Source organism: Pan troglodytes, chromosome 20 (assembly GCF_028858775.2).
Source record: "Pan troglodytes isolate AG18354 chromosome 20, NHGRI_mPanTro3-v2.0_pri, whole genome shotgun sequence".
NCBI classification, from domain to species: domain Eukaryota; kingdom Metazoa; phylum Chordata; class Mammalia; order Primates; family Hominidae; genus Pan; species Pan troglodytes.
The window spans coordinates 46,687,778-46,809,673 of record NC_072418.2 but is presented as its reverse complement, the minus strand read 5'-3'; the positions used below and the strand labels follow the sequence as shown (position 1 = coordinate 46,809,673).

General features: G+C 46.8%; 4 protein-coding genes across 23 annotated transcripts; 3 read left to right on the top strand and 1 right to left on the bottom strand.

The window, feature by feature from the left end:
• Positions 1-1,357: 1,357 nt before the first annotated feature.
• On the bottom strand, positions 1,358-23,075 carry ZNF283 (zinc finger protein 283). Of its 2 annotated transcripts, XM_009435767.4 has the most exons (7): positions 22,913-23,075; positions 22,078-22,157; positions 18,978-19,041; positions 16,725-16,846; positions 14,753-14,840; positions 13,163-13,289; positions 1,358-3,398 (listed from the first exon to the last, which is right to left on the bottom strand). In XM_009435767.4, exons 4-7 carry the CDS (start codon positions 16,844-16,846, stop codon positions 1,612-1,614), a joined length of 2,124 nt encoding a protein of 707 aa, XP_009434042.1. In that variant the 5' UTR covers positions 18,978-19,041; positions 22,078-22,157; positions 22,913-23,075; the 3' UTR covers positions 1,358-1,611. The 2 variants fall into 2 exon arrangements, with proteins under 2 accessions (XP_009434042.1, XP_009434045.1); XM_009435770.4 differs by lacking the exon at positions 16,725-16,846 and having other exon boundaries at positions 22,913-23,074.
• Positions 23,076-23,141: 66 nt separating this feature from the next.
• Positions 23,142-65,637, top strand: LYPD5 (LY6/PLAUR domain containing 5). Of its 11 annotated transcripts, none has more exons than XM_063801838.1 (6): positions 23,142-23,360; positions 35,014-35,209; positions 50,349-50,477; positions 51,195-51,371; positions 51,582-51,728; positions 52,481-54,381. In XM_063801838.1, exons 3-6 carry the CDS (start codon positions 50,414-50,416, stop codon positions 52,717-52,719), a joined length of 627 nt encoding a protein of 208 aa, XP_063657908.1. In that variant the 5' UTR covers positions 23,142-23,360; positions 35,014-35,209; positions 50,349-50,413; the 3' UTR covers positions 52,720-54,381. The 11 variants fall into 11 exon arrangements, with proteins under 11 accessions (XP_063657908.1, XP_063657909.1, XP_063657910.1 ...); XM_063801840.1 differs by having other exon boundaries at positions 23,169-23,360; positions 35,014-35,196; XM_063801836.1 differs by lacking the exon at positions 23,142-23,360 and adding an exon at positions 29,435-29,661 and having other exon boundaries at positions 35,014-35,196; positions 52,481-55,474.
• A 3,175-nt stretch (positions 65,638-68,812) lies between these two features.
• On the top strand, positions 68,813-83,809 carry KCNN4 (potassium calcium-activated channel subfamily N member 4). Of its 6 annotated transcripts, none has more exons than XM_016936086.4 (9): positions 68,813-69,450; positions 73,724-73,819; positions 75,721-76,148; positions 78,206-78,341; positions 80,512-80,622; positions 80,781-80,899; positions 81,308-81,377; positions 82,631-82,798; positions 83,253-83,809. In XM_016936086.4, exons 1-8 carry the CDS (start codon positions 69,292-69,294, stop codon positions 82,793-82,795), a joined length of 1,284 nt encoding a protein of 427 aa, XP_016791575.1. In that variant the 5' UTR covers positions 68,813-69,291; the 3' UTR covers positions 82,796-82,798; positions 83,253-83,809. The 6 variants fall into 6 exon arrangements, 5 of the variants coding, with proteins under 5 accessions (XP_016791575.1, XP_016791578.1, XP_063657899.1 ...); XR_010153885.1 differs by having other exon boundaries at positions 68,836-69,450; positions 80,781-80,994; XM_016936089.4 differs by having other exon boundaries at positions 68,836-69,450; positions 78,210-78,341.
• Positions 83,810-95,150: 11,341 nt separating this feature from the next.
• SMG9 (SMG9 nonsense mediated mRNA decay factor) lies at positions 95,151-119,488 on the top strand. 4 transcript variants are annotated; one of them, XM_009435752.4, is made up of 14 exons: positions 95,151-95,654; positions 99,572-99,727; positions 102,267-102,341; positions 102,422-102,686; positions 102,780-102,877; positions 105,432-105,544; positions 110,396-110,507; positions 112,405-112,500; positions 112,940-113,025; positions 116,148-116,254; positions 116,910-117,017; positions 117,191-117,319; positions 117,641-117,785; positions 118,963-119,483. In XM_009435752.4, exons 2-14 carry the CDS (start codon positions 99,578-99,580, stop codon positions 119,039-119,041), a joined length of 1,563 nt encoding a protein of 520 aa, XP_009434027.1. In that variant the 5' UTR covers positions 95,151-95,654; positions 99,572-99,577; the 3' UTR covers positions 119,042-119,483.
• The last annotated feature ends 2,408 nt before the right edge of the window (positions 119,489-121,896 follow it).

Sequence of the window (121,896 nt, the reverse complement as noted above, 5' to 3'; positions counted from 1 at the left end):
ACACATCACCATCTATGAAGTGTTCTGGTAAAAAATGTTTAAGCCTCTATTTCCAACTTCATGTTACGAGAAATGTGAAGGAGAGGCCCATATCAAATTTCACCATGAGGAAAGAAACTAATGTGTGACATTCTATAAAACAGCTTTCCTAAACTCTTCAAAAGTCTGGGTTTTTTCAAGTCTCATTTTTTTAGCTCAGCTTAAGGGATAAACTCTGAATTAAAATCCCCTCAAATTCTTTATACTGTACTAGATCTTATCCAGAATGAACTATCTGAAATTCAAATGGATGAGTGGTTATGGGAAGCTTTTCTGAATTCATTCCTCAAAACGGTTGTGCCTCTCCTAAGAATTCACCAGTAGTAATACTAATAATAAAGACAATATGAACAATAGCTAATATGTATTGAGCATAGGCTACATACCAGATACTCTTCCAAGGATATGATGCATACTAAATCCATCTAATCTCTGTAACAGCATTATTAGTTACCATCAGCATTTGAAACATCATGTCCAGAAGAGATAAGCATTTTGCTCACCATCCTACAGGTAGTATGGAGGTGAAATGGTGATGACAGTATGGTATTTGCCATGGATAAGGGTTTTCCTACATTTGTTACATTAACAGAGTTACTCTCTAGGATGAACTTACTGAAGTTTAACAAAGACTGAATAGTGTTGGAAGGCTTCTGTACATTTAACATATCTGGTATAAATTATCTTATGCTGTTACAGGCATTAGAAAATTTTGATTCCCTCATTTGCCAAATCTTGCTATAGTATGAATATTCTGCTATTCTAATCAGAGAGGTGCAAGTGAAGAATTTCTTATTTAAATTGTCACTTGTCTCACGTCTTGAAAAGTGTGAGTCTTGTCTCAAATTATTTCTGGGAAAGAACAAACTTTGTTTTCAATTCTCAATCATTTATGGACTGATAATTTTGTAAAATAGAATGTTATGGAAATGTCAAATTGCTATAAAAGTTCCAAATATTTACTCACTTTCCACATTTATCTCATGATTGACAGATGACAATTTTATGACTGCACCAGTCTCTGGATAATAATTTGAGTAGCATTTGTCTAAAGGCCTTCCTATAATTCTAATTCAAATGATTTCTCATTTGGATGAATTCTCTGATGTACTCTAAGATATTTACTATGTCTATAAGCCTTCCCAAATTCCTTATGTGCATAGGATTACACAGCAGTATGAATTCTCTGATGTGCAGCAAGAACTGAATTAAGTTTAGGTCCTTCCCACATTCCTCCCATTTAAACTCTTTTTAACAAATACCAATTATTTGATGTTAATCAGACTTTGTGTCATGAATGAAGATCTTCACACATTCCTTACATTTAAATGATTTTACATCAGTATAAATTGATATCCAATAAGACTGTACAGAAGTCTAAAGGCCTTTTCATATTAGTTGTATTCAAAATATTTCTCACTAGTATGAATTGCTGGATAGCAAGATAATTGCCCATAAACAGAAATGAATGGCTTTTGCACAACCCTTACATTCACAAGGTTTCTCAAGAGTAAGAGTTATTATGATAAGTTGTCTATACACACACACAAAATATTCTTTTACAACTTTCAATCATAAGGTTTCATCAGTATCAATTTTCTCATTTGAGTAAGTTGTCCACAGAAAGGCTTCCCCACATTCGTTGTATTTGTAGGGTTTATCATTACTATGAGTTCTCTCATGAACAAGTTTTGAGCCATGAGTAAAGGTCTTCCCGAATTCCTTACGTTGATAAAGCTTCTCACCAGTATGAAATCTCTGATGAACACTAAGTTGATAGCCACTACCAAAGGCCTTCCCACAGTCTTTACATTCATAAGACTTCTCATTAGTATGGACTCTCTCATGCTTAACTAGGCTTGAACCCCAACTGAAGGCCTTCCCACATTCCTTACATTTGAAAGGTTTCTCACCGGTATGAATTTTCTGATGTTGAGTAAGGTGATAGCCACGACTAAAAGCCTTCCCACATTCTTTACATTCATAGGGTTTCTCCCCTGTATGGATTCTTTCATGTTGAACAAGGCTTGATCTACAATTAAAACCCTTCCCACATTCCTTACATTTGAAAGGTTTCTCACCGGTATGAATTTTCTGATGTTGAGTAAGGTGATAGCCACGACTAAAAGCCTTCCCACATTCTTTACATTCATAGGGTTTCTCCCCTGTATGGATTCTTTCATGTTGAACAAGGCTTGATCTACAATTAAAAGCCTTCCCACATTCCTTACATTCATAGGGTTTCTCACCAGTGTGAAATACCTGATGTCGAGTAAGTTGAGGCCCACTACAAAAGGTCTTTCCGCATTCTTTACATTCATGGGATTTCTCACCAGTATGAACTCTCTCATGTTTAACAAGGCTTGAACCCCAACGAAAGGCCTTTCCACATTCTTTACATTCATAAGGTTTCTCACCAGTATGAATTCTTTCATGTTGAATAAGACTTGATCTGCAATTAAAAGCCTTCCCACATTCCTTGCATTCATAGGGTTTCTCACCAGTATGAAATATCTGATGTCGAGTAAGTTGATAGCCCCAACAAAAAGCCTTTCCACATATTTTACATTCATAAGGTTTCTTACCAGTATGGATTTTCTGATGCGGAGTAAGTTGATAGCCACGACTGAAGGCCTTCCCACATTCTTTACATTTATAAGGTTTCTCACCTGTATGAATTATCTCATGTTTAGCAAGGCTTGAGCCCCAAAAAAAGGCCTTCCCACATTCCTTACATTTATAAGATTTCACACCAATATGAATTTTCTGATGTTGGGTAAGGTGATAGCCACGACTAAAGGCCTTCCCACATTCTTTACATTCATAGGGTTTCTCACCAGTGTGAATTCTCTCATGTTTAACAAGGCTTGATCCCCAGGTAAAGGTCTTCCCACATTCCTTACACTCATAGGGTTTCTCACCAGTATGAAATCTCTGATGCACATTGAGTTGATAGGCACTTAAATAATTCTTCCCACATTCTTTACATTCAAAGTGTTTTTCAGCTGTATGAGTTCTCTCATGTTGAACAAGTTTTGAGCCATGACTGCAAGCCTTCCCACATTCCTTACAAACATAGGATTTCTCTGTATTATGAATTCTTTGATGTGGAGTAAGAGATTTACTTTTTCTGTAAGAAGGTATTTTTTCATAGCTGATTATCATTTGACTGAAGTATCCCTCTTGATGTCCTTTTAGTCCCTCGAATATGCTTTTGCACTTCCAATTATTTCTGAAGATGGATGCCTCAAGGCCAAGGGTTTTACTTTTGTCCTTCATCTCCCACTGGGAAAAATTTATTTCAAAAATATCATTTTCTGAAAATATTTTTTTGGTCTCATATGTTGTTGACTCCAAATCTGAAAGAAAACAAGAAAACCACACATTTTATTTCCTTCACTAGGGAAAAAAACAAAAAAAACTACAGTAGAAATAAAAGACAAATTAGGAGACTTACTGAACTCACTCCTTGGCATTAAGGCACTCCCCTATTAAATAACAAACTCAGCCTTGATTTTGCAGCTCTTGTGATCTGAATGTTCTGATTTTATAGTTTTCTGGAGGATTCCACAGAGGTCGCTTCAACAAGTCCCTCATTTTCCCATGCTGATGTTCCCTCAAACCAAATGTCAGCTTCCATCAGTCAAGCCCTTATGTGCCCAGTTGTGGTCATCCAATGTATCTTAATGGGAATCAAATTCTTATCATAATGAGCTTTGGCTGATTTTGTTTTGTCTAACAACTCTTTTGTCTAACAACTCAATGGTCGCAACTCTGCCATTTTATCAAGGCAGCCATGGGCAATATGTAAACATATAAACAAATGGGCAAGACTATGTTCCAATACAACTTTATTTGCAAAAACAGGTGGATTTGGCCTCCAGAGCCAGAGTTTTCCAACCCCTGAGATAAAGCAAACATTGCTTTCATAAATGTTCACAATTGTAAAAATATAAAGTTCAATTAAATTTAAATTTTACATTTACTTAGATTAGCCAGAATTTTTATAAAAGGATTGATTTTTATAACTTCATATAATGCTGCAATTATGTGACTCTATAGATTTTACCTTATTTAAAAATTTTAAATGTCTATCAATTTTAAAAATCAACAGTAATTGTATTGCTATTTAAGGATCACTTTAAATTATAAGATCTCCAATTCACTTAGACAAAATGATCTTGAGAGTTACTAATAAATAATTTCTGGTTGCATAAAAAGTTCCTAAGAAGATATTCATAAAAGAGGAAGAACAAATATTTTGAGTTATTTTTCAATTAAGTTTACTTATTTCTTGACCATTGTTAAACATATTTTCACTCAACTAAGCTCAAACTAACCTGTCAAAAATCAATGTGATACACACATCATCTTATAACACATTAATACTGTTAATTATATTTCAAAATTGAAAATAAAGCTTTAAATTATAGTGTCATTCAGCATGGTATATTGACAATATTAGCAGGTTTAAATGCATATGGGAAATGTTATGTCATATAATGTATGAAAAAAGTGACATAAGTATGATATGATAGAAAAGACTGCTAGCTAAGGGAAAATGATGATCTTGGAGTAAACTGTCCACTCTGTATGAGGAAATTAAAGTATTATTCTTTTTCTTCAATACATGAAGAAAATAAATCTGCATAATTTTGCCACACTTCTGTGTATGCTTCAAATTTTAAGAGTCAAATAATTTTCATGCTTTTAGCTACCTTATACTACACATCTAAACTATTTTTAAATAGAACAGAATTTTTTATTTAAATAAAAATTAAAATCTTGCTACCTTCTCATTATTTTAAATATTGTGTTGATGTTCTGATTAATTAGTCACAACTATTGTTCTTGTCAAAAGCTCCTCTGACAACTCTTTTTGTTAATGCCTTTTCCAATTCAGAATAATGAAACAGATTGTAACAGATTATGTCTTTCACATAAAATCTGCCTTTCAGGTTTCCTAAAAGGCCACTGAGCAAGCACAAAGATTTGCTCTTTCGCTTACAAAAGATACTAGAAACAATCAGGTTTCTTTGACATAATCCAGAATTTACTTAGCCCAAAACTACTATGACTGTGTTTTTGTTTATATAACCCCAGATATATTAAAAACCAAAAGCTGACAATAAAAAGAGAAGTTTGGCCTTTCTAGGCTAATAAGTTACTTGTTATTAAAAGGTACCTGTCCCAGCAATAATGTACTTGTCAAGTTGGAGAAGATGTATATTCATATTCATGTACCCACAGGTTATGACTTTCTATAAATTAATTTTAAGAAAGATTGTGTACCTAGGTTTAAATACCCTTGTCAATTTGGAACAATCGTAATACTCTTTCATTGTCCATAATGTGTTTTGACTTCAAGGTAGTCACTTACTTCATCCTTATAAATTAATTAGGTTTTATACCTCAATAGAGGATTTAATTTTTTTCCATTATGAAGTTGTTGTTTATTATATTAAATTAACCAGAGCCATTGAGCCTTAACAACTACAAGAAGGTTTTTCCAAACTCAAATCTACTGACATTTGGGCCCAAATCATTTTTGGTTGTGCGGGGTTTTCATGTGCCTTGCCTGTTGATGACTGTATAACATTTTGGTTGAGCTATTAAATGATGGATGATTATTGTGATGTGAATGTGGGAAGTAAGTTTAATCATATATAGTTGGTCACAGGTCTAAACTGCACTATTGATGTTTCATTTAACAATGTCTTGCTGCTTTTTATGCATTAACATTTGGGTGTAAAGATTCTGTGGATAACCAAAACAAAGCCACAGTATTTAAGCTGACCAACCTAATATTCCAACTGAATATGGAGGTGACCAATTATGAACTAAAAGGAGTACAGTTTTGTACAACATAGCATCAGTAGTTTAGCGAATTTTAATTTCTATGTAAGGCTTAGATTTTAATTTAACATTATAGATTTAGATTTAACATTTTAGTTACTTACTACTTATGTTTTATGTAAGGTTTTACAGTGTCAGTAAATAAATATGGGTTTAACTTCTTCTTAAATGTCAAAAAAAATCATTGAGGACCCAAAAGACTTTTAGTTTATGTAGTTATATATTTTGATATTTGTCATGTTAAAAATTTAAACAGAGAAATTTTAAGATATTTACTAATTCACTTAAAATAACAATAAACCATTAACTGTTAATATAAATGATTTGTTAAAAAAATAATCTTTTCTAAAACAAAACAAAAGATGTTTTAAATTTTTTCAAATCTTTTAAATGGATGGTTTAATAAAAGACACCTGGATTCTCATATCTGCTTCTGCATTCAATCTATGGCAATATGTTATTTAGGTTGAAATATATGAAGAAAATCATATATATGAAGTATATGAAGAAAATCTAGCCTCTCATGGTACATAGTTGGAAAATGGCAGAATATTTTACTAGTCCATGCAGATAACTGTGGATATTTTTCTTTGACACCACCCTAAAACTTAAGAAATGGTAGTGTCTGGTAGGTTAAGTACAATGTGGAATATAAAATCATATCTGTGAACTTTTCATACTATGTTACATTGCACTTTGAATAATCTTTTATCCATGTGTAATTTTGTAACATCATACACTGGTCATTTGGAAAATACTGATTCAAAGAGTTATGCAGATCTTTGAAATGTTGACGTAGTTCACTATACAACATCAAAAAATCACATGTTAATATTACCACCCATCTCATAAAAAATCTTAATGTATTAGGAAGCTATAAAGCTCAAAATTATGAATAAACATTTTACAAAATTCTAATTTTAACATGACAGATTGAATTATATCATTGGCAACAAATATTAGTTATTTTTGAAGTGACAGGCTCACTTGCAAGAAAATGTTTTCCTACTGCCCAAGTCTGAACAAACAAAGTTTGTCATTCTTTGGTGAAAAATATGGTGTTTTGTCAAAAAAGCAGTTGGTTTAACTCACAATTTTTTTGGGGGTGGGGACGTAGTCTCACTTTGTCACCAGGCTGGAATGCAGTGGCGCGATCTTGGCTCACTGCAACCTCCACCTCTCGGGTTCAAGCGATTCTCCTACCTCAGCCTCCCGAGTAGCTGGGACTACAGGCGCGTGCCACCATGCTCAGCTAATTTTTGTATTTTTAGTAGAGATGGGGTTTCACCGTGTTGGCCAGGATGGTCTCGATCTCTTAACCTTGTGATCTGTCCGCCTTGGCCTCCCAAAATGCTGGGATTACGGGCATCAGCCACAGAGCCTGGCCTTTAACTCACAACTTAAACAACTGTACAAGTGGTTTTCTTCAAGGCAACCATCATACTTTGGTATACAGCAGAAGACCTTAATGGATACTTCCCATTTCATTACATAGAATATTTTTTAAATGTATATATAATCAAGGGTTGAGATTTAATAAAATGAATACTGCTTCTTCAAGATGTTCTTAAGTGAAAATGGGTTTTTTCTTAACACATTTTCTTTGTGTGTGGAGGTAAAGAATATGATGATTACTAGTACTATTTGGTGCCTCTGCCTTTGCTCATGCTAAAGCAGAGAAGATTCACCATGGCTTCTACACCACCAGTGGAAGGGTCACCACAGTGAAAAAGGCAAACCTCTCAGTATTGTTATGAGAATATTTTTCACTTTGTGAAAGGTTTGGCCCACTGAAAGGTTCTTGGGGACTCCCAGGGGTCTTCAGTCCACAGTTTGAGAACCACTGCCCTACCTAGAGTAAGAATTATGTCCAGGACTAAGGATAAAACCAAACTGTACCTGCCTTCAAAAATCAACTCTTAAAAAGATCATTGTGATCTGCTATTAATTTAACTGCTTGCCTGAACAGTTCTATATAACTATTAGGAAGATAATAAAATCCCCAAGTCACTACAACATGGCATCTACAATGGCCAGTATACAATGAGAAACTGTAAGACCGGTAAAGAAGCAGGAAAATTTGACACAAGATTTAGAGAAAATAGAGTCAATAAAAGCAGACCCACAAAACCAAATGTAAATTCTATAGCTATAAAATGTATGTGGAATGAAATCTTTATTGGATAGGCTTAACAATAATTGGACACTATCAAAGAAAAAAAAACAGTGACTTGAAGACAGGTAAATAGGTATTACCAAACTGAAGTACAAAGAGAAAAAGACTGGGGGTTGCACCTCCGTGACTGGTGGCACCATATAAGTGGTCTAACACACATATAATTGGAGTCTTAGGAGGAGGAAAAGTACTAAAGAAGCAGAAAAAAGTATTTGAAGATACAATGGTTGAAATTTCTCCAAATTCAATAAAAAAATCAACCCACTGATCAAAGGTAAGGGAAAGTGAAGCATGATAAATGTAAAGGAACCATATCTAGAACTTTATAGTCAGATTGTTACAGACCAAAAATAAAGAAAAAACTTAATAACAGAGAATAAAGTATATATAAAATGAACAATAAGAATCATAGCTGTCTAATCATTATATACAATAGAGTTCAGAAGATAATGGAACATTTTTGAAGCTAACTAAAAGAAAAAATATATCAGTTGGGAAATTCATATCTGGTAAAAATATCCTTCAAAAATAAGAAAGATGAAGGCTGGGTGCGGTGGCTCATGCCTGTAATCCCAGCACTTTGGGAGGCCAAGGCAGGTGGATCACCTGAGGTCAGGAAATCAAAACCAGCCTGGCCAACACACTGAAACCTTGTGTCTACTAAAAATACAAAAACTAGTCAGGCATAGTGGCACACGACTGTAATCCCAGCTATTTTGGAGGCTGAGGCACGAGAATTGCTTGAACCTGGGAGGCAGAGGCTGCAGTGAGCTGAAATCATGGCACTGCACTCCAGCCTGGGTGACACAGTGAGACTGTCTCAAAAAAAAAAAAAAAGATAAAATTAGCTGCTAGTAGCCATATAACACAAGAAATGCTAAAGGAAGCTTTTCAGGCTGAATGAAGTTTACAGATTCGTAAAATTCTTACATTATACAACAAAGTAGTATGTTATTAATTTCAAGTAGACCATGCTAAATTAAGGATGCATATTGCAATCCCAAAAGTAAATACAAATAATACAGCAAAAGATAACAGATGAGATAAAATGGAATACTAAAAAATACTTGATGAATCCAAGAAGGTGGAAACAAAAGAAAGAACTAGTGAAACAAAAAATAGCAAGATGGTAAACTGAAATTTAACCATATCAATAGTGACATTAAATGAATATGTAGGAGTGATGTCACACAAAATGATGAAATAGGAAGCTCTAAGGGCTGGTACCTCCATCAAAGCAACGATTGAGCTGGAAAGACAGATTGTCATTGGCCAGGCGCGGTGGGCCACACCTGTAATCCTAGCATTTTGGGAGGCCGAGGTGGGTGGATCACGAGGTCAGGAGATCGAGACCATCCTGGCCAACAGGGTGAAACCTCATCTCTACTAAAAAATAAAAAAAAAAAAGGAGAAAAAAAATTAGCCGGGCGTGGTGGCAGGCACCTGTAGTCCCAGCTACTCAGGAGGCTGAGGCAGGAGAATGGTGTGAACCTGGGAGGCAGAGCTTGCAGTGAGCCGAGATCACACCACTGCACTCCAGCCTGGGTGACAGAGCGAGACTCCATCTCAAAAAAAAAAAAGAGAGAGAGAGATTGGCATCCACAAACTCTTAATTCTGGAATCTTATCAGGCACTTCCATAACAACAAGGGGAGTGCTGGATGAATAAAGAGGCTACTATTCTTAGGTGAAAGAGTGGCTCGTGCAAGCCACCATCCCCCATTTCTCAGTCCAGCCAATGCTATGGGATGACAGGCCTATGTGCCTGGAATGCTGTGTACCAACTAATCACTTCCTTCACTCCTCAGCTCCACCACAGCTGTGGGGAGAGCAGCCTGTATTCCTGGAACAGCTGGTTGGGACCTGGGTGGGCAGCGTGACCTTGTCTTCCAAAAAATTCAGGGTTGTGCAGTTTGGTGGGTTTTGTGTTACCTTGAGGGACCAGCACAGATGACTGCCTTGATTTTAGCCCCATCAGCCACAGCAGCTTTCCCCAGAAGTATCTACTGGAAGATTTAAAGGGCTAATGGACCTTTTTTTCCTCCCCTTTTTACAGCCAGATATTTAAGTAAATCTTTATCTGGTACTAACTGACTGCAGAGATGATGGAACAGAAACTTCAGTGACCACATACAATAAGGAATATACAATTTGCAAAAAGAGTTTGAAAAAATCTGACAGCTCCAGCCCTCAACAAGCAGAAATCAGCTATGCCTGAGGAATGGGAAAATTGAATCTCCAGAGGTACCACATTATAATACTCAAAATGCCCAGTTTTAACAAAAAAAATTACAAAGCATACAGTGAAACAGGAAAATACGGGGCCCGTTCAAAGGAAAAAAAAGAATCTGACAGAAACCATTCCTGAGGAAGCCCAGACATTAAATGAACTATCCAAATATGCTCAATGAGCTACAGAAACCATGGACCAAGAGCTAAAGGAAATCAGGAAAACAATGTATGAACAAAATGAAAATATCAATAAAAGGATAGAAATTATAAAAAAAAGGAACCAAACAAATTCTGGAGTAAAGTAACTGAAATGAAAATTTCAATAGTGGATTCAGCAGAAGAAAGACTCAGCAAACTTGAAAATGAGTCATTTGAAATTATTGCACTAGAGAAGCAAAAAGAAAAAGGAATAATGAACAGTGAAGAGAGCCTGAGGGATCAATGGGATACCATCAAGCACACCAACATACACATCATATGAGTCCCAGAAAAAGCAGAGAGACAAAAGTACAGAAAAAAATTTGAAGAAAAAATGTCTGAAAACTTCCAAAATCTGACAAAAGGCAGGAATACACACATCCAAGAGGCTCAACAACTTCAGACATGATAAAGAGATTCATATCTAGACACATTATTGTCAAATTATGGAAACCCAAAGACAAAAAGACTTCAGAACACAGGAAGAAAGCAGCAGCCTACCACATACAAGAATCTGCAACAAGATTAACAGCTAATTTCTCATCAGAAACCACAGAGAACAGAAAGTAATAGGATGGTATATTGAAAAGTCCAAAAGAAAAAAAAACTGTCAACCAAGAATTCTATACCAGCAAAAACTGTCCTTTAAGAATAAAGGTGAAATTAAGGCATTTCCAGAAAAAACAAAAGCTGAAGGAGGTGATTACCAGTAGACCTACTCTAGAAGAAATGTTAGACAAGAGTGTTTCAGACTAAAGTGAAAGGACACTAAACAGTAATTAGAAGCCATAAGGAGAAAGAAAGAACATTGGTAAAGGTAACTACATGAGTAAATATAAAAGTTAGTATTATTGTACTTTTGATTTATTGATTTAAAAGACAAATGCATAAAATAATAACTATAAATCTGTGTGAAAGTAACCAGGTACTTCAAAGCAATAGCTGATTGTAAAACTAGACAAGGGAAATTTCATACAAGATGAAACTCTAACACCTTGTTTATCAGAAAACCAGGAGGTACTCAAAGAGTGACGGAGATGTGCCAAAAAGCCATATCATGAAAGGATTCCCACTGACTAAATCTGGACAAGCTCCAACACTTTGAGCTTCAAAATAAATAACAGAAAAAAAACAGAATATAGCCCATTGACTAGAAAGCGAACATATGAATAAATGGAAAGTTTAAAGAGGAACACAATATTTATTTATTTATTGAGGTAGGGTCTTGTGTGTCACCCAGGCTGGAGTGTGGTGACACAATCTCAGCTCACTGCAGCCTCAACCTCTTAGGTTCAAGCAATCCAGCCACCTCAGCCTCCCCAGTTGCTGGGACTAAAGGAGCGCACCACCACAGCCCAGCAAATATTTTTGTATTTTTTGTAGAGATGGGGTTTTGCCATGCTGCCCATGCTGGTCTCGAACTCCTGGCCTCAAGTGATCCAACCGTCTCAGCTTCCCAAAGTGCTGGGATTACAGGTGTGAGCCACCACTGTGCCCAGTTCCACAATATTTAATAGTTTCAAAGTTCCTCCCCACAAAATAGTTGTGGAAGGGAAAAAGGGCAACTGCACAAGGAGGAAGCCAGCAGACGCTACCTTAATCAAGTACTCAGAGTGAATAACATGAGTAATGATAAATTAATCATACCACCCAACAAAATGCAGGGAGAAGAACGCAGCATCAATTCTGTGATAATCCTGCCAAAGATCCATATTCTAAATCTAATCATGAAGAAACAGCAGACAAACCTACATTGAGGAACACTATACAAAATAGCTGGCCTGTAATCTTCAAAAGCATCACAGACATATATGCAAGTCAAGGAAAGACATGTGAACTGTTTCAGACTGAAAGAGACTAAACAATCCAAATTCCACAAACAAGAACAACAAAACAATGTATTATCTGGCCCCTTCCTATCTCCCTGGCCTAATTTCTTAGTACATGTTCCTTTAATAACTCTACTCTAGAGTTCTGGTAAAGTTCCTTTCCAACAACAGGGCCTTTGCATTTGCTGTTCACTGTGACTGATCTGTTCCTCCGCCAGATATTCACATAGAGATCCCAGGCTCCACATCTCTGTTCAAGAAAGCGTTCCCCGACTATCTTACCTAAATTAGCCCTGTCAGTCCTCATCATTTTCTATTCCCTTATGCTGTTTACCTTTTCCAAAGAATTTGCTTCATTACATACTATTTATCTATTTATAAATTTACTTATTTGATGTTTCTCCTTTACTACAAAGTAAACTGCACGAAAATGGGCAAGTTATCAAAGCTTGTTCATGATTCAATTGACAGTGCTCAGCACAAGGCTGGCCAGGAGTAGATATTCAATATAATATTTTCAGAATTTATGAAATCTGGTTTCTTTGCCATAGTTATGAAATAAATGTCCTATAATGCAAATCCAGCCCCTTGGCCATTAAAGGAGAGAGGTGATTGCAGGGAGGGCCCGAGAATGGTGTAAAGCTCACTGAGGGATGGGGAAGATCAACGTGTTTAACGAACCCATTTCTAACCCAGCAAGTATAAAAGCATGCCCCTGGGAAGGGGGAGAAGAAATTCACCTGGTTTCTTCAAAGATAGCCCTGTAATTTCCAGTGCAGAAAACTGATGATGCAAAGAGGAGACTCTAAATTATTTCAGGCAGATGAGCTTACCCAGTGACACCAAGTTACTATAGTTCTCCAACATTACATCCACGTACAAGTCCCTCTGAGCAGGGTCCAGGCATTCCCACTCCTCCTGAGAGAAGTCGATGGCCACATCCCTGAATGTCACCAATCCCTAAAACCAAAAACCCATGTATTACTTGTGAAATTAAAGAAAACATTTCCAAGAGGAAAAAAGAGGGTACAAAGGATGAACTACAAAGAGGGGGAGAAATATAACAATCGAGTAGGCTGAAAGCCTCTGATATAGGTAAGAAAAAGCAAGAAAATCTGTGACTAAAGCAGGATGTCAACATGTTCTACGAGAATCTTGTTATAGCAGAAAAAACTTCCCGGATACTGTGAGATAACTCAGCTATCCAGATCTGTCTGGTAATATATTTTAAAAATCTCAGTTTCTTCTCTGTTATATAAAAAGTGCATGTGTATACATCATGCACATTTACAATGTGCTATGTGCCTTCCTCATCAATTCTTTGTAAAAGTGAATTGCTCACCATCTTTCCCCTTTAAGAAATAAAAACAAGGCCAGGTGCAATGGTTCATGCCTGTAATCCCAAGCACTTTGGGAGGCTGAGGCGGGCAAATCACTTGAGGTCAGGAGTTCGAGACCAGCCTGGCCAACATGTGAAACCCCATCTCTACTAACAATACAAAAATTAGCCAGGTGTGGTGGCAGATGCCTGTAATCCCAGCTACTTGGGAGGCTGAGGCAGGAGAATCGCTTGAACCTGGGAGGCGGAAGTGGCAGTGAGCCGAGATTGTGCCACTGCACTCCAGCCTGGGTGACAGAGCAAGATTCTGTCTCAAAAAGAAAGAAAGAAATAGGAAAACATGAAAACTTTTTTCCAAATCTACTACAAAATCTTTATTTTATAAAAATGATTCCCATTAAATTAGGGACTATCATCAAGACTCAAATACATCACTGTTAGATTACATCATAAGCATTTTTTCTTATGATGAATAAACAGTATTTTTATTTGTTGCAATTCATTTTATCCTCTCAATATATGAGCTTAGTCACTCAATTATATCTGTACATTTAGGCTGAACAAAACTTCTGTAGATTTTCTTGATCGTGGAAATATATTATCATCTAGACCTTAGGCATCATCTTATCTGTTACTATCAACTACCCCTCGCTTAGTACTTCACTTGTTCCTGAGTTAGAGAGTACTGATACAAGACACATGAGGATACTGATATAGGATATTGCACATGACACAAATGTCACTCATGGCCTACACATCCTGGTTGACGACAAAATGACTTCAAAGTCAACTGGTTCCAAATCCACTTGTGGTGGAGTCCTTTGGTGACTCCAAAGACCACTGGTCTTCATCTCTTAGGAAATTGCTGGAAAGAACCACTAACTCCCCTCTCTCTAATCTGAAGCGCCTCCCAACACATGCAGCTTCACATAAACTGAGGTTGAGACCAAGCAACCCCAATGTCCTTATCTCTGTGGAAAACTTGGGTCTATGGAGAAGTTCTATAGGTCTAAGGAAAATTAATGAAAAGATTCACACGTCCTAAAAATCACAGTATTTCATGGAGAGAAAAATACCAACTTACATCAGTCATGGTTCTGGAACTGCGAGAACTAATTAATGCTCCGTGGGATTCCTCTATTGGTGAAGCACAGAATCCAGAAAAGCCAGAACTGGGGAGGGAAAACGAAGCGTTAAACCAGGTGTGCCTCAGTGATCCCATCCTGACTAACGCTAATAGAAGATCTTATCTTCTCCATGCCTGCTTCTGCTACACACCCCACGCACCATTTATGGAATTCAAACTTTGATCTAAACCCCAGAGGTCTTCAGCAGGGAGGTTTCTGGCAGTGTCTGGTTCTGAGGATGTGAATCTGGACCTGGGATTCGACAATTCAGTCCTGCCCAGGAAATCAGATCATCCTCCTTCCATTCCTACCTCTCAGGAATACCTGTCACGGTCCAAGCTAGAACGTCCTTCATGGGCTCAGGACTGAAGGAAGTTGGTCAAAACATGGGAGCTGGACAGGATGTATAAGGAATTCATCAGGAACCCAAAAAGCTGACTTTCTAATGCATATATCAGAATATTCATGACACAGAACATCATGCAATGAGTACATGCTAACTTAGGGAAATAATCAAGATATACTCAATAGAAAAAGGAGGTTATGAGACTTATGATATGATTACATGTATAAAATACATATATATCAATACAGAAAGACTGACAATCACATCAATAGATGAAAAAATGTTTAGAAAGTTATACATCTCAAGAAAGAAACAGGCCGGGTGCGGTGGCTCAGGCCTATGATCCCAGCACTTTCGGAGGCTAAGGTGGGTGGATTATGAGGTCAGGAGATCGAGACCATCCTGGCTAACACGGTGAAACCCCGTCTCTACAAAAATACAAAAAATTAGCCGGGCGTGGTGGCAGGCGCCTGTAGTCCCAGCTACTCGGGAGGCTGAGGCAGGAGAATGGCGTGAACCCGGGAGGCAGAGCCGGCAGTGAGCCGAGATCGCGTTGCTGCACTCCAGCCTGGGTGACAGAGCAAGACTCCATCTCAAAAAAAAAAATAAATAAAATAAATAAAAAATAAAAAATAAAATTATATATCTATATATATTAATAACATTTATTTTTTCATTATGATCATAATGTTTTGTTTAGGTAATCCACACAATCATTGTAACCATGGCCATACATTACACAAACTGTATAATTTCTACATATGCCTATGTCTTGCCTAGAAAAAAAAAGGATGAAATTCCCCAAGTTATGCCATGTATATATTAATGGAATAATACTAATGGAATAATATTAATGAAATGATATTAATATATCCATGGCCTAAGTTGAGGAATTTCATCCTTTTTTTTCATTTTTTGGGGGGAGGTTTTATTTATTTTTTTGTTCCCCTTCCATTAATGAGGTTTTGATTCTGCTTTTCTTATCTTGACTGATAGATTTATTTTGTATCTGAACCTGTCTTAGACATGGTACTCTCCAGATAACTGAATCCAGATAACTGAATCACCTGATCCTATTAGGCTCACTTTGCAACCAACATTAGTAGAATAAAAACTATAAAGTATAAACCTTACAGAATAAATTCCATTTGCCTCCAAATGCTTGATCATGGTTCAGCAGTATTGCTTATAACTGCCTTCCTATGAGTTCCTAAAGCAGGTCCCCTGGATTGCCTGCTGGCCTTTGTTGCTCACTGCTGGCTGCCTTATGCTTACCCCAAGGCATATTTGGTCTCCAAGGTAACAACTATGTCTTCCAAACACTGTATTACCCCCTAAGTACAAGTATCACAGGGTCAGGCATTTGGGGCAAATTCTTTACCCAAAACTTCACTTCTAGAAATGTATCCTTAAGAAATAGGTAAAGAAGGGCCAGGCACGGTGGCTCATGCCTGTAATCCCAGCACTTTGAGAGGCCGAGGTGGGTGGATCACGAGGTCAGGAGATCGAGACCATCCTAACATGGTGAAACCCCGTCTCTACTAAAACTACAAAAAAAATTAGCTGGGTGTGGTGGCGGGCACCTGTAGTCCCAGCTACTCAGGAGGCTGAGGCAGGAGAATAGCGTGAACCCAGGAGACGGAGATTGCAGTGAGCCAAGATCGCACCATGGCACTCCAGCCTGGGCGACAGAGCGAGACTCCATCTGAAAAAAAAAAAAAGAAAAAGAAAAAGAAACAGGTAAAGAAGAAAGAAACGCACAAGGTGAATACACAAGGGTAGTCAACCAAAAATAATTTCTGGTAACCAAAAATGAGAAACTACGTAATAGTAAGCAAAAGGTTTAATAAATTATGGCCCACCATATCCTCATTAGTTATGATGGTGTTGGTTCATATTAATTGATGAAGAAAGACATGCATGATCAATTCCTTAGGCAGGCCGGTTTGTAACTAACATAATGTGGGAAGCATATTCTATTGAAATTAAGATAAAAGTTCTGGTGTCAGACCTTTAGGATGTGAATTTGAGCTTGATAGTTATCCATTTCTCAATACCTCTGTTTCCTCATCAATAAGACGGGTGAGAACAGTGTCTACCATAGAAGAGTAAGTAAGAAATCCATACAAAATACTGAATGGTATATGACAATTGTTTATAAGTTGTCTTTTTTTTTTTTTCAGAGACAGGGTCTTGCTCTGTTGCCTAGGCTGGAGTGTAGTGACACAAACACAGCTCACTGCAGCCTCAACCTCCTGGGCTCAAGTGATCCTCCTACCTCAGCCTCCATCCCCAGTAGCTGGAACCACAGGTGCACGCCACCTTGCCCCACTAATGATTCTTCTTTAAAATTGTTTGTAAAGAAAGGGTCTCACTGTGTTGTCCAGGCTGGTCTCGAACTCCTGAGCTCAAGGAATCCTCCTGCCTTGACCTCCCAAAGTGCTGGGATTACAGGTGCAAGCCACCAGGCTTGGCCACATTTTCATCATTATTATTGAAAATGAAGAATGTTACTGTCCCTTATCTTGTTATGCCAAAGAAACTTAAGGCTACTCTATTTTGCTCACAGTAAAATGTGTCTTTCTCAGACCTGCTTTCTTATAACGTGAACTCAAATTTCACAGGTCAACCTTGAGTCTGCTATTCTTCCTAAATAACAATGTGAGCAAAACAGGTTCTCAGAAACATACAGAGGATAATACCCCTTCCTCCCAGAAGTTACATAGAGATTCAGCATCATTAAGCTGCATCAGAAAATACAACCTGATTAGGTATAAAGCTGAGAACTTAACCAGAGGCTCAGTCTTACTCTTCTGTACAAATTGGTGGTTTACTTAAACATTTACAACAAGAACCTTCTTATTCTACCTCCTGGTATTTACACCTGTCCTTGGAAATATTATCTGTAAAATGTATTTTTTGTAAGATGGCTGTATACTGGAGATTATTGCCATTGTCTGTAGAGGTAACCTTTAAAATAATCTAATTCTAAAACTCTTTTTTGCCTGGTAATTCATTTTTAAATGACATTTCTATAATCCCAGAAGTTGTAAATATTTGAAGGTTTTCAAATAAGGGAATCACTAGTACGTCCCTCTTCTCCCTAAATATTCAAGATTAACATAAAACCTAGAACTGGGTTGGATTTTTTTTTCAAACTAAGAACTAAAGAGTCTTCAATTCATTTACATCACCAATTACTATAATTTTATTCTGCAGAAAAAAAAAAAAAAAAAAACAGACCCATAGGCTCAAAGGAAAAAGGATTTAAATAAAAATATTCCAAAGTGCTGGGTGTGGTGGCTCACGCCTGTAATTCCAGCACTTTGGAAGGCCAAAGGAGGCGGATTGCTTGAGCTCAGGAGTTCAAGACCAGCCTGGGCAACATGGTGAAACCCCATTTCTATCAAAAACATGAAAAATTAGCCAGGCATGGTGGCACACACCTGTGGTCCCAGCTACCTTCCCTCTGAGGTGGGAGGATCGCTTGAGCCTGGGAGGTGGAGGTTGCAGTGAGCTGACATTGCACCACTGCACTCCAACCTGGGTGACAGAATGAGAAACTATCTCAAAAAAGAAAAAGAAAAAAAACACCAAAACATTAAAAATGATTAACTCTAGAGGATGCAATTTTTAGCTTCCTTCTCTATATGTCTCCTGGACTGCTGAGTTTTTTTTTTTGGACCAAGCCTGCACTAATTCCATAATTGGAACTATAAAGACATTTCCAAATGTAAAAAACTGAGTGACAGGAGGAATATATTCCAGTCATTAAGAAAACTGAACAAACGGGGCCAACACTGAAAATCAGTGGGCCTGAAACAATTTACACCTACCAGCTCTCGAACATCCTGTAGCTGTTATTCAATGTAATGAGACACATTCACTGTCAAGATTCTCCTGTAAATCAAAACAAATTAGATAAACCACCTTCAAAGTCTGAGGAAGAAAATAAATGTGCATAAACAAAACAGTATTTGGTATAGAGTAGATACTCCGTAAGTATGGCTGCACCTTTCCACTTCTTCAGTGAATGACCAATTAAAGTAACATTTTAATGTAATTCTTGAAATATGTCTTCCAAAACCATGTCTTATCAGATGGGATTGGCACGTAACACAATATTCTTGAGCACTTTTGTTCATAACTATAATGATTGCTTAAAATTATATCATTTATATTTTTCCTTCCTTTGACTCTTTATAAACTTAATTTTTATTAGGTGCATATCATTCCATCACTAGACATACTGCAATTTACTTGACTATTTCCATTCTATTGGACACTAATTTTTTTTTTTTTTTTTTTTTTTTTTTTTTTAGATGGAGTCTTGCTCTGTCACTCAGGCTGGAGTGCAGTGGTGCAATCTTGGCTCACTGCAACCTCTGTCTCCCAGGTTCAACCAATTCTCCTGCCTCAGCCTATTGAATAGCTGGGTCTACAGGTGCACACCACCACGCCCGGCTAATTTTTGTAATTTTAGTACAGATGGGATTTCACCATATTGGTCAGGCTGGTCTCGAACTCCTGACCTCAAGTGATCCACCCGCCTCGGCCTCCCAAAGTGTTGGGATTACAGGCATAAGCCACCGAGCCCAGCTGGATACTAATATTTTTCAAGCTCTTTCCCAGCAATTACAGTCTTTTTTCCAGAACAATGGAGCTAGATCTTTTTGGGTCATGGTCACTTTTGAAAATCTCATGAAATTATAGACACTTTGCCCACTTAAAAAAACACATTTACATATATTTACAAAAATTTAGTCTCAATTTCAAGGGATTTTGGTCACCTGGAAGCTCGTCAATGGAACAAGAAGACCTCAGGTTAAGACTTCCTGTTGTAAGCCTGGGCACAGTGGCTCACGCCTGTAATCCTAGCACTTGAGGAGCCCGAGGCAGGCAGATCACCTGAGTCCAGGAGTTAGAGACCAGGCTGGGTAACATAGCAAAACCCCCTCTCTATAAAAAATACAACAAAAACTGGTCAGGCTTTGTGGCACGTACCTGTAGTCCCAGGTACTCGGGAGCCTGAGGTGGGAGGATCGCTTGAGCCTAGGAGGCCAAGGCTACAGTGAGCCATGATCATGCCACTGCACTCCAGCCTAGGCAACAGGCCAAGAACCTGTTTAAACAACAACAAAAAAGTGTTCCTGTCCTAGATCATTTGAGCATCTGGTCACTTTTTTGTGTCTGTGTGTGAGACAGTCTTGCTCTGTTACCCAGGCTGGAGTGCAGTGGCGCGATCTTGGCGCACTACAACCTCCGCCTGCTAGGTTCAAGCAATTCTCCTGCCTCAGCCTCCCGAGTAGCTGGGACTACAGCCACCCGCCACCATGCCCGGCTAATTTTTTGTATTTTTAGTAGAGACGGGGTTTCACCATGCTGGCCAGGCTGGTCTCGAACTTCTGACCTTGTGATCCACCCGCCTCGGACTCCCAAAGTGCTGGGATTACAGGTGTGAGCCACCGTGCCCAGCCCCCACTTTTTTAGTTAATTTGCAAGCACCCGTCACAATCAACTTCATACTTCTGTTACTCTAATCTATAAAAAGTTTATGGGAAATAATCTAGAAGAGCCCAATAATAGCAACTCAATATTCAGTAAGCCCATACCATGGGGATGACACTGCTCTATGAAGCTTTACATATAATATCTCATCTTATATCATATCAACTCCATTAGGTAGGTACTATCCTGTCCCTCTTTTATAGATGTGGCACAGAGGGCCTGAATCAATTGTCTAAGTACACACAGCTACCAACAGGCAGAGCCAGGATTTGAATTCAGATACTTTGGATCCAGAGCCTTAATTTTTTTGTTGTTGCTGTTTTTTCGAGATGGAGTCTCTCTCTGTCACCCAGGCTGGAGTGCAGTGTGCAATCTTGGCTCACTGCAACCTCCACCACCCGGGTTCACGCCATTCTCCTGCCTCAGCCTCCTGAGTAGCTGGGACTACAGGCGCCTACCACTACGCCTAGCTAATTTTTTGTATTTTTAGTGGAGACGGGGTTTCACCGTGTTAGCCAGGATGTTCTCGATCTCCTGACTTCATGATCCACCTGCCTCAGCCTCCCAAAGTGCTGGGATTACAGGCGTGAGCCACTGTGCCCGACCCCAGGGCCTTATTTTTAACTACAACATAGTACGGCTTCTTACATGCCACACAAAGCTGGACTTGAAACAAGTCATGCTTGGAAATGTTACAGATTTCTATCTAAAGATTATCTGAAAGTCCCCACTCTTGTTGGTGCAAATTGCAAATCCCTATGTTCAAAGCTCAATCATATTTCCACCCCTAAAAGCCTCACAAAGCAGACAACATTGTCATTTACTGCCAGAAACATTCCCTTACTTAAAATCCCTTATACCTTGCCTTTCTTTAAGCATCATGACTATGGGCCAGGCATGGTGGCTCACACCTGCAGTCCCAGCACTTTAGGACGCCAAGGCCAGAGGAACACCTGAGCCCAGGACTTCAAGGTTGCACTGAGCTATGACTGTACTACTGCACTCAGCCTGGGCAACAGAGTGAGACCTTGTCTCTAAAAAAAGTTAAAAAAAAATTTTAATTATGACTACAGAAAAGATAAAAAATAATGTTTATATAACACCACCTAATTACTAATCTCTTCAAATAATCATAGTATAAAATAATGCTCTAATAGCAATCTACAAGAGGTGCCTTTCTATAACTCTTCAGTGCATCATAATGCACTGAAGTATTTGAACAATTTGCCATATGAACAGGTGGGTAAGAATTGTGGAGAAGAACAATAGGGGGCCACTGGGAGGAAATATGTACCAGCATGGCGGGTCATGTAACTGGGAAAACCCAGTCAAGATATTTCAGGCCAAGGAAAGAAAATGTTCTCATGACCTAGAAGCAAAGGTAATTGTATGTATATGTATTTTAAAAGTATGTATAAAAAACCTCACCTGAACCTTGATTTCTAAACATGCAAAAATCCTTTTCTCCTCTTCAAACTCCTTCTTCGAAATCTGGCAACCTGGCAGCACTGGGGGAAAAACAGTAACATGAGACATCAGCATTTCTAGCGCGTCACAGACTTAATTAAAAAAGAAAAAGAAGAGCAAAACACCCTCTGGGGCCACTTCTGCCTTCATCCACACAAAACCAAACGGAATGAAAAGGGAGGCTAGAGTCTGTCTCTGTGTTGAGGGCAATTCTTGGGGACAGAGGTCTGCTTGCAATGGCTCTGAAACATGTGGCTCACCACCAAAGAGCTCCTAGAGGCCCCTCTTCTAGGAATCCCACCTCTAGAACCTCCCCATCAGGTCTTGACAAGATCCTGTCCCGCGGACACTTCCAGATCTAAAATTCTCATCCTTCTTGCTTGAAACGTTCATTATGGGGCTTAGCATAGACTTCTTTCTTGCGGCCATTTAATTGTGGCAGGCCCGAAGACAGGCTAAAGGGAACCTAGAGCATTTGGTCAAAGCAAATCACATTTACAAATACGGCCACGCACCCCGTCAGCCCGTCACACATTCACAACTGCACCCACCTCCGTGGAGACACGCCCCGTCCCTGCCACGCCGTCTGAGACACACTGTCCCTCGGCTGCTCGCGTGCACACAGGCTTGAGGATCCGGACACGACACGCTCTGTCCGTGACCCAGCCCTCCCCACCCCCAGCGCCCCCGATGCCACCCCCACCCTCACTGCCGGTTCCAGTCGGGCCCCAGTAAGCCAGCCGAGCCCTCCCAGCTTCACCCGGGCAGATTACTTCTACGGACACGACCAACTCACCATGCAGAGTCCAAGAACCTTAAGGACACCGGAAAAGGACCCAGAGACCTGTGGTTAGTTTGGACCCAGAGGCTGATGGGAAACAAGAGCCTGGAAATGCTCGCAGGCTGGGAGAGGAGCTTCTGGCAGGCAAGCTCGCCCCGCCCCTAAAAGACCTGTGCCCCGGAGACTTCTGGGAAATGTAGTCCACAGCGGGAGAGTCTCCGGAAGTTGAAACCTGGACAGCAGGGATGCTCCCAGCATGCAACTTGGCCTTGGCTTCACAAAAGGCGCTTTTTTCGAAGGCGCCCGGGAGCTCTTGCTTTTGCTTGAGGGTCTTTGGTGTTGACTGAGAGCGAATTAAAAGGTTCTCAGCTTTCGCTAAGGAACGCATTCTGGAGTCTAGAACAGGCGAAGATGGGACTGGGGTGTCTGGGGACTTAGACGTGAGCGAGCAAGGGAATCCGGGGTAAGTTCGCTGGAAATGACCTGCGCGACACTACCGGTTTACCTGGGTATGAGCGCCTGGAACAGTGTCTGGCAATTGAACAGATGGGTGTGTCTTGCTGTGAGGGAGTTTCTTAGTTCGATTCGGTGTCTGGGACCCTGCGTGGACCTGTTTATGTTCATGGGATGTTTTCTAAATTTATGCCTGTGTGAGTCTATTTTATTAGGTGTGAGATGAACTGTGTTACAGATTTTATATGCCGCTGTTGAAAGACAACAATAAGTGGTAGTGAGTGGATATTGTGACCGTGGAGACTTATGGCAGTGCAAAGGCTGCCATAAACAATACACAAGCAATCCAGCATGGCTGTGTTCCAATAAAACTTGATGGATTATAAAATTTGAATCTCATTTTTTATAGAGTATGAAACCATTTATTCTGAAGCACACACTCATACTCCAAAAACAATACTATATATTCCCTCTCTCTCTCTCCTGTGTGTTTGCGTGTGTGCGTGTGTGTGTGTGTGAGAGAGAGAGAGAGGTTTTAAAGGAGACAACTAACTGATTCTGAGGTTAGGGCAAAAAGATTGGGGCTGTGGTTGGTGTGGTAAGAACCTTTGGATATAAATATTTTTTTAAAAAAGAATTGTCTAAAAATATTAAAGCGAAATTTTATATTAAAACTAACAGAAAGAAAAGGAAGTTACTTTTTAGGGGCTCTTTCTGGTCACTGATATCACCTGTCTCATCCTCTGCCATCTCTCACCTCCTGGTCTCTCTTGCTTATCAAGAGAAGACTAGAGCTCTTGGATCCCAGCTTTTCCCCTGCCTCAGCTGAGGCCACTACCCTGGTTGACTCCCATGGTGACATGGATGCCTCATCCAGTATCATGGGTCTGAGTCCTCATCTGCAGGGTCCTTGAGCTTTCCTCGGCACCCATCCCCGTTTCCCATCTGGGACTTCATTATCATCAGCATCTGCTCCACCTCCAAAACCACTGGTGGAAGCAGCCTCCTCTCTTCCCATGTTACTTGCTCAATGACTCCCACAAGTACTACTCTGAATATTTTGGGGGTCTTTGATTTTTTTTAAATTTTTTATTTCCATAGGTTTTTGGGAAACAGGTGGTGTTTGGTTACATGAGTAACTTCTTCAGTGGTGATTTGTGAGATTTTGGTGCACCCATCACCTGAACAGTGTACATGGCACCCAATTTTTAGTCTTTTATCCCTCACCCCCTTTCCACCCTTTCCCCCAAGTCCCCAAAGTCCACTGTGTCATTCTTAGGCCTTTGCATCCTCACACCTTAGCTCCCACTTATGAGTGAGAATATACGATGTTTGATTTTCCATTCCTGAGTTGCTTCACTTAGAATAATAGTCTCCAGGCCGGGCATGGTGGTTCACACCTGTAATCCCAGCACTTTGGGAGGCTGAGGCAGCTGGATCACCTGAAGTCAAGAATTCAAGAGCAGCCTGGCCAACATGATGAAACCCTGTCTCTACTAAAAATACGAAAATTAGCCGGGCACGCTGGTGGGTGTCTATAATCCTAGCCATTCAGGAGGCTGAGGCAGGAGAATTGCCTGAACCTGGGAGGTGGAGGTTGCAGTGAGCCAAGATAGCGCCATTGCACTACAGCCTGGGCAACAAGAGCGAAACTCCATCTTAAAAAAAAAAAAAAAGGAAAAATAAATAAATCCAGGCAAATGCATTAATTCATTCCTTTTTATGGCTGAGTAGTATTCAACTGTATATATCTACCACAGTTTCTTTATCCACTCATTGATTCATGGACATTTGGGTTGTTAAGCATTTTTGCAATTGTGAATTCTGCTGCTGTAAATATGTGTGTACCAGTATCTTTTTTGTATAATGACTTATTTTCCTCTAGATACCCAGTAGTGGGATTGCTGGATCAAATAGTAGTTCTACTTTTAGTTCTTTAAGGAATCTCCACACTGTTTTCCATAGCGGTTTTACTAGTTTACATTCCCACCAGCAGTGTAGAAGTGTTCCCTGTTCACCGCATCCACGGCAACATCTATTTTTTTTTCCATTATAGACATTCTTTCAGGAGTAAGATGGTATTGTACTGTGGTTTTGATTTGCATTTCCCTGATCATTAGTGATGTTGAGCATTTTTTCTTATGTTTGTTGGCCATTTGTATATTTTCTTTTGAGAATTGTGTATTCATGTCCTTAGCGCACTTTTTGATGGGATTGTTTGTTTTTCTTGCTAATTTGAGTTCTTTGTAGATTCTGGATATTAGTCCTTTGTCAGATGTACAGATTGTGAAATTTTTCTCCCGCTCTGTGGGTTGTCTGTTTACTTTGCTGACTGTTCCTTTAGCCACGCAGAAGCTCTTTAATTAAGTCTCAGGCCCTTTGTTTTTATTGCGTTTGCTTTTGGGTTCTTGGTCACAAAATCCTTGCCTAAGCCAATGTCTAGAAGGCTTTTTCCAATGTTATCTTCTAGAATTTTTACAGTTTCAGGTCTTAGATTTAAGTCCTTAACCATCTTCAGTTGATTTTTGTATAAGGTGAGAGATGAAGATCCAGTTTCATTCTCCTACATGTGGCTAGCCAATTATCCCAGTGCCATTTGTTGAATAAGGCGTCCTTTCTCCACTTTATGTTTTTGTTTGCTTTGTTGAAGATCAGTTGACTGTATTTGGGTTTATTTATGGGTTCTCTATTCTGTTCCATTGGTCGATGTGCCTATTTTTATACCAGTACTATGCTGTTTTGGTGACTATGACCTTATAGTTTGAAATCAGGTAACGGGATGCCTCCATTGCTTTGTCTTGCTTTGGCTATGCGGGCTCTTTTTTGGTTCCATATGAATTTTAGGGTTGTTTTTTCTAGTTATGTGAAGAATGATGGCAGTATTTTGATGGGAATTGCTTTGAATTTGTAGGTTGCTTTTGGCAGTATGATCATTTTTACAATCTTGATTCTACCCATCCATGAGCATGGGATGTGTTTCCGTTTGTTTGTGTCATCTATGATTTCTTTTAGCAGTGTTTTGAAGTTTCCTCGTAGAGGTCTTTCACCTCCTTGGTTAGGTATATTCCTAAGTATTTTATCTTATTTTATTTTTGCAGATGTTGTAAAAGTTGTTGAGTTCTGGATTTGATTCTCAGCTTGGTCACTGTTGGTGCATAGAAGAGCTACTAATTTGTGTACGTCGGAAACTTTGCCGAATTGGACTACATTTCTAGAAATGGATTCCTGAATTAAAAGAGATGCTTCTCTTAAATATTTATGTAAAGTTACTCTCAGAAAGGTTGTAAGTGGATTCCTCCCACCAAAAGTATTGTGAATGAATATCTTCTTAAAATTTACAATTGTTTTGACCATTTCCCAGTCCTTAAACCAATGATAACATTTTATTTTCTTTTTCTTTTTTCTTTTCTTTCTTTTTTTTTTTTTTTTTTTTTTTGAGACAGAGTTTTGCTCTAGTTGCCCAGGCTGGAGCAATGGCGCGATCTTGGCTCACCGCAACCTCCACCTCCCAGGTTCAAGCAATTCTCCTGCCTCAGCCTTCCCAAGTAGCTGGGACTACAGACATGCGCCACCAAGCCCAGCTAATTTTGTATTTTTAGTAGAGATGGGGTTTCTCCATGTGGGTCAGGCTGGTCTTGAACTCCCAACCTCAGGTGATCCGCCCACCTCAGCCTCCCAAAGTGCTGGGATTACAGGCATAAGCCACCGCGCCCGGCCTTTATTTTCATAATATTTCCATGTCTTTTATTTCTCATAAGCTTACATATGCATTCAAGTATTTATTGGTCATTTTCAATTTTTCCTTCTAAGAGTCTATATTCTTTACCTATTTCTACACATTTTTGTATTCATCTATATGTTGATTTGTTTTAAATTTATTATCTGTTTGTTGTATCTGAAATATTTTCCCTTAGTTTATTTGCTACTTAAATTTGAGGGAGGCAGGGAAGTTTACTGGAACATACTTTATATTTTCTATAATTTATTAACTATTTAATTCATAATTTGTGTTTTGGCTGTCAAACCTACCGACCAAAATTATAATAACATCAATTTGTAATTTGATAAGCACTCTGGTAGTCTATTTTTAAGTTATACATGTCGTGAACATTATTTGTTTTAATGTGTGAGGGATGGAAGTTACTTTATTTTTCCAGGTGGTTAACTAGTTAACACAGATTATTGCTTTTCTGTAATACTTTTACTGAGATATAATTCATATACTCTAAAACTCACCCATTTAAAGTGTACAATTCAGTAGATTCTTTTTTATTTCTTTGAGACAGAGTTTTGCTCTTGTTGCCCAGGTTGGAGTTCAATGGCGTGATCTCAGCTCACTGCAACCTCCGCCTCCTGGGTTCAAGCGACTCTCCTGCCTCAGCCTCCCGAGTAGCTGGGATTACAGGCACCTGCCATCACGCCTGGCTAATTTTTGTATTTTTTAGTAAAGACAGGGGTTTCACCATGTTGGCCATGCTGGTCTTGAACTCCTAACCTCAGGTGATCTGCCCGCCTCAGTCTCCCAAAGTGCTGGGATTACAGGTGTGAGCCACCGTGCCTGGCCGAATTCAGTAGTTTCTAGTTTATTCAAAGAGCTATGCAACCATCATCACAATCAATTTTAGAACATTTTCATTGCCCCAAAAGACACCAATACCCACTAGCAATCATCATTTTCAGCCACTCCATGGGCTACAGGGATCTTTTCTGTTATTGCACTTGTTCTATATTCATATTTCATGTAATAAACATGCATTGCTTTTGTAATTACAAAGTAAAAAGAAAAACGTTTTAAAAAAACTTGTTGGGATTTTAAATTGATCAAACTGATTTCACTTTTTCTGATGCCACAATCAATTTCTTATTGTTTTACTTTTAATCACTCAAGTAATTCCATGTTCTAATGCTTTTCGGACCAGATCGGGAGCATTCAGAGTGGTATAGCTGTAGAGATGTTCTAATGCTTTTCAGTGAGGAGATAAAACAGAAATGAGGGAGGTCTATTAAGCTAAAGTAGTTCAGTATTTCAAGAAAGAGTACGTCGCTGAGATAGTAGAAGGCAGCCAAAAATCTTTCAAAATAAGTAATAAAAATATTTATTTGGATTTAGCAACATTCAGTTAATTGTTGCAGTTTTTAAATATTCAAACAACTGATGATAAATAATGTCAGAAATGAAAGTGTCCCCCTACTCATTCCCTATCTACAGAAATGACCAAAGTTAATATTTTCAGGTATTCTTCCAGATTTTTCTGTACACTGAATGTATGTATAAAGACACAGCTATTTTATACAGAAATGGGATCATGCTATCCATATAATTCTGCCATTTGCCCTTTCCACTTCAACACATTCTTCTACTTCATTTCATGTCAGTTATAGATGTAATTCATTCCTTTTAACGTTGAATTATTACCTAACCCAGCACTGTTCAATGTAGCTTTCTGTGATGTTAGAAATGTTTATATCCCTCTTGTCCAATACAGTAGCCAGTAGCTGTCTTGGCTAATGAGCCTTTGAAACATGGCTAGTGTGAGTAAGAAACTGAATTTCGAATTTTATTTAATTTTAGTAAATTAAATTTTAAATAGCCACAAATAGCTATCATATTGGCTAGCACAGACTAACAGTGTCTCAAAGAACGAACATTGAGGTTCTTCAGTATTACAGTGTGAATTCTTCAGTATTACAAACACGGCTTTGGTAAGCATTACTGTACCCACATCTTTGTCTTTCATGCCAGCATTTTTGTAGGCTAGATTCTTGTATGTAAAAATGCTGGTTGCTTAGGGGTTTGCTTTCACAGTTCGTGAATGCTACTACACAAAACTGTAAAAGAGCTGTAGTCATTTCCACCCACTACGTGTGAAAGTTCTCATTTCCCCACATTCTCAACAATATTGTGTACCATCTACATTTTTAGTTTTTGAAATTTGATAACTGAAAACGAAGTATGCCATCTGTTTCCGTTATCAGTTTATTGCTCTCACCTCCGCACGCACTCTTCAATATACGCTCCCTGCTAAAGGGATTCCCCTGAAGGGTTCCTGCGCCTGCGCACTCGGAGCACAGGTTACAACTTCCAGAAACCCCTGGGACGCGCCGTCCCAAACTTGGGTTTCTGGCGTCTCCTGCGTTTCCGGCCCTGGACTACAATTCCCACAGGTCACTGGGCCGAATGAGCGTGCGCTCCTGATCCACTTTGCGCATCCCAGTGATTCTTGCGTTCCGCGTGTAGTTTCGGAAGGAGACATCGAAGCAGGGCGAGGCTCAGAGGGCGTTGCGGACTCATGCCCCAGTCGGCAGTGCGGGTAAGGGTGGGAGAAGCAATGAGGCGAATGCGAGCAGCCGAAGAAGGCGACAGTGTGGCTGGGTATGAAGACTTGAGGGAAGGGGTGGGGCAAAACGAGGTCAGGCGTCTCCCTGGCCGCGTGTGATGGACCGTCCGTGGTGGTGACAGACATGGTGTAGGGGGTGTGTGCAATATTATGTGCGTGATAGAGCCAAGGATGTGCCCTACCGTGCGAATGGTGACGTTGCGTCTGTATGAGAGTGCACGTGCCACGGCTGGGATGTCTTGTGACACAGGGAATGGGGTGTGTGTGCGTCTGTGCACATGAAATGGCCAGGGTATGTCTTCGTGACTGCATGTGTGCTCATGACACAGCAGGTGTGTTTCTCTTTGACTGTGTGACAGACTGTGTGTATGTGTCAAAAAGAAGAAAGTGCTTGGTGTATGACAGGACTGGAATGAATCTGTGACTGTGACACAAGTGTGTGGGTTTGTGTGTAGAGTGACAGCTGGAGTGTGTCCTAGACAATCGAGCTTTCCTACAGGAATGGTGAAGTCTTTTCCTTCTCTAGCTACACAGTATTGTCCAATAATTGAAGTTTTTAGGACCCAGAAGTTGCTAATTTGGGCCTTCTGAACTGGAATTGGGTCAGGAACTGGATCAGTGGGCACCAACTCTCTAGCTTCCCAAGGCCATCAGTCTCCCATAGTGGTTCCCTCACATACATAACAGAAAGTAACATTGAGGAAATGAGCTACACTTTCTGCTAGCTGGAGAAACAAGTTCTTTTGTCCTTTTTGGAAGCTCTGGTGTTGGCAGATTCGGCTCATCATAAAAAGTTTGAAACACTGGTTTGGGACAGTGCCTGTGTACCTCCCCTCAAACTAAAAAGGCAACTTGGGGGTTTAGCCCTGACCCATCGATCTCCAGGGTTACACGTTCTCCTTTTTTCCAACGGGGGTCTAGGGGATTAGTGGGTCATGAGTTAGAGGCCTGTGAAAATTGTGCCTATTGACCATGTGTTATTTAAGCTACTTAGAAAAAGGACAGAAAAGACCCGGTTCACCTTCAGAAAAAGGAAGCCAATCCCTCCTGTGCTACCGGTCACTGTAACCTGCTAGAACTAATAATCACTAATCTCCTAGACCCCTCGGGAGGCTGAGGCAGGAGACTCGCTTGAACCCTGGGGGTGGAGATTGCAGTGAGCTGAGATCATGCCACTACGCTCCAACCTGGGCAACAAGAGCAAACTCCATCTCAAAAAAAAAAAAAAAAAGAAGAAGAAGAAGAAGGGAAAAATGAAAAGAATGAAGGCTGTGTCCAACTTGAAGTTAGAACACAGAATAATAGAATAAATACAAAGAAAGTTGGTTGAGGTCAACAATAAGCACAAGTTAAAGAAATAGAAAACACCGATGCAATAGAGGCTAAATGCCAACAACTGCTTATTTGAAGTGATCCATTTCTGAGATAATTAAAAAATAGATTATTTCAAAAGATGAATAAAAAAGAGAACAGGCACAAATAATATTAAGAAAGAAAAAGACTACACAAGAATAGAAAATATTTTTTGAATTAGAATAAATTTGAAGACAGATGAAATGGTCAATTTCCTAGAAAGCTATAACTTAAAGAATTGACAAGAAGAGACAGAAACTTTTAATAATAGACAATTAGTCATTAATGATACAGCATCAGTAGTTTAGAATTTAAACTCTAATCATCACCAGGCTCAGATAATTGCATGCAAGAGTTGAATTAAGAAAGAGTTCAGACACATCTTATATGTCACTTCAGATCCTCTCAGCCTCACCTGCGCCTGGGGCCTCTGGAAACTTGTTTCTCTTGATTCACTGCTGCAGCAACATCCCTGCATGAACTCAGAACAACTCTACATGGGCACAAGCAGCAACGAAACCTGACCTCATGCCTGCAATGGGCACTACTTGTCTCAAGCCCTAGGGCTTTCCTGTTGATGCTGATGCATGAGACGTTACAGAACCCATTGAACTATTCACACGCGACCTGGAAGTACAGCGGAGTTAATAGTCTCTGGGACAAACCTTTCATGAACCAGTGGATGAATTCACCTCCCTTCTTCTCCTCAGCTAGGTGGTCTTAAAACACAAAATTAAACAATCAATTACACTTGATAGCAAGCAGTGGCCAGCTCAGTAAGACCTTCATGCAAGTGTTGTCTCCTTCCCTACCACACTATACTTTTCCCTCTCTCCTGCTTCCCTGGAACTGTACCCGCTGATAAAATAATAGCACAGAAACTTCTTCTCAGGGTCCTCCCTGTAGGCAATGTAAGCTAAGAGGAGTGTTTCCAGGAGAGACCCTCAAGATCCTTGTGATAGGATTTCAAGCTTGTTACTTATCCATGTTTGGCCCAAGTCTGATCTCACAGTCAGTTCAGTAAGTCCATGAACTCACCCTATGGTTGTTTTCCTCTATCCTTTAACATATATTTGGGATAGATATGCTCATCTTCTGGTAGAACTCATTATAGTGGCTTCCTAACTTGTGAACTAAGAGTACTTATGGGCTGGGCGTGGTGGTTCATGCCTGTAATCCCAGCACTTTGGGAGGCCAAGGCGGGTGGATCATGTGGTCAGGAGATAGAGACCATCCTGGCCAAAAAGGTGAAACCTCATCTCTACTAAAATAAAAAAATTACTTGCATGTGGTGGTGCACACCTGTAATCCCAGCTACTTGGGAGGCTGAGGCAGGGGAATAGCTTGAACCTGGGAGGCAGAGATTGCAGTGAGCTGAGATGGCGCCACTGCACTCCAGCCTGGTGACAGAGTGAGACTCCATCTCAAAAATAAATAAATAAATAAAGTCCTTATGGTATAAAGAGCCAAGTGGAAACCCTTGAAACTCAATACTGTGCTGTGGGAGGAATTGCAGAGATTGCATCATCATCAAAAAGTTAGAGGATGCAGGATTATTTGTCCCTATCATACCTCCATTCATTTCACTTGGCCCCTGCAAAAAACCTGCATGACTGAAGCTAGTGGATGTGGTAGATTGAAAAAAAATCCCACAAATTCTTCCCATTCCTGTGTGTATATTCTTTGCAACATGACTTTGCAGCTCTTCCCTTCAAAGGTGGAGTCAATTTCTCCACTCCTTGAATCTGGGAATGTGCATTTGATTTTCTTTGAGACAGTAGTAAATGTGACATATAGAGGTTTGAAAAACACTCACTGAATGGAAACTGCTTTCTTGTTGCATTTTGAACCCAGCTCCCATGGGTTCATGCAGGCGTGAACTAGACTGAGGGATGATGAGAAACATAAGGCCAAGTCATTCTCATGCCCCCTCCCCCACAATAACCAACCAACCATTAGAACTTTGAGTGAGGCCTGACTATACTATGCAGCTGCAGCCAAACCAGCCCAGAGCAAAAGAAATGCTCAGAAAGCCCCCAGAATTGTGAGAAATAATATTCGTAATTTCAAGCCTCTGAGTTTTGGGGTTACTGATTGTTTTCATCTGTTTTCATGCTGCTGATAAAGACATACCCAAGACTGGGTAACTGATAAAGAAAAACAGGTTTAATGGACTCATAGTTACACATGCCTGGGGAGGCCTCACAATCATAGCAGAAGAGCAAAAGAGAACAAAGAGACATCTTACATGGCAGCCAGCAAAGAGAATGAGAGCCAAACAAAAAGGGTTTCCCCTTATAAAACCATCAGCTCTGATAATACTTATTCACTATCATGAGAACGGTATGGGGGAAACCACCCCCATGATTCAGTTATCTCTCACCAGGTTCCTCCCACAACATGTGGGAATTATGGGAGCTACAATTCAAGATGAGATTTGGGTGGGGACACAGCCAAACCGTATCACTTATTATGTGGCCAAAGCTAATTCATAGTGACTACTTTAAATGTAAACAAATAGCAGCTCCAATTTCAGCTGCTATGTCAGATGTGACATCTTTACTGGAGTTGACCAACCTAGTTTTTGGTCCTTAGTATGTGCTTAATGATCTGACAAATGTATTTTACTTGATCTCTGACATTTAGGAGAATTAAAAGCCATTCATGTGTGCATGGTAAGGACTGCAGCACTGTCTTGCCCCAGGTTCCTGATAACCCTCCTAATCTCCGTCATATTGTAGTCCACAGAGGCCTTGATCATCTTTACATTCTGAAGAACATAGCACTGGTTCATTCCACCAATAAAATCATGCTAATTTGACCTGGTGATCAGGAAGTGGCAATCACTGTAGAAGCCATAGTAATGCAAATGAGTGACAGAAAGAGGGAGATAAACCTCATGAATGTTCACTAACTTACCACATCAGTGAAGATTTTAGAAGTCCAATCATCTGGGACATGCCATAGTATCTCCCTTAAGGTAAAGAATAAGTTATTACAACTCACACTTCCTAAACTGATAAACAGGCACATAATTTGGTAGGGCTCTTTGACATTTGAAAGTGATAGATACATGATAGGTAGGTAGGTAGATAGATAGATAGATAGATAGATAGATAGATAGATAGATAGAGTGGGGCGTGGTGGCTCACACCTGGAATCCCAGCAGTTTGGGAGGCCAAGGCGGGTGAATCACTTGAGGTTGGGAGTTCGAGACCAGCCTGGCCAACATGGCGAAACTCCATCTCTACTAAAAATACAAAAATTAGGCATGGTGGTGCACACCTGTAGTCCCAGCTACTCAGGAGGCTGAGGCAGGGGAATCGCTTGAAGTCGGGAAGCAGAGGTTGCAGTGAGCTGAGATCGCGCCACTGCACTCCAGCCAGGGTGACAAAGTGAAACTCCGTCTCAAAAATAAAATAAAAGAAAATAAAAATAATAGATGGGTATATATAGATGTGTGTTTATATATAACATATATGATTTATATGATACATATATAAATCACACTTCAGAATAGTGTTCTTTTTTTCTCTTTTTTAAATAGTTCTAGGTGTCTTTTATAGCTGGTTTTTGGTTTTGTTTTTGTTTTAGACAGAGTCTTGCTCTATTGCCCAGGCTGGAGTGCAGTGGCATGATCACAGCTCACTGCAGCCTTGACCTCCCTGGCTCAAGTAGATCCTCCCACCTCAGCCTCCCGAGTAACTGGGACTACAGGCACATGCCACCGTGCACAGCTAGTTTTTAAATTTTTTGTGGAGACGGGGTCTCCCTGTGTTGCCCATGCTGGTCTCAAACTCCTTTTTCTTTCTTTCTTTTTTTTTTTAGAAATAGGTTCTCACTATATTGCCCAGGCTGGCCTCAAACTCTTGGCCTCAAACAATCCCCCCACTTTCGGCCTCCCAAAGTGCTGAGATTACAGGCATGACCCATCATGACTGGCCTGGAATTTTGTTCTGACTCATTTTTCAGATAAACTTGAAGGCTGCTGAGTTTCAAAGCAGGTGAGAGCTCTACAGCAGGTAAAGCCTGCGATGCAATCGCCCTGTCCCTGAGCCACATGAATCAGCAACTTTGATGGTGTCACCTCTATCCATAATGGTTGAAGCTGTTATGTGGAGTCTCTGGCAAGATACAAAAGCAAAATTGCAGCCCGTAAGTTTCTGAAGTAAGTCCATTTATTATGCAGCATATAAGTGCTTTCAATTTGAAAACCAACTGCTGAGTACTAATAGAGTCTGTGATTTTGACCATGGGACATCAAGTATCTATATGACTAAAACTACCTGTCATGAGTTGGGTATCTAACCCACTGAGTCATAGTGCGATTTGGGCACAGTATTAATTCATTGTAAGAGATCTAGATGGCACAAAAGAGTTACACACACAGACAGCTCAGACTCTCATGTCACTGACCTTGGTTGCAGCTATGTTGTTCCTTTAATTCACATTCATGACATCATATGAAGATTTTCCTGTAGAATATTAAGGAAGAAAAGGTCTGGCTCACAGATGGATCAGTGTGACTGATGTATTTTGGAAGCTGAACCCGAATTATCATATTACAGGACCACTACTCAGAGGTGGGTCCTACAGGCAGTGGTGAAGGTAAATCCTGGTGTACAGAGCTGTGATTGGAGATCTTCACTTCATTTGTTTGTTTGTTTTAGAGACAGGTCTTTCTCTGTTACCCAGGCTGGAGTGCAGTGGCAGGATCATAGCACACTGCAGCCTCAATCTCTTGGGTTCAAGTGATTTTTTCATTTCAGCCTCCTCAGTAGCTGGGACTACAGGTGTGCACCACTACACCTGCTAATTTGTTTTGAATGTTTTGTAGAGATGGGGTCTCCCTATGTTGCCCAGATTGATTTTGAACTCCTGGGCTCAAGCCATCCTCCCGCCTGAGACTCACAAAGTGCTGGGATTACAGGCTGAGCCACCACACCTGGCCCCTTCACTTAAATTGGAGTGAGATGTGGCCCAATGTGCAGATATACATGGGCTCCTGGGAAATGGCCCATGGCTTTCTGTTTGGTCAGGATCTTGTAAGGAATGAGACTGGAAGCTCAGGGGCAAGTAGGTCTAGGAAGAAGTATGTGGATACATTTATGGGCGTACATACAAAATGCATGCATATATGTGTCTCATCCTAATTCCTACTAAAAATAATCCTTGGTTGGGCACAGTGGCTCATGCCTGTAATCCCAGCACTTTGGGAGGCCATTGCAGGCAAATCACTTGAGGTCAGGAGTTCGAGACCAGCCTGGCCAACATGGTGAAACCCCATCTCTACTAAAAATACAAAAATTAGCTGGGCTTGGTGGTGTGCACTTGTAATCCCACCTACTCAAGAGGCTGAGGCAGGAGAATCACTTGAACCCGGGAGGCAGAGGTTGCAATGAGCTAAGATTGCACCACTGCGCTCCAGCCTGGGCAACAGAATGAAACAGCGTCTCAATAAATAAATACATAAATACACAAATAAATACAACAATAATCCCCACAAAGAAAGCTCTTAACAACAGGGATGATCCATCCCATGAAAGTAAGTCAGTCCATCTCCTCAGCCAGCCCCATGCTGGTTCAATGGTCTCATGAACAGAGTGGCCATGGTGGCAAGGATGAAAGCTATGCCTGTGTGTTAGTCTGTTTTGCATTGCAATAAGGGAATACTGGAGTCTAGGTAATTTATAAGGAAAGAAGGTTATTTGGCTCACAGTTCTGCAGACTGTACAAAAAACATAGTGCCAGCATCTGCTTCTGGTGAGGCCTCAGGAAGCTTACAATCATGGTGGAAGACAGAGGGGGAACAGGTGTGTCACATGGCAAGAGAGAGAGCAAGAGAGAGATGGTGGAGTTCCTAGACTTTTTAACAACCAGATCTTGCATAAACTCATTACTGTGGGAGGGCACCACGCAGGGGCTACTTTTCACTGAAACTAATCAAGTTACCGCCACTACTGAGTACCCAATCTGCTAGCAGCAGAGGCTGATCCTGAGCACTTGATATGGAACTGCTTCTCAAGGAGACCAGCCAGCTACCTCATAGTAACGTAATTACACAAGACATCTCCTGAATGGGGCAGGAATTTATTCTTACAGTGTCCTTAATATCTTTATGAGGTCGGAGGTGGGACTCGATTCCAGAGGTGGGGCTCAGACACCAGACCTAATTGAGGATTAGCTAAAACAGGGCCTGGGTGGAAGCAGCTTTCCATAAGACACTCCCACCAGTGTGCCATGTCAGTTTACCATTGCCATGGCAATACCCGGAAGTTACCACCCATTTCCATGGTGATGACCTAGAAGTTACCACTCTTTTCCTAGAAATGTCTGCATCATCTGTCCCTTAATTTGCGTGTAGTTAAGAGTATAAATTTGACTGCAGAACTGCCTTTGAGCTCCAAGAAATCTGGTTAAATGTTGTGGCTCAAACCTACGATTTCCTTGTGGGTAAAAATGAATATTTTTAAATATTTTAATTAGTTGGCCTTGTAGGTCTTCCCTCCATGTTCTTTATCACTGTCACAATTATTGTGTGAATATGAGATGAACGATCAAGTTTCAAGTTATTTAGCCCTTTAAAAATAGTCTGAAAAGAAGGGAAGGGAAGAATTGAATTGGAGAAAGACCCTTGCCTATGCCAGAATTTATATTTAGGAGTGAAGCAAAAGATGTCTGCAACTTGCTTTTAATGGTTCAACAGTAATAGACAAATAATAGATGATAAAGATGATAATGATGATAGATAGCTGGAGGGATGGATAGATAGATGATAGATAGATAGATAGATAGATAGATAGATAGATAGATAGATAGATAGATAGAAAAAATAACCACAAATCGTTCCCCTCCCTCTATCCACACCTTTTGTTAGTGTCCTTCTGCACTGACTCTGGGATACCCTGGTGACTTGCTGTGGCCAATGGGACATGGGACATTAGCAAACATAACATAAGCAAAGGCATGAAAAGCACCTGCTTATTAGGGGTTGCCCTTTTTTGCTCCCCTTTGGAACGTTGCAACTCCCATGTGATAAAGTTCAAGCTAGCCATTTGGAGGAGAACTGAGGCCTGCCTGACAGCCAGTCTTGTGAGTGAGACCATTCTGGGTCATCCAGCCACCACCCAACCCTCCAGCTGACCACAAGCACATGACAGAGCCCAGCAGAAATCAGTCAAGCTAGCCCATATCAGAAGAACAACCCAAGAGACACACAGGATTTGGAGAGGGGTAAAATGCTTGATGTTTTAAGCCCCTACATTTTGCTTGTGGTTTCCTATGCACCAGAAGCTGACACAGAAGATAGAGATAGAATAAGCAAATATGGCAAATGTTAACAATTTTGATCCACATAATTGCTATATGGATGATCAATGAGCCTTCCTGCCTGCCTTACTCTCTCCCTCCCTCCCTTCCTTCCTTCCTCCCTCTCTCCCTCCCTCTTTCTTTCTCTCTTTCCTTCTTTCTTTCTTTCTTTCTCCCTTTGTCACCCAGGCTAGAGGGCAGTGGCGTGATCTCTGCTCACTGCAACCTCCGCCTTCCAGGTCCAAGCCATTCTCCTGCCTTTGCCTCCCAGGTAGCTGGGATTATAGGCGCCCACCACCACATCAGGCTAATTTTTGTATTTTTAGTAGAGACAGAGTTTCGCCCTGTTGGCCAGTCTGATCTTGAACTCCTGACCTCATGTGATCTGCCCGCCTTGGCCTCCCAAAGTGCTGGGATTACAGGCGTGAGCCACCGTGCCCAGCTGATGAGCTAATTTTTCAACACTTTCATACCTTTAAATTTGTTTGCAATAAAATTTAGAAAAATCACCTTTATTTTCATGATGTCACGTTTCTCAACTATTCCATGTTATCCATTTTTTTTCCCCTCAATCTCCTGGGCTCAAGCTGTCATAGTCGTCCTGCCTCAACCTCCCAAATGCTAGGATTACAGGCATAAGCCATGGCACCCAGCCCCATGTCATCCTATATTTCAAAGTTAATCTGTGAAACCTTGCTTATATCAAGTTAACTCAAAATATTCACCTCTCACCTTTTATTTAGAGCCTTCTCCAGGCTCTAAATAAAATATAAATACAAAGGATATTTAATAATTCTTTATGAACATATTTTAAAGCTGTATTAGAAACTACACAAATGCTGCCAAAGAAAGGTGTTTGATCACGCTGTGGGTGGTCTGGTATATATTTACTATTATTTAAAAATTTTTCTGTTAGGCTGGGCGCAGTGGCTCACGCCTGTAATCCCAGTCCTTTGGGAGGCCGAGGCAGGTGAATCACCTAAGGTCAGGAGTTCGAGACCAGCCTGGTCAACATGGCGAAACCCCATCTCTACTAAAAGTACAAAGAATTAGCCAGGCATGGTGGCAGGCCCCTGTAATCCCAGCTTACTTGGGAAGCTGAGGCAGGAGAATCACTTGAACCCAGGAGGCAGAGGTTGCAGTGAGCCAAGATCGCTGCATTCCAGCCTGGGCAACAGAGCGAGACTCTGTCCAAAAAAAAGAAAGAAAGAAAGAAAGATAAAGACGGAAAGAAAGGAAGGGAAGGGAAAGAAAGGGGAGGGGAGGGGAAGGGAGAGGAGGGGAAGGGAGGGGAGGGGAGGGGAGGGAACGGAAGGGAAGGGAACGGAAGGGAAGGGTAGAAACTAGCAAAATTAGCCAGGCACAGTGGCATGCAACTGTGGTCCCAGCTACTCAAGAGGCTGAGGAGGGAGGATCACTTGAGCCCAGCAAGTTGAAGCTGCAGTGACCCATGATTATGCCAGTGCACTCCAGCCTGGGTAACAGAGAAAGACCCTGTCTAAAAAAAACACACGACTATATAACATCAGTAGCAAGACAAGCATGTTTACTCCCATTAATTCTATTCAATCATGTACTGGGAGTTCTAGCCTATACAATAAGGCAAGAAAAAGAAAAAAAGGCATAAAGATTGGAGAGGAAAAAGTAAAATGGATTTTGTTTTGCAGATGCCATGATTCTACTGTCACCATGTGCAGTTGTTCATGTTGGGCACTGCACAAGAACACTACACCTAAGGAGGTGCTATTCATATCACAGACATCTTTACTATTTTGAAAACAACTTTTTGAAAATTATTATGTATTGTGCATGCTATTGACGGTTGCGAAAGTGATTTACAATTTATTGCAACTATGTTCCAGCAGATGGCAGTAAAGTGTCTTGTTCCAAGAGGGTTGGTAGCTACCATTCTACTTCTATATACTAAGGAGACATTGGTTTTGAAATGGAAAGACGTGTTGATTTTATGTCATTTAAAATAGTCTGTGCTTCTAAACAATGAGCTGCTCTTCCACCTGATATGCAGAACATTTTGTTAAAGTCCCTAATGGTGCCAGCACATTGTCTGTATTCAGTATTTCATATTGCAGTTCATATTTTCATCTAATTATTTACTCTACCAGACTGGAATTTTTGAATTCTATGTTTAAATCTACAAGTCCTGGCCAGGCACGGTGGCTCACGCCTGTAATCCCAGTACTTTGGGAGGCCAAGGCGGGTGGATCACCTGAGGTCAGGAGTTGAAAACCAGCGTGACCAACATGGTGAAACCCTGTCTCTACTAAAAATACCAAAAATTAGCCCAGTGAATGAGCCGGGCATGGTGGCAGTCGCCTGTAATCCCAGTTACAGAGGCTGAGGCAGGAGAATCGCTTGAACCTGGGAGGCGAAGGTTGCAGTGAGCCAAGATCTCGCCAGTGCACTCCAGCCTGCTTGACAAGAGCGAAGCTCTGTCTTAAATAAATAAATAAATCTACAAGTCCTTTCACTTGGCACAAATCACTGTATAATAATATCCGGTCAGGTGCGGTGGCTCACACATGTAATCCCAGCACTTTGGGAGGCTGAGGTGGGCAGATCACGAGGTCAGGAGTTGGAGACCAGCCTACCAACATGGTGAAACCAAGTCTCTACTAAAAATGCAAAAATTAGCCGGGTGTAGTGGCGGGCGCCTGTAATCCCAGCTACTCGGGAGGCTGAGGCAGGAGAATCACTTGAACCCGGGAGGCGGAGGTTGCAGTGAGCCGAGACCACGCCGTTGCACTCCAGCCTGGGTGACAGGGCAAGACTCTTGTCTCAAAACAACAACAACAATAACACAACAAACTAATATCCGGTTACCATTAATCATCCACAAAGAATGTGTGTGGGTTGAAATTAAAGAGTATTATGCAAGTCTGTTAATTATACTATTATAGTAGTTGCTTATTATTGCTTTAGAAATTTCATCAGTATAAAAATAAACTTATGAAAATTTAATGATTTGTTGCCTACATAGTATTGTAAGATGCTAAAATTCTAAGATAAAATATTAACCTTATTCGATGTCTGTCAAGGACAAAAAATAATCAGGACCAGAAAATGGAAAGCTATTATGAAACAAAGTGGATCATTGAATGAATTTTTGAGAAAAACAAAGTTGCAAGGGGAAAAAATTTCCACAGCTGCTATTTTGGCAGAATGTAGCACAGATCCATTAATTATTGAGCAGGACAGACCATGAATTTACTCCTTCCACTTTTGTGTAAGCCAAGAAAAGAAAATTCAAGAAATAACTGGAAGACAGGAAAAATGGAGAATAAACGAACCCTTTAATTACATGTTCTTTTCGTCAATCCAGGTACCCAGCCACCTAATTTAAATATTAAACTCTTTAGATGTGAATATTTAAATATTAAACCCTTAAATTTAAACTCTTAAAAATTATTCACCTTAAATAAGAGCAGTTAGGCTGGGTGCAGTGGCTCACGCCTGTAATCTCAATGCTTTGGGAGGCTGAGGCCAGTGGATCAGTTGGGGTCAGGAGTTCGAGACCAGCCTGGCCAACATGGTGAAACCCCGTCTCTACTAAATATACAAAAATTAGCCAGGCGTGGTGGCAGACACCTGTAATCCCAGCCTCTCCGGAGGCTGAGACATAAGAATCACTTGAACCTGGGAGGCAGTGGTGAGTCAAGATCACGCCACTGCACTCCAGCCTAGGCAACAGAGTGAGACTCTGTCTCAAAAAAAAAAAAAAAAGCATTTAACTTCCAAAAGACAGTAACGGTAGACAGAAAAGTAGTTTCACATCAATTTTTTCAACTGAGGAATAAATGACCAGATCAGGTAACTTTGTTTAATCTCAAAGGATTCTGTAATTAATCTTTATTTCAAAGAGGTGGAAAAAATACACTGGAGATGGAGAAAAATACACTAAAACAAAGAAATGAGTAGAATGTGGTGGATGCTGTGATTTGCCACCAAGATCTCTTTAGGAATGAAGGACTCTGACAGCTGCTTCTGATGTCAGCCCCTTGGGCATTGCCTCAGCTGATCAGAACCCAGAAGCCCAGTGCCAGACCTCCCCCTGGGGTGCACTGAACCCTTGGATTGACTGAATCGGGACCCAATCTCACCCTCTGCTCAAAATCCAGTTTCCTTTGCCTCCTTTATGCAGCTATTGATCCCAAGGTCCTGCATGCTAATCTCAGCCTCACAGTCTGCCTCCCAGGAGAGCCTAGCCTGCAACAACACAGGTGAGCACAGCTATCACAAATTATTTGAAAATTAGAAGGTGGGCCAGGCGCGGTGGCTCACACCTGTAATCCCAACTCTTTGGGAGGCCGAGGCAGGCGGATCACCTGAGATCAGGAGTTCGAGACCAGCCTGGCCAAAATGGTGAAACCCCATCTCTACTAAAAACACAAAAATTAGCTGGGCGTGGTGGCAGGCGCCTGTAAATTCAGCTACTACTCAGGAGGCTGAGGCAGGAGAATCGCTTGAACCTGGGAGACAGAGGTTGCAGTGAGCTGAGATCACACCATTGCACTCCAGCCTGGGTAACAAGAGCGAAACTCTGCCAAAAAAAAAAAAGAAAAGAAAAGAAAGAAAATGAGGTGAGGGGCACTTCCACAAGAGCGTGCAACATTCAAAATGATTTGATATAATAACCAAAAAAATTCAAAGCAGGGTCCCAAACAGATATTTGTACAGCCATATTCATAACAGCATTACTCACAATAGCCCAGAGGCGAAACAACCCCAGTGTCCATTGATGGAAGGATGAATGAATAGATAGAATGCGGTGTATCCACACAATGGGATATTGTTCAGCCTTTAAAAGGAAGGAAATTCTGACACATGCTACATACAACATGGTTATACCTTGGGGATATTATGCTAAGTGAAATAAGCCAGTCACTAAAGGACGAGTACTATGTGACTTCACTTATATGAGTTATCTAGAGCAGCGGTCCTCAACCTTTTGAGCACCAGGGACTGATTGTGTGGAAGACAATTTTTCCATGGACCCGGGGAGTGGGGGATGGTTTCAGATGATTCAAGAGCATTACATTTATTGTGCGTTTTATTTCTATTATTATTACATTGTAATATATGATGAAATAATTATATAACTCACCATAATGTAGAATCAGTGAGAGCCCTGAGCTTGTTGGGTTTGTTTTGTTTTGTTTTGTTGAGACGGTGTCTTGCTGTGTCGCCCAGGCTGGACCGCAGTGGTGTGATCTCAGCTCACCACAAGCTCCGCCTTCCGTGTTCAAGGATTCTCTTGCCTCAGCCTCCTGAGTAGCTGGGATTACAGGCGTGCCCACTATGCCCAGCTAATTTTTATATTTTTAGTAGAGATGGGGTTTCACCATGTTGACCAGGCTCATCTTGAACTCCCGACCTCAAGTGATCCTCCTGCTTCAGCCTCCCAAAGTGCTAGGATTACAGATATGAGCCACCACGCTTGGCCCACTGAGCTTGTTTTCCTGCCAATAGATGGTCCCTTCTAGGGGTGATGGGAGACAGTGACAGATCATCAGGCATTATAATCTCATAAGGAATGCATAACCTAGATCCCTTGCATACGCAATTCACAATAGGATTCACGCTGCTATGAGAATCTAAGCCACTGATCTGACAGGAGACAGAGCTCAGGTGGTAGTACAAGTAATGGGGAGAGGCTGTAAATACAGATGAATCTTCCCTCCCTCGCCCACCGCTCACCTCCTGCTGTGCGGCCCCGTTCCTAACAGGTACTGGTATCAGGCCCCGGGGGTTGGGGATCCCTGATCTAGAGTAGTCAAATTCACAGAAACAAAGTAGAATGATGCTTGCCAGGGGGTGTGGGGAGGAGGGATAGAAGAAAGGGGAGTTGTTTGATGGGTAAAGAGTTTCAGTTTTGCAAGATGAAAAGTTCTGGATATTGATTGTACAAAAACATGAATACACTTGATACTACTGAACTGTAAAAGAAAATTAAGATCTGATTTGAAAGAAAGAGATATTGATGCTGCAGGAAGAATGTATGTGAAAACAACAAAAGAGGCCAGGTGTGGTGGTTCACGCCTGTAATCCCAGCACTTTGGGAGGCCGAGGCGGGTGGATCACCTGAGGTCAGGAGTTTGAGACCAGCCTGGCCAACATGGTGAAACCCTGTGTCTACTAAAAATACAAAAATTAGCCAGGCATGGTGGCAGGCACCTGTGATCCCAGCTACTTGGGAGGCTGAGGCAGGAGAATCCCTTGAACCTGGGAGGCGGAGGTTCCAGTGAGCCAAGATGGCACCACTGCACTCCAGCTTGGGCAACAGAGTGAGACTCGGTCTCAAAAAATAAAAATAACAAAATAACAAAAGAATATATTGGCATACAATCTGCATGATCCAATTTTTGACAAGGTCATGACTAGAGTTCCAAAAGAAAATTCACAATTCTGATAATGTGTGAAATAACATTTATGCAGAACATGAAGACTGGAAGCAAGGGATGACCCACATTACTTAGGGAATATCTTAAAATGCATTACAATTATGACTTGTTTGATTAATGGAATCACTTCCAATAAGGCAAGAAATACTAAATACTTCTCAACTATTTGGGCCACAAACCCTAGAAGGTACCCACATTTAGTAAACTGCTTATGAAAATCAAATATGAAAAAAAATTTTGAGAGGCCAGATGTTTGCAAACATGATTGGAAATGGAACCATGCGTGGAAACTGATGGAATGCAACAGAAGATCCTTGAGAACATTCTAAGGCATTCAGAATTCTAAGGCATTCAACAGACTCGTGAACACTCAGACACCAGGCAGATGAAGACAGCCAGATGGATGCTCCCAAAAGGTACAGGGAGCTGACACTTCAAAGTCTCCAAAAGTACCTGAACAATACCAGAATCAAAAGTGCACACAGCACTCACATACTCACACATTCACCAGACTGGTCTGCCTACCCTGTAAGCCTCAATCCCTGAAACTGACAACTGCTGTGAAGACCTTCAATGCCTCCACCTTCCACGGGGGCTTCAGAAAAACCATCCTCCTTCCTGGCCAGACTCCACTCTCCAGAGACCCCCAGCACAACCCTGCCCTGGTCTGGATAGACCCCCACTGAGAGCCTGGGGCAGAAACTGGAGAATCAGGAAGGAAGAATAATTTGTATGCAAAACAGGTTCTGGGAAGTGAGGCCTGATGGGAAGAGGAGGGATTTGGCAAGATGACAGTAAGGGAGGACATAGCTTGGTAGTGTCCATAGTGCCTGCTGTCAAAGAAAAATTGCACAGGCAAGGCAGACTTTATTCAAGGAAATTGCAATAGGGAAAGAGACTGAACTCAACTCCACTGAAACAAATGTGCTAGGGTGGTTAAGCCCTAGGTGAGTTAATGGAAAAATATTGGAGGACAATGGGGGAGGTGGGTCAATGAGATGTGTCCATCACATGGAGTTATTCCTGAGTCTGCAAATGTTTTTCTCTGTGATTGGGCCATCTGAGTTTGCTGATTGTCAATTATCAAAGTGAGGCTCCTACCCTCCCACAGAGACTGGGCGATAGGGGTGCTATCTCCCTTGATGATTTCAAAGGGATAATTCCCAGGTCCTTGAAAAAGACATTCCTGGGTTGTAACGCTGGCAAGAGACCAGGAGAAGATTTACCTACATTTCAAAGGGGCAGAGAAGGCCGGGCACAATGGCTCACGTCTGTAATCCCAGCAATTTGGGAGGCCGAGGCGGGCAGATCACTTGAGGTCAGGAATTCAAGACCAGCCTGGCCAACATGGTGAAATTCTGTCTCTACTACAAATACAAAAATTAGCCAGGCATGGTGGCACATGCCTGTAATCCCAGCTACTCGGGAGGCTGAGGCAGAAGAATGGTGTGAACCCGGGAGGTGGAGCTTGCAGTGAGCCGAGATCACGCCACTGCACTCCAGCCTGGGCAACAGAGTGAGACGCTGTCTCAAAAAGAAAAAGAGAGGGGGTGCGGGGGGAGCAGAGAAAGAATTTGCAATTATATTTGGCCCTCTGTGTCTATGGGGTTCTGCATCCACAGGTTCTACCTCCACGCATTCAGTCAACTTTGGATAAAAAATATTTTGAAACCAAAAAACAATAAAAAAACATAGAAATAGAAAACAATACCGAGGGATGACTGTACAAGTTTTCTAAAGTAAGTGCCCTACAAAAAGCGTGATCCAGGGCCGAGAGTCAGGAAGAAACCTATCTAAAGTTTAGTCGATCTGAGGGGACCATTAAGGCTCTTTTGGTCACCAGTGTTACGTGGACTGCCATCCAGATGTGGGTCTGAGATTCTGGGTGTCTGCACATGGCTGGTGCCCACTCTGTGGCTAGTATCCACTAGCCTGATCCAGCAGGCAGCATCTCCAAGCAGCAAGAAGTGAGACAAACCAGGAGGTGCTAGCCTGGGGTCTCTGCCTCAGCACCAACCACCTGCTGGGGCCTCCTCTGGACCTCCTCACCTGCTGAGTGTCTGAGCATCCACATGTGTCTGCCTGTGTCCTCAGGGGACAGTGACCCTCTGGTTGTCTGCTGTATCTCCATCTTCCTGATTTCATTCATTTAATAAATGTTTCTGAAACACCTGGGGGCATGTCGTGTCTATCGGGGTGTCCCTCTTCACCTCTAGGTTTGTCTGTGTGACTACACAGTCACATCTGTTCACACCAGGCTGTGTCTGTCTTTCTGCATCTCGTGTGTAATTGCTTCCTCGAAGGCACGCTCGCTCTCTCTCTTCCTCTCTCTCTGTTTCCCTTTTGTGTCTGTCTCTCCCTGTATGTCTCTTGGTGCCTCTCTGTTTGTGTCTTCATTCATTGATTCATTCGTTCACTCATACGGTATCTCAGACATTCCTGGAGGCCCCCGAAGAGTTCACAGCCCGGTAGGGGAGACAGACGCTAGCCCAGCCTAGTTTGATCAGGGCTGGGAGACAGGAAGGTGCTGGAGGCTGAGGGTGTGTGGATGAGTGGGGAGATGGGGTTCAGAGAAGGTTTAGACGATGGGACGATGAACGTGTCTTTGGGTGTGGAGACATCCCAGGATTGGAAGCTGTGTGGGTGGTGTGTGTTGGGGTAGGGGGAGGGAAGGGAAGTCAAAAGGCCATATGTGCCACCCTCAGATTAGAGCAGAGTGCTGGGAGGGGTGAAGGAAGAAGGCCAACAAGACACCAATCATTCAAAATTAAGGGTTCCAGACTTCTAGTTCTCTCCTCCCTCAGACCCAGAAGTGTAGATCTCCAGCAACTGAGGATCACCCTGTTTCCATCACGATTACCTAGGAAGAGACCCGCCCACATAGGGAGGGTGGGACGAAGAAATACTGGCCAGGCTGGGTGGCCGGGATGCTTAGGGCTCAGTAAGGAGAACCAGCCAGGCAGCACATCACAGCGGGAGGAGCTGTCCCAGGTGGCCCAGCTCAGCAATGGCAATGGGGGTCCCCAGAGTCATTCTGCTCTGCCTCTTTGGGGCTGCGCTCTGCCTGACAGGTACGCAAACTTCTGAATCCAGTAGTGAGAAGGGGCAGGTGGCCTGGACTCCTAGATCTGAGGGAGGAGAGACTGGGGGCCTGGACTCCTGGGTCTGAGGGAGGAGGGGCTGGGGGCCTGGACTCCTGGGTCTGAGGGAGGAGGGGTTGGGGGCCTGATCTCCTGGGTCTGAGGGAGGAGGGGGCTGGGGGCCTGAACTCCTGGGTCTGAGGGAGGAGGAGGCTGGGGGCCTGGACTCCTGGGTCTTGGTGGGCAGGAGCCTGGAGGCTATGTCATTTTCATTTCTCTTCCCTGCCTTTGTTCTTCTCCCATCAGTCATTTTTCCTGGTGTCTCTCTTCCCACCATCCCAGCCTTTCTTCTCTTCCTTGCCCAACCCCCAATTCAAAGGTATTTCCAGGGAGCCCTCAGGACTCTTTCCGAAACTGGCAGAAACCCTGGCTTCACCTTCAGGCAACCTCTACCCCATTGTGGGCTAGGACAGGAACATAACTCATTTCAGAATGGAAGTGGTTACAAAGACAGGGAATTAAAAATGTAGAAAGGAGGCTATTCCTGCACACAACCAAATCTGTGTGTTTCTGCTCCTTAATGGGAGAGAGTTTGATTTCTGTATGTGTCCAGGTTCAGTATGTCCTGTGAGTCTCTGTGCTTGTGTGTGTTTCTCTGTATAGGTTTCAAAGTCTTAGTCTGAACAAATGCGTTTGTGGGTCTGTTTCTGAATTTGCTTTCTTTGTAAAAGAGATGCGTGTGTAATTTTGTGTATCTGCGTCTGTGTTTATGTATCTCTGTGATTTGTAAGCCTATATTTATGTATATATGCTCAGTTTTTGTTTTTTGTTTTGTTTTTTGAGACAGGGTCTTGCTCTGTCGCCCAGGCTGGAGTGCAGTGGCACAATCACAGCTCACTGAAGTCTTGACCTCCTGGGCCCAAGCAATCCTCCCACCTCAGCCTCCTGAGTAACTGTGACTATAGGCATGTGCCACTGCGCCTGGCTAATTTTTGTATGATTTTGTAGAGGTGGGGTTTCACTATGTTGCCCAGGCTGATCTCAAACTCCTGAGCTCAAGCAATCCACTCGCGTCGGCCAATGAGACTGGCCTTTTTTCTTGTGGTTGTTTTTTAAATAGAGATAAGGTCTCACTCTGTTGCCCACACTAAGGTGTAGTAGCACAATCATGGCTCACTACAGCCTCAAACTCCTGGCTCAAGCAATTCTCCTGCTTCAGCCTCCCAAGTAGTTGGGCCTGCAGGGGGACACCACCATGCCTGGCCAATTGTTTGGGCCTTTTGATGTGTTTTTTTTTTTTCTCTCCATGTATCTGTGTTACATGGGTCTATACATTTTGTATCCATATGTGATTTTGATTTTTTTTTTTTTGAGACAGAGTCTCCCTCTGTCGCAGCCCAGGCTGGAGTGCAGTGGCGCGATCACAGCTCACTGCAACCTCTGCTTCCCAGGCTCCAGCAATTCTCGTGCCTCAGACTCCTGAGTAGCTGGGACCACAGGCGTGCACCACCACGCCCAGCTAATTTTTGTATTTTTAGTAGAAACGGGGTTTCACCATGTTGCCCAGACTGGTCTCTAACTCCCGAGTTCAGGTGATCCTCCTGCCTCAGCCTCCCAAAGTGCTGGGATTATAGGCATGAGCCACCACCCCTGGCCTCCATATATTATTTTAAACTGTATGTTTTTGTGATCTCATTTTCCTGTATCTCTAAACATCGCATAATTGTGGCCTCTGGTTTTATTTGTGCTTCTGTGATTTGGGACCTCTCTGGGTATGATTTTCTGTGCATCTGGTCCCTCTCTGTGTTGATATGGTTATCATACAGGCACAAGCATCCTCACAGACACACGCTTTGTGTCTGTGTGATTTTCCATGTGTGAAGTGCTGTGCCTTAGTTAGGGAGGTTTATATTGCAGGGTCCAGGTGCGTACTTGTTTTGTGTGAGAATGTAAAACTCTGCCTGGGTGCGCTCAGGATATTCTGTGTATATTTGTGAGACTTGGATGAACCTGTGTATATGTTGTTATTGTGTGTTTATGGCAGTTTGTGTGTTGCTGGGGCGATGTATGGGTTTACAGGGCACTACAGGACCACACTTCACTCTACCTGTCCTGGAGTGCATGTTTCCTGTCAGGGGTCTCTTACTGTGCTGTCCACTTTGTGAGTTAAGCTTGGGGAAGGATGGGCAGAGCAAGAATGAAGCAGTTTTCCTTCCTATTCTAAGTCATAGCTAGGGAGAGGGCTTCCTGGAAGAGGGTGGAGACATGGAGTGTCCTGGAGGGAAAAAACTGGACTGTCAGCTGCAGAGAGGTCATTACTCTGCCATGAGACAGACACAGCTGGGACCAGCTGCAATAGCAGCACCTGGTCTCTCAAGGCGTGTCTTCCCTGGGAGCAGAGGGGCCAGGCCCGTGTGCCTGTCATTTGCTGGGTGGAGCTCTGAGTTCCTGGGACAGGCTCACACTGGCCCTGCTGACTCTGCCACGCCTCTCTCCCCAGGGTCCCAAGCCCTGCAGTGCTACAGCTTTGAGCACACCTACTTTGGCCCCTTTGACCTCAGGGCCATGAAGCTGCCCAGCATCTCCTGTCCTCATGAGTGCTTTGAGGCTATCCTGTCTCTGGACACCGGTAAGGAGCGGGAGCTGGGGGCACAGGGATGAGAGATTAGGGAGGGAAAAGGGGGGAGAGGGGAGCAGAAAGGGAGGGGAATTGAGTAGAAGATGAAAAGATAAAGATAGAAAGATGGGGAGGGAGAGGAAGAAGAGGAGGAAGAAAAAGAAAAGGGTGGATGAGGGCTGGGGCAGTGGCTCAGGCCTGTAACTCTAGCACTTTGGGAGGCAGAGGCTGGCGAATCACGAGGTCAGAAGTTTGAGACCAGCTTGGCCAACATGGCGAAACCCCGTCTCTACTAAATATACAAAAAGTTAGCTGGGCGTGGTGGCGGGCACCTGTAATCCCAGCTACTCGGGAGGCTGAGGCACGAGAATCGCTTGAATCCGGGAAGCAGAGGTTGCAGTGAGCCGAAATCGGGTCACTGCACTCCAGCCTGGCGACAGAGCGAGGCTCCGTCCTCCGCCCCACAAAAGAAAAAGTGGATGAGGGACGAGCGGTGAGGGGAGGAAACAATGGGGAAGCAAGGAAGAGAAGGTGGGAGAGGCGCACAGGGAGGAAGAGTGGAGGAAGAGAAGAACTCGGGGAAAAGGTCTGGGGGTGAGAGGAAAGAGGGAAGGAGGGAGGGGAGGAGGTGTAGGTGAAAGCGAAAGGATAGAGGGAGGAGGAAGAACGCTGAGACTGGAGGGAGAAGGGTTTCGGGAAGCAGAGCACGAGCCCCGATCCCGCCCCCAGGGTATCGCGCGCCGGTGACCCTGGTGCGGAAGGGGTGCTGGACCGGGCCTCCTGCGGGCCAGACGCAATCGAACCCGGACGCGCTGCCTCCAGACTACTCGGTGGTGCGCGGCTGCACAACTGACAAATGCAACGCCCACCTCATGACTCATGACGCCCTCCCCAACCTGAGCCAAGGTGCGCGGGAGAGCGGGGCTGGGCTCCGGGAGGGACGATGGGAGGCCGGGCAGCCTCGGCGAAGGCGTGGCCTCCGCCGAGCGCCTTCTCTTGGCGCGCTAGGATCCCAGCCCCCTAGACGTGCTAGGCGCGGGCTCTGGCGCAGTGCGCAGCCCGCACGACTGTGCCAGGGTACCACTGCCTGAGTGTGCATCTACGCTCTCTTGCCAGCACCCGACCCGCCGACGCTCAGCGGCGCCGAGTGCTACGCCTGTATCGGGGTCCACCAGGATGAATGCGCTATCGGCAGGTCCCGACGGGTCCAGTGTCACCAGGACCAGACCGCCTGCTTCCAGGGCAATGGCAGAATGACAGTCGGTAAGGGGCTGGAAGGGTGGAAGGGCCTGGACAAGGGATATGGAGGCAGGGCAGCCATGAGGGTAGTGATACCAGACAGGCCCAACAGGGAGACATGGCCCTGCTCTGAGGTGGGAGGCATGGCCCTGGTCTGAGGGAGGAGGCATGACCCTGGTCTGAGGGAGAAGGTTTGACCCTGGTCTGAGGGAGAAGATTTGGCCCTGGTCTGAGGGTGGAGGCATGACCCTGGTCTGAGGGAGGAGGCATGACCCTGGTCTGAGGGTGGAGGCATGACCCTGGTCTGAGGGAGGAGGCATGACCCTGGTCTGAGGGTGGAGGCATGACCCTGGTCTGAGGGAGGAGGCATGACCCTGGTCTGAGGGTGGAGGCATGACCCTGGTCTGAGGGAGGAGGCATGACCCTGGTCTGAGGGAGAAGCCTGGCCCTGCTCTGAGGAAGGAGGCCATGCCCTGGTCTGAGGGAGGAGGCATAACCCTGGTCTGAGGGAGGAGGCATGGCCCCTGGTCTGAGGGAAGAGGCACGGCCCTGGTCTGAGGGAGGAGGCACGACCCTGTTCTGAGGGAAGAGGCATGGCCCTGGGATCTGAGGGAAGAGGCATGGCCCTGGTCTGAGGGAGGCCTGGCCCTGGTCTTAGGAGGAAAACCTGAAGCAAGTCTGAGGACGGAGGCATGGCCCTAGCTACCAAGGTGGAGGTTCAGGTACAGCTGTCTCCCTCAGTTCTGACCGTTCCTCACTGCTCTGCCCACCCCCAGGCAATTTCTCAGTCCCTGTGTACATCAGAACCTGCCACCGGCCCTCCTGTACCACCGAGGGCACCACCAGCCCCTGGACAGCCATTGACCTCCAGGGCTCCTGCTGTGAGGGGTACCTCTGCAACAGGAAATCCATGACCCAGCCTTTCACCAGTGCTTCAGCCACCACCCCTCCCCGAGCACTACAGGTCCTGGCCCTGCTCCTCCCAGTCCTCCTGCTGGTGGGGCTCTCAGCATAGACCGCCCCTCCAGGATGCTGGGAACAGGGTTCACACACTTCATTCTTGCTGCTTCAGCCCCTATCACGTAGCTCACTGGAAAATGATGGAAAATAAGAATTGCACTCCTGTCCCTCTGGCCTTCCATCTCTCCCTCCCTTGTGCCCCACAACCTGGTCAACAGTACTGGAAGAAACTGGACACAGTCACCAGCATCCCAGGGGAGGGCAAAACAGCCACGTCCTGCCCTGATGAAGAGCAATTCTGATCACAGCTGTTACTCACTGAGCACCAGCCAGGCACCAGGCACCCTGTAACACGGCTTCCTGTGCTCTCCCTCCAGAGCCTGTCGCAGCTCTAGGAGGGAGCTATACAATGATGTCTTTATTAGTGTCATCATGAGAGGCCCAATAAGCAGTATGCCCTATCAGTTAGTAGGCCAGGCTCTGGAGCTAAGCTGCATGGGTTCAAATCCCAGCTCCACCATTCAGCCTGCAGAGACCATGAGCGAGTTACTTAAGCCAGGCTCTGGAGCTAAGCTGCATGGGTTCAAATCACAGCTCCAGCATTCAGCCTACAGAGACCATGGGTGGGTTACTTAAGCCAGGCTCTGGAGCTAAGCTGCATGGGTTCAAATCCCAGCTCCACCATTCAGCCTGCAGAGACCATGGGTGAGTTACTTGAGCTCTCTGTGCCAATATTTTCTCACCTATAAGGTGGAGGTGAAAATAAACTCTATAACATGACAAGAACTGCTTCACAGTAGTTGCAGTGAGGATTCAACGAGATGAACATTTAGTACTTGGGACACAGTAGTGGCCCAGTATAAATGGGCTACTGTCATAAGCCCTAAGTCACAGGTCAACAAACTGAGAGGCAAAAGCACTTGGTTGAGCTTGTGTATCTAGTGAGTATGGATTCAGGGACCAGATTCCCAGCCCCATGAACTGCTAAGCAACCGCACCTCCTAAACACATGAGTGCCGATTAACTTCACAGAAAAACACACAAGGCAAAGTTCAGTGAAGTGAAATTCTCCAAGCTATAAAGATCAGGGAAGACTTCCTGGAGGAATTCACCCTTGAGCAAAATCCTAAAGGATCAATAGTAGCTGGCAAAAAGAAGCAGGAGGAAGCACATTCTAGGTAGAGGAGACAGCCTGGAAAAAGGTCTGAGGGAGGAAGGAACACAAGGAGTGCAGGACACTTTCATGAGTGCAGGACACTTTCATAACTGCATGAACTTCATAGAGATGGGATCCTTTAGCATGTTCTCTGTGCACATGCTTGACCATGTTCTTTCACATGCTTTTTGCCACTTGATCTTTCCAGCAACTCAGTGAGAGAAGCAAAAAAGTAAGTTGCATCCTGCTATTGTCTGAATGTTTGTGTCTCCTCAAAATTCATCTTTTGAAACCTAATTACCAAAGTGATATTACGAGGAGGTGGGGCCTTTGGGAGGTGGTGAGATCATGAGGGTGGAGCCCCCATGAATAGGATTAGTGCCCTTATAAAAGAGGCCCTGGAGAGCTGCCTTGCCCCTTCCACCACATGAGAACACAGCCAGCAGGTGCCTATAAGCAAGAAGGTGGGTTCTCACCAGCCATCGAATCTGCTGATGCATTGATTGCAGACTTCCCAGACTCCAGAGCTATGAGACATAAATTTCTGTTGTGTATAAGCCATACAGTCTATGGTATTTTGTTACAGCAGCCTGAAGGGACTAAGACACCTTCCTGTTTTACAGACAAGATGCCCAAAGCACAGTGAGAGAGCAGTTTTCAGAGTAAGTGCATAGCAAGAGTGGACTCCCGTGTCTTCTCGCTCCATGTCAGCAAGTAGCCTTGTGGGAAGGGGGGCAATTCAGAAACGCTCCGCTCCTATGCTCCTGTAAGGCCAGTGTGACAAGGGCTTCAGGTGTCTTTACATCCTGACATACAAGGGGAAGCTGGATGTCTTCATTCATCCTTCACATTTACTGAGCACCTACTATGTGCAAGGCGCTGTTCCAGTTGCTGGGCATGCAGCAGGGAACTAAAGTGGCAAAAATTCCCACCTTCAAGGAGCTAGCCTTTTTGATGGGCTAGCAATCCAAAGCAAACTTTGGATTTTGCTTGTGTATTTATTAGAGACAAGGTCTCGCTCTATCCCAGGCTGGAGTGCAGTGGCACAATCAGCTCACCGCAGCCTCAATCTCCCAGGCTCAAGCAATCCTCCCACCTCAGCCTCCCTAGTAGCTGGGACTATAGGTGTGTGCCACCACACCCTGCTAATTTTTGTATTTTTTATAGAGATGGGGCCCCCACTATGCTGCCCAGGCTAGTCTCAAACTCCTGGGCTCAAGCAATCCTCCTGTCTCAGTCTCCCAATGTGCTGAGATTACAGGTGTGAGTCACCATGCCCAGCCAGATTTTGGATTTTATTGCAAATGTGGTCTGAAGTTGGGATGGCCAGTTTGATGTGTCAACTTACCTATGTGACAGTTCCAGTTATTCAATCAAACACTAATCAGTGTGTTGATGTGAGGGTATTTCGTAGATGTGATTAAAGTCCATAATCAGTTGACTTTGAGGAAGGGAGATTGTTCTAGACAGTTTGGGTGGGCCTGACTCTATCAGCTGAAAGGCCTTAGGAGCAGAGATGAGGCTTCTCTGAGGAAGAAAAAAACTGCACCTATGGACAGCTGCTTCAGCCCATGCCTGAGATTCCAGCTTGCTCTTTCTGACCTGCCTAGCCAGGCCACATAAGCCAATTCTTTGCAATAAATCTTATATTATAGATTGTCTACTGGTTCTGTTTCTGTGGTTAATCCAAGACTAACACAGAATGTGTTGGAGCCAGCGTGGTGGCTCATGCCTGTAATCCCAGCACTTTGTGAGGCTGGGTTGGGCGGATCACCTGAGGTCAGGAGTTCAAGACTAGCCTGGCCAACATGGTGAAATCCCGTCTCTACTGAAAATACAAAAATTAGCTGGGCATGGTGGCATGCACCTGTAGTCCCAGCTACTTGGGAGGCTGAGGCAGGAGAATCACTTGAACCCAGCAGGCAAAAGTTGCAGTGAGCTGAGATCATGCCATCGCATTGAAGCCTGGGCAACACACAGAGACTCTGTCTCAAAAAAACAAAAAAAAGAATGCGTTGGAGAAGTAGAAGGCTGCCATAATCATATATAGGGGTGTATGTGTGTGTGTGTATGTGTATATATATATGTATATATATATATGTTGTATGTGTATATAATTATATGCACATATAATTACATGTAATATATGATATAACATTTTCATTGAGGTATAAAATATATACAATAAAATGCATAAATTGCAATTTTTCCATATGTACATACCTGAATAACCTCCACCTAGGTCAAGATGTAGAATATTTCCAGCCCATGTCCCCAGAGCCTCCCTCATAGCCCTTCAGAGTCAGTTTCCCACCCCAAGGATAACCATGACTCCAACTTCTATCACAGATCAATTTTGCTTATTTTTAAACTTCATATGAATGGAATCCTACAGCATGTGCTCTTGTGTACATGCTTTACATTTTAAAAGCTTCCCTGTGGCAAGAATGGAAGCTAGACCTGTGAGGTGGCTACTGCCCCAGTCTAGGCAGAGATGATATACCTAGGCAAGAGATGATGGCACAGGTAGTGCAAGGAGTTGGAAAATGAATAGATTTTTTTAAAATTTAGCTTCTCCTTAACAGGCTGCAAGGAATAGATTTTATTAGTGGAGAAGACAGGACCTGCTGATATATTGGTTGAGGAGTACTTGAGATGACTCCTAGATTTCAGCCTGAGGAACAGGGTAAATAGGTTTCAGCCTGAGGAACGGGGAAAAAAGGAATCGTTCAGCTTCATAGTAATCTTTTTTTTTCTTCTTCTTCTTTCTTATACAGAGTCTTGCTCTGTCACCCAGGCTGGAGTGCATTGGCACGATCTCGGTTCACTGCAAACTCCGCCTCCCATGTTCAAGCGATTTTCCTGCCACAGCTTCCTGAGTAGCTGGGATTACAGGCATGAGCCACCGCGTCTAGCTAATTTTTTGTGTGTGTTTTTAGTAGAGACGGGGTTTCACCATGTTGGCCAGGCTGGTCTCAAATTCCTGACCTCAAGTGATCCACCTGCCTCAGCCTCCCAAAGTGCTGGGATTACAGGCGTGAGCCATCACGCCTGGCCAGCTTCTTTATAATCTTATGGTGCCACACTGATGATAAAGGCAGTCTGTCGTTGGCCAAGGGGTTGTTAGGCAGTGTATGACTGTACTTGTTAGGCAGTGTATGACTGTACTTCTGAGATAGAAGATTCTCCCTGAGGTGTGGTGGCCAAGGACTCCTGTGAGATGAAATACATGAGCAATTGGCAGTTCTTTGTCATGAGAGTGATTCAAAAACTTCTAAAAGCTTATACTTGACAGCTGTCACTAAGTAGAACAGGGGTGCACCAACTGCCTTAGAACTCATAGTATGGGGGGTCCAAGTGAAACTGTGGACTCGGCTATGTAGCTGCTTGGGTATTGCGACCCAGATGCCTTCCTGAGTGCTTAGCAGAGAGGGAGACGCCTTTCAAAAGTAATTATGGGTTTGGACCATAAATTTCATTTTATTTATTTATTTTTTAGACAGAGTCTCGCTCTGCTGCCCAGGCTAGAGTGCTGGAGTGGCACGATCTCGGCTCACTGCAACCTCCACCTCCTGGGTTCAAGTAACTCTCCTGTCCCAGCCTCCTGAGTAGCTGGGACTGTACAGGTGCATGCCACCACATCCGGGTAATTTTTGTATTTTTAATAGTGACAGGGGCCAGGGGGAGGGGGAGCTTTCACCATATTGGTCAAGCTGGTCTCAAATTCCTGACCTCAGGTGATCCACCCTCCTTGGCCTCCCAAAGTGCTGGGATTACAGGCGTGAGCCACCACGCCCAGCCCGGACCATGAATTCTAAATCATTATAACTAGGCTCACACACATCTTTATTAATCAAAATAGGAACCATTACAATCAACACATTTTTGCCCATGAGAAATAAGTTTGTTGATTCCTGTAGTATAAAAATATGTGCTTCAGGATTCAACAAACTCTGCTTTATGACCCATTCTGAACTCAAATAAGAAATAAGAAAGTCACTCTAATGTGCTTTTTGTCTAATATCATTTCCAGAGTCTAAAATAAACATAAAATAAACATCAAGTAATAAGTCATTAGCAGAAAAACATAAAGCAAGAAATGCCCATTACAAGGATGTATAACAGGCCAGGTATGGTGGCTTACAACTGTAATCCCAGCACTTTGGGAGGTCAAGGTGGGCAGATCACTTGAGGCCAGGAGTTCGAGACCAGCCTGGCCAACATGGTGAAACGCTGTCCCTACTAAAAATACAAAAATTAGCCAGGCATGGTGGTGCACACCTATAATCCCAGCTACTAAGGAGGCTGAGGCAGGAGAATCACCTGAATCTGGGAGGTGGAGGTTGCAGTGAGCCTAGATCGTGCCACTGCTCTCCAGCCTGGGTGACAGAGCGAGCCTCTGTCTCAAAAAAAAAAAAAAAAAAAAAAGTGATGTGTAACATAACCACATTTATTTAAGAATGTATTCCAATATCAAATGGCAAATTCCAACAATGCAAAAATCGCAATTACTTTTGCACTCACCTAATAAAAGCTTCACCTGCTGGAAACAGTGGCTCACACCTGTAATCCCAGCAATTTTGGAGGCAGAGGCAGAAGGATTGCTTTAGCCCAGGAGTGCGAGACTAGCCTGGGCAATGTAGCAAGACCCCGTCTCTCTAAACAATTTAATTAAAAGTAAAATAGGCCGGGCACAGTGGCTCATGCCTGTAATCCCAGCACTTTGGGAGGCCGAGGCGGGCAGATCACGAGGTCAGGAGATCGAGACCATCCTGGCTAACATGGTGAAACTCTGTCTCTACTAAAAATACAAAAAATTAGCCAGGCGTGGTGGCAGGTGCCTGTAGTCCCAGCTACATGGGAGGCTGAGGCAGGAGAATGGTGTGAACCTGGAAGGCAGAGCTTGCAGGGAGCCGAGATTGCGGCACTGCACTCCAGCCTGGGCGACAGAGTGAGACTCCATCTCAAAAAAAAAAAAAGTAAAATAAAAGGCTTCATTTATTAGCAAGGATGTGGAGCTACTGGGATTCTCACATCCAAGTAGTATGTGTGTAAAATAGAACAACCACTTTGAAAAACTATCTTTCAGTACCTACCTGTGTTTAAAGTGTGAGGAAAGCCAGAAGCAGTGGCTTACTCCTGTAATCCCCGCACTTTGGGAGGCCAAAGTAGAAGGAACACTTGAGCCCAGGACTTTGAAACCAACCTGGGCAACATGGTGAGACCTTATCTCTACAAAAAACTAAAAATATTAGTGGGGCATGATGGTACATGCCTGTGGTCTCACCTACTAGAGAGGCTGAGGTGGGAGGATTGCTTGAGCCCAGGTATTTGAGGTTGCAGTGAGCTATGATCGCTCCATTGCACTCCAGCCTGGGCAACAGAGTAAGACACTGTCTCTATTTTTTTTTTAAGTGAAGAAGATGTGAATGAAGATATGGCAGTGCCCCTGAAGGGCTTACGATGTCAAATAGGGATAACATTTTCTGAACTTTCTCCTACAGCCAATGGGGATACATGGACTGATATAGAGAAGGGGCGAGGCATGGTCAAAGCCAGGTGATATGAGGCTCTCCCTGTGGCCACGCAGGAGACAGGCCCGAGGGAGTGAGATTGGAGGCAGGGAGACCAGGGAGGTGGATGGTGAGAGGGCCTCTCATGCTGCCTGGTTTCCAGAGTCAAGGGCAATTTAGGATTAAAAGGCTGGAGGCAGAAGGAGGAACTGAGAAACCAGAGTGTAAGTGTTATGGTCTACGAGGAGTTAAAGTCCCTTCTAAGTGAGGGTAGTGGTTTCCTCTGGAGGTTGGGGGTTCCCGATCATAAAGGAGCACATAAGGAGATTCCAGGGAATGCAAATACTTTCTCTTGGTGTGCCTTTGATTTTATGGAGGTTCACAATACATCATTTGTCCAAAATGTACCACTATGTTTTATGCACTTTCGGCATATAAGGTATATTTTATTTATTTATTTGTTTTTATTGTTTTTATTTTTTGAGACAGAGTCTCGCTCTGTCGCCCAGGCTGGAGTGTGGTGGCACAATCTTGGCTCACTGCAAGCTCCGCCTCCTGGGTTCATGCCATTCTCCTGCCTCAGCCTCCCGAGTAGCTGGGACTATAGGTGCCCACCACCATGCCCGGCTAATTTTTTTTTATATTTTTAGTAGAGACGGGGTTTCACTGTGTTAGCCAGGGTGTTCTCGATCTCCTGACCTCGTGATCTACCCGCCTCGGCCTCCCAAAGTGCTAGGATTACAGGCTTGAGCCACCGCACCCGACCTATTTTTTTTTAAATGTCAAAAGCAAAGACATGGCTAGAGCTCAGGTCTTTGGACATCCATATTAGAGCTTTTTAATCTTTGGCGATAGGGATTCAGAATACTGGTTATCTCTGGTGTATCAGTTGGGAGGGTTACAAGAGAGCCTCTTGTGATGATGGAGACAGCTTGATCGAGATGGTGGTCACATATGTCTGTACACAGGTTTAACTGAATTAATCCATACACTTAAGATCTGCAGACTTGCAACGTGTAAGCCATACCTCAACAAAAAGAAAACAATCTTAGGTCAGTCCTGGTGGCTCATGCCTGTAATCCCAGCACTTTGGGAGGTCGAGGTGGGAGAATTGCTTGAAGCCAGGAGTTCAGGACCAGCCTGGCCAACATAGAGAGACCCTGTCTTTACTAAAAATTTTAAAAGTAACTAGGTGCAGTGGTGTGCGCCTGTAGTCCCAGCTACCTGGGAGGCTGATGCAGGAGGATCTCTTGGGGGCAGGAGGTCGAGGCTGCAGTGAGCTATGATTGGGCCGCTGCACTCAGCCTGGGTGACAGAGTGAGACCCTGCCTCTAAAAAGAAAAAGAAAACAATTTTAAATGCCACATATGATTAAATGGTATTACCTCTAGGTTTTACACTGAAATAACATAGGAAGTGAGGAAGTAAATGGAAGCACAGATGAAATGCAATTGACCACGAATTGGTATTTGTTAAATAGATACATGGAGGTTTATTATACTCTTCTGTTCACTTCTATATGTTTGAAGTTCTCAATAATAAATATATATGTACACATATATGAATATATATGTATATATGAAAAGGTAGATAATAGATAGAACTAATACCTATTTAACTCACAGTGACCCATACACCCACTTGGGAACCCAGACATCTCTCTTCTTCTGGTAATGCAGATAATGATTATTTAATGCCTGGATTTTACATACAACCTTGCCCCTTCCCAAGATTCCCCCACCCTCCCAAGCTTAAGTGGAAGTGGAAGTCCAGGTCAGCACCAAGGACAGATCCACAGTATTGGGTCTCAGAACCACAGACAGCAACTCAACTAATGGAGGACAAAAGACAGGGAAATGAAGAAATGCCATCTTGAACAATGTGGAACAGGACAAGAGGCTAGAGTCAAAAAACGCCTATCAGTATCATTGAACAAGAGCATTCCTTCAACAAATATTCACTGAGCATCTGCTATGTGCCAGGCACTGTTCTGAACACAGGATGGCCAGGTTCCTGTCCTTAAACAATGAGACAGATAAAATGAGATCATTTTATATAGTCATAAGTTCTATGATAAAATGTAAAGCAGTGAAATAAGATGTAGGATGATTGAGGGAGATGGAAGAGACCGTTTTTGAAGAGGTGGTTAAGGCAGAGATTATATTTGAGCAGAGTGGCTGGATGCTGTGGCTCATGCCTGTAATCTCAGTACTTCAGGAGGCTGAGGAAGGAGGATCATTTCAGTCCAGGAGTTCAAGACCAGCCTGGGAAACATAGGAAGACTCCTTTTCTAGCAATTTTTTTTTTTAATTTGCTAGGCATGGCGGCTTGTACCTGTAGTCCCAGCTACTCAGGAGGCGGATGCAGGATAATCACTTGAGCCTGGGAGGTTGAGGCTGCAGTGAGCTATGATTGTGCCACTCTACTCCAGCCTGGGTGACAGAGCAAGGCCTTGTCTCAAAAAAATTTAATAAAATAGGAAATAAAAATCATATATAAATATATATGAATATATAAATAATATAAATTTATATAAATTTATAAATATAAATAACATAAACATAAATATAAATATAATGATATATATAATATAAATATATATTTTATAATATAAATAATATGAATATAATTATATGTTTATAATATAAATATAAATATTTATAATAATATAAATATAAACAAATGTTTATAATATAAATTTATATATTATATAAATTATAATTATTTATTAGATATTATATATAAATTATATATAATATAAATATAATATATAATATATTTATAATATTATTATATGATTATATATTTATATATTATTGATATATGTATTATTTTTATTATATGTTATATATTATTATATATTGTATACTATTATAATATATATAATAATTTATATATATATTTGAGCAGAGAACTGAATGAAGTGAGGGAATGGCCCATGAAGAGAGTGGAGGTGCAAGCATTCAGGAAGAGGGAACAGAAAATGCTAAGACCCAGAGGCAGAAAAAAGCTTGGTATCTTTGAGAATCAGCAACAAGGCCAATGTGGTAAAGCAAAGTAAATGCAAAGGAAAGTGATGGGAGGAGTTTCGCCAAGATAGGAATAGACACACAGAAAGAAAGCGATAGAGAAAGACAGACAAGAAAATTGAGACCCAAGCTGAGACTGACCAAGAAAGGCTCATAGGCAAAAAAATTAGGAGCAAAATGATGCTAGCTGCAGTGTATGGGGTGCAATTTGCATTATACATTTTATTATTTTATTATCTATTCACATATACATACATATGCATATACTTTTTTTTTTAGTTGAAGTCTCACTCTGTCACCCAGGCTGGAGTGCAATGGCACGATCTTGGCTCATTGCAACTTCTGCCTCCCAGGTTCAAGTGATTCTCATGCCTCAGCCTCCTGAGTAGCTGGGATTACAGGTGCCCACCACCACGCCTGGCTAATTTTTTTTGTATTTTTAGTAGAGATGAGGTTTCGCCATGCTGGCCAGGCTGGACTTGAACTCCTGGCCTTAAGTGATCTGCCTGCCTCAGCCTCCCAAAGTGCTGGAATTACAGGCGTGAGCCACCATGCCTGGCCCATATATATATTTTTTTTATTATGGAAAACTTCAAACATGCAGATATGAGCATAAGGGTATAATAATCTACTTTTTATTGTGTAACAACTCGCTCCAAAAGTTAGTGTCTTAAAATAAACAATCTCATGATTGAGGGTTGACTGGGCATTTCTGCTGGTCTCTCCTGAAGTCATTCACATGGTTGCATTATGTTAGGGCAGGATTGGGGCTTTAGCCAAGATAGCTTCATTCTCCCTGCATGGCCTCTCCATGTGACTAGCTTGGGCTTCCTTACAGCATGGTGGTCTTCTAGTTCTAAGGGTACAAAAGCAGAAGCTTCTAGTTTCCTTAACATCTGGACCTGGAACTGGTCCAGTGTCATATTTGCCACATTCTATTAGTCAAAGCAAGTCATGAGCCAGATAGACTGAAGGAGAAGGAACATACTGTTGTTCCTTTTCGTGGGAGAAGCCACCTGCCAGGGCAGGGAAGGGAGGAGTCACTGGCAGGCAACTTCGGAGACAATGTATCACAAGACTTTAACATAGACCAGGCCTGCTGTTAGGGCTCCAGACATTCTCTCTCACCTAAGCCTCAAGCAGCCCTGTCACATAGGAAACATAATCCCTCTTTTACAAGTTTCACAGAGCACACAACTATGGATGGCAACTAGGTTTGAACTCAGGTTTGTCTCTAAACCAGGCTGTACGTATAACATATTCCATATAAAAATAAAGTTAGGCTGGGGGTGGTGTCTCATCCCTGTAATCCCAGCCCTTTGGGAGGCTGAGGCAGGTGGATCATCTGAGGTCAGGAGTTCAAGATCAGCCTGGCTAGCATGGTGAAACCCCGTCTCTACTAAAAATACCAAAATTAGCCTGGTGTGGTGGTGCATGCCTGTAGTACCAGCTACTTGGGAGGCTGAGGCAGGAGAATCACTTGCATCCAGGAGGTGGAGGTTGCAGTGAGCCAAGATCACGCCACTGCACTCCATCCTGGGTGACAGAGCGAGACTCTGTCTTGAATGAATGAATGAATAAAGTCAATGGTCACATCGAGGCTTAAACCGAGGTCTCTAGACTTCCATATTGTGAGATATAGATACCTGTATATAATATACATCTGTATACACTATACATCTGTATACTATGCCATATACTATACTACATATCTGTATATACTATATATAGAGTGTGGGTGTATGTCTCTGTGTAATAACATAATATACATATATTTTTAACTGGTGGGGAACACAGAGATACAAAGAAGAAAATAAAAGCAGAAATGAAGAAAAAAGGAGAAAGGAGAAAAGCATGCACTTGGAGACTAAGACCAGGAGATAGAAACAGAGAAGCAAGACAAGGCGCAGTGGCTCACACTTGTAATTCCAGCACCTCAGGAGGACGAGGCAGGAGGATGGCTTGAGACCAGGAGTTCGCGACCAGCCTGGCAACATAGTGGGAACTGTTTTTATGGCCAAAAAAATGTTTTTTAATTAAAAAGAAAGAGAGAAGAAAGAAAGAAAGAAAAGAAAAAAGAAAGAGAGAGAGAAAGAAGAAAGAAAGAAAAGAGAAAGAAAGAAAAAAGGACAATGATATACAGAGAGAAAAATGAAGACTGAAAGCAAAGAAGAGACTGAGATTGATGGAACCACGAGGTCTCCCTCCTTTAGCCTGGAAACTCCACAAGAGCAAGAATTTTGTCCGTTTTTGTTCATTACATATCGCCAACTCCTTGAGCAGTGCCTGGCACTCAGTAGGTGTTTGCTCTATGTTGGCAAGAAACCAGGCTGGACAGGGAGAGTGTCTGCAGTTCCCTAAGTGAACACTAGGTGACAGTATTTATAAGCCCTGGAGCTTCCAGGCTCCAAGGTCCCAGAGTTGGCGGTGGAGGATTTGCCGCCACTGACCTCTGACTTTCAGGATCTCTTCCTCGGGGCTCAGCCCTGCCTTTCCCTGCACAAGCCTTGGGCGATGAATGACCTTTCCACCTGAGACACCCTCTTCACTCTCCTTCACCAGCCTGCCCAGTTAAACAACTCTGTCCCTGGCCCCTTCCTGCTGGGCCCCGAGGCACCTGGGTTCTTTCCAGGCCCGGAGATGGGGCTGCGACAGAGGTGGTGCAGCTGGGACAAGGCCAAGGAAAAATCCTGGAGACTCTGGAATCAGTTCTTCCAGTGTATGAGACCCAGCCCCTCCTCCCTCAGACCCAGGGGTCCAGACCCCAGCACCTCCTCCCTCAGACCAGCAGTCCAGGCCCCAGCCCCTCCTCCCTCAGACTCAGGAGTCCAGACCCCAGATCCTCCTCCTTCAGACCCAGGAGTCCAGGCCTCAGCCCCTCCTCCCTCAGACCCAGGAGTCCAGATCCAGCCCCTCCTCTCTCAGACCAGCAGTCCAGACCCCAGCCCCTCCTTCCTCAGACCCAGGAGTCCAGACCCCAGCCCCTCCTCCCTCAGACCCCCTCCTCCCTCAGAACCAGGAGTCCAGACCCCCAGCTTCTTCCTCCTGGACCCTTCCTCTTAGGCATTTTGAGGTCCTCTACTATTCCCTCTCCCTCTCTTTTACACAAACCCCTCTCTCCCTCCACTCCCCATTCTAGGATTGAGACCAAGGGTGAGTCACAAGAAGCCCTGAGGCCCTGAGTCACCTCTCCCTCCCCCCTTGGCCCCTCCCTGGGCTGGAGGCAGCTGGCTGAGGAGCGAAGCAGTTTCCTAGGACTGACCCCTGCATCCCAGGACTGCAGTTTGAAGGCAGGTGCCCTTCCCACTGTAACCCCATCACTGCCACCCAGGCATGTCCATGCCCAGCCTTTGCTGTTTTTCTCTTTCAGTCATGGCCTATTTGGAGACAAAATTTCTCTGTGCTCTAACTTCCGTGTCTTGATTCTGTTTTCCGGTTTCTCTGCACCTGTGGGTCTCTTTGATTTTTTTAATACATGCCCCCACCATCCCTGGCTGAATGCCTCGAGGTCTCTCTGATTATCTCTCTCTCCCTCTGTGTCAGTCTCTGTCTCCGTTTTTCACAAGTGCCTGAACTGGGGCACAGATGCCATGGCATGGCCGCAGCTGGAGCACTCTCTATTTAGTGGCTTCTGACCCTCGGGTGGCCACAGTCTCTGGATCACTGGCCCTCAACCCCTGAGTGGGACTGGGGTAGAACCGGAAGGAACCAGGCTGTCCGTAGATGTGCCAATGAACAGCAGAGAGAAACTGAGGCAGAGACAAGCGTAGAGAGGCCCGGAGAGAGAGAGAGAGAGAGAGACCCAAGAGGAGACCAGGAGGCAGGGAGAGAGTGAAACAGAGACAGAGAGAAACACCGATTCAGCAAGAGACAGACAAAAACAGAGGGCCCTAGAGACAGAGAGATGGAGACAGAGTGAGACACGATGACAGAGACACAGGCAACGATGAACACAGAGAGAGACATGACAGAGAGACAGTGACGGGGAAAGAAGGAAACAGAGGAGCAGAGAGGGACATGAAGATGGAGAAAGGGACAGAGAGATGAGAGAGACACAGAGAGGCTGAGAGTCAGAGACAGAGAGACAGAGTGAAGAGAGACAGAGAGAGACAAAGGTACCAGGAGAGAAGAACAGAGACAGAGATAAAGACAAACCTGGCCAGGCACGGTGGCTTACGCCTGTAATCCCAACACTTTGGGAGGCCAAGGCAGATGGATCACCTGAGGTCAGAAGTTCATGACCAGCCTGGCCAACATGGTGAAACCTCGACTCTACTAAAAATATGAAAATTAGCTGGGTGTGGTGGTGCACACCTGTAATATCAGCTACTCGGGAGGTTGAGGTAGGAGAATTGCTTGAACCTGGGAGGTGGAGGTTGCAGTGAGCCGAGATCGTGCCACTGCACTCCAGCCATGGGAGACAGAGCAAGACTCTATCTCAAAAAAAAAAAAAAAAAAGACAAACGCAGAGGTTTCCAGATCAGGAGAGACTGAGACAGGAAGCAAGGCCCAAAGAACCAGAGAAAAAGCCGGAGAGGGAGGAGAGAGACGCAGCGAGCCGGGCGGCCAGTGGGCAGGGGTACCCAGGCTGCAGGCTCGGGAGTGCCCGGCGGCTGCACTTTCCCCAAGTGGACGCATGTGTGGTGTCTGGGCGCGCCCGGGTGTGTCTCCAGCCCTCTCCCGCCAAGTCTCGCCGAGTGGGTAATCATGTGTGTGCCGAGGGGCGGAGCCCCCGCGAGGGTTGTGTTTTTGCCACTGGGCGTGTCCGTGTGTATAGTTTGGTGTCTCTGGGTGTGTTCGTGTGGGCTGCCTCAGTGTGCAGTCAGACATGTCTGTGCGTGTCTCGCTTCCCTGGGGCTGGCGGGTCCAGGGTCCCACACGACCTAGGACACAAGGAGGGGGAGGGTTGTGTCTGCAGGTTCCTTGCAGAGGGGTGTGCATGAGGCCAAGGGCAGTGTCACCAGGTCAGTGCACGATGCTGGGAGGTGATGTGCGTCACCAGGTCAGTGCATGCCTGTGTGTCTCCACAGGAGGGTTTGATCTGTGTCGGAGTGTATGGTGTATAGATCCATGATTGGCTCGTGCTGCGACACATGGTGATGTCCTATGTCATGTGTTGCTCTGAGAGTCACCGTGCACATTCCACACTGGCATTTGCTGTATCTCACGTCAGGGTCCATGTCCCTGTTGGGGGCCTCTTCCTTCTCAGCCCCCAGCACCCACCCTGAGTGCCAACCACCCCAAGTGTCTTGTGTTTGTGTAGCTGTGTGTTATGTTGTGTCGGAGGATACACCCCCTCCCCCGATGCTGGTGTTTTGTGGGTGGCGGTAGACCTCAGTGTCAGTGGTATCAGTGAGTGGTGACATCTGGTGTTTTATGGGACATGTGGTCGTTTGTGGAAGGTTGGGTGTGTTGGAAAACGTTGTGTCTATGTGTTTTGTGTTACTGTGTGCTGGTGTATTACTCTGTGTATGTTGTGTGTGTGGCCACGCATGTCGGAATATAACGTGTTGGCTTGTGTGGAGGTATTGTATGTCATGTTTGGGTGTGGCTCATGGCTCAGAGGTGATGGTGTATGTTGCGTTTGTTTTTTTGTTTTTGCTTGTTTTAGAGATAGGATCTTGCTATGTTGCCCAGGCTGGTCTCAAACCCCTGGGCTCCAGCAATCCTCCCACCTCAACCTCCCAAACTGCTGGGATTACGGGCATGAGCCACTGCACCCAGCCGTATGTTGCATTTGGGCACTGGGGTCTATGAAGGTCCAACCCCGTCCCCTTCCCCCAGGGCATCATCCTGGGCATTGCCCTGTGTGGCCAGAATATACCAGAATCATCTTGCTTCAGGCATGTGCTTCTTGGGTTTCTCCGTGTGTCGCTGTACCTTGTAGGTCTCTGCATGCATCCACTCAGCTTGTCCTCTGACCATGTATTTGAATCGCATCACACATCAGATCATGCTGAATCAGTGTGTGTTTTGAATCATCACTGCGAGCACTTGTGTTCGAGTCAACAGGCGCCACAATGTATGTGCAATTCTCTAGGTCTGGGTGATTGGGGGCTACTATAGGTATGTCCCTAAATGTTGTGTGTCTACACGTATTGGGTTTCGTTCCAAGGGTGTGTAGTGTTTAGGAAACTGGGACTGCACAGTGTTTGTGTAGGTGTGTGGTGTGTGGCATCAGGGCGTCACTACTTTAATGTATATTGTGTGTTTGTGTAACACCTGGTGTATGTTGTGTTTGTGTGGCCACAGGTGTGCATCGTCCTATTTGTGGTGTTTGGGTGTGGCTCTTTGTGTCAGAGAAAGTTGTGACAACTTTGAGTGTAATATTTGTGCCTGTGTGTGGACGGTGTTTGGGTGGCTGTGTGTGCCACGGGATACTGCCTGCTTGCTAAGTGCTGGTGTGTGTCACACCATGTGTGTGGTGTCTGGGTGTGGCTGTGGGTTTCAGAGCTTGCTGGGAGTTGTGAGTCACTCTGTGTAGGTTGTGTTGTGTGCCCTGGTGTGTTAGTCTCCGTCTTGGGCTGTGGAGTGTCCTTCGGTGTCTGGGTGTGGTGAGTAGAGGTGTGTGTCACAAGGTACAGACCTTTGTGTGTGACAAAGCCCATCGTGTGTCTGTGTGTGTCTTTATCCACGTGGATGGACGTCTCTTTCTTGCTCTGCCCCAAGACACACCCTAGCCCCTCCTTATTCTCAAAAGGGGGAGCTGGGGAGCCTCCCCCTACCCTGGGGCCTCCCCTGCCCCTCCCCGCCCTGCCTGGCCGTCACCACTCCCCAGAGGGCACAGGGCTCTGCTGTGCCTCAGAGCAAAAGTCCCAGAGCCAGCAGAGCAGGCTGACGACCTGCAAGCCACAGTGGCTGCCCTGTGCGTGCTGCGAGGTGGGGGACCCTGGGCAGGAAGCTGGCTGAGCCCCAAGACCCCGGGGGCCATGGGCGGGGATCTGGTGCTTGGCCTGGGGGCCTTGAGACGCCGAAAGCGCTTGCTGGAGCAGGAGAAGTCTCTGGCCGGCTGGGCGCTGGTGCTGGCGGGAACTGGCATTGGACTCATGGTGCTGCATGCAGAGATGCTGTGGTTCGGGGGGTGCTCGGTGAGTGGGGCATGGTGGCTGGGAGCTGGGACTCCTAGGTCTGAGGGAGGAGGGGCTGGGGGTCAGGACTCTTGGGTCTGAGGGAGGAGGGGCTGGGGGTCAGGACTCCTGGGTCTGAGGGAGGAGGGGCTGAGGGTCAGGACTCCTGGGTCTGAGGGAGGAGGGACTGGGGACTTGGACTCCTGGGTCTGAGGGAGGAGGGGCTGGAGGTTAGAACTCCTGGGTCTGAGGGAGGAGGGGCTGGGGTCAGGACTCCTGGGTCTGAGGGAGGAGGGACTGGGGACTTGGACTCCTGGGTCTGAGGGAGGAGGGGCTGGGGTCTGGACTCCTGGGTCTGAGGGAGGATGGCCTGGGGGCTTGGACTCGTGGGTCTGAGGGAGGAGAGACTGAGGGCCTGGACTCCTGGGTCTGAAGGAGGAGGGGCTGGGGGTCAGGACTCCTGGGTCTGAGGGAGGAGGGGCTGGGGGTCAGGACTCCTGGGTCTAAGGGAGGAGGGGCTGGGGTCTGGACTCCTGGGTCTGAGGGAGGAGGGGCTGGGGGTCAGGACTCCTGGATCTGAGGGAGGAGAGGTTGGGGGCCTAGACTCTTGGGTCTGAGGGAGGAGGGGCTTTGGCTGGGACTCCTGGGTGCTCCCAGGAGACAGTTGCTGGGGTCCTTCTCTGCAAAAGGAAGGGAATATTTATTTCAGTGTTTCAGTCTTTGAAGATGTTGCCATTAGACGGCCAGAGGTCCAGGACTCCTGGAGGCCAGAGGGTGGCTGATCAGACACTCAAACCCCCCAAGAGCCAATAAGGGGAGAGGTAGCCCCAGGTTTGGTGAAGGGAGAGTGGAGGAAAGACAAAGTTCTTCCAGTAGGCGGCAGCTCTTTGGTCCTTATCTAACCTCTAATGTTTGCCCAGTGCCTTAGATGCAAAGGACAGAAAAAACTGCCTTGGGGGTGGGGATGGGAAATGGGAAACAAACCTCTCCCCCGACCTGCCTCCCCCCACCAACCCCAACCCAGTCTGCCCTGTTAACAAGCTCAATTTCTCCCCAAATCTGCATGCTGATTAGTCAGGGAAATAGTGAAGAGGTGGGCTTACAGTGGCCTGGACTCCTAGGTACCAGGAGAGGAGGGGGCTGGGTCCTGGATTCCTGAGTCTTAAGGAGAAGGGGGTTTTGATTGTCTTTGGGGAAAAGGGGCTGACTCCGAAGATGAGTGGTGAGTAGTGAAAAAAGGGGAAAGTGGGGTCAGGGCAGGTCTCAGCAGGCTCCCGTCACATTCCAGCCCTGGTCAGGCCAGTGATGGGGCAGATCAAGGACAAGGGTTGGAATAAGTGGCTTGAGGGGAGAACAGACTTGCTCAACAGCAAAGGAGGGGCTGGAGACCTCTCTGGCGGAAGGGTTGTGGAACTGGGCTGGTAGGGCCAGATGCGGACACTGATTTGAAGATTGGGTAGATTCCTGAGGGTCTGATGTTCCGACTTGGATCTGGAGGGGGTGGTGGGCAGCTCTGAAGTGACCAGGAGCCACATGGAGGGTCAGGCAAGCAGCTTCCTCTGGCCGGCGGCGGGCACTGAGGGGGTGGGGCCGCCGAAGTCCATGCCAACAGGAAGCATGGCCGGGGCCTGCCCGCCGCTCCCACGCCGAAGCACCGCACCCAGAAGCCGAGGTGGGAACACAGTGACCCTGGCAGATGGGAAGAGACGGGGTCCATCCTACCCCACTTCCCCTCTCTGCTTTCTCACCCCTCATTTCTTCCTTCCCTCCACCATGGCCAGGCCACTGCCTCTATCAGTGGGACCTTGGGGAAGCTGTTACAACCCTCTGAACCTCAGTTTCCCCATCTGTAAATTGGGGTGAGGGTTAAAATACATGACCCTAAGGGTCACCCTCCACCCTTTTTATTTTATGTAGAGATGGGACCTTGCTTTGTTGCCTAGGCTGGTCTTGAACTCCTGGACTCAGGCAATCCTCCTGCCTCAAAGTGCTGGGATTACAGGCCTGAGCCACAGCTCCTCAGTCCCCTTTTGAGGACTCTCTTAATAACATCCACCGCCCCTCACCACCTCCATCTCAATCTAATGAGCTCATTTCTGCAAAGGACCCAGACACCTGCTCCCCAGGGGGAGGGGCTGGCAGAGAGACAGGTGCAAAACCCTAGGGAGTCCAAGGGAACTGGATAGAGATATCCAAAAGCACCAGGTGGGGTGGAGGAGGAGGGATGGGGAGAGGTACAGAGAGAGACAGAGACACAGAGATACATGGAGAGAAAAAGAGAGATGGAGACAAAAATGCAGAAAGATAGAGAGGTACGGCCAAAGAGAAAGACAAATAGGGCTATCAAGCTACTGAGAAATCCACCAGTGAGAGATACACACACGGCATTAGAAAAGACAATAGAGGGCCGGGCGCGGTGGCTCACGCCTGTAATCCCAGCACTTTGGGAGGCCGAGGTGGGCGGATCACAAGGTCGGGAGATCGAGACCATCCTGGCTAACATGGTGAAACCCCATCTCTACTAAAAACACAAAAAATTAGCCAGGCATGGCGGCGTGTGCCTGTAGTCCCAGCTACTCGGGAGGCTGAGGCAGGAGAATGGTGTGAACCCGGGAGGCAGAGCTTGCAATGAGCCAAGATCGCGCCACTGCACTCCAGCCTGGGTGACAGAGCAAGACTCCGTCTCAAGAAAAAAAGAGACAATAGAAACAAAGACCCTCAAAACACATAGAAAGACAGCAACAACCATCCCTAGAGACAGGGAAATTCAGAGAACAGAGTACAGGCCCAAGTGCAGACAGGTCCGGGATTTGGGGGAAGAGGAAATGGAAAAGTAGAGAGGACCACCAGAGAAGCAAATTGCAGTGTGAGGAGGGAGCTTGTTGTCTGGTGGTGTGGGCAGTTAAGACAGACTGAAGAAAGAGGCAGGGAACCAGGGAGCCATAGAAGGTGGGGGAGGGCTGGTGACAACAGCACTATTGTTCTGATAGGGGGTTGGGGAGCAGGCCCCTGGGGCAGGAAACTGGCCCTCTTCCCCTGCTCAGAGGCGGGATGCTGGCCCAGCCAGGGGAGCTGGCAGCCCTCTTAGGAGAAACAGGTGCAATGCTTTGTAAGGACGCCCAGGTGGTCCCCTCCCCCTGCAAATACCCGCCAGGCAGGGACCAACCCCTCTTAGGAAATCCAACAGTCCCAGTCCCCTCTAAATCCCTCTCTCCAGAATTCTAGATTCCTCCAAGGTTGTGCCACACAAAGAGAGGAAAAAAAAAAAAAAAGGAACAACTTCTCCGTGGTTTCTGGAGGCCCTGTGCTTCCGGCCAGATCTGCCCTGGGCTTAGAGCCAGAAGAGAGGGGTGGGGGTGGGGAGCCGCAGTGGGGCAGAACCGAGGGGGCTGTCTCAGAGCTGAGGCTGGGTCTCAGGGAGTCAGCCCTCCGGATGAGAGCAGAGAAGGGTGTGACTCAGTCTTTGAGGATTGAATGGTAGTTTCTACGTTCTTCCAGATCTGGGGTTGGGGTTGATTGAAGTTGGTTTCTAGGGCAACACCAGGTGGGTAGGAAGGGAAGGGGAGGGGGCACTCTCTAGAGGCTAGATGTCTTTTTCTAGACACCACACACACACACACACACACACACACACCTGAAGAACTATTTTTGATGTGAAATGGGACAGGAATAAGAAGGAATGTGAGTTTCAAGGTCCCCCTTCATGGGTATGGGTCTTGGGAGAAGAGCTGAGGAAGAGGGTAGACACCAGCAACTGGACAGGGTTGTCCTGTTGGGGAGAAAGAGAGCATTCCTGGGGACCAGAGGATGGTGTTTTTTTGTTTGTTTGTTTGCTTGCTTGCTTGTTTCGAGACGGAGACTCGCTCTGTTGCCCAGGCTGGAGTGCAGTGGCGCGATCTCTCAGCTCACTGCAACTTCCACCTCCTGGGTTCGAGATTCTGGTTCCTCAGCCTCCCAAGTAGCTGGGATTACACACCCAGCTAATTTTTGTTCTTTTAGTAGAGACTGGGTTTCACCATGTTGGCCAGGGGGTCTCAAACTCCCGACCTTCAGTGACCCACCTGCCTCAGCCTCCCAGAGTATTGGGATTACAGGTGTGAGCCACCGCACTGGGCCCAGATGATGGTTTTGAGACTTCTCCAGAACCGACACATCAAGAGGGACTGATTTGCAGGGGAAGGAGGCTAGGAAAATTGGGAATCAAAAAAAAAAAAGGTGGTTTTGAAGGAAAGGTGGAGGGCCAGGTGGAGGGAGACCTGGGATCTCACACCCCTTTTTCTGTCCCCCCTGACAGTGGGCGCTCTACCTGTTCCTGGTTAAATGCATGATCAGCATTTCCACCTTCTTACTCCTCTGCCTCATCGTGGCCTTTCATGCCAAAGAGGTCCAGGTAGGGCAGGCCCCGCCCCTAAGCCTTGCTCCCTCCAACCCCCTCAGCGCCCTGTCAGCTCACACTTTCCACCCTCCTCCTCCTCCTGATCTGAGTAATGAAGTTCTTCTGCCCTAGATGCTGCGTCCACACCCTCACCCACCCAGATGGGATGAACCATGAGCAGACAGGCAGAGCCTCCCTAACCAGCTCCGCTCTTCCCCTGTAGTCCCCAGTCCCCCCTTGCACACTCACGGATGCTCAGAGTGCCCTTGCAGCCCTGCTTCCGCCCCCAGGCCTTTGTCCACTCTGCTCCCAGGCACTCAGCTTCCCAGATCTCTGTGCTCCAACGTTGCATCCCCAATCCAGTCCTCAAGCAACCTAAGGTCCTAGGGGTGCCCACTCCTTTTTTTTTTTTTTTTTTGAGACAAGGTCTTGCTCTGTTGCCCAGGCTAGAGTGGAGTGGCACCATCTCTGCTCACTGCAACCTCCACCTCCTGGGTTCAAACAATTCTCATGCCTCAGCCTCCCAAGTAGCTGTGACTACAGGCAGATGCCACCACGCCCAGCTAATTTTTTTGTATTTTAGTAGAAACGGGATTTCACTATGTTGTCCAGGCTGGTTTCCAACTACTGAGCTCAAGCAATCTGCCCACCTTGTCCTCCCAAAGTGCTAGGATTATAGGCTTGAGCCACTGCACCTGGTCCGGTCCCAGGGGTGCCCACTCCTAATCACCTTATCTCTGTGCCAATAACCTCCCTCTTGCCCCAGACCCAGGAGCTCTCCCCATCCATACCCCACCTTGGGTCTCACCCAGACACATCCCATCCCCTATTGCCCCAGATCCTGTTGCTCCATTCCCTTTCCCCTCTTCCCTTTCTCCTATCATAACTTTGCATGTAAAATGGGGATTATCGGCCATGTGTGGCAATTCTCTGAGCAGTGCCTGGCACATAAGAGGTGCTCAGTAAACAGTGCACATTATCATCTTATCATAGAGTAGCTAAGTAGCCTGTAGCCCAGTGCGCCATTGCCCATGGAAGGGACCTGGGCCTCAGTTTCCACATCTATAAAATGGGGGCAATAATAATATCAATCTCACTGGGTTGTGAGCATTTACTAAGTCACAACATGTAAACGGGATAGAGCAGTGCCTGGTGTATCCACGGTGCCCAGTACATGCTGATTTTGTTATTGTTTTGTTTATTTTGAGATGGAGTCTCGCTCTGTCACCCAGGCTAGAGTGCAGTGGCGTGACCTCGGCTCACTGCAACCTCTGCCTCCCGGGTTCAAGTGATTCTCCTACCTCAGACTCCCCAGAAGCTGGGACTATAGGTGTGCGCCACCATGCCCGGCTTATTTTTGTATTTTTCAGTAGAGATGGAGTTTCACCATGTTGGCCAGGCTTGTCTCGAACTCTTGACCTCAAGTGATCCACCCACCGCAGCCTCCCAAAGTGCTGGGATTACAGGCGTAAGCCATCGCGCCCAGCCCATGGCTTTGTTATTGCTGATATTATTATTACAGTTATTACGCGTGTCAACCGAAAGGGGAGTAGGAGCGAGCTCCAGGCATGTGGAATGCAAGCTCTAGGGAGGCAAGGGGGTCTGTTGGGTTCACTGTGTATCCTTAGCACATAGAACAATGTCAGGCACACAGTCGGCGCTCAGTCAGTGTTCAAAGGCTGGAAGTGGGCTGAAACTAGTGGGGTGGGGGGTGGGGAAGGAGGAAAAAGTGGAAAGATGTCTTCCTTAAGTCCTGTCCCGCTCCCTCCCTATCCCTCTCCCGCCCTGCACTATCTCCCTCCCTCCTGGCCAGGCGGCACACCCCACTTATCTCAGGGCGCAGGCAGGCGCGGGCCGCCGCCTGACCTGCTCCTGACCTGCTCCTGACCCCTCCCTTCTTGGCCCCTTCCCGGCAGCTGTTCATGACCGACAACGGGCTGCGGGACTGGCGCGTGGCGCTGACCGGGCGGCAGGCGGCGCAGATCGTGCTGGAGCTGGTGGTGTGTGGGCTGCACCCGGCGCCCGTGCGGGGCCCGCCGTGCGTGCAGGATTTAGGGGCGCCGCTGACCTCCCCGCAGCCCTGGCCGGGATTCCTGGGCCAAGGGGAAGCGCTGCTGTCCCTGGCCATGCTGCTGCGTCTCTACCTGGTGCCCCGCGCCGTGCTCCTGCGCAGCGGCGTCCTGCTCAACGCTTCCTACCGCAGCATCGGCGCTCTCAATCAAGTCCGCTTCCGCCACTGGTTCGTGGCCAAGCTTTACATGAACACGCACCCTGGCCGCCTGCTGCTCGGCCTCACGCTTGGCCTCTGGCTGACCACCGCCTGGGTGCTGTCCGTGGCCGAGAGGTGAGGGTGCTGGAGGCATAAATGCGCAGGGGGGAACCCCGGACAGCCACGGCGGCCGTCCTGTGCCGCGGTGCAGGTTGAGGCCCCCTAGGACCAAGCAGTGGAGAAAGTTCACACTTTGACCCCTTCTCCTCTTGCTGGCTGAAATTTGCCCACACTCCCATCAACTGGGGTGAGAGGAACCAACAGACAAGCCCCCAGCCAATCCTCCACCTGCAGCCTTCAGTCTCCCCAAACGCACACACAGACCCTAGAAAGCCCTTCCCTTCCGGCTGCCTGACCTCTGCCTCAGGTTTACAGGCCATCTGTTCGGTCTCCGAACCTATCTCTGGGACCTGCCTAAAGGGTTGCCTCTGCCTTGGAGGAAGGAGACATATTTTCCCAATTAGCACGGAATGCACTGTAGGTAGGTGCTTTTTGTGATCCTAGGAAGGGGATGATTTGGAACTGCTCTGGAAAATAATTCCAAGCAGGGAATTGGAACTAGATCCTGGTTGCCAGCTAGATACTGTGTAACCCGATGCCGCGCCTCAATTTCTATCCCTTACAGAGAAAAAAGAGGTTGGGAGTGATCTCAGCCAGTGGTCCTCAAAGTGTGATTTCAAGACCAGCAGCATCACCTGGGAACTTGCAAATGAAAACTCTCAGGTCCCTTCCAGACCTACTGAATCCTGGAGGGTAGGGCCAGCAATCTGCTTTAGCAAGCCCTCCAGGTGATTCTATGGCCCAACCAAGGTTGAGAACCTCTGGTCTAGTGTATGTGGCAAAGATCCTTCAGGGCAGGATGAGAATGAGAAGATCTGGCTTTAGATGTCTCCTCTCTGAGCCTCAGTTTCCTCATCTGAAAAATGCATGTCACGTTCCACCATCTGTAGTCTCCCTGGCGGTTCTTTTTTTTTGATCTGGAGTCTCAATTATCCAGGCTAGGGTGCAGTGGCACAATCTCTGCTCCCTGCAACCTCTGCCTCCCGGCTTCAAGCAATTCTCATGCCTCAGCCTCCCGAGTGGCTGGGATTACGGATGTGCACCACCATGCCTGACTAGTTTTTGTATTTTTAGTAGAGACCACGTTACCATGTTGCCCAGGCTGGTTTTGAACTCTTGATTTCAAGTGATCCTCCTGCCTAAGCCTCCCAAAGTGCTGGGATTACCATGCCCGCCCTCTGTCATGATTTTAAACTCCTTCACCTTCCAGGATCTTAGTTTTCACACTTGGGAAATTGGTCAGAATCAGCATTAATGAATGATCCCCCCACCATGTTTCTCAATTGAATGATGGGAGAATGGGGAGGAAGTCAAAGTTCCAAATTCCAAGGCAGAAGTCCTGAAACTAGAATGTACTTCGGAATGAGGGGGTGGGGTTTGTGAACAGTGCAGATTCCATCTTCGCTCCTAGAAACTCTAACCCGGTGGGTCTGGGGTGTCAGGGGCCCTCATGAATGAAGCTTTCCCTGCTGATCTTGCGGCAAGGGGCCTGTGGACAAAGTTAGACAAATCTCAATGTTTCAACCCCTTCCATGGCTGGACTTAAATATCTCCTCTGTGAAGTGAGGGGAAAGGAAGGCGGAGTCCCACCAAGCCTTTTTAGAGTCCTTTTTGGTCCTGATAGGGCCACTTCTGGACCACACAGCATCTTTGTGGAAATTAGAAAAATATACCCCTTCCTCTGGGTGGATGTAGCCACCAGTCAGGGTCTGACTGGGTTTTGGCCCCCTCTCGACTCTCCACCCTCAACCACACGCTCTGAATGCTACAGCAGCCCGGGTAGCCTAGCTGAGACCATACCGGCATTGGGATTGGCCAGACCCCAGTCTCAAATCCCAGAGTGGCTAAGCAACTTGCCCAGGTCACACAGCAGAGAGGAGGCCATGCAGGCTTTCCAAAGCTCAGAACTTAATGGCTTTTTGTCCAGGTGATTCTTAGGACTATGGGTGTATACTGGGAGGGGAAGGGAGGGAACCAGAGGGAAGGGGATGGGAGGGTATAGAGGGAAGGGGAGTGAATATCATGGAAACCTCCATGGTGGGGTTTTAGAACTAACCTACCCTTCCCCATAGGCAGGCTGTTAATGCCACTGGGCACCTTTCAGACACACTTTGGCTGATCCCCATCACATTCCTGACCATTGGCTATGGTGACGTGGTGCCGGGCACCATGTGGGGCAAGATCGTCTGCCTGTGCACTGGAGTCATGGTGAGTACAGCTGCCTTGGGGACATGATCCCTATCCCAAACTGGTCATCCTCTGGCCCCAGGAAGCCATGATTAAATGGGTTCAACACAGGCTCTCAGGGATAGCTCCTGAGAAACTTGAGTGTCTGGGGCCCCCACAGCCCCATTCTCTCTTCAAGAACAAGATACTCACCTGTAATCCCAATATTTTGGGAGGCCAAGGTGGGAGGATCACTTGAGCCCAAGAGTTTGAGGTTACAGTGAGCTATGATCATACCACTGCACTCCAGCCTGGGTGGCAGAGTGAGACCCTGTCTCTTAAAAAATAAAATAAAAAATCAGACCTAGGAATCCAGCCCCTAAGTCCTTGCTCTCTCTAGAACCTAGGGCCCCAGCCCTTATCCTCCTAAGGGACCCAGGCTCCTGACTTCGCAGCCCCATTTTCTTCCAGAACTCGGAAATCGTCTCCCAGCCTCCACCAAGGGTGTAGAGTCCAGTTATCAAGTGCATACCTATGGGGCCAGGCTACCTGGGTCCGAATCCTACGGCTGCCACTTCCTGGCTGGGGAGCTCAGGCGAGCCACGTGATCTCTCGGGGCCTCACTTTCCTCATCTATAAAATGGGGATGCTGATGCTCCTCATGGGCTTGCTGAGATGATTAAATGGGTCCAACTACGTAAAGTGCTTCCAACAGTGCCCAGCCCACAGGAGGTGCTCAGTAAACAGGTCTAGGGGTGGCCAGGCATCCAGCCACCCCACACCAGCTCCTGTTGCCCTCAAGGATGAGGCAGAGGCTCTGCAGCCTGAGTCAGCCTCTTCCTGAACCCTGACATCCACCTCCTTCCCTCCATAGACCCAGTCACTGAGGTCCTCCCACCGAGCCCTGGCCCCCTCTAGAGACTAGCACCTAATGCCTTGGCCTTCACATCCCTACAAGATCGGGTTCCCCTCACCCTGGGGGACCTAAGCCACCGGCACCTAGCCCAGATGTGGGCCTAGGAAGGACATATTCATCCCCCAATCCCTAGGTGCACAGGTGAAGGATGTGGTGACCTCCACTCCCCCAGTGGTGAGTCTTTGGAGCAAGGGAAGAGGGGCAGAGACTCAGTTAGGGACCTGCAGCACCGCTCAGGACCTCCTCCCTCATTTGACAAAAGGAGAAACAGAAACCTAGAGAGATAGGGTGATGTGCACTTGAGCTCACAGCCTGCTCCTGGAAGAAAGTCTCCATGGCATGGTTGGGCCATAAAAGCTTACTTTTCCGGAGCACATACTCTGTGCCAGTCTCTGCCCTACACACTTGCCAGGGGTAATTCATGAAATCCACCTAGTAACCCTGTGAGGCCATTTCACAGATGAGACACTGAAATACTGAGAGATTAAATAACTTGCTCAGAGCTGGGCTTGGAACCCAGGCAGTCCCCTGGAGCCAGCGTTTGTGACTGGAAGTTGTTCTGAGTGATCAAGAGCTGAAACTATAGGGTTGGGGATGCTTCCTAGGAAGATTCCTTCTAACTTGGGGACAGGTGAGCAGATGCCACAAGCAGCTAGGAATTGCCAAGGCCTTGAAGGGCCAGGAGCATTGGGAGAAGGAAGGGAGGAGAATGAGTGTTCGGAGGAAGGTGCTCAGGGAGGGCAGGCAGCATGGAGCCAGGGCTGAGTTGTCCAGGTGGGAGGCATAGACCTTGGAAGGCCTTGGGAGCCAGGCTGAGACGTTCAGGCCAGTGGAAGCCTAGGAGATTAGAGGGGACCAAGGGGGTTAGGGGAGGATGAGTGGGAGGCTGGAGACGGTCCAGGAGAGAGAAGACAGGGCTGGAGCTAGGAAGAGGTTGTGGGAGTGGGAGAAGGATGGTCGCCCTCCACAATGCAATGGCTGACCACATGAGCACTGAGGACCCAGAGGCCTGCCCCTGGCTCAGAACCCAGCCTTCCTCTCACTCCTCCAATCCTATCCTTCATTCAAGAGGCCATCCTGCGGGTGTGAATACTATGCATCAAATTTGGGCTCAGACATATGCGATTTATGATTCTAGCTCCACCACTCTGAGCTGGGACCTTGGCTCTCCTATCTGAGCCTCTTTGCTTGTCTGTTAACTGGGGATGGTCGTGCCTACCTTCTGTGGCTGTTGGGCGGGTTCAAGGAGGGAGTCGGTGGCACAGCCTCATGCCACAGTGCCTGCTGTGCCCACAGGGTGTCTGCTGCACAGCCCTGCTGGTGGCCGTGGTGGCCCGGAAGCTGGAGTTTAACAAGGCAGAGAAGCACGTGCACAACTTCATGATGGATATCCAGTATACCAAAGAGGTGAGATGGGCATATGGCACCCATGGGAAACCCCTCTTCCAAGAAGCAGGAATCCAGGCGCCCCCGCTTCCCCTAGGACTCAAGAGTCCCAGCCCTAGCCCTGCCTTCCCAGAACCGTAAGGGTCTATCTCCACGGACACTGTGCCACCCACCCCCAGATGAAGGAGTCCGCTGCCCGAGTGCTACAAGAAGCCTGGATGTTCTACAAACATACTCGCAGGAAGGAGTCTCATGCTGCCCGCAGGCATCAGCGCAAGCTGCTGGCCGCCATCAACGCGTGAGGGCCGCTTTGTATGCACACGTGTCCATGTGCACCCATGTCCAAGTCACCTCTCTGCGCGGCTGTGTGTGTGCGTGTCCATGCCTGTCCAGGTCAGGACACCCAGGTGTGGTCTCACTCAACATCCAGGTCTCACCTGGATCTGACCGTGCATGACTCTATGTGTCTGTGCTGGTTTGTCTCTGCATATCTCGGCATGTCTGTGGACCTGGGTACCTGGGTTTCTACTGGGGATGGGGGCTCGTGGGGAGGCAGGGTGCATCCCCTCCCACTCTTTCAGCTCTTCGACACTTTTTTTCTTTGTTTTGTTTCTTCATGTGCCTCTCCTCCCTTCATTCCTCCCCTGAGCTACAGCCACATTCAGGGACCAGGCTTGTAAAACTGACTCCCCAATTCTTCCCACAGCTTCCGCCAGGTGCGGCTGAAACACCGGAAGCTCCGGGAACAAGTGAACTCCATGGTGGACATCTCCAAGGTACTAGGATCCCGTGGGAGGAGGTCTTGAAGAAGGGGGAGGTTGGGGCCACAGGGAGGGAAATCTGGCCCTAGAACAGGGAACCTTGGTAGGGGCCTGGCACACACAGCCTGTCAGTAAAGGTCTGTGGTTGAATGAAGGAAGGAAGGAATGAATGATGCAACACAGAGTTTCTTACATTCATGAAAGGCACAGATCCCTTACAAACTGAAAAAAAAAATTGCACAAAGAACCCCAGTGTTTGGTTTCAAATTATCTTTATTGTTAAGTTACTTACATGTAGACGGATATAAAATTCCTTCCAACTACAACTCATACAATAAAACCAAAGCAAATTTACAAACCAAGCCCATAGACGGCAAAACCAATACAATTAAAATGAACAACACTGACAAGGACACAGTTGACATTGTTTCCGTAAAACTCAATCTCTGCTGCTCTTGTGGAGGGGTACTCAGGGCCACAGGGACTTCCATGCAAGTTTGCCTGGCCAAGGCGTGACTCAGCTACCCGCCCCCTTCTTCTGCTGAGACCATTTGATTTCGCCAGTGCTTAGGGACAATGATGTCACAACACGCCCTTGGCCTGGCTCACAGCATCTTCTGCTTATCCGGTGGCCTTTGCTTTTTCTCGTTAGCCCACAACAGTTCAAACAGTGGCCCCTGGCAGCAGTGCCATGGTAAGCACGGTCACAGATGCAGGCCCCAAAACCGCATGGCAGGTCTCAGTGATGAGGCAGTGGCCCAGATCTGCAGGAATTGGCAGGCGGTAATTTCTGAAGGTTATCAAGCCAAAAACACAGAATTCAAGAATTTCCATAGAAAATCCACAAACCCTCAGGGATCAACTAGTGAATCCTAGCCAGAGAATGCAGTAAAAGACTATGTGGATTTGGAAGTCAGGCATCATCCATGCTAGAAATATTTAATGAGCACCTGCTATGTTCTAGGTCTTATTTCAGGAGCTGCTTTGGGCATGTCATTTAACTGTTCCATGCCTGTTTCCTCAGCTGTAAGACGGGAACAGGATTCCCACTCCCTGTGGCTTTTAGGAGGATTTTAAACCATATAGGGAAACACCTGGGCAGGTAGCTGGGAAGTGGTAGGTGGTCAATACATGGTAACAGTTATTATGGAGGGTAATCCTCAGAGGACCATAAGGATGTGGTCAATATTGGTTCCATTGCCTTACGCTATGGAGTAGGTGGGGGTTGACCCCAGCCCCGACACCTCTGATCCTCTCCTCCCACCCAGATGCACATGATCCTGTATGACCTGCAGCAGAATCTGAGCAGCTCACACCGGGCCCTGGAGAAACAGATGGACACGCTGGCGGGGAAGCTGGATGCCCTGACTGAGCTGCTTAGCACTGCCCTGGGGCCGAGGCAGCTTCCAGAACCCAGCCAGCAGTCCACGTAGCTGGTGAGGGGGCTGGGACTTGGGCAGGAAGGCATCCTGGAGGAAGGGTTCCTGTGGCCAGCACCCTGTGTGGCTAAGGGGGCGGGGGATGGCTGGGAGACAAGGCCGCTTTTTCTCATCAGCTCTGGCACTGTCTGGAGGAAAGGACTCAGTTCGGGGCTGGACTGGCAGTGAAGGAAGATGGTGTACCCTCTCCCCTTCACTGACCCTTGATGGCCTTCTCCCTCTTTGCTTGGTCTCTCTCTCTCTCTCTCTCTGCCTGTCCTGGGCACATTGTCTGGCTGTCCATCCAATGTCTCTGTCTAAATGCCCTCCTGCCCCCTGGCCTCGGGGCCCGGAAACACCTACCCCCTGTCTCCCACTTCTGCCCACCGGTTTCTGTCTGCACCTCGGTGTGTCCCACTCTCACTCTCCCTCTTCCTGGCCTGCCTCTCCATCAGTCTCTCTGTCTCTCCAGGACCCACGAGGAGGAACCAGGCTACTTTCCCCAGTACTGAGGTGGTGGACATCGTCTCTGCCACTCCTGACCCAGCCCTGAACAAAGCACCTCAAGTGCAAGGACCAAAGGGGGCCCTGGCTTGGAGTGGGTTGGCTTGCTGATGGCTGCTGGAGGGGACGCTGGCTAAAGTGGGGAGGCCTTGGCCCACCTGAGGCCCCAGGTGGAAACATGGTCACCCCCACTCTGCATACCCTCATCAAAAACACTCTCACTATGCTGCTATGGACGACCTCCAGCTCTCAGTTACAAGTGGAGGCGACTGGAGGCCGGACTCCTGGGTCCCTGGGAAAGAGGGTACTAGGGGCCCGGATCCAGGATTCTGGGAGGCTTCAGTTACCGCTGGCCGAGCTGAAGAACTGGGTATGAGGCTGGGGCGGGGCAGGAGGTGGCGCCCCCTGGTGGGACAACAAAGGGGACACCATTTTTCCAGAGCTGCAGAGAGCACCTGGTGGGGAGGAAGAAGTGTAACTCACCAGCCTCTGCTCTTATCTTTGTAATAAATGTTAAAGCCAGAAGTTGCCATTTCTCTCTAAACATATCTACACTCCTAACTGGCAGACCGTCCAGTGGAAGACTGTTGCCTTGTCTGAACCTGTCTCAGAGGCCTCCTCCTGTAAGTGCCCTCCCAACTCTGTAGGTTGGGCAGTCCTCAGCAACAGTCCCCTGCCCAGATCTGAGGCAAAGAGCAACAGCTTTGAACTCAGACAGATCAGGGTCCAAATCCTGGTTCTACCATCCACTGGCGGTGTGATCTTGGGTAAGTGGCTTCACCTCTGAAGAGTTTACCTCACCTGTGAAATGGGACTGCCTCCCCATGGAACTGCTGTGAAGATTAAAACATGGAGGAGCCCAGAGGCATTTAGTAGGAACCAAATATGTGAGAGAGAATCTTTTTTTTTTTTTTTTGAGATGGAGTCTTGCTCTGTCACCCAGGCTGGAGTACAGTGGCGCGATTTCGGCTCACTGCAACCTCCGCCTCCAGAGTTCAAGCGATTCTCCTGCCTTAGTCCCCAAGTAGCTGGGATTACAGGCACCTGCCACCACGCCTGGCTAATTTTTGTATTTTTAGTAGAGATGGGGTTTCACTATGTTGCAGATGCTGGTCTTGAACTCCTGGGCTCAAGCAATCTGCCCGCCTCAGCCTCCCAAAGTGCTGGGATTACAAGCGTGAGCCACTGTCCCCGGCCAAGAATCATTTTTATTATTGTTTTTGATTTTCACACACAATGCGTGGCTGCCCTTTTTCTGATTTTTTGTTGCTTTTCTCCCTCTATTCATGCCTTACCAGAATCTAGATGACAACTCACTCATCAAGAGACTAACAGAGGCCCCAAACCTCCCCAAACCACCCACATACCTGTTTCACATCCGCTCAAGAGAGGATGTGAAAGGGAAGGGGGCAAAGGAGGGGGGCTGGCACTTCCAGAGGCCCTACTGTGTGCCCAGCTCTGTTTATAAGTCACCATAACCACTCTCCTGACCCTCGTTACCCCACTGCACAGATGTAGAAACCGAGTTTTCAAGAGGAGCCAGGCCTCCCCTCAGGCCCCCAGCCGGAAGCTAGGAATCCGGGCTGGAGAGCCCAGATTCACACCCATCCCGCCCCACTGCAAGGTGAGTCAGAGGCAGAGTGGCCTTGGGCCACAAACCGAGGACTGACTTCCCGCCGCAACTTCATTCCAGCTTGAGAGGCTGATTCATTCTTGCTTCCCTCCTCTTGAGGGGAAGATCAGGCTGCGAGTCATCCTTTTCTGTTGAGCTATCTTTGGATTTCCCTTAAAGTCCACAGCCAGCCTCGCCCCTTCATCCCTGAGAGCTAAATTGGAGCCTCCGCCACCCACTACCACGAACTGCCCTTCCTCTGGAGGCCAGCCCACCTGGGGAGTAAAGGCGGGGACTCAAGAAAGGAACTGGATGAGACCTCCAGATATTGCTGACACCCTTCCCCTGCAAGAAGCCCTCCTGGCAGTGTTGCCAAAGCCCCTGCCAAACTCATTCTTCTGGGACCTCTCTTTCCTTGCCTCCACTCCCTTTTAGCTGGCAAACTCCTTCCTACGCCTCCTGTAGGCCTCGGCTAATATGTCCCCTCCTCCAGGAGGCCCTGTCTGATACTCCTATAGCCTCATAAACCTATCCCTATCACGATAATAATATTGGGTCTGGCCAGGCATGGTGGCTCACACCTGTAATTCCAGCACTTTGGAAGGCCGAGGCAGGCAGATCACCTGAGGCCAGGAGTTCGAGACCAGCCTGGCCAAAATGGTGAAACCCTGTCTATACTGAAAATACAAAAATTAGCCAGGCGTGGTGGTGTGTGCCTGTAATCCCAGCTACTCGGGAGTCTGAGGCAGGAGATCACTTGAACCCAGGAGGCGGAGTTTGCCTGAGCCGAGATCGTGCCACTGCACTCCAGCCTGGGTGACAGAGCAAGACTCCATCTCAAACAACAACAACAACGACAACGACAACAAATTAGCCAGGTGTGGGGGCACACACCTGTGGTCCCAGCTACTTGGGAGGGTAAGGTGGGAGGAACACTTGAGGAGGCTGGGAAGTCGAGGCTGCAGTGAGCTGTGGTCGTGCCACTGCACTCCAGCCTGGGTGACAAAGTGAGACCCTGTCTCAAGTAGTAGTAGTAGTAGTAGTAGTAGTAGTAATAATAATAATAATAATAATAATGGGTCAAGCATCACGCTAAGCCCTTTTAATAAGTGACCTCACAAAAGGAGGCAAGGTAGGCAATGTTGGTCCCATTTTACAGATGAGGTAACTGCCCGAAGCCATAGCAAAGCAGTTTGGAGCCAGGATGTGACCCAGGCAGCCTGACCCCAGAGCCCCAGCACTTAGCCACCTGGCCCATTCAGACACTCAGGAGACCATCACATTGTATTTTCATTTTTGTTCATGATTGCGTCTTCAACACCAAGGGCCTGACATAGACAGGGCCTCAGTGAATGTCATTAAACGAACCCTCTGAATGCCTGGGATGGCCTGAAGCCATCCCATGTTGGTTTCAGCTGAGCCATCCCATGTTGATTTCAGCTGAGGCAAGGTCAGAACCAGTGAAAAGGGGCTTTTGACTAAGAACCTAGGAGAACATACAAGAGATCCTGTGTTCTGAATTATCTTGGATCTGCCCTGGCCCGCCTGCCCTCATTCTCCACTGTGGGGCTCAGGCCTGGATGCCCCCACTTCTGGCAGGTTTTGCACCCCCCTCACCAAATCAACACTTCCTGAAGGCCCTGAGCCAGGAGCTGGGCTGCAGACATGAATCAGAGGGCTCTGTCCTCCAGGAGCTGAGTCTCATGGTGATTTTGGCTCCTTCCCTCTCCTATTTCTGTTCTGCCTGCACTCTCATGAGGACTGGGTGGGGGAAAGGCGGTCCAGAGAGGGCAGGGGCTTCCCAGGGTCATACAGCCAGTCACGGGCCTTTCCCCTTCATAAATCCCCCAACTGCCCTTGAGGACCTTTCTAACACCCACACACTTCCCTTTCCTCCCACTGCCCTCCTGTCAAAGTCTAGCTCTGAGTCCAGCTCTTTTTTTTTTTAGAGACAGAGTCTTGCTCTGTCACCCAGGCTGGAGTACAGTGGTACAATCGTAGCTCACTGCAGCCTCGAATTCCTGCACTCAAGTGATCCTCCTGCCTCAGCCTCCCAAGCAGCTGGGACTACAGCTGTGTGCCACCATGCCTGCCCCCTTTTTTTCTTTAACTGACATATATTTTAACATACAATAAAGTACACAAATTTTAAATGTAATCTCAATATATTTTTTCAAATACATTCACCTGAGTAGCCATCACTCAGATCAAGCTAGAAGTGTCTAGCCCCCTAAAGCTCTCATTTCCCTCCCAGCCAACAGCCCCCTTCATCCCAGGAACCACCATCCTGACCTGTCTTGATTCCTTTTGTTCAACTTTGAACTTTGGAAGGAACCCTGCTGCACGCCCTGGTGTGTATCTGTGTCTTGGGCTCTGCAGGGTGGTGGTGAGATTCAGCCATGCTGCTCATCCTTTTCATTACACAGTAGTATTCCATTGTGTCAGTATGCCCACAAGCCTCACCCGGGGGACTCTGCAAGCTCAGTCTCTCCCCGTCTTCTGGCCTCCCCTTCTCCTCCCTGTCCTGGCTGCTCAGGCCACTAGGCTCCTCTTCCTTCCCAAACTGCCTGCTGCTCTCCCCTCCTTCTTGCCCCATCCACTCAGAATAAAAATAAACATCACTAACATTTATTCAGTTCTTTTTTGTAGAGACGGGGGTCTCACTATGTTGCCCAGGCTGGTCTCAAACTCCTGGGCTCAAGAGATCCTCCCACCTTGGCCTCCCAAAGTGCTGGGATTACAGGCAGGAGCCACCATGCCCAGCCCAGCTATTTATTATGGTCCATAAAGGAAGCTGTATCATCATCATCAACACCAGACTGGCAGTCCAAAGGCATGCTTTAAGCTTTTATGTTGTGTGGAATAGCTGCTAACATATACAAACCAGGAGAGTGCTTTTTATAATTTGGAGGGGGTGTCAAATGATAAAACTTTCCTTTCTTTTTCCAGGATGAGCTGGCCCTTCTTCAAGTCAAGTCTAGCCCCCTCTCCACTTGTACCCTGTCCACACCTCCTCAAAAAACAGCTCCAAAGTCTCCCGGTCTCTTTTCCCTCTATCATTCCTATCTGCACACAAACATGCTATAATTTCTCCCATCCCACTGGAACTTTCAGAAGCATTTTAGATTCTCCATTTTCCTTAAAGTTCACTATTCACCAAACTGCAAAATATCTGTCGCTGTGTCACCTAGGCTGGAGTGCAGTGGCGTGATCTCGGCTCACTGCAACCTCTGCCTCTCAGCTTCAAGAAATTCTCGTGCCTTGGCCTCCCGAGTGTAGCTGGGATTACAGGTATGCACCTCCACCACACCCAGCTAATTTTTTGTATTTTTAGTAGAGATGGGGTTTCATTATGTTGACCAGGCTGGTCTCGAACTCCTAGCCTCACGTGTTCTGCCTGCCTCTGCCTCCCAAAGTGCTGGGATTACAGATGTGAGCCACCAAGCCCGGCCATAAAGTTGGTTCTAAACTCCTGCTACATAGAATGACATAAAAGACTTTGCCAGACATAAAGAGCTAAAGATGCCAGACACACGGAAGACATGCTGTAAGATTTCATTCGCATGAAGTTCAAAAACAGACACAACGAATCTCTGTGCCTGTTTTTGAAAGGCATTAGATGGGTGGTTGCTTCTGGAGCAGGGGAATTGACAGGGAAAGAGCACAAGGAAGACGTCTGGGTGCTGGAAATGTTCTCTGATTAGCGGTTACATGGATGCATAAATTTGTGAAAATTCATTACCTGGTACACTTAAGATCTGTGCCCTTTATATACTTTACCACACTTAAGTTATATGTCACCCAAAAAGAAAATAAATAAAAATAAAGAAAAATAAGTACGTATACATTTTTCCTGATAGATACTGAGAAGGTTCCATAACACAGTTAGATGGGGGATCAAAAGCCATGTCTTTTCCATGGTGGACCCCACATCTGCCTCCAGCTGCTGCCCCGTGTCTCTGCTCCTTAGTCCATTATCTTCTCTTTGGAACCCTTTGCTCCCATGGCGCCAGGTCATCCCCTCTCCTGACACTCCTGGCTCCATCTCAGCCCCTCTCCAGGATCCTGGCTCCTACATGCGGGATGCTCAGGCCTAGTCCCTGCTCTCTTCAACCTCTCAGCCTAGATGATCTCAGCAAATCATAGCTTTAAATATCATCTATAAATAGGCAGCTCCAAAATTTAGCATACTTGTATAGTTATTAACAAAATGACAGGTTATCTGTGATTTTCTTAAAACAAACAAAACTCCAGGGGGTGGCGGGAAGTGTGCTTATATGTGGGAGGGAAAAATAGAAAACATAAGACAAGAAAAATGCAGATGTCTGTCAATATTGGGCGATGGGTACGTGGGAGTCTCTTCATACCATAAGATCTTTGTGTGTATTTTTGAAACTCTGTAGTGACTGTAATCCCAGCCTTTGGGAGGCTGATGGGGTGGATTGCTTGAACCCAGGGGTTCGAGACCAGCCTAGGCAGCATAGTGAACCCTCATCTCTAAAAAATTAGCCGGGTGTGCTAGAGCATATGTGGTCCCAGCTACTTGGGAGGCTGAGGCAGGAGGATTGCTTGAGCTCGGGAGGTGGAGGTTGCAGGGAGCCAAGATCGTGCCATTGCATTCCAGCCTGGGTGACAGTGCAAGACTTTGTCTCAAAATAAATTAATTAATTAAACTAAATTCTGTGACGCAAAGTCAGGAAGTCTTTATCTACAAACCCCGGCTTTTTCCCCTAACTCCAACCACTTATTTGATGACCAACGTGCATCTCAAAGTTAAGAATTTCAAAGCTTGTTGATTTCCCATCAAAAGTACTTTTCCTCAACACGGTAAAAAGCCTCAGTCTTAGGCCGGGCGTGGTGGCTCACGCCTGTAATCTCAGCACTTTGGGAGGCTGAGGCGGGTGGATCACCCTGCAGGCCATTCTCCTCACATGTTAGGCTGAGGCTAACATGGTGAAACCCCGACTCTACTAAAAATACAAAAAAATTAGCCGGGCGTGGTGGTGGGCGCCTGTAGTCCCAGCTACTCGGGAGGCTGAGGCAGGAGAATGGGATGAACCCAGGAAGCGGAGCTTGCAGTGAGCCGAGATCACGCCACTATACTCCAGCCTGGGTGACAGAGCAAGACTCCATCTCAAAAAAAAAAAAAAAAAAAAAAAAGCCTCAGTCTTCAGGCAGTTGGCCAGGCCCAAAACCTCTAGAACTTTTTTTTAAAATTATTATTATACTTTAAGTTTTAGGGTACATGTGCACAATGTGCAGGTTTGTTACATATGTATACATGTGCCATGCTGGTGTGCTGCACCCATTAACTCGTCATTTAGCATTAGGTATATCTCCTAATGCTATCCCTCCCCCCTCCCCGCTAGAACTTTTTTTAATGCTGCAAATAACATGATGTTTTAATATATATACACATTGTGGAATGGCTAAATCAAGCTAATTAACATATGCATTATTTCACGTACTTATTTTTTTGTGGTGTGAGAAAACTTAAAATCTATTATTTTAGTAAGTTTCAAGTATATAACACATTGTTATGAATTAGAGTCGCCCTGTTGTACAACAGATCTCTAGGACGACTTTCAAGTCATCCCTGATTCATGCTTCCTCTCACACCCCATGTTTAATTTCTTGGCGCTACCTTCAAAAAAGATCCCAGTTCCTGACCCTTCTCAACTCATCTATTAGCACCACCCTCTTCCAGAACCACTATCCTTTCTTGCCCAGGCAAGGACACCAGCTTTCTCATCTCCTGCTTCCGCCCCTGCAGGCCATTCTCCTCACAGCAACCGGCACTGTTTTCATTGCACATTTTTGTGCATAGCTAATAATTACGTGGTTTAAAAAAATAACAACGCTTTTTAAGTTCCCATAGCCCTGACCCACATCTGTCTATAACCCTCATCCCTATAGGCAATCACTGTTAATTTTTGTCGTTCACTGGAGAAGTCTTTGTAAACATTCATTGGAACAAGCCGGTGCTTGTTTGTAGCCCTGCAATGGCTTTGTTACATTTGGAAGTAAATTCCAAATGCTTACCATGGCCTATAAGACTTTATGTAAACTGGCCCTGTCTACAGCTCCGTCTCTAAATAATCCTGCCCTTCTTTCCCTCCCTTGCTCTGTTTCAGCCACTCTGGCCACCTTGACCATCCTTGGACAGCCAGGCCCACTCCCACTTTGGGGTCTTTTACTGGCCGTTCTTCAGCATCTTTAGATGGCTCATTTCCTGACCTTCCTTAACTGCATTCAGGCCTCTGATCAAATGTCATCCCCTCACAGCGGCCTTCCCTGGCCACCTGTCACTCTCTGTGACCTCTATCACTGTCAATTCCTGCAACCTGACTTTTTTTTTTTTTTTTTGAGACAGAGTCTCGCTCTGTTGCCCAGGCTGGAGTGCAGTGGTGCGATCTTGGCTCACTGCAAGCTCCGCCTCCCAGGTTCATGTCATTCTCTTGCCTCAGCCTCCGGAGTAGCTGGGACTACAGGCGCCCGCCACCACGCTTGGCTAATTTTTTGTATTTTTAGTAGAGACGGGGTTTCACCATGTTAGCCAGGATGGTCTCGATCTCCTGACCTCATGATCTGCCCGCCTCAGCCTCCCAAAGTGCTGGGATTACAGGCGTGAGCCACTGCGCCCGGCACCTGACTTTATTTTTAATTGAAAAATAAAAATTGTATATATTTATGGTGTACAACATGTTTTGTATATTTATACATTGTACAATGGCTAAATCAAGCTAATTAACATATGCATTATTTCACATATTTATCATTTTTGTGGTGAGGACACTGAAAATTTATCCTCTTAGCAATTTTCAAGTATACATCGTTACTAATTATAGTTACCATGTTGTGGACTAGATCTCTTGAATTTATTCCTCCTGTCTAAATGAAATTTTGTATCCTTTGCAATGTCTTCCCAATCCTCACCCCCGATTTTCTTTTCTTCCAAGCATCCTTTATCTGCTGTCATCTGCCCCACTAGAATATCTGCTCCCAAAGGGCAGGTGCTTTTCCTATTCACTACAGGATCTCCAGCCTACAGCTGTGCCTGGCAGATGACTACAGTTCCATAACTCATTCAACATATAAATGAAAGAAATGAACAGAGAAGTGAAAAAGAGATGAACAGGGCCAGGCGCAGTGGCTCACACCTGTAGTCCCAGCACTTTCGGAAGCCGAGGTGGAAGGATTGATTGAGGCCAGCCTCGGCAACATGGTGAAACTCTGTCTCTACAAGAAATACAAAAATTAGCCGGGTGTGGTGGCACATGCCTGTAGTCTCAGCTACTCGGGAGGCTGAGACAGGAGAATTGCTTGAACCTGGGAAGCTGAGGCTGCAGTGAGCTATGATCATGCCACTGTACTCCAGCCTGGGTGACAGACGGAGACCCTGTCTCAAAAACAAAAAATAAAGACATGAACAGATCATTTGGCAATGGCTCTCAAAATTCCCAATGTGCATACCCTTTGACCCAGCAATTCTACTTGCACTTCAAATGAGATAGTCTACTGACAATACTAACATATACATGCAGCCACGTGTACCAGGATATTAACTGCAGCATAATCTCAGCACTTTGGGAGGCTGAGGCAGGAGGACTGCTTGAGCCAGGAGTTTGAGACAGCCTGGGCAACATAGTGAAACCCCGTCTCTACAAAAAATAGAAAATTAGCTGGGTGTGGTAGCACATGCCTGTGGTCCCAGCTACTCCTCAGGCTGAGGTGGGAGGATTGCTTAAGCCCAGGAGGTTGAGGCTGCAGTGAGCCACAACTGTATTACATGACTCCAGCCTGGGCGAGACAGCAAGACCATGTCTGAAAAAGAAAAAATTACAAAACAGAAACATACACACAAACCCCTGCAGTAAATGTTTGTAAGAGCAGAAGTTCAGCAACAGTCTAAATGCTCATCAACAGAGAAAGTGTTAAAGTATGATATATCTCCAGAACAGCATACCATGCCACTAATACAAAAGGCAGCTCACTGGGTGCCTGACTGTACTGCTGACTCATCACCAGGCTGGCTCCCCGGTGCCAGGGAAAAAGTGTAGGCTTGCTCTGGAGTGAGACAGGCTTGGGTTTGAATCCAGGCCCGGGTTTGAATCCAGGCCCTGCTGCTTCCTGGCTATGGGGACTTCGGTAAGGCCCTTCTCTCTTCCAGGCTCATTTGTCTACATCTGTTTTTTTTGTTTTGTTTTGTTTTGTTTTTTTTTTGAGACAGAGCCTTACTCTGTCACCCAGGCTGGAGTGCAGTGGTGCGATATCAGCTCACTGCAACCTCCACCTCCTGGGTTCAAGTGATTCTCGTGCCTCGGCCTCCCGAGCAGCTGGCATTACAGGCGCATGCCACCACACCCGGCTAATTTTTGTACTTTTAGTAGAGATGGGGTTTCGCTATGTTGGCCAGGCTGGTCTTGAACTCCTGACCTCAGGTGATCTGCCTGCCTTGGCCTCCCAAAGTGCTGAGATTACAAGTGTGAGTCACTGCGCGGACCAACATCTGTTAAACAAATTAGGGGAGAAGGTTATAGTGATGTATATAAAGCAGAGAGCACACAGCCTGGTACACAGTGGGTCCAAGGTCAATGCCAGGCCTCCTCTTTCCCTCTTTTAAGAAAATTCTACCTCTGAGGGTTGCCCTGATGTGAAACTGGCAATCGTGAGTGATCTGGGGTTGAGAAATTCAGATATGGCCTGAGCTGAAGAAGTAAAATTGGACACTGATAGACATAATACAGAGATGGCCTGTCATGTGTATCTTTATCAAACACCCAGAATCTTTCCCCAGAATCCATCAACAGTGGACTCAAGTCATTCTGGGTGACTGGTGTTTCTACCTGTGGCAGCCTGGAGAGGTGGCTCCACCTGGTACTGGTACTGGGACAATGACAGTAGGGATGAGGCCTGGAGGGGAGAGGGCTGCTCAGAATCTACAACTATCAGCATGGTAGATCACAAAATAATACACAGTGACAACACACAGTACTATTAGGCAACAGGCACTGTTCTATGCACTCTCACCCATTTAATGCTGGCGGCAATGTTGTAAGGTTATACCACACCCAATTCACAAACAGGGACGTAGAAGTAGAGAGTATTAAGTCACTTGGTCAAGCTCAGCCGCTATTTATATGAACTCAACACATGCTCTTAACTCCAATGCTTTATTATAACAGCAGCTCCAGAAGGAAACCGGGAACCAGTGCTTTAGGAAAGGAAAATGGGAACCAGAGGTGGAAACTTACTTTTATTGTATACAGCCAGAGAGGTTTGAATTGTGTATGTACATGTAATACCTGTTCAAATATAATTTTAAAAAACATTTTTTTAGACCAGCCACAGTGGCTCACGCCTGTCATCCTAGCACTTTGGGAGGCCGAGGCGGGCGGATCACTTGAGGTCAGGAGTTCGAGACCAGCCTGGCCAACATGGCAAAACCCAGTCTCTACTAAAAATACAAAAAATTAGCCAGGCGTGGTGGACGCCTGTAATCCCAGCTACTTGGGAGGCTGAGGCAGGAGAATCGCTTGAATTTCAGGAGGTGGAGACGGCAGTGATCCGAGATCTCGCCACTGCACGCCAGCCTGGGTGACAGGGCGAGACTCTGTCTCTAAATAAATAAATAAAATTTCAAATAAAAAGCTAGAACCTTCCCATTCACCCACTCTGCCCACTGGGGAACGGCCGACCCTTCCGAATGCGCATGCGCTCTCCAGGCCGCGCCCCTCGCCCAATGTTCCTCTTTGGCGCGCACAAGACTCCGCCCACGTGCGTTTAAATTTTCGACCCTGGCGCTGATTCCCTCCTCCAACGCGGCCTTCGAGGGTTTTAAACATAGTTCTGTCTCAGACTATTCTGCATCTCCCAGGCCTTAAGGATAAAACTGACACTGGAGACCCTTCAGGGTCTGACCTGCCCATTCTGCTGCCTCACCTCCCACCCGGGTGGACCCTGAATCCAAGCCAGTCTAGACCTCTCCCCCGGGGTCTTCGCCGCCTTTGCTTAGCTGTTCCCTGGAGTACCCTCGCCTGCCTGTCCTTCAAGGTCCAACCGGACCCGCGCCCTTTCCTAAGTGATTTGAGGCCCTGGCAGTCTCTCCACAGGCCGGGGTGTCTTCCAGGGCGCACGCCAAGTCTGATTCATTCGTGTGTTCTTGGCACTCAGCCCAGAACAGTGAAATTCCTCCCTGTCGCCCCACCCCACTGCATCCCGCCAACATCACTGAAGAGGCACAACTCGAACCCCAGATCCGGGCCGCTCTCCCTCCTGCCGGCTCCTTGGCGTATCCATTTCCCTACTCATCTCCCCACCCTCAACCCCCCAACCGCGCGCACGCGCATTGAGTCAGAGCCGCGGCGTCCTCCGGCCTCCCGCTCCGGAACCCGCATGCGTGCTGAAGCCGACCGCCTCCATGCACGCATGCTCAGCCCGGCGAGCGCATTCAGCGCTCGAGCGTCCAGCCCTCAGCGCATGCGCAGGACGAGTCGCCTGAGGGAACTGATCTCAGCTCGGCCCCGCGTTACATCCTCCTCCTCTTCCTCCTTCGGGCCAGCTTTCCTTAGGGGCTGCAACCCGGACGCCGAGGCCGGTTTCGGAGTGGGGAGTGCCCATTTTCTCTCCTTCCCACGTTCCTGGCCCCCAGACGCCATTTGCAGGCGGGTGGCTTGGGTCAGCCTCCCCGCCCCCACCCGACTCCCGTCACGGGAGAGCGCACACCGCGCCCCGAGAACCAATCAGCAGCCGTCTTAGGTAAGGGGGCCGCGAGCCCGCGCTAGGCTAGCGCACCGGCGGCGGGCGGGGCGCTCCGGCAGGCCCCGCCCCCGCCTTGGCCATTGAAAGGTCGCTGGGACGTCCGGCGGGGGTGCGGCACTGAGTAGGGGGCCGGCGACCGTCAATTCGATACTGGGTTGGCAGGAATGGGGGCGGGGGACGGAAATAACGTGTGAATGAGAAACTTATGCTCTGCGAGATCCAAGTACAGCCTGCAAACTGCCCGTCAAGTACTGGGGAGGCCGCCCCAATAACGTGTAACGAGAAACTTGAGTTGGGTTCCCCGAGGGAAGCTTTGTAAAGCAATGCCTAAATCCAGGGGAGGCCCCCTTTTAGAACCCCGTAGAGAGAAGTTTAAATCCTAGGGAGTCCTTAGGAAAATGTGCAAATCGACTACAGTTCTGGGGTGGGGAGTGCCCCACGAAGTGGGCTTACATACTCAGGAATCGGGAAAGTCTCCCCAAATATTTGCAAATAGTGAGGCTCTGGGAGATCCCCGAAGGGAGTGTGTGAAGCGATGCCTAAATACTGAGGAGACACTCCCCAAAAATATGTAAATTCGATTTGTTAATTTTCGGGAAGTCACCCTAGAAGTCCATCAGCAGACACTTAAATAGACCAGCTTTCCTAAGTTTGGGGGTAATCCCCAAAGGAGCCCGGAAACAGCATTGGAAGTCCCCAGCTTGCATGTGGGTGGGCTTTTTTTTTTTTTTCTTTGAGACGAGTCTCGCTATGTCGCCCAGGCTGGAGTGCAGTGGCACGATCTCGGCTCACTGTATCCTCCACACCTGGTTTAGGTGGGCTTTTAAGTTCCAAGGAACTCCCCACATTCAGATACTGTGGAAGCTCCCAGAATAAAGGGCACAGGGAGGCCAGGTGCGGTGGCTCACCCGGGGAATCCGATCACTTTGGGAGACCGAGGCCGGCGAATCACTTGAGGCCAGGAGTTCGAGACCAGCCTGGCCAACATGGCGAAACCCCGTCTCTACTGAAAATGCAAAACTTAGCCCGGCCTGGTGGTATGCACCTGTAATCCCACCTACTTGGGAGGCTGAGGCAGGAGAATTGCCTGAACCCGGGAGGCAGAGGCCGCAGCCAGCTGAGATCGCGCCACTGCACTCCAGCCTGGGCAACAGAGCAAGACCGTCTCAAAAAAAAAAAAAAAAAAAGAAAGAAAAGCATTCACACAGGGGCGCTTACTTTGCACAGGAAAGGGCATCCTCATAGGCCAGTAAACAGAAACTTCAGGGCTGGGCAGTATCCCAATTGAGGCATGAAGACAAGTACTTAAGCACTGGGTAGATTTCAGAATAATGTGTAAAGACACTTAATTGCAAGTGAGGGAGGAGTCTCAGATTCTGGGGAGAATCTCCATCCCAGACTAAGCAGTCATTTCGGTATGGAATGAGTCATTTTCCCTAAGCATCTGTAAACAGGCCCTTGTCCTCCTCTGTCTAGGAAAGCAGTCTTCAACCTGGCTTGTGGCTGGGGGAGAGGTCATGTAGCACAGTAAGAGAGGAGCTAGACAAGCCACTTGTCTGGCTAGCAAAATTATGACTGCATCTTGTAAACAGACCCTTCCATTCTGGAGAGTCTTGGAGGGACCTGTTTATGTCATTATGAGGTGGGGCAGGGGAGGATTCATGGAGGGATTTAACAGATACTTCCAAGCTAAGCAAGGGTCAGCAAACTTTTTTTTTTGAGACAGGGTTCTGCTTTTTTTTTTTTTTTTTTTTTTTTGAGACAGGGTCTTGCTTTGTTACCCAGGCTAGAGTGCAGTGGTGCAGCATGATCATGGCAGCCTTGACCTCCCAGGCTCAAGTGATCCCACCACCTCAGCCTCCCAAGTAGCTGGGACTACAGGTGCATGTCACCACGCCCAGCTACTTTTTTCTTTTTTAAATGTTATATAGAGACAGGATCTTGCTTTGTTGCCCAAGCTGGTCTCGAGCTCCTGGGCTCAAGCAGTCCTCCTGTCTCGGCCTCCCAAAGCGTCGGGATTACAGGTGTGAGCCACCATACTCGGCCATTCAGTGAAACTTTCTGTTAAGGCCAGAGAATAATTATTTTAGGCCCTGCAGACTGTATTGTCTGTCTCAGCTCTGCCATTGCATCAAGAAGGCAGCCACAGACAGTTTCTAAATTGATGGATGTGGCCATGTTCCGATAAAACTTTCTATTTACAAAAACAGAAAGCAGACCAGATTTGGCCCCTAGGCCACACTTTGTCAACCTGACTTCTGAGCTTGAGCAGATAGCCCCACTGAGTTCTACAAACAGTTAAGTAGTCAAATACCGCCCTAGACTGATGTGTGAACAGCTGGGAAAACTCTCTAAGGACCTGTAAACAGATACTGAAATGGTGGAGAGTGGGTTGCATAGGTAGCCAGACATTATATAACATCTCAAATAGAATAAACACTGGAGACACCTTGAAATGAAATTCACTGTGAGGGAAGGCAGACCGTCAGGAACGGAAGACAGACAGACACTGAAATGTAGTGGGATACCAGGTGAAAATAGGCCCTTGAGTGTTGGAACCCCACCATGACATACACTAGTAAGTGGCTGGAGCCCCACCATGACATACGCTAGTAATGGCTAATCAAGAGTAGCTGTTGGACTGAGGATCACATTGCTAGTTTGTAAGCAAATGCCTTGCTGCATTTTGGTAAGGAGAATATCCTATTTTTATGTGAACTTGCCCCTGTGAGTTTATTTATGTTGGAGCATTTTAATAGTTGGGAATAGTTTTGGCTGCAAGTAAGAGATAGATGTGTATTTGTTTTTCACTGCCTCTCGAAGTAGGCAATTCAAGGTTAACGTGGAACCCCCCAACCTTGTGTCTTGTTTTGTTGTACCTTCCATTAAATTGCCTTACAGCCCAGGATAGCTGCTTGAGCTCCAACCTCCACACCCACATTCCTGTCACTGGGAGGAAGGGGCAGAAGGCATGTGCCAGAGTCTGTGAAGGGAAGTTGCTGGAAGCTGCCAAGCCACACTTCTAGTGTCATACCATAGCCAGAAAGTACTTACTCACATGGCCACACCTAACTGCAAACAAGGATGAGAAGTTTGTTCTGGATAGCCATGTACCTAGCTCAGAACTGAGGGTTTTACTTTTTTGGAAGAAGTCAGGAGTGGATGTTGGGAACCAGCTTGCAGTTGCTACCACAGGCCCAGAGCTCTGTTGAAAGGAAGGGCCTTGGCCGGGCATGGTGGCTCACGCCTATAATCCCAGCCCTTTGGGAGGCTGAGGCAGGTGGATTGCCTGAGGTCAGGAGTTTGAGACCAGCCTGGCCAACATGGTGAAACCCCATCTCTACTAAAAATACAACAAAAATTAGTCGGGTGTGGTGGTGGGCATCTGTAATCCCAGCTACTCAGGAGACTGAGGCAGGAGAATTGCTTGAATCTGTGAGGTGGAGGCTGCAGTGAGCCGAGATTACGCCATTGCACTCCAGCCTCGGTGACAAGAGCGAAACTCTGTCTCAAAAAAAAGAAGAAAGGAAGACCCTTGGTTGGGCACAGTGGCTCACGTCTGTAATCCCAGCACTTTGGGAGGCCAAGGTAGGTGCATCACCTGAGGTCAGGAGTTCGAGACCAGCCTGGCCAACATGGTGAAACCCCATCTCTACTAAAAATATAAAAATTAGCCAGGCATGGTGGTGGGTGCCTGTAATCCCAGCTACTTGGGAGGCTGAGGCAGAAGAATTGCTTGAACTCAGGAGGCAGAGGTTGCAGTGAGCCAAGATCAGGCCACTGTACTCCAGCCTGGGCGACAGAGAGACTCCATCTCCAAAAAAAAGAAAGAAGGGACTTCATATAGTCTAGGATATGCCAAGTAGAGTAGGAAGAGACTCTGTCATCCTGAAATCCCCTCATTCCCTCCATAGGTAACCATGTCTGAGTCTGGACACAGTCAGCCTGGACTCTATGGGATAGAGCGGCGGCGACGGTGGAAGGAGCCTGGCTCTGGTGGCCCCCAGAATCTCTCTGGGCCTGGTGGTCGGGAAAGGGACTACATTGCACCATGGGAAAGAGAGAGAAGGGTGAGTGTCTGGACCCAGGAGCAGCATTCATGTATCTATTTGGTTCCACGCACCTGCCATGTGCCAGGCACTAATCCAGATGCCGGGGATATATCTGTAAACAAAACCTACCACCCTCATGGATAAAGAAGGTGGAGAGTGATAAAGGAGACTGTTCTAGGTAACATGGTCAGAGAAGGTCTCTCTGAAGAGGTGACTTTTTAGCAGAGACTTGAAGGAGATGAGAGAATAAGCCATGCCAGCATCTGAGATGAAGAGCATTCCAGACAGAAAGAACAGCAAGCACAGAGGCCCTGAGGTGGCCCATATCTGGCGTGTTCAAGGAGTAGCCATAGGAGGCCAGGATGGCTGCAATCGATGAGGAAGGAGGGAGAGAGATAGGAGATGAAGTCAAGTAACTGGGGCCAAATCATGTAGGACCTGGTAGGCCTTGGAAAGAACTTTGTATTTCACTGAGTGAAATTGGCATTGGAGAGTTTGAGCTGAGAGGTGCCATAGCTCATGTTTTAAAGGGTCATGTCATAATAACAACAACTGTTACTCTTTTTACAGAGCAGCCTATACTGTGCTTGCACTGTGCAAAGTCTTTTACATCCTTTGGGTCTTCCTGAACCCTTACAGCTACCCCATGAGGTAGATTCTATGATAGATCTGATTTTCACTAATGAGGAAAATGAGCCCCAGAGGTGAAGGGACTTTTCCAAAATCAGAGTCAGTAAACTTTGGGTCCAGGACTCAGATCCAGGTCCAGCTTAGTCTCACGTATAGCATCGCTCTGCCTGCTGTAGAGAGCGCCCTGGGCTGGGAATCAGGAGGGATCGGCTTGTGCCCAGGCCCAGCCTCACTCCCCTCCTGTACCTAGGTGACTCTCGGCCAGAACCTGCCCCCTGGGCTTTTTTCTCTAGGGCCCTGTCCACCTCAGAGATGTCAGGTAGGGTGGAAGTAGGTGACAATTGGGGCCAGCTTCTGAGCTATAAAACTGTACAAACATGAAGAATAGTTTATTCACAGTGAGCTGGGCTCTTACTTGCTCCTTCTCTTGGGCCACAGTGTAAATGAGAACACGTAGTCTCTCTTCCTTCCACATAATGCCCTCCTGGGGAATGTTATCCCGCCACACCTTCAGGTTTAATCCTTGAACAAGCACCTCCTAAATCTCATCTTTGTCTCTAAATGTGCTACTGAGCCCTGGCAGCCTCTTGTCACACCCATGGGCTTCTTATCCTCTGTGTCCCGTGCTGACCTCAGCATCTTTCTGCCATTTTTCCTCTTCCCATTTTTTTCTCCCATATCAGTGACAGCCCATTGGGCCTTATCCTGAATGCCTCTCTCGCCTCTCCCCTGCTTCCTCTGTGCTAGTCAGGCACCAGTGCTTTACATTCTGCCGCCTGGTTATATCTGTGTGTCTTCTCTCTACCCTCACAGCGTTCATCCCAGGTATAGACTGAATATCCGAAGTGCTCCAAAATTCCAAATGTTTTGAGCACCAACATGACATTTAAGGGAAATGTTTATTGGAGCCTTGCAAATGGATTTGGGGTGCTCAACCAGTAAATATGCAAATATTCCAAAGTTCAAAAAAATCCCAAATTCAGAACACTTCTGGTCCCAGGCATCTGAGATAAGAGATACTCAGCCTGTATCATCTCCCCCTTCCTAGCCTCCTGGAAGTCCACAGCCTCTCCTCCTGTAGTTTTTCCCTTGAAACTTCTTTTCGAAGCACTTTCACTTCGTCTTTTTGTTTGTTCTTCACCGTAAGCCAGTGAAGTGAGCAGGGTTTAAGTAAGTGTCCTCAGTATATTGGTGAAGGAACAGACACAGTTAGGGGTCAAGACTCTCATGAGGTTACTCAAGGAACCAGAGAAAGAACGGGACTCAGACTCAGATTTCTCCCCTCTTCAGCAGACTGAGGGTAAGTTGGGGAGGCATGAAGAGGTCAAGGCTTGGGATCAGCCTGCCAGCTTTGCCAGAGCAGGAGGGGGCTGAGGCAGAGGTGATCAGGATAGCAAGTGCCACCAGCAGCTCTCACATAGTGAGCACCTGCCATGTGTCAGGTGCCATGCTAGACACTTGATGAGTTCTCTCTCCTTTCATCCTCATCATAGTCTGTGAGGAAGGAATTCCCATACCCACTCACAGATGGGAAAATGAGGCATAAGTGAAGGTGGTGAGGGTGGTTCCTTATTCAAGTTCACACAGCCAACACGAGGCGGGATCAGGTTTGCACCCAGACCTGTCTAGCTCCTAGTTCCTTTCCTCCTGGGCTTGTTGCCCCGCAGAGGCAGCTGAGCAGAATGCTTGAGGATTTGGTTCTGCAGCCAGGCTGCCTGGGCTTTGTGACTTTGGGCAATCTGCTTAACCTTTCTAGGCTTCATTTTCTTCATCTGTAAAGTGGGGGTAATAATAGTATCTATCTCACAGGGCTGTTGGTAGGATCAAGGTAGTTAATATATTTCGGCATTTAGAATAGTTCATGGTACATAAAGATCTGGAATGTCCAGGAGAGCCATTCATGAGTAACTGCCCTCCCTCACCACAGGATGCCAGCGAAGAGACAAGCACTTCCGTCATGCAGAAAACCCCCATCATCCTCTCAAAACCTCCAGCAGAGCGGGTGAGCAGAGAAGGAGGGAAGAGGGGGAGCCGTTAGGGAAGGGATTGCCCCCATTGATGGAATTTTTTTTACCTCCGTAGTCAAAACAGCCACCACCTCCAACAGCCCCTGCTGCCCCGCCTGCTCCAGCCCCTCTGGAGAAGCCCATCGTTCTCATGAAGCCACGGGAGGAGGGGAAGGGGCCTGTGGCCGTGACAGGTGCCTCTACCCCTGAGGGCACCGCCCCACCACCCCCTGCAGCCCCTGCTCCACCCAAGGGGGAGAAGGAGGGGCAGAGACCCACACAGCCTGTGTACCAGATCCAGAACCGGGGCATGGGCACTGCCGCACCAGCAGCCATGGACCGTGAGTTGGGGCTGGGCAGTACCAGGTTGGGAACTGGCGTCTCCTCACAGATCCTCACTGCATCCTCTGTCTCCTGCTTTCTCCAATCTCCAGCTGTCGTGGGTCAGGCCAAACTACTGCCCCCAGAGCGCATGAAGCACAGCATCAAGTTGGTGGATGACCAGATGAATTGGTGTGACAGTGCCATCGAGGTACCGAGGGGTCCCGCCCTGCCTGAGCTTCCGCACATCCTGCATCCTCTGATCCTCCACCTCTTTGTAGGCAACACCAGACTGGAGGGTTTTGAGGCAACTTACAGCAGTGAGAGGGGGTGGAATCAGAACATTCTCACCTAACCAGAGCGGAATTTCAACTAGCTCAGCTGTGCTTGCTAGTTGGTAAAATACAGAACTACTTTGGTACCGATTGGTAAAGAAGTACTCTTACTACCACCCCAGGACCCCTGGGATCTCCCGTGCCATCCACAGCAGGGGAGTCTTTTGGATCCTGCTCCAGTACCCTTCTTATTTGGTTGAAACCCTTGCTGGTGGCTCATGCCTGTAATCCCAGCACTTTGGGAGGCCAAGGTAGGAGAATCACCTAAGCCCAGGAGTTCAAGACCAGCCTGGGCAACATAGGAATACTCCATTTCTACCAAAAATTTAAAAATTAGCCAGGCATGGTGGCAGGAGGCATCCAGGCCACTCAGGAGGCTGAGGTAAGAGGATCACTTGACTCCAGGAGGTCAAGGCTGCAGAGAGCTGTGATCATGACATTGCACTCCACCCTCAACAACAGAGTGAGACCCTGTCTCAGTAAAAAAAAAAAAAAAAGAACAAGAAACCCACGCTGTCTCAGTGTTAACTGTTTTGAATGTCACTCCCCCAAAGTGACCCCCATCCATCCCACCACCCCCTGCTCTAGTTCAGACCTCACATTCCTAGATCATCATACATAACACCAGTCTCCCAGACGTTGTGTCCCTTCTTCTGCTTTTTCTCCCCTAGACCTGTCCCACCCCTGCTCAGATTGTCCCAGAGGTGTCACCTCTCCTACCCAGCAGCCTGGACTTATTAGCACAGCCTCAAGTCCATTTATTGCCTTGCCCCTGCCACTTCTGTGTCCACTCTCACATTGGAATTAACTGGGGAGCTTTAAAAAAACAAAAAACAAAACAACAACAAAAAACCAAACCCTACCCTTCAGCGCTATTAAGGAAAACTTTCTGCAGTGATGAAGATCATATATATTTGAACTATCCGTCCAGTATGGTAGCCGCTATCCCCAGATGTGGCTTTAGAGCACTTGAAATGTGGCTAGTACAACCAAACAGAATTTTTAATGTTGTTTAATCTTACTAATTTAAATAGCCATGTATGATCAATGCCTACTGATTGAACAGGGCATCCATAGATATTCTGCTTTAATGTGTTAAAGCACGTTAAATCCTGATTGGGCCCAGGATTTGCTTTATTTATTTAGGAGACGGTCTCGCTCTGTTGCCTAGGCTGGAGTGCAGTGGCACCATCTCGGCTCACTGCAACCTCCACCTCCCGGGTTCAAGCAGTTCTCCAGCCTCAGCTTCCCAGGTAGCTGGGACCACAAGTGTGCGACATCACGCGCAGATAGTTGTTTTTTGTTGTTTTTTTGAGATGGAATTTCGCTCCTGTTGCCCAGGCTGGAGTGCAATGGCACGATCTCGGCTCACCGCAACCCCCGCCTCCCGGGTTCAAGCAATTCTCCTGCCTCAGCCTTCCGAGTAGCTGGGATTACAGGCATGTGCCACCACACCCAACTAATTTTGTATTTTTAGTAGAGATGAGGTTTCTCCATGTTGGTCAGGCTGGTCTGTAACTCCCGACCTCAGCTGATCCGCCTGCCTCGGCCTCCCAAAGTGCTGGGATTAAAGGTGTGAGCCACTGCACCCAGCCGGGTTTTGTATTTTTGGTAGAGACGGAGTTTCACCATGTTGGCCAGGCTGGTCTTGAACTCCTGGCCTCAAGCGATCCTCCCATCTTGGCCTCCTAAAGTGCTGGGATTACAGGTGTGGGCCACAACACCTGGCCTATAGGATTCGCTTTTAAAAAACAAAACAAAACAAAATTTTAAGGTAATTCTGAGGAGCAGCAGCCACAGTTCAGGACGTAGCTGTTTTCCTTGAGGAGTGTCTCTTACACCCCCTGGTGGTGAAAGTCAGCAGAGCTGGTGGCCCAGAGTTGGTCTCAGTTAATTTCCAGAGGGGCTCTTAAATCCCACAGACGACAGCATATGAATGTAAAAAAAAACAAAAAAACACACACACAGACGAAAGCCTGGGTGGCTCCTGTTTGCATACCACTGCCTTTCATGTGCTTTCCCAGGTTTGCCAGGAACCTGTGCCAGTAGCCCTCAGTCGCCGAGTCCTATCTTCTCCAACCTGCCCTTCTGTTCCTGTGACTCTCACTTTCACTTCTCCAAGATCAGACTTCCCTTTTTCCCGCTGTGTTCAGCCACACTGATTTCCTTTTAGCTTCTTGACCATGCTAGGCTCTTTTCTACTTCAGAGTTCTCACAGACACTGTTGTTTGTGTCTAAAACATTTCACATAATCCTACCATGACACGGAACGGAGGCCCTATGCCTAGTTGAAGGGGTTGGGACTATAGGAGTTTCTCTTCATATATGATAAGGCAGGTGGGGGAGCCACAAGGGTCTCTGGAGTCCCCCCCTCATTCCAGCTCCAGCAGCTGACAGACTTGTCAGAGTCATTTATGTATTTTCCCACAGTACCTGTTGGATCAGACTGATGTGTTGGTGGTTGGTGTCCTGGGCCTCCAGGGGACAGGCAAGTCCATGGTCATGTCATTGTTGTCAGCCAACACTCCAGAGGAGGACCAGAGGTGAGGGGCTATCAGATAGGGTGCAGGAGGGAGGTGGGCACCCACCGGGAGCAGGGGCAAGGTGGGCTTGGGTGTTTCAAGTGGTGTTACCAAAGGACTTTGGAAAGTTGCTTTTCTTCTGTAGGCCTCAGTGTCTTCATGAGATGAAGATGATAATGGGCTGGACTAAATCTGTGTAGCTCCAAGGCATCCAATCCTGTTCCTCCCTCCCTCCCTCCCTTCCTGGCTGGCCCCAGGAAATGGTACAGGCCCTAGACAGGAAGTGGGATGATGTAGTTGTTAAGGTTTTGGATTTGGGCCCACCTCAGGCTCAGCCCTGCTACATAACTGGTTGACCTTGGACAGGTCACTTCATTTCCCGTATCCCCTGTCCAAGTAGATTTTTGGAGAATAAAATAAGATCAAGAAGGCAAAAGTTAATGAGCACCTGGCATAGAGCAAGTATCACAGAATGGTAGCTGATACAATCTGAGAAGTAGAGTGGGGAAAGAGATCTGGAGACAGAGAGTGGTTTCTGTACCAGCCTCAGTCCTACTGTGTCACCTTGGGAAAATGGCTCTGCTTCTCCAGGCTGGGGAGGATCAGACATGAGGATTCTCTGGCCTGAACAACATTCTTGAGTAAGGATGGAATGTGATTATGAAGATAAAGCATAAGGGCACAGGAGCAGGTTTTGGGGAGGGGAGAACTTGAGAAACAGGTCCCGAAACTGGGGGCAGAGAAGGAAAGGGAAAAATGTAGGAATTTGGGAATGGGGGGAGATACACATCCCATTAAGGGAGAATCAAAATGGGGAATGAGAATGGATAGTAGCCACTGGGGTGGTGAAGAACAGAGACACGTTGAAGTTACCTAAAAATACAGGGATCTGTTTTTTTGTAAAGCAGGTGATACTACCCTGGCCTCCATGGATGAGCGTCAGGGGTCCATTAATCCCTTAACAGTATATGCAGAATTTTATTTATTCATTTATTTTTGAGACAGTGTCCTGTTCTTTCACCCAGGCTCAAGTGCAATGGCACGGTCATAGCCCACTGCATCCTCTACCTCCCAGGCTCAAGTGATCTTCCCACTTCAGCCTCCCAAGTAGCTGGGACTACAGGGGCATGCCACCACACCAGCTGGTTTTTAACTTTTTTGGTAGAGATGGCGTCTTCCTCTGTTGCCCAGGCTGGTCTCAAACTCTTGGGCTCAAGCAATCCTCCCGCTTTGGCCTCTCAATGTGCTGGGATTACAGGTGTGAGCCACCACCCTGGCCATATGCAGAATTTTGCACACATTTGCAGTCAGGCTTTTCTTCTAGGGAAAAGGTCCCTAGTTTGCACCAGATCTCAGAGTGGGCTGATGGGGATCTAGAAAAGGTGAAGACCACTGTTGTGCGAATACACATCCCATAAAGCTGGAGCTGTGAGGTTCCTCTGCCTCTCTCCCTCCTGTTCTCTGCTCACTCATGACTCAGTTTGGTTCCATTTTGGAGTAGTTCCAGGTCTCAGGTAACATTCTTTCCATTTCAGCTTTTCACCCCAACTAGCAAATTTTCCCCATGGGTCTCAGTTCAGATTCCTGAGGTAGAGAGAATCCTGTCGCCCAGCTTGTCTTTTTGAGCCACGTCAGCCTGTGGTGTGGTAGACTTTAGTATCAACTCTTTTCATCAGGTCTAGGTTTTGCCTCCTAATTCTCTCTCTTTTTTTTTTTTTTTTTGAGACAGTCTCGCTCTGTCGCCCAGGCTGGAGGGCGGTGGCACAATTTCAGCTTAACACAATCTCCATCTCCTGGGTTCAACCGATTCTTGTGCCTCAGCCTCCCGAGTAGCTGGGACTACCATGCCCAGCTTATTTTTATGTTTTTAGTAGAGATGGGGTTTTGCCATGTTTACCAGGCTGGTCTTGAACTCCTGACAGGTGATCTGCCCACCTCGGCCTCCCAAAGTGTCGGGATTACAGGTGTGAGCCACTGTGCCTGGCCTTCCTGCTAATTCTCTTTCTAATTCATCTGTTTCTTCCCTCCTTCACTCCCACCTCCTTAGTCCAAGCCATTATTATCTTACATGCAGGATACCAAGAGGTTTCTGTCTGGTCTGCCTGATTTAATTCAGTTTTGACAAGTACTGTATTAATTGCTTACTATGCGCCAGGCACTGTTCTAGGTGCTGGGGATACAGTGGTATACAAAACGAAAAAATCTGCCCTCGCGGGGCTTATATTTTAATAGGGAAGATAGTAAACAAAATAAACACACTATTTGGCACATTAGAATATAACACAATGGAAAAGGGTTATAGGGAGGTAATGTTGGGCCTAGGTTACAGGTTTTAAAAATTATTACTATTTTTTAAGAGACGAGGGTCTTGCTCTGTCACCCAGGCTGGAGTGTAGTGGCCTGATCATGGCTTCACTGAAGCCTTGAACTGGGCCCAAGCCATCCTCCCACCTCGGCCATATGAGTAGCTGGGAACCACAGGTATGCACCACCATGCCCAACTAATTTTTTAATTTTTTGTAGAGACAGGATCTCACTGTGTTGCCCAGACCGGGCTCACGTGATCCTTTGACCCCAGCCTTCTGAGTAGCTAGGACTACATTTGTGTACCACCGTGCCTGGCTAATTTATTTATTTTTTATTTTTGAGACAAGTGTTGCTCTGTCACCCAGGGTGGAGTGCAGTGGCTCAATCTTGGCTCACTGCAACCTCTATCTCCCAGGTTTAGGCAATTCTCCTGCCTCAGCCTCCCGAGTAGCTGGGATTACAGGCGTGCACCACCACATCCAGCTAATTTTTGTATTTTTAATAGAGACAGGGTTTCACCATGTTGGCCAGGCTGGTCTTGAACTCCTGACCTCAAGTGATCATCCCACCTTGGCCTCCCAAAGCTCTGGGATTACAGGCATGAGCGACCATGCCCTTAATATTTTTTGTAGAGATGAGGTCTTGCTGTGTTGCCCAGACTAGGTTATAGTTTTAAATAGGATGGTGAGGGAAGGCCTTGCTAAGGGGAACGTTTGAGAAAAAGCATGCTGGGAGGAGCATTCCAGTGAAAGGGACTGGCATGGGCAATGCGTCTGAAGTGGGAGCTTGCCCATAATGTGTGTAGAAGAACGTGGCAGCCTTGGAAGGGGAGTGGTAGGAGATAAGGCCAGAGAGGCAGAGCGAGGCACTCTGGCACTGGGCCTTGTAAGCCTATCTCCACTTTTTCCACCGTACGGTCCTCACCACATAGCAGCAAGGGGACCTTTCAAACCACAGTCTGATCCTGTCACTTGTCTACTTACATCTCTCCAGCAGCTTCTCCAGGCTCATAGGCCAAAGCCTTACCATGCTCCACAAGGGTCTGTGTATCCTCTTCTTGCTCCCTCCCCTCCCACATGCACCATCTTTCTGCTCTTGCCATGCTGGTCTTTGAGTCCTAGTACAACAAGTCACCTACCTTCTGCCGATACAACCTTCCTCTGCGTCCATCCCCCACCCAGTGCCAATTAACTCCCTCTTTCTCACCCTCAGCATTGTCATTTCCCTCTCCAGGGCAGCCCTTTCTGGCTCCACCAACTAAGCAATCTGCACTTGGAGCACTGCACGCCTCTTCTTTCTAACACCCACAGTTACTGATTTCTGGTAATTTGTAAACTAGACCAGAAGCTTCACAGAAGCCGACTTAGTCTTTTTTGTTCACTGCTATATCCTGGTATCTGGCAAATAGGAGGTTTTCCGTATAGTGTTTGTAAAGTGGAAGGATGCCTGCTTTGTGTCAGACAACAGATTATGCATCTTGGGGGGAGATAGAAATTACCCCTTGAGAGATAGGTACTATTACCCTGATTTTACAGATTTCAAAAGGTAAAATCACTTTGCCCAAGTCACAGAGTCACCAAGTTGAACTTAGTGGTTTAGGGCACGGCCCTGCTCTGCCTGCTTTGCCCTCATATTCCCAGCACCCAGCACACGTAGAAGTGAGGGAAACTCACGTGACAGGGGAAGATGCTGGGAACAAGACCCAAACTCCCGGGGCCGGGCGCAGTGGCTCACGCCTGTAATCCCAGCACTTTGGGAGGCCGAGGCGGGCGGATCACGAGGTCAGGAGATCGAGACCATCCTGGCTAACACGGTGAAACCCCGTCTCTACTAAAAATACAAAAAATTAGCCGGGCGTGGTAGCGGGCGCCTGTAGTCCCAGCTACTCGGGAGGCTGAGGCAGGAGAATGGCGTGAACCCGGGAGGCAGAGCCGTCAGTGAGCCGAGATCGCGCCACTGCACTCCAGCCTGGGCGACAGAGCGAGACTCCGTCTCAAAAAAAAAAAAAGAAGACCCAAACTCCCTCTCACTGTGGGAGTGGAGGGCACTCAGTGCTCTCTCTCCAATGCCTGGGATCTAGTAGGTTTATTTGATAATTAACAGCTAAAAGTATATATCATTATATATCAGGCACCATTCTAAGGGCTTTACACATACCGACCTCACAGTAATACACAGAGTTTTGATCATGTGGTTATCCCCGTTTTACAGATGAGGAAACTGATGGAAAAAGGTTAAGGAGTGTGCCTAAAGCCACACAGCCAGGAAGAGGCAGAGCTGGGATCTGAATCCTGGCAGACTGGCGGAATCTCTGCCCTTCAACACCTCAGTGTACTGGCTTCATTAATTGAACTAATGGATCTCTTTATGGATAGGAGTGAAATCGTGTGCTTCAAAACATGCACTACCCCCACCTCCAACCCCCTGACATGGGCCACAGATGAAAAGCTTAGGGAGCAGGCAGGGCACCATGGCTCACATGCTCAGCTCACAGGGTCACACTTCGGATGCATCCAAGGCTGAGAACCAGAGCTCTCACGCACCCCTGCCTGCTCCTCTCCACAGGACTTATGTTTTCCGGGCCCAGAGTGCTGAAATGAAGGAACGAGGGGGCAACCAGACCAGTGGCATCGACTTCTTTATTACCCAAGAACGGATTGTTTTCCTGGACACACAGGTGCCAGCCCCGCCTGCCTTTGCCCCACCCTGCCACATCCTGCATTGAGCCTCTTCCTGGAATGTGATTAAGCCAGAACCCTGCGTGGATTCCATGTGCTTCCAGTCAAGCCATGGACATACTGGCTGCCCTGGGGCAAATTGTGTCTTTTCTTGGCCCTTAGTCTCTTGTCACTTTTGCCCCCATCTCATTGGCCTTCTACACAGTAGCCTAAAGGATTTCTAGTATAGTGCTGAAAAGTGTGGGCCCTGGAGAATGTGTGTTCTGATCCTGTCTGTTAATTCTTACCGGCTGGGTGACTTTCAGTTTTAAACTCCCTTAAACCACAGCTCTTTATCTGTAAATAGGGATGGTAACTGTACTTAGCCTCTTAGGAGTTTCAAGGATTCAGTGGAACAGTCCAGGCAAAGTGCTTGGCCAGGACCTGGCACAAGGTTAGTGCTCAGGCTCGTCACTGTCGTTAGAACTGACTGGTCCTGCGTTTATCTGGCAGTTTTCCTCGGCTTCTCCCTTCCTCTCAGGCAAAGTCCAGATTCCTTAAGCTGGCATTCGGAGGGTATGGCTTGCCTCCCTCAGACTGCCTATCCTCGCCTCTGGAGGAGCCACCAGGCCCCCAGCACACACACACTGATCTCTCTCTTCTCTGGACTTCTCATATCCCGTTTTTACCTGAAACCACCAACAAATTGTGTGACCTTGTCAAGTTATTTATTTTCATTCCTCAGTTTTAAGTGGGAAAAACAATACTGCCTGCCTCATAGGGGTTTTGTGAGGTTTCAGTGCATTGATGCAAGTAAAGTCCTAATGACAGCACCCAACAGGAGTTAGGTGCTAAATACCCTTAGCAATTAATACCATTATCAGTACAATAGGCTCTCGCCTTGCGTTTTTGCCTGGCTAACGCCTTCTTCTTCCTCAAGACTCCACTGGGGTGTGGCCTCCTCTCAGAAGCCCTCCCCTTCCACTGTTGCCCATATGCACCTCCTACCATAGCATGTGATTTGCCACCGTGTCTGTTCCCACTCCCTGCCTGCCCGAAGCTCTTCAGAGCAGAGCCCTGGCTCTGGGGGTGAGAGCTGGGGCACAGGGCCTGGCCCTTTAGTTGGCACTCATAGTTGGTGGAACAGAGTTCTGGTCACTGTGGCATTGATGACACAGAGTGGAAAATCTACAAATGTGATGTGAGCCTTGTGTGCCAGGCCCTGTGCAGGGGCCATGGAGACCTGGAGACAAACCAAACCGGCCATGGTCTGGGTCAGAGACCTGTGAAGAGGAGGACAGAAGTTAAACAAGACAGAATAGAGCACTGCTCAATGTTTGGAGTTTGAGAAAGCGAGCAGTTGTGAAAGCCCCTTTCTAAAAGAATTTCACTGCAGTAAGAAGCCAGTAGACTATCAAGCTAATTTAATTTAGCTCTTAAAGTTTTTTGATTGAATGTTCCTTTAAGAAAAAAAAGTCCGGTGAGCTCACCACTGATTCTTGTACGTACTGATGCAGTTTTTAAAATTCTCACCAGTTTTCACACTAATCTTTTTTTTTTTTTTTTTTTTTACCTAAGTAATTATCTTAGCAAAGTTTTGAAAGTGTATGAAACAACTGACAACAAAATGAGCCTTTAAGGGACATGACTTATTTGAGTAAACGTTAAAAATTCATTAGCACAAAGCAATTTGTTCTCTTTGGGCATGAGGTGCTTGCGAGCAGCAGTGATTTGTAAAGGAGCTGGAAAAGTGTATCAGCTTTGAGTTTTTTTTCTTTAACTTCCTCTTGCTGTTCTAATTAGAAATTGCCTGCCTTTGTTTCTGACCTTGTTTTGTCCTGAGATAGACAATGTATTTGCCTTGAGCGTATGAAACTTCGGTATCTGAGTGACACTCTGTTCTCTTCCTTGCTGCAGCCCATCCTGAGCCCTTCTATCCTAGACCATCTCATCAATAATGACCGCAAACTGCCTCCAGAGTACAACCTTCCCCACACTTACGTTGAGATGCAGGTGAGGGAGCCAAGCCAGGCCCAGGACTGAGGTTTTACATCCCCACCCCCATCCTCCCAAGATCTGGAGAGCTGGGTGTGGGTGGTCCACTTAGTTTCTGCTTCAGAAGAGCCCTGGCTGCCGCAAGGGCTATAGGAAGAGGACAACACTGGGAGTCAGAACTGGCTCAACTCCTGGCTCTGCCCCTCAGGCAAGTCATTTCCCACCCCCTCCCCTTTGAAGCCTCAGCATCTGCCTGTGTAAAATGGGGGTGACAATTCCCACCTTTCCTGAGTTAGGGATGGTCTGTAAGGGAAGTGCCATCACAGTGCTGGGCACACAGTAGCTGCTTGAAGGCTCCTTGCCTTGCTGCCTCCTGAACTGAGTCCTGGGATCAGGGACTCCTGATTAGTCTGGGCAGAAGAGGTCCTCACCTCCCTTCCTTCCTGCCCACCCTCAGTCACTCCAGATTGCTGCCTTCCTTTTCACGGTCTGCCATGTGGTGATTGTTGTCCAGGACTGGTTCACAGACCTCAGTCTCTACAGGTGAGGAGCTGAGGGGTTGGAGGGTGGGGAGGAGGAATGAGGCAGGAGACAAAGGCCCAGAGACTTGAGCCACTGATTCAAGGGACAGCAGCTAGAGGGACCCTTTTAAAATGTAAGTTGGAGCAAATCACTCCCATCTAACCTCCCCCTCAAAGCACTGCCCACACACACAGCCCTCCACTGACTTTACATATCTACCAGAATAAATCTAAAGTCTGCCTGTGCATGGCTTACAAAGTCCTTTGCTCTCTGGTCACCTTGCTGACTTCTCTCACTGTCTCCCCTCGCTCCCTTTATTTTTATTTATTTATTTATTTATTTATTTATTTATTTATTTATTTATTTATTGAGACGGAGTCTTGCTCTGTCGCCCAGCCTGGAGTGCAGTGGCACAATCTCGGCTCACTGCAGCCTCCATCTCCTGGGTTCAAGTGATTCTCCTGCCTCAGCCTCCCGAGTAGCTGGGATTACAGGCACCCACCACCATGCCCAGCTAATTTTTGCATTTTTAGTAGAGATAGGTTTCACCATGTTGGCTAGGCTGGTTTTGAACTCCTGACCTCAGGTGATCCACCTGCCTCGGCCACCTAAAGTGCTGGAATTACAGGCGTGAGCCAGCGCACCTGCCCTCACTCCCTTTATTAAAGCCACAGGGCCTCATGGCTGTTCTTCCTGCAGCCCAGGACCTCTGCACTCCGCCTCCCTCAGTGGGAAATACCCTTCCCGCAGATCTCCTCAGACTCTCGCCCTCGTGCCATTCGAGTCAACTTCAGGCCTTCCCTGACCATCTAACATAGCATCCCCTGTTACTCTCCCCCACTTCTGTGTTTTCCTTCGTTGCATTTACCTCTCCTTAATAGGATACTGTAGCTTTCCTTATGATCTTTCTCCCCCATTCGAATGTAAGCCCTAGGAGGGCAAGGTCCCCAGCACCTCACACAGTGCCTGGCACACAGTAAATATTTACTACAAATTTGCTGAATAAGGAGCATGAGGAGCTGGCTTGTCTGATCCGTGGAGTTTTGCTGTTCATCTCCTTCAGGCTCGTGTGCCCTCCTGTTGGTACTCAGGGAGGCAGGACCTGGCAGGAGTCCTGCCTGAAGCAGCCACAGATTCCAGAAATGCCCCCAGAAGAGACTGGCTCAGAACCTATGGCCACAAGGGCCCTTCCTGGCTTCAGGCCCCAGGAGACCGCTGGGAGGTGTTGGGGGGAACAGCTTTGGGCACACGGACCAGGCAGAAGGAAGGGACAGGAGCTTATAGGGAGAGGAGAAATGGAATTAGGAAGCAGATGCCTTCAGAGCTAGGTAGTGCCTTTGAATCCTAGCTCTTAGTGGGCATGTGTCTCTTTCCTCCTCAGTTCCTCATCAGCAGCATTATGTTGTGCAGATTCAGTGAGTTAAGGAATTTAAAGCATTCAGCTTAGTCCCTGTTACATAGTAAGCAGTTGATGGAGAAAACTTAGTGTTTGTATTAGTAACCCTGGGGACAGGGATGAGCTGAGGGTCTGGCCAACAGCAAAAAAGGCTTGCTGGGGAGTTGGTTGTTCTGACCAGATCTAATGCAGCTAAGCTGTGACTTCATTCTGAAACACCCATTCCTACCACCATCTGGGATTCATTCACATCTAGGTGTGCCAGGCACTGTTCTGGGCACTAGGGACACAGGTGTGAACAAAACAGATAAAAGAGAGAAAACAGATAAAACTCCTTGGGGAGTTTACATTCTGGTAGGAGTATTGGCTCAGGCCAGCACATGGCAGAGCCTTGTTTTTAAGCTCTTGTCTACAGGTGGGCTTCTCAGAGTAGGGGAGCCCCTTGAGATTGTAGATGTGTTTGTGTGTGTGTGAGGAGAATGTCCCCGTATTTTAGCAATCCCATTATCCCTTACCTTAGAAAACAGGTTTATGTACTCTTAACCTATTGTAAAAAATTATTTTAAAATAACATAAACTGAAAATTCCACTAAAAAACCACAGATTTTTTTTTTTTTTTTTTTTTGAGACAGAGTCTCACTCTGTTACCCAGGCTGGAGTGCAGTGGCGCGATCTCGGCTCACTGCAACCTCCACTTCCTAGGTTCAAGTGCTTCTGCCTCAGCTTCCAAAGTAGCTGGGACTACAGGTGTGTGCCACCATGCCCGGCAATTTTTTGTATTTTTAGTAGAGACACGGTTTTGCGATGTTGGCCAGGCTGGTCTCGAACTCCTGACCTCAGGTGATCTGCCCGCCTCAGCTCCCCAAAGTGCTGAGATTCCAGGCGTTAGCCACCGTGCTCGGCCACACAGATATTTATAGCAGCTGTATCCATAATTGCCAAAACTTGGAAACAACCAAGATGCCTTTCAGTAAATCGAATGGATAAATAATCAGTGGCACATCTAGACAATGGAATATTATTCAGCACTAAAAAGAAATGAGCTATCTCACCATAAAAAGACTTAGAGGGTCATTAGATGCAGATCAAGTGAAGCCAATCTGAAAACGCTATATACTTGTAATTCCAACTATACAGACAGTCTGGATAAGGCAGAACTATGGAGACAGTAAAAAGATCAGGGGTTGGAGAGAGGGAGGGATGAATAGGGACAGCACAGAGGATTTTTAGGGCAGTGAAACTACTCTTTGTGATGCTATAATGGCAGACACACACCATTATATGTTTGTCGAAACCTGTAGGATGTACAGCACCAAGAGTGATCCCTGATGTAAACTAGGGATTTTGGGTGATAATGATGTGTCAGTGCAGCTTCATGGGTCTTAAATGAACCATTCAGGTTGGAGATGTTGATAGTCAGGGAGGCTGTGCATGTGCAGGGGGTGTGTGGGAACGCTACGTGCTTTCTTCTCAGTTTTGCTGTGAACCTAAAACTGCTCTAAAAAATAGCCTTTAAAAAAAAATACGGTAAACTCATAAAGAATTTATACAGTTGGTAAATCCATGGGTTGGTATCTGAGAGGATTATCTCTGAATTCTCTGAAATTGTGAGAAACATGGTGTGTATATGGTATTTTTCTGAGCATGGCTGTAGCTTTCATCAGAATCTCAAAGGAAGCCCCTGTCCCAGGCTGTGGGACCTGGGGTGCAAGTGCAAGAGCAACAGCCACTCACCCCAAACCCCAAGGTTCCTGCAGACAGCAGAGATGGTGAAGCCCTCCACCCCATCCCCCAGCCACGAGTCCAGCAGCTCATCGGGCTCCGATGAAGGCACCGAGTACTACCCCCACCTAGGTGAGAGGCTTTCTGGGGACTGGAGGGGTGGGCAGGAGGAAAAATGAGGGGCTGAAAGTCAGGAGCACGCTGGAGAAGTGGGGGGAGAGAGGAAGGAGTGGGGTTCTGGGTGGAGCACTTTTGAGAGTTGTGAGGAGCAAAGTCAAAAAGGATTAGCTGCTTCTTTCTCCCAAGTTCCCACTGCCCTGGTCCAATCCTGACAGTTGAGGGCATGACCCCTGAGCCTGTGTCTGGAATGGGACAGGCCCCAGGTCTGCCTATTTCTGGGTCCCTGGAATCTCCCAACTCAGGAAGTGAGTATTAGGTTGGGTTCATCTGAGTGGCCCCGTCCACCTGTTCTCCCTCCTCTAGCCTTTGCACATGCCGTTCCTTTGCCTGTTTCATCCTTTCTCCGCTCTACTCTTCTGCAAAGACCCAGTTCATTTTATGATGCCTCGCTAGGGCCTCAAAGAGACTAGGGGCAGAAATCAGATCTGACTCACTTCTGGGTCCCCAGCATTGCCCTACACAGAGCCTGGTGCTAAAGTGAAGTGAAGTTACATAAATACACAGTGATCTGAACTCAGGGGTAACAACAGGTCTTTGGGGTGAGAAAGGGGAGTCCATGAAGCCAAGCGATGTCTGCCTGACAGGGCCCGTCTCTTCCCACCCTCAGTCTTCTTGCAGAACAAAGCTCGCCGAGAGGACTTTTGTCCTCGGAAGCTGCGGCAGATGCACCTGATGATTGACCAGCTCATGGCCCACTCCCACCTGCGTTACAAGGGTGAGGGTTCCCACATCACCCCCCAAGCTAGTCAGCCTCCTAATTCCTGATCCAACCCCGTGGGTCAGTCTCTACCCCCAGACTGGTCTCCTGATCCTGCCTTGACTGTCAACAATTCCCACTCCCCAAACCCACAACATGGTACCTGAAGGCTGAAGCGTTTTCTCCTCCAGGGACTCTGTCCATGTTACAATGCAATGTCTTCCCGGGGCTTCCACCTGACTTCCTGGACTCTGAGGTCAACTTATTCCTGGTACCCTTCATGGACAGTGAAGCAGAGAGTGAAAACCCACCAAGAGCAGGTACAGTTACCCTCAACAGGTTCATGGAAAGACGAGTCCTGTCCTGATCAGAGAGAGACCCAGCACCCACTGGTCTAGGAGGCGACATGGGTTGCCTTGGTTTGGGAGCAGTGTGGAGCCTACCTGGTCTGAGAGAAGATCCTCGTTTGTTCCTGGGGTGTGTGGACCCTTTATTAGGAGTGTGTTTCAGAGTCATAAAAGTACAGGAAGAGCTCAGCCGGGGCTGAACTCTCAGGTGCTCCTTGAAGCCCAGGATGCTGTTAACTGGGAGAAAGACCCTGGCAGTCTATCCCTCTTACCCTCCCTGCCCCAACTTTCCAGGACCTGGTTCCAGCCCACTCTTCTCCCTGCTGCCTGGGTATCGTGGCCACCCCAGTTTCCAGTCCTTGGTGAGCAAGCTCCGGAGCCAAGTGATGTCCATGGCCCGGCCACAGCTGTCACACACGATCCTCACCGAGAAGAACTGGTAAGAGCTCTTTGCAGAGGGGGTCAATTTGAGGCACCCCACCCTGGTGTAGAGAGAAGGGGGCGTCCCTTAGATCGGCATGACCTTGTGAAGCCCCTCCTCTCCAGATCTCAGGTTCCTTTTCTGGAACAGTGATGATTGCTACTGTCTTGTAAGCATCTCACCCATGTGGCAACATGCTGTTTCCTGTGACTTTGAATCCTCCTAATCAGCCAGCATCATGTAGGTCCTTGTCACCAGTTTTCCTGGTGGGGAAATTTAGGCTCGGGGAAAAGTGTTACATAGCAAGGCCACACATCTGTGGCTAGGAGTCATTTGATTGCTAGGAGTAGGACCAGTGACCAGATTTAGCTTAAGGAAGATTTATTCCAGGGACCTGATCACAGAAAGCAGGGCCCTGCAGCAGATGGGAACCAGAAAGCCATCAGGGTCTCATTGTTCACACTTCTGCATTTGCCGTGTTTCCTGCCTCTGGCTTTCTCTCCCTGCTTTCACTTGGCCCTGCACTAGCTCTGTGGCCCCTACTTTACATTACTTCTTTGTCCAGAGCCCTCAGCATATGAGTCCAGGTCTTCCTCATCTTACTTCAAAGAGAAAAATTGGAAAGATAAATAGCTTAACTGGGTGCAGCCTCTCTAACTTGGCTCCCTGCATCTGTTTGCAGTTGGCTGTGCCTGGAAGGGGTCAGGAGTGCAGACAAAGCAGGAAGCCCCTCAGGGCTTGTAGGGCAGAGATGGGGCAGAGCTTTGAGTCCCAGCTCTGCTCCTGCCATTGGTCTAAACCAGGACCCAGAGGAGAGAGGGAGAAGATTGTGGGTTGTGCAGCTGCTGTTAGATGTTTTCTATGTCGTAAGACTGGAGGGAGGTGGGAACTGAACCCTCACCCACAAAGCCAGCACTGTGTGGAGTGGGAGAAGTTTAGGTGGTGGAGACTTGAGGTCTTAGTCCAAGCCCTGGAACCTTCAACTTTGCATAACCTGGGTGAGCTAAGAAAAGTTGGGCCACCTCCCATCACTGTTAGGATCCTCCCTGTATCCCAGTCGAGGAGATTGGGCTCCAAGAGGCTCAGAGTCACATCTCAGGTCATAAAAGGGGCCTCAGTTTCTCCACCTGTCCCGGGTTGGTGCTGGGCTGGGGGAGCCCCGGCCAGGTAGCCCTGACTGTTGGCCTCCTCACAGGTTCCACTACGCTGCCCGGATCTGGGACGGGGTGAGAAAGTCCTCTGCTCTGGCAGAGTACAGCCGCCTGCTGGCCTGAGGCCAAGGAGAGGAATGTCATGCAGGGGACCTCCTGGGTCCCCAGTGTACTGCGAGGGAGCACAAATGTCCGTCCCCCGCTGGGGTGGAGAGCGGCAGCAGGCCTGATGGATGAGGGATCGTGGCTTCCCGGCCCAGAGACATGAGGTGTCCAGGGCCAGGCCCCCCACCCTCAGTTGGGGCTGTTCCGGGGGTGACTGTGAGCGATCCCACCCCAAACCTGAGATGGGGCAGCCCGTCCTGTGTCCTCCACAGGGACAAGCAGTGGGAGGAGTCTGAATGGTCACCAGGAAGCCCGGGCTCCATCTTGACCTCCTTTTTCAGGGACAGGAGCAACAGGCCCCTCTTCCCTGACTCTAAGCCCTTCCCTGTAAGGTGAGGCAGGGTCTGGAGAGCTCTTTATTGGAGCAGATCTGGTGATTCAAATAAACACAGTCATGCAAGCCTGTTCTTATGTTCCACTTACTCCTCTACCCAACATGCAGCTCTGGGAAGCAGGACAAATTGGACACCCAGCCCTTGTGGGCAGATGGAGATCAGTCTCTGCTAAGAAGTCCCTAGAAGGGGTTATTCTGTTTCCTGGGGTGGCATCAAGCCTCTCCTGTGTATGTTTTGGATGGGAAAATACACTGGTGCAGCTGAGTACAGCAACTACCCTCGTGTCTTCTGCTCTCACTTAAAGACAGTTACCTGCCTTTGGGTTAAATGCCCAGTTAAATACAGTGCCTAGGCTGGGCATGGTGGCTCACGTCTGTAATCCTAGCACTTTGGGAGGCCGAGGCAGGTGGATCACTTGAGGTCACGAGTTCGAGACCAGCCTGGCCAACATGGTGAGACCCCCGTCTCTACTAAAAATACAAAAAAAATTAGCTGGGCGTGGTGGTGCACGCCTGTAATCCTAGCTACTTGGGAGGCTGAGGTGGGAGAACTGCTTGAACCCGGGAGGCAGAGGTTGCAGTGAGCCAAGATCACGCCACTGCACACTGCAGCTTGGGCAACAGAGCGAGACTCCGTCTCAAAAAAAAAAAAAAATGCCTACTTTTGATTTAAGAAACAGAACTTGTCCTTAAATGTAGTAAGTACTTACCCTTAATCCAAATACCATGCCTCACCCATACAGACAGTGCCTTCTGTTGGTTAAATACAGTGGCTTTCCTCTCGTAAACCTCATCTACTCTTGCTTAGAAATGGCAACCCTCACCTTTAATGTAAATCCAGAACCTACCCTCAGTTAAATCCACTCTGCGATTTGGTACAGTACCAACCCTCATCTGCTCAGTTAAATACAGTACATGATCTTAGTTTGAGGTTTCCCAAAGTATGTCTCCAAATTGGTCTCGCCACCCCAAATTAATCCATCGTTCAGTAAAGCAGTCAGCTCCAGTCCAGCTGGCTGAGTCTGTTCATCCATTGCCCTCCCCAACCCCCTGCCACCCGTGGCACATATTTGTCTCCCTGGTTTCCTCCTGCTTTCAAGCATCCCATACAGCCCTGGTGTTTCATACCATGGGGATCCGGGGCCTTTTGAGAAACAACTGAAGTGGGGAGGGGCAGGGGGTCAGTGAAGAAAGCACTCAGCAGGGCCAGAGAAGGTCAGGCCAGAAGTGGATAGAATGCCAGTCTCTACAGAGGGCTGAGGCCTGGGAGACAGGAGGCCCAGCACAGGCTCTGGCACAGCCACTTCCTGACCGACTGTAGTAGGCAAGGAGCCTCCCCTCTCTGGCCATTATTCCAACATTAAGATCATCCTCGAGGCTTTCAGAGCTGTGACATTCACTGCCCTTTTACCGAAATGCTTCTAAATCCTTTGCCCCACTGTCGTGATCTCTGCAGAACCCTCCTGACCATCCTCTCCAGCTAGATAACCCAGCTCTTCCCTGCCTTGTCAAAACGTCTGCCCCAAGTCTCATCCCCACCCCTGCTTCCCCAGGGGGTCTTCCTGCTGGTTGATTTGGGGGTTTGCCAGAGTAGGAAAGGTGGTGGGGGCAACGGCCAGAGAAAGATGGGAGACCCAAGGCAAGACGGCACCAGACAGCATGCAAGCTCACAGTTGGAGCTTCAGTTTCTTCCATCCCAGCCCCTTTCAGCACAAGGCTGGGGACAGATAGAACTGTGCCCTCCCAGCCCTAACCTACCACCTCCTGCTGGCCCAGCTCAGGGCTGAGATTGTTGATTGGATTCACCTGTGATCTTGTGGTCAGTGTTGCCAAAGAAGGTCTGAATCAGCACACTCTTGGTGTCCGTGGCTGCCAAATCCAGGGGCGTGTGAAGCATCTGGTAGATGGTGGTGAAGGAGGTGCTGCAGGTGACCAGGATGCCCCGATGGGTGAAATGAGGCACCTCTGGAAATCCGGCCTAGCGTTTCCACCACCACCACCGTGGTGATCTGGTGACTTTGGTCCAAAGGCACTGTCCCACCTCCAGGGTTTTGTGCAGGGGCTGGCCCGTTGAGGCAGTTTGACAGAGGAGTCAAACTGGCAGTAGCCTTCTGAACAATGGGTAAGTATGTACCGGTCACCCGCCACCCCCTTTACATCCAGCAGAGGACTCAGGCTGATGCTGCCAGCAGGCCACTGTGGACACCAGCTAGATATACTGCTGCAGGGAGGCCTTCTGCTCTAGGATGGGCTGCAAGGTGGGCCTGGCCACCAGGAATGCCTGCTGCTTGTGGCTCTCCAGTCCCTTCACCATCATTCCCAGTAGGTGAATTTTCACGCTTTTCAATTCAGACACAGGAATACATTGGTATCCTTCTCACCCTCCACTGCAGGAAACATGAGCACTGCTCAATCAGCTTCTACACTGGAGCAGGCCATGTTGTGCTGGCAGCTGCCTGGGCTCAAGCGCCTGTCATGA

Excerpts from the sequence above, each read along its gene's own strand:
- KCNN4 (XM_016936086.4), top strand. The coding sequence starts at position 69,292 with ATGGGCGGGGATCTGGTGCTTGGCCTGGGGGCCTTGAGACGCCGAAAG. Across the intron at positions 80,623-80,780 it reads ATATCCAGTATACCAAAGAG|ATGAAGGAGTCCGCTGCCCG; the intron begins GTGAGATGGGCA and ends ACCCACCCCCAG. Across the intron at positions 80,900-81,307 it reads CTGCTGGCCGCCATCAACGC|CTTCCGCCAGGTGCGGCTGA; the intron begins GTGAGGGCCGCT and ends TTCTTCCCACAG.
- ZNF283 (XM_009435767.4), bottom strand. The coding sequence starts at position 16,846 with ATGGAGTCTCGCTCTGTCGCCCAGGCTGGAGTGCCATGGTGCGATCTT. Across the intron at positions 14,841-16,724 it reads CTGAGTAGCTGGGACTACAG|TTCTGGCTTTTCTGGATTCT; the intron begins GTGCCCGCCACC and ends TTCCCTCCCCAG. Across the intron at positions 13,290-14,752 it reads GTTCCAGAACCATGACTGAT|GGATTGGTGACATTCAGGGA; the intron begins GTAAGTTGGTAT and ends TTTTGGTTTTAG.
- SMG9 (XM_009435752.4), top strand. The coding sequence starts at position 99,578 with ATGTCTGAGTCTGGACACAGTCAGCCTGGACTCTATGGGATAGAGCGG. Across the intron at positions 113,026-116,147 it reads ACAGACCTCAGTCTCTACAG|GTTCCTGCAGACAGCAGAGA; the intron begins GTGAGGAGCTGA and ends CCAAACCCCAAG. Across the intron at positions 116,255-116,909 it reads CGAGTACTACCCCCACCTAG|TCTTCTTGCAGAACAAAGCT; the intron begins GTGAGAGGCTTT and ends TCCCACCCTCAG.
- LYPD5 (XM_016936093.4), top strand. The coding sequence starts at position 50,114 with ATGGAGTGTCCTGGAGGGAAAAAACTGGACTGTCAGCTGCAGAGAGGT. Across the intron at positions 50,478-51,194 it reads TATCCTGTCTCTGGACACCG|GGTATCGCGCGCCGGTGACC; the intron begins GTAAGGAGCGGG and ends TCCCGCCCCCAG. Across the intron at positions 51,372-51,581 it reads CCTCCCCAACCTGAGCCAAG|CACCCGACCCGCCGACGCTC; the intron begins GTGCGCGGGAGA and ends CTCTCTTGCCAG.